This window comes from Tursiops truncatus, chromosome 3 (genome assembly GCF_011762595.2).
Source record: "Tursiops truncatus isolate mTurTru1 chromosome 3, mTurTru1.mat.Y, whole genome shotgun sequence".
NCBI classification, from domain to species: Eukaryota; Metazoa; Chordata; class Mammalia; order Artiodactyla; family Delphinidae; genus Tursiops; species Tursiops truncatus.
Genome location: NC_047036.1, coordinates 141,632,254 through 141,776,432, shown reverse-complemented (window position 1 = coordinate 141,776,432; position 144,179 = coordinate 141,632,254).

The following is a 144,179-nucleotide window of genomic DNA, read 5'->3' as shown; positions in this document are numbered from 1 at the left end:
CCATTATTCATTTTCATTAAGGAATTTAACTTTGGTGCTTTTAAGGGTGAACAAATTCTAGAGATGCGTAGATATTATCGTCCTTTTCTTCCTCTTGATCAATCTTAAATGTTTTGATTTTATACTGATTTATTACTATTTAGGAAATGTACAGTGCATCATGGCTGGATCAATGCAGTTTCTTTTATTCTCCTCTTCTAGAGTGTGAGTTTCTGAAGAGCATGGACAATATCTTATTATATATTGCTTATTTCCTAACTCCCTGTAAGTGGCATTGCATAGAGTAGGTATTTGACATAAGTGTGAGAAATAAATTCAAACTGAAAATATCACAATGGGTAAGGTCTCAGTTGCTGAAGCTTGCCGGAAATCTCTATTTCCTCCATTTTCATCACTTTAAGCAGAAATTTCAACCACCCCAGGTCATCGCAACATGTGGACCCGTGTAGTACATGGGGATTGTATAAGTGAAATCATTCTAATGAACATTAAAAAAAAAAAAATCTGGGGGCTTCCCTGGTGGCGCAGTGGTTGAGGGTCCACCTGCTGATGCAGGGGACATGGGTTCATGCCCCGGTCCGGGAAGATCCCACGTGCCGCGGAGCGGCTGGACCCGTGAGCCATGGCCACTGAGCCTGCACGTCTGGAGCCTGTGCTCCGCAACAGGAGAGGCTACAACAGTGAGAGGCCAGCGTACCGCAAAAAAAATAAAAATTAAAATTAAAAATCTGATATGACAGAATTTCCTGAAGAATTTTAAGTTCTAATATTCTGAAATTTTAACATTTTCTGAAAGAAGCAGTGTCTATCCTTAGAAATGAAACATTTTATTTCAAAATTTCTGGCATAAACATTCTAATAAGAGTTTTATTCTCTGTCAGAAGGATGATCGCTTATTGTATAGCAAAGCTGGGTTCACATTCTTTAAAAAAATGTTAGAATGTGACTTCTCAAACTTGGAGTTTAAACAATATCAATTTTCACAGAAAAATCCTGTTCACATTGTAAATATAAACTGTCCTCATTATGTCTTTTAGTTTATTGTTTAAAGTATTTTATTTAAAATTAAGAATCTATTTAGCATGCTTATTTAGTAGTGAATGGTATTTTTGCAGGGCAATTCTTCATGGCATTTATATATGTCTTGTAACAGCTTCTGTCCCAGACTATCTTTTCAAGAATGTTTATATAGCAGAACAACCTTGGAAGATAGAGATAGTGTCTCCCTCTGGGGCAAAGGGCATATTTTTTTTCTTGAAGAATATAATAAAGATAATTTTTCCCTCTGGGGCAAAGACTCAATAGCTTTGCTAGCAGAACCTTTAAAAGATTGGGTTTTCCTAAGATCAGTGTTCCTCTGAATAACACAGATATACTGTGTGCATAGTATCTACCTGGGTCCATCTTGTCATTGTCCCATGGGACTTGGAGGTCAAGAGGAACTAATGCAAACATGAAGTTATGCTGCCTGCAGCACTGTGACTAATAAAGACATGGGTCCCTAGCTCCGAAGTCTCATGTTTCTGCTTGTACCTAAGATACTATGGCAAGCTACCTTGTTACTTTTTAAGTAGGGTAAAATCTCAAACCCTTCAAGTTACTGACAGAAGTAAGCTCCTAAACATGGACTCACACAATGTGGATATTCTTAACATAATACGCAAATATTGATAAAAAAACACATTGCCAAATTAATATATCTAACACCTATGATAATGATCATAATAGATCTATATGATCAAGTGTGTATCCTGGTAATCCACAGTCACCATTTTACACATTTATTTATAAATTATGGAGTTTTCTTATAGCCTTCCTATTTTTCTGTAAAAAAAGTAGTTTTAGCATATTAAAATTGAAATTTTATTCTTATTAAAATTTAAATATATACTTTTTATTCTTATTAAAATTTAAATATATAAAATTTTATTCTTATTAAAATTTAAATATATAGAATTTAAATATAAATTCTTATTAAAATTTAAATATATATTTAAATTTAAATAAATATTAAATTTAAATATATAAAATTTAAATATATAATGTATATTATTATCACAGAACAATTTTAATTAAACAAAAATCCAAGTACAACATCATAGGTGTAAATGCTTTTACCAATGGTTTCTTTGGTCTCCCTGTGATTGTCAAATTCAAAGCTTTTGTGTTGGTTAAAACCCACAAACAAAACAGTTTTGTCAGCTTAAGCCCTAATTCAAAATATTGTCATCTTAAAAGAACCACTGACTATGCCAAGTTAGTATCAGACATACTTTTCAATAAATAAATCTGATTGTGCTACAGAATTAAGTAGTTATGTATATTTTTTTTCCTTTTTTGTTCATCTTTATAGTTTAAATAGAATAAGGTAAGAAGGCAAGGACTATTCCTCCTTGTATTCTATACCACCAACAAATAGTGTCCACTATAAAAAATGTTAATTGAATGAATGTACTATTTATGTTTAAATCTCCTACTGCTGCTGTGCTTTAGGAATATTCAACGACCAAAAAATGGCTTGGTTTTTCACATTCAGATGGTGAGTCCACCTGATACCACTAGAGTAATTAGTATAGTAAAAGCTGTTGGAGAAAATGTACATTGGAAACTCTGGCCAATTCTATTCAAGGTCATCTAACTAATTTGAAACATCACTGGTTCAAGTCAAGTTTATCATATGTAATTCCTGAAGGTCCCTGCACTGCCTAACAAAATTTACTACTAAAGAGTCAATGTTTATAAAATACCCAACCTTCATTAGGTGACACCTTCAATAATAACCATGGACAAGACCCTGCCTATAGGGCTCAAGAGCTGAAATTGATGGGAAGGCAGGCAAAACATAAACAAGTGAATTGCAAAAGCAGATGACTCCCACCATCTGCTTAGCTTGTTTCTGCTCTCATTTTGCCAGGAGCCTTTTGAGAAGACACGAAACCATGCTGATGCCCTCCATCATATGTTATCTCTCCTTTCCATCTGTGATGCCCTTTCCTATGCTCAATGACATTACTTTGGCTTTGCCCTTCCCTATGGAAATACACAAGATAAAGGAAGGGGAAGAAAGGGGTTCCAAGAGCCCACAAAAATACTGAGGATGAGGATAGGATGGGATGTTAAGTTTCACTTTTTAGGGGGCCAAATGAGGAAGAAAATTATTATAGACTAAGGTCTAAAATACAATGAACCACATGAAAATATTTATTCAATAAACATTTCTAAATATGTGTCGTGTGGCAGGTACTGTAGTGGGCTCTGAAGATAACAGGGAAAAAGAGGGAGTGGGGGAGAAAAGGCTTAACTCTTGACTTCAAGAAGTTTGTAGTTAGAGAAACAGGCATAAAACAAATATACAAAATAATTATAAATGTTCCTTACAAAGCAGGTTCAATCAATCTCAAAGCTTAGACGTAGAGTAACAGGGCATGAGGAAAATTGCTGTGAATAAGTTGGTTGAGAAAGACTATCTCTATGAGATGATGGATGTTCACTAAAGTCACTGTGATAATCATTTCACGATTTATGTAAGTCAAATCATTATGCTGTACATCTTAAACTTATACAGTGCTATATGTCAATTATATCTCAATAAAACTAGAAGAGGATCAAATTAACAAATAAAAAAAGAGTTCAGCTGGGCAGTAACATTTAAGGTGAGAGCTGAGTGGTGAGAAACAGCCCAGTAAACAATTAGATTAAGGCAAGAGTAGGGAGAGGGTCAATATGAGCAAAGGTTTGGAGGAAAAAATAAAACTTGGTGCGTTCTAGGTAAGGAAATAAAGCTACTGTTCCTGGAGTACAATGAGTAAGGGGAAAACCACTGCGAGAGGAGATGAGTGAATGAGAGGCAAAACACAGATTGTATTCAGTCTTGGAACAATACTCAACTGTTCTGATTTTATTCTAAGTAGTATGGGAGCCATTGGACATTTTTATTGAAGAGGTGACAGATCAAATTTACTTATAAGATCACTCTGACTGAAAAACAAATGCCGTATGCTAACACACATGTATGGAATCTAAAAAATCTAAAAAAATCACGGTACAGATGAACCTAGTGGCAAGGCAGGAATAAAGACACAGATGTAGAGAATGGACTTGAGGACACGGGGAGGTGGGGGACACGGGGAGGTGGGGGGTGGGGGGGGAGGTGAAGCTGGGACAAAGTGAGAAAGTAGCATTGACATATATACACTACCAAATGTAACATGGTTGGCTAGTGGGAAGCTGCTGCATAGCACAGGGAGATCAGCTCAGTGCTTTGTGACAACCTAGAAGGTTGGGACAGGGAGGGTGAAAGGGAGATGCAAGAGGGAGGGGATATGGGGATATATGTATAAATATAGCTGATTCACTTTGTTGTACAGCAGAAACTAACACAACATTGTGAAGCAATTATACTCCAATAAAGATACTTAAAAAAAAAATCACTCTGACTGTTGTGATTATATGTAGTAAGGATAGGATTTTAAAGAGAAATTAGAATGATGACAGAGTTCAAATAAGGGAGTAACAAGAAGTGTGTTCAAATAAGGGAGTAACAAGAAGTGGTGTTATCATAGTCACCTTTGGCAATGCCACAGCGCCTACAGTGTAGCAGGACGACCAAGTTTGGATGAGAAATGTATTTTCTTTATGACAAACTGTTTATCATTCCCCTGGGGAGTATTGGTTACTTGTTCCATCTTCTACATGTGATCTGAATTCCCCAGTCAGATTTTCATATTTATATTTCTTGACAAATATTTGCCCACTTCTAAACAGGAAACATTGAATACACCCAGAAGATCATGATAGTGGCTGGGATGACAGCTTCTGGGTCCTGATTATTTGCTATCGCTCTTTCTGATGCTATCGTCATAAGGTCAAATATGCTGGAAGGATATTGCAGCTCTCACACAGCCACGCCAGAGTGCTACAGTCATCCGCCTTTCCTTAAGATAACAAGTGCAGGCTCTCCTTGTTCAACGCGACCGACCACAGCATTACAAATGGCACCAGCTGAAATGCCTTGTACAACATTGCAGGGGGAAAACTACAGATTTTTCAGAGCTGAGGAAGAGCACTGTGTATCTGCTCCTTATTAGAAACGAAGACTGTGTTTCACAAAATATGGCCTTGTGGGTTAAAACTGTCTTTCTTTGTTCCTTGGAACAGACGAGTGTGGCTTTACATCTCAGGCCAATTATTCTCCACCGTTTTTCAAGAACTGACAAAACCTGTAAAATGAGCAATGATACGAAGACAGTCTACCACTCTGCAATTTACTCTGCACCCTGCATTTGCATCTAATTTTGGTGTATCTCTACTTGCAGGGTAGGGAGAATCTCACTGGGGACAAAAGATTTCCTAATATGAGGACACCAAACAAAAAATAACTGCTAATTTCAGCTGCCTCCTTGCTGGTCAGCTCTCCTCAAGAAGGGGGCTTCTTCTCTCAAGAAGAAGAAGAACCAAATTTATTCTAACCAAACCAAATTAATTTTTTTTCCCGAGATGATGGGATTAGCCAGAAGTAAATTCTGCTATCCTTGAAGAGAGCCCTTGCTCTAGCCTGGGTTTCAGGGATGTAACCTTAGTTTTCACTGAGAACTGCTGGAGTCTGAGGTACAAAACAAACTGTTGGGGCATGTGGAGTGATTTCATACAGGCTTACTCTCACAGGAGAAGAGCAAAGAGTCAGAGATAGAAATCAGTCGTGACTCTCCATCAATAAGGAATCAATAAGTATTCCTTCAGGTTAATGCTTGCACTGGCCCCCAGAAACCCCAGGAAGCCCAGAGACACTGTCCTGCGGGCTCCTGTTGGCAGCACTCCCCGTGGGGAGGACAGTACAGGAAGTGGATGTTAAAAATCAAAATGGGACTGAATAAAGGATATGAACATTTTCTGATTTTTTTTTTCACTTTCACAACACACATGAAATTTACTTAGAATATACCCATAGTAAAAAGAGAAATGATCAGAGGGATGGAGAATAGAGCCTGCTGCAAAATGATTTTCAGATACTCAGTAATGTTCTGCAAGAGAAAACATTGTGTCAAATGTGAATTAAATTTGAACAACAGCCTTTCAAATGCAAATCCTTCGGAAGGGATGTCATTGAGATACAACCTCTAAAAACCTTTCAAGAGAAATAAAATAGATAAATGTGATAATTAAGATCTCTATTTATATGAAAATGATCAGATCACATTTGTTCTGAAATGTTTTTGTACCTGCAACATGGAGGACAGATATAAAAAAGCAAGGATCGATTTTGAAATTTGCAGGTTGGAGGTGAAAACGGAACGATAGCTTGTCTGACAGAGGCAGAGGGCTTTCCTCTAGTATGCTAAGACCCATTATTATGCACCCATAATTGCCAAGGCCCCCACTGACCTCTATTCACTCTTTCTCAAGTAGTCTCCCTTTCAGCTCTCCCTACCCTTTCTCTAATGGAAAGTGTAAGCTACTCTGCTATGCAGCAGCCTTCTGTTAAACAGTAGTATTTATGGGAAGCTGACTGGCCAACTCGAGTATGTAAAGAGAAGTACTGCTACACTGAGTTTTGGAGAAACAGAGTTATATGCAGAGGTATATTAGGGAGTGATCTCAGGAGGTACATGTATCAGCAAGTGAGGAAGGTAGGATTGGGCAGAGGAAGAAGGCCACTTATAAAGTGGTTGTGACTGAATCCTCAGCTGATCCTAAAACCAAGTGGTGGTCTGGAGGTAGATCTCTTCAGAGTTGATACAAATGGAAGTAAGTGCGAGAGTAGGAGAGAAGGACAGAGAAAAGTGCTTTGCATTCCTGTATCTGCCAATCTTTGGCCACAGCTGTCACTGGAGAGGGTATTCCCGGGTGAAGCCAAACTCTGAGGTCAAGGGGATTTCCCAGTGAGATATGCAGCTGTGATATCTCAGCAGGTCCACAGCTCCAGAAGCTGAGGGATGGGTAAAAGAATCTAGGTAGTATCACAATTGCCACTACAGTTGTATACATGATGGATTTTAAGCACTCCCTCTCCTAAGGATTCCCTCACAACATTTGGACATTATTACTTCCTTTTTATCAATAAATTCTCAATAAAGGGCCTTTAACTCAGCGGAGAAAACACATAAAGCTATTCTCAACATTTATACCTAACTATGAATTCTTTATCATACCCTTTCCAACTAGAATGCTAAGAGCATATTTATGGCTGAATAAGGAGAAAAGCCCTGGTTATGGAGGGTAAGAGAAATCTTTGGCTGAGAAACTCTGGGTAGTCACGGTAGAGAAAGAGTAACGAAAAATCTGTAAGAGCTTCATATCACAGATGGCAATGAGAGGATCCTAAGAAGAGAAGAAACACTGGCTCCTCAGATTTGCCCATGGTCAGTTCTATGCCTTTGTGGAGCAGTAATGGGAATGGGGGTGAAGAGATAAAAAGGGAGTAGGCTGCTATGAAGATTTAGACTCACTCTTTCCTCTGACTGAGTTTTTACAGTGATACTCTTTCTAAGCATCTATTCTAGGAATGGAAAAGTCAGGAAACATGGAAGACAGAATATGCTTTGGGTGACAGTGTTGCTACACCAAATACTGAGTGTTCTGTGGTCCTACAGTTTGTTTTCTAACCTCAATCATCTGTGACCCAGTAAGCCCCTCTAGGTTTTTGTGTCTTAACCAGACTTATTTTAAATGCTACGTATACCACTTGTGCCTCCACTCGTATTTCCATTTACTTTGGGCAAATGGTATCTAAAATCTAGGAAAGCTGCCTTGTAGGGCACTTAAGGCACACTCTTATGTATCATTTGACTGGACTTGCCTAAATTGCTTATGGTATTTTTCTGGCCAGATTTGTTAGTGAAGTGGCCAAACATTCCAAGGACCATTTTGCTCTTGTGAGATTTCTTTTAGCTGGTTCTCAGCATTGATGAGGTTCAGAGGGTTTAGAAAACTATCTGAACTCTTGGGATTTTATTTGAACTAAAACTCAAACTTTGAACCCTTTGTGGTTTTACACATCACAAGTAAATGTGTCTCCTGCCTTGATATTATTCCCTCTGGTTTCCTCCTGACTCTTTGTCCCTTGAATAAAACTGAACAGTTAGTTGGAGATCAAAACTCGATCCAAGGGTCACCTCCAATTGACGACCTTCTCTCTACAACAACCACCTTAATTAAAGACCACATCTACAAGCCACCACTTTTCCATGGGCCCTTGGATGTGTTCTCAAGACAGATTTTTCTGTTACACAGCAGCTGCATCCCCTCTGAAGAGGAGCAAGTCCCAGTGGATCACAGATCTTAACCCTATGACAGGCCAACCTATTTATGCTGGCTACTAATAATGACTTATGTTTATAATGGCACTATTCATCCCAGAGGCTCACGCACAGCACTCCACTGACCACATGTGTGCTCTTTAGATGGGCATGTGTCTATATACACCCACATAACACAACTGCACAAAGGTCTTGACTGCTGTGGCTTTAATCAGCCCTTTCTTCCTTTTGCTTAGCTTCAGGGTCTGATCCCTGGGATTACAGGAACAACTGCACCCTTCTCTTTATCACTGGAAAAAAAAAAAAACAGAATTGAACAATTGGGAGTCCAGCTCCCTATTCACTCTGCTGTTTATTAGGATCTGTGTACATCAGCCGTGATGCTGCAAAGTAAGTTGAGAGAGACCTTGCGCAATACATATTTAATAGTGGGAACTCTCTTCCCATTTTATCTTTTCCCCTTTTCTACTTCCATTTAATGAACCAATTATTCTGACAAGGAGGAAAATGCTCCCTTCCTAGCTCCCTCTCACTTTGAGCCTTTATTCCCTGCTTCTCTAAAGTGCTGCCTAATTTGGCATAAGACCCTATTGTAGGTTATTTTTACATTCGCCATGAATTGTGTAAAATTGTTTCAGCACTTTGAAATTTTTCTTTTAAAGCAGACAATATGATTTTATCCCCATGTGAGTGACAGATAAGATGTGATGGTAAGATAATGTCCAAATCTGCATATGAACTCAATTGCCTTCATTTTATTTAACACGATCACAGTTTGTGTTTTTAGAACAGATTAAACACAAAGAAAAACACATAAACTACATATTAATGGATTCTCACTTCTGTTTTTGTTGAAATGCTTAAAACGCAGCAAACCTATTTTTCTCATTGAGGACTCTCTAGCTATTCATTATTCATGATGAAGCATGATAGAATTTTATTAATTTGCACATTTGCTTTATTTACATGCATAAAAATCTGCAGAATTACTACTGATCACTAAATATTTTGAGGATAAAAATGAAAGCAGATTTAAATAGTGCTACCTGCATTATTTTTCTCCAGGAATTTAATCCTCTCCAGGCATTTAATTGGGTTTATATCTTGACGGTTGATCTATATTAGATGGTGTAATCTGAATCAGATGATGGTTGCTCTTTGTTATATATAGTTTTAAAGTGTTTAGTTTGTTCTCTAAATAAACTGAACTGGATGACACTGGTGTACTATCTTGAATTAGAGGACCTGTGATCTGTTCAAATTTTTAATCAATAATGAGTTCTAGATACTCTGATAGATAGTTTCAATCAGATAAATAAGAAGCAGCCTCTGCCCTCAAGAGGCTTCTGGACGAGTGGGGAGAAAGGTTTTCTGAACTCACAAATGTCATTAGAGAAACACGGAAGATACACCTGCTATTTCTGCAGTTCTCAATATCTCTTCTTTTGTAATATTCAGTTTTATTTTAAAGATTTACTGGATCCTCCAATGCCGATCTATGTAGTTAGAGAGGAGTTGACTCTGCCAGCTTCTTCTAAGAGTTGGCATGTGTCCCTGATCTGGCCAATTGGATCATCCCATTCTCCTAGCCACAAGAATGGGTAAGTATCATAACAATCAATCAGAGTTATTTCCTGGGAATTTTTCTAGAGCTGGAGGGAAAGAACATGCCCTTTCCACTGAGTTTGCTAGGTTAATAGAAGATAAATCTGAAGTTCTTGGTGCCCACATTTAGAAACTACACCAACATGGCAAAAGCAAAATTAAGAGTTGGAGAGAATCCTAATTAAATAACTTGAATGTTTGGATCTAGCCATAACTAAAGCCACACATTCTATGAATGTTTTATAGGGCAGATAATATACATATGATGGTTTACATGTCTGTCTGTCTGTCTGTCTGTGCTTTGTTTGATATAGTTTGAATTGGTACTCATAGATTACAAACTAAATTTTCTAAAAGTATGGGCCAAAGAGGAGGAAGTAAAAGATTTCTGGAAGAGATTTCAGATGAAATGTTTATAACCTATCAAAAGTACATGTGGAAATATTGATTTCATTTAATTCCAGAGATCAAGGTTTAAAAATCAAAAGGTTTACCATGAGCTCTACAGTAAACCATATTTAAATATTTACCATACTTAAACTAAAGATCATGGAAACTTTTTGTTGGAAAATGTGTATGTAATATTCCTGTTCATGTATGCCTGCTTCCTATTTACTGAGTTCTTAGTCATTAAATAAGCTTATCCATAAGTAAGAATTTGATGAGCCCAGAGTTGCTAAATTACCTTTAGTAGACACAAGAAAAACTTTCTGAATTCATTCTGTGTCTCCAACAGCCAGCACTTATACCCTATCCAAGAAAGTAAGTAAAACTGTGCTCTGAAAATTAATTATGCCAAATGACTACATTTAAATGTGAAAATAATAAAATATGTTGTGAATTAACACTTCAGGGTAGCATATGGATTAAGTGACATTTCATGATCCCTTCTATCTCTACAATCCCATGAGTCCACAAGACTGTCTTCCTTTCCCTACTACATTCCTAACTAATTTTACCACGTGACCAGTTAGTTCTCAGTTTAGGTAAGTAAGAGGGTACCTGTTATTCTAAAATTGTAAGTTTTCTTCCTGCTGTGTTGCATGTGCTGCTCCATCAGAAAAATGGAATGAAGAATAAAACTGGAAGGTTTAATAAGCCCTTAAAATGGACCTCTCGTATTCCACTGCAAATCCTCTTCAACCTGTCTCTTGCACCACAGTGACCAGCTGAGCAGGCTTTGGCAGGTTTCATGCAGATGCAACCAGAAGGGCCTTCGCCCTGAGCTCACATTGGTATTCCTCTCGCTTCTTGTCCTGGGGCTTCTCTGAACTCAAAGTGTAGTGCCCATGGGGACCATCTCAGTGTTCACACTTGTGCAAACCGAAAGTGCAGGGAACTTGACAGTGCACGACAAATATAGGTGAACAAATGTTTCCCCTTTCTTGCCCCAGGTGGATAGTTCTGAGAAGCATCTCTTAAAGGCTCTCCAGAAGGTCATAGGGGAGATTAAATATCTGAGCCACTGAGCTCTCTGGTCAACTTGATAAGCATCCTAGTATTTTTGTTTGTTTCTTTCTGCATTCTACTACTCTGTCCTTCATTCCTGTCTTCTTTCCAAATAAACTACATACACATAAACCTTTGCCTCAATTTCTGCTTTGGGAGATGGGGAGAACCCAGGTTAAACAGTACTAATAATATATTTTTTTTCCTTATAAGGCATCCAAAGACACCAATAATCTGTTGTCCGGTTTCCAAATAACGGCATTCTTATAACTATTCTGCCATCCTGCAATCAATAAAAGCTAAACAAAAGGGAGACACTGAGAGAGAAATACATGCTTTTGAAACACAATTTGAACAACAACAACAACAAGGACTTCAATTTAAAATTTTTATTGGTGATTCAGAAATGGTTCTAACTAAAAACACTATAAGAATTATTTCCAACACTGTATCCTAGTGAAATTCATTTCACAAAGAACCTAAAATTCATAGAATCTTAGAAGTCATATCCATACTATTCAACACTGTATATATCTTTGAAAGATGACTTTCATCTCTGTTCGAACATTTTGAATGAGCTACTGATTATTGTGCGGTTCTACGATGCAAAAAATACGAAAAAAGGAATAAAGGAGTGTCATTTACTGTTATGACTTCTCTTGAGAAAAAAATGGCTTTGAGGATTTTATATAAGATCACATTTTACACATATCAGAGGTTCTATTGTTAAACTTCCTAGGTTTGAATCTCTGCTTTAACTCCTACTAGCTTTGTTAAACTGGATAACATACTTAACTTCTCTAAGCCTGAGATTTCCCTTCTGACTAATGGTTATAGCAAAACCTACTTCATGGGGGTCTAGGGTATTCTAAACGAGAATATTTTGGGAAAAAACTTAAACAATGTCTGACACATAGTAGGTCCTAAATAACTGTGAGATATTTTCCAAGCCAGAAAATAGGGATCAATTTTACAGTCAGAAGAATAATAATAAACTGTGCTTCTGCAAAATGGAATAAGAAAAGAAAAATGAGATAAAATAACTCAGAGAACTTTACTATGCAGCTAAAATCCTGCAACTTTATTAGGGTGGTATCTAAGTAAAGTGAATTTGGGTGTTTCAAATAACTCAAATTCATTGCTTTAACTCATCTAATATAAGCATTATATTGCTAAAAATATATAGATTTTAATCCTGAATATGTTATTTTACCTTCCTTTGTATTCCATATGCACAATCTAAGCATATATATATATATATATATATATAATTACTATTATTATTTTTTGCAGTACACGGGCCTCTCACTGTTGCGGCCTCTCCTGTTGTGGAGCACAGGCTCCGGACGTGCAGGCTCAGCAGCCATGGCTCACGGGGCCCAGCCGCTCTGCGGCATGTGGGATCTTCCCGGACCGGGGCATGAACCCGTGTCCCCTGCATCAGCAGGCGAACTCTCAACCACTGTGACACCAGGGAAGCCCTAAGAATACTTTTTAAACTAGTTTTTAAAATTGGTTTTAAAAATGTTTTACAGAGACATACACATCTATCTCCTACTAAACAACATAACCAATTGGTTTGAAAATTTAGCTAACAAATAAAATCAAAGCAAAGTTAAAAGTGGATAAAGGAAAACATTTAAATAGTAGTAAACAGAATTTTGGACTAAAGTCTGCCATTAATAATACGTGTAGATTTTAGCAGGTCACTTAATTTCTCTAGGGTTCAATTTCCTCTAGATCAAATCTAGTCTAAAACAAATGGGGGTAGGGGGCTTCCCTGATGGTGTAGCGGTTACATATCTGCCTACCAATGCAGGGGACACGGGTTCGAGCCCTGGTCCAGGAAGATCCCACATGCCACGGAGCAACTAAGCCCGTTCTCCACAACTACTGAGCCTGTGCTCTAAAGTCCGCGAGCCACAACTATTGAAGCCTGTGAGCCTAGGGCCCATGCTCCGCAACAACAGAAGCCACCGCACTGAGAAGCCCACACACTGCAACGAAGAGTAGCCCCGCTCACCACAACTAAAGAAAGCCCGCCCTCAGCAACGAAGACCCAACACAGCCAAAAATAAATAAATAAATAAATTTAAAACAAATGGGATGGGCTTGATTATCTCTGAGGACCTTTCTAATTCTAAAATATCACAATTCTACAGTTTTAGGTTCCCTTTTTATGGGCTGGATCAAAGGATAAATACACTGGTAAATATTTTTTGCACATAAGTATGACTGTGCAGCAAAATCATTTTTTCCTGACCTTGATCTTGACATAAATAAAAATTCCATCACAGAAATCACAGAAAACCAGAAGGAGTCCAGTTCACTATGAGACATGCTGCTTCTTTTGAAAAAGACACATGACATTTGGTTTGGGTTTTCTGAAGCTGTAATAACATCAAACCTGTAGTAGAATTTTACTAATGAGGTTTTAGGGTTGAGAAAAGAGGAAAGAAACCAGACAAGAAAGGTTTTTAATTAGCATATCAATTATTTGTAGGTAAGTAGATGCTCCTGAAGTGCTTTAAGGAGCTTAAAAATGAGTATTTCCATGAATACTTCAAGTACTTCCTTGCTTCTACTTTATATTTTTAATACATACTAACATCAAAGAAAAAGTTTACTGCTTAAAGACAAATGGTTCTTCAAATCTTTTTCAAATTTTTTAATTCTGGTTCTGTGGACAAATACATACATGGGTTTGGACTACAGTCTTAAAATATTGGTCAATAATATGTTCACAATTCAATAAACAGTGAGCAAAACTGAGGGAAAGGTTCTTGTGCTTTGGGAAAATACCTGAAGAAGGTCTCTACTATTTTCTCAGAACAACAAAAACAATCCATCTTTACAGTAAAAGGAAGAGAGGTAACAAAATATGAGATGGCTTTCCCAACAACAAAATGTCCTTTTGCCATCATAGATGGAAAAATTATTCAACAGATTTAGGCAACTTCCTCACAAATCTCTGGATCAGCTTACTAATTATTACCTGTCTGATTTTATCTAAAGTATCTTTGAAAAGTTGGCCAAGTCTCATGAAATAATAATGGCAAAAGACGTTGGGGGCTATAGAATGAACAAATGTCACCTATTATTTGATTAACTGGACAAATCGACCTTATGAATAAGTGGAAAGAGACCTTCCAAACTTTCACATCCCCACCCTCAGAAGGTTAGTTCTAGTATTCTGATGGGCACAACAACTAATTGGAAATTACTTAAGCAAATGTTGATGATTTAGGAGTAATGTTTTTATAATGGCATGGTTATTTTATGATATCATGGAAAGTTAAAGATAATTACAATATAACGTGCCAACACTTTTTTTTTTAATGTGCAAAATAAGGTAACTGCAATATGAAAAGCATGTGCGATATAATCATTGTCAATCCCCACAGCTGGAATTCTAATCTTGGTGTATCATCATACAATCATATAAGTGGAGATTCTTTTTAATAAAGCTGTTTCAATTTAATACATCTCATTACTAACAATCAGCATTTCTTTAATAAAATGGAAATAAACAACTCAAAGGCAATGCGTGTTTCATGCAGAACCCTAAAACAGAATTTGAATTAAACTAAAAATTGGTTCTTGCTTCACCACCCAGTAGTTGGACCTAAAGATAACGATCCTATTCTCTCAGATATAGGATGTGAGTTTCAGGCAATGAAAACATTTAAGAAGCACAATATGGAGTAGATTCTATAATGTAAAATTGTCTCCATCAAGTTCCCGTGTAACAAAATACAGAAATCCATGGGCTTAGCCGTGTTAGCATAGGCTCTCATCAAATGGACTGTGATAACAGGAAGAGTAAACCAAAAAAATCTAGGAAATCAAGGTATCTCATTTCACTTGGTGCTTCATTTCTTGATAAGTAATTGGTGACATTTCTGAGTTTAAGAGAAAAGGGACTTTTTTCATAAATGGATGTTAAACTTTATCAAAAGCTTTTTTTGCATCTATTGAGATGATCATATGATATTTGTTCTTCAATTTGTTAATGTGATGTATAACATTGATTGATTTGCAGATAGTGAAAAATCCTTGCATCCCTGGGATAAATCCCAATTGATCATGGTGTATGATCCTTTTAATATATTTTTGGATTTAGTATGCTAGTATTTTGTTGAGGATTTTTGCATCCATGGTCATCAGTGATATTGGCTGTAATTTTCTTTTTTGTGTGATATCTTTGTCTGGTTTTGGTATCAGGGTGATGAGGACCTCACAGAATGAGTTTGGAAGTGTTACTTCCTCTGCAATTTTTTGGAATAGTTTTCGAAAGATAGGTGTTAACTCTTCTCTAAATGTTTGGTAGAATTCACCTGTGAAGGTATCTGGTCCTGGATTTTTGTATGTTGGGAGTTTTTAAATTACTGATTCAATTTCAATCTGGTTATTGGTATGTTCATATTTTCTATTTCTTCCTGGCTCAGTGTTGGGAGATTGTACTTTTCTAAGAACTTGTTTATTTATTCTAGATTGTCCATTTTGTTGGAGTAGTAGTAGTAGTATCTTACAATCTGTGGTGTCAGTTGTAACTTCTCCTTTTTCATTTCTGATTTTATTGGTTTGGGCCTTCTCCCTCTTTTTCTTGATGAGTCTGGCTAAAGGTTTATAAATGTTGTTTATCCTTTCAAAGAACCGGCTTTTACTTTCATTGATCTTTTCTACTGTATTTTAGTCTCTATTTACTCATTTATTCCTCCTCTGATCTTTATGATTTGTTTCCTCCTACTAACTCTGGATTTTGTTTGTTCTTCTTTCTCTACTTCCTTTATGTGTAAGGTTAGGTTGTTTATTTGAGATTTTTCTTGTTTCCTGAGGTAAGCTTCTATATCTATAAACTTCCCTCTTAGAACTGCTTTTGCTGTGTCCCATAGATTTTGGATTGTCATATTTTCATTTTCGTATGTCTCTAGGTATTTTTTAAATTTCCTGTTTGATTTCTTCAGTGATCCAGTGGTTGTTTAGTAGCATATTACTTGGCCTCCACAGGTTTGTGTTTTTTTGCAGTTTTCTTCTTGTAGTTGATTTCTAGTCTCATAGTGTGTGGTCAGAAAAGATGCATGATATGATTTCAACTTCCTTAAATTTACCAAGGCCTATTTTGTGGCATAGCCTTTGATCTATCCTGGAGAATGTTCCATGTGCACTTGAAAAGAATGAGTATTCTGCTGCTTTCAGATGGAATGCTCTCTATATATCAATTAAATCCATTTGGCCTAATATTTCACTTCAGGCCTGTGTTTCCTTACTGAGTTTCTGTCTGGAGGATCTGTCCATTGATGTAAGTGGGGTGTTAAAGCCCCCTAATGTTACTGTTGAATTCTCCTTTAATGTCTGTTAATATTTGTCTTATATATTGAGGTGCTCCTATATTTATAATTGTTATAATCTTCTTCTTGGATTGATCTCCTGATCCTTATGTAGCATCTTTCTTTGTCTGATGTAACAGTCTTTATTCTAAAGTCTATTTTGTCTTATATAAGTATTGCTACTCCAAATTTCTTCTGATTTCCATGTGCATGAAATAACTTTTTCCATCCCCTCACTTTCAGTCTGTATGTGTCCCTAGGTCTGAAGTGGGTCTCTTGTAGACAGCATATGTACGGGTCTTGTTTTAGTATGCATTTAGTCAGTCTATGGTTGAGGCATTTAGTCCATTTGTATTTAAGGTAATTATCGATATGCATGTTCTTATTACCATGAGGAAACATACCTCAACATAATAAGGATCATATATGATAAAACCACAGCTAATATCTTACCCAGTGATGAAAATTTGAAAGTATTTCCTCTACAATTAGGAATAAGATAAGGATGCCCACTTTGACCACTTTTATTCCATATAGTTTTGGAAGTCCTAGTCACAGCAATCAGAGAAGAAATAGAAATAAAAGGAATCCAAATTGGAAAGGAAGAAGTAAAACTGTCACTATTTGCAGACAACATGATATTATACATAGAAAATCCTAAAGACGCCACCAGAAAACTATGAGAGCTTATCGATCAATTTAGTAAATTTGCAGGACACAAGATTAATATACAGGAATTTGTTGCATTTCTATACACTAACAATGAACCATCAGAAAGAGAAATTAAGGAAACAATCCCATTTACCACTGCATCAAAAAGAATAAAATACCTAGGAATAAGTCTAGCTAAGGAGGCAAGAGGCCTGTATGCAGAAAACTATGACACTGATGAGAGAAATTAAAGATGATACAAACAGATGAAAGGACATACTGTATTCTTGAACTGGAAGACTCAGTATTGTTAAAATGACTATACTACCCAAGGCAATCTACAGATTCAATGCAGTCCCTATCAAAATACCAGTGACATTTTTCACATAACTAGAACAAATAATTTTGAAATGTATATGGAAACACAAAAGACCCTGAAGAGCCAAAATAATCAGAAAAACAGAGCTGGAGAAATCACATTCCCTGACTTCAGACAATATTACAAAGCTACAGTCATCAAAACAGTATGGTACTGGCACAAAAACAGACATATAGACCAAAAGAACAGAATAGAAAGCTCAGAAAAGAAGCCACACACTTATGGTGCATTAATCTATGACAAAGGAAGCAGGAATATGCAATAGAGAAAAGACAGTCTCTTCAATAAGTGGTACTGGGAAAACTGGACAAGTACATGTAAAAGAATGAAATTAGAATTTTTGCTAATACCATATAAAAATAAACTCAAAATGAATTAAAGAGGGAGGTGAGGGGGGAAGGATTAAGAGTTTGGGATTAGTAGATTTAAACTGTTATATATGGGATAGATAAACAAGATCCTACCGTATAGCACATGGAACTATATTCAATACTCTGATAAACCACTATGGAAAAGAATATGATAAAGAATATATATGTATAACTGAGTCACTTTGCTGTACAGCAGAAATTAACACAACATCGTAAATCAACTATACTTCAATAAAATTAAAAAAGAAAATAGCTCAGCTGGAAAAAATATAAAGTGCTGTGTGTCAATTATACGTCAATAAAACTGGGGGGGAAAAGAAAATGTGGAATAGGTATATAATGCAATAGTATTCAGCCTTCAAAAAGAAGGAAATTCTGTCATATATTATCACTTGATGAAACTTGAGACCATTATACTAAGTGAAATAAGTCACAAAAAGACAAACTCTGAGGAGATCTTCAAGATGGCTGAAGAGTAAGACGTGGAGATCACCTTCCTCCCCACAAATACATCAGAAATACATCTACATGTAGAACAACTCCTACAGAACACCTACTGAACACTGGCAGAAGACCTCAGACTTCCCAAAAGGCAAGAAACTCCCCACGTACCTGGGAAGGGCAAAAAAAAAAAAAAAAAAAAAAACAGAGACAAAAGAATAGGGACAGGACCTTCACCTCTGGGAGGGAGTTGTGAAGGCAGAAAAGTTTCCACACACTAGGAAGCTCCTTCACTGGTGGAGATGGAGTGTGACAGGGGGAGAAGCTTTGGAGCCCAAGAGGAGAGTGCAGCAACAGGGGTGCAGAGGGCAAAGCAGAGATATTCCCATACAGAGGATCGGTGCCGACCAGCACTCACCAGCCTGAGAGGCTTGTCTGCTCACCTACCAAGGTGGGTGGGGGCTGGGAGCTGAGGCTCAGGGTTCAGAGGTCAGATTCCAGGGGGAGGACTAGGGTTGGCTGCATGAACACAGCCTAAAAGAGGCTAGTGTGCCACAGCTAGCCAGGAGGGAGTCTGGGGAAAAGTCTGGACCTGCCTAAGAGGGAACAGACCATTGTTTAGGGGTGCGCGAGGAGAGGGGATTCAGAACACTGCATAAACGAGCTCCAGAGATGGGCATGAGCCACGGCTATCAGTGCAGACACCAGACACGGGCATGAAATGCTAAGGCTGCTGCTGCAGCCACCAAGAAGCCTGTGTGCAACCACAGGCCACTATCCACACCACCCCGCACCCTGGGAGCCTGTGCAGCCCGTCACTGCCAGGGTCCCGTAATCAAGGGACAACTTCCCTGGGAGAACACACGGCACGCCTCAGGCTGTTGCAACGTCACGCCGGCCTCTGCCACCGTAGGCTCCCCCCACATTCTGTACCCGACCCTCCCCCCAGCCTGAGTAAGCCAGAGCCCCCTGATCACCTGCTACTTTAACCCCTTCCTGTCTGAGCAAACAGCAGATGCCCTCAGGCGACCTTTACGCACAGGCAGGGCCAAATCCAAAGCTGAACCCCAGGAGCTGTGCGAACAAAGAAGAGAAAGAGAACTCTCTCCCAGCAGCCTCAGGAGCAGTGGATTAATTCTCCACAATCAAGTTGATGTACCCTGAATCTCTGGAATACCTGAATAGACAATGAATCATCGCAAAATTGAGGCGGTGGACTTTGGGAGCAATTGTAGACTTGGGGTATACTTTCTGCATCTAATTTGCTTCAGGTCTTATGTTTATCTTAGTTTAGTATTTCAAATTAATTACCACTGGTAGATTTGTTTATTGATTTGGTTGCTCTCTTTCTTTTCATTCACAATATAGATATACATTTTTTCCCCTTTACTCTTTTTCTGAGTGTGTATGTATATGCTTCTTTGTGTGATTTTGCCTGTATAGCTTTTCTTTTACCATTTGTCCTAGCATTCTGTCTGTCCATTTTTTCTGTTTTTTATTTTTTTAGAATAGTTTTTAGTGCTTGCTATATTGGTGCATTTGCTTTTTTGGTTTGATTGCTCTCTTCTTTCTTTTCTTTTTTTATTACTTTTAAATTTATAATTTTTTTTAAAAATTTTAATAACTTTCTCTTTCTCTTTCTCTCCCTCTCCTCTCTCTCTCTTCCCTCTTCTTCCCTCCCTCCCTCCCTCTCTCTTTCTCCCTTTCTTTCTTTGTTTCTTTCTTTCTTTCATTCTTTCCTTCTTCTCCCTTTTCTTCTGAGCTGTGTTGCTGACAGGGTCTTGGCGCTCCTGCCACGTGTCAGGCCTGTGCCTCTGAGGTGGGAGAGCCAAGTTCAGGACATTGGTCTACCAGAAACCTCCTGGCTCCATGTAATATCAAAAGGCGAAAGCTCACCCAGAGATCTCCATCTCAACGCTAAGACCCAGCTCCACTCAACGACCAGCAAGCTACAGTGCTGGACATCCTATGCCAAACAAATTGCAAGACAGGAACACAACCTCACTCATTAGCACAGAGGCTGCCTAAAATCGTAATAAGGTCACAGACACCACAAAACACACCACTGGACATTGTCCTACACACCAGAAAGACAAGATCCAGCTTCATCCACCAGAACACAGGCACCAGTCCCCTCCACCAGGAAGCCTACACAACCCACTGAACCAACTTTAGCCACTAGGGGCAGATACCAAAAACAATGGTAACTATGAACCTGCAGCCTGTGAAAAGGAGACCCCAAACACAGTAGGTGAAGCAAAATGAGAAGAGAGAGAAACAAACAGCAGATAAAGGAGCAAGGTAAAAACCCACCAGACCAAACAAATCTAGGAAATAGGAGGTCTACCTGAAAAAGGATTCAGAGTAATGATAGTAAAGATGATCCAAAACCTTGGAAGTAGAATGGAGAAAATACAAGAAACATTTAACAAGGATCTAGAAGAACTAAAGAGCAAACAATGATGAACAAAACAATAAATGAAATTAAAAACTGTCTGGAAGGAATCAACAGCAGAATAACTGAGGCAGAAGAATGGATAAGTGACCTGGAAGATAAAATAGTGGAAATAACTACTGCAGAGCAGAATACAGAAAAAAGAATGAAAAGAATTGAGGACAGGCTCAGAGACCACTGGGACAACATTTAAAGCACCAGTACTCGAATTATAGGGGTCCCAAAAGAAGAAGAGAAAAAGAAAAGGACTGAGAAAATATTTGAAGAGATTATAGTTGAAAACTTCCCCAATATGGGAAAGGAAATAGTCAATCAAGTCCAGGAAGCACGGAGAGTCCAATAAGGATAAATCCAAAGAGAAACATGCCAAGACACATATTAATCAAACTATCAAAAATTAAATACAAAGAAAAAAATTAAAAGCAGCAAGGGAAAAACAACAAATAACATACAAGGGAATTCCCATAAGGTTAACAGCTGATCTTTCAGCAGAAACTCTGCAAGCCAGAGGGAGTGGCAGGACATATTTAAAGTGATGAAAGGGAAAAAAACTACAACCAAGAATACTCTACCCAGCAAGGATCTCATTCAGATGGGACGGAGAAATTAAAACATTTACAGACAAACAAATGCTAAGAGAATTCAGCACCACCAAACCAGCTCTACAACAAATGCTAAAGGAACTTCTCTAGGCAGGAAACACAAGAGAAGGAAAAGACCTACAATAACAAACCCAAAACAATTAAGAAAATGGAAATAGGAACATACATATCGGTAACTATCTTAAACGTAAATGGATTAAAGGCTCCAACCAAAAGACATAGACTGGCTGAATGAATACAAAAATAAGACCCATATATATGCTGTCTACAAGAGACCCACTTCAGACCTAGGGACACATACAGACTGAAAGTGAGGGGATGGAAAAAGATATTCCATGCAAATGGAAATCAAAAGAAAGCTGGAGTAGCAATTCTCATATCAGACAAAATAGACTTTAAAACAAAGACTATTACAAGAGACAAAGAAGGACACTACACAGTGATCAAGGGATCGATCCAGGAAGAAGATATAACAACTGTAAGTATTTATGCACCCAACATAGGAGCACCTCAATACATAAGGCAAATGCTAACAGCCATAAAAGGGGAAATTGACAGTAACACAATCATAGTAGGGGACGTTAACACCCCAATGGACAGAGAATCCAAAATGAAAATAAATAAGGAAACACAAGCTTTAAATGATACATTAAACAAGATGGGCTTAGTTGATATTTATAGGACATTCCATCCAAAAAGAACAGAATACACTTTCTTCTCAAGTGCTCACGGAACATTTTCCAGGGTAGATCATATCTTGGGTCACAGATCAAGCCTTGGTAAATTTAAGAAAACTGAAATCATATCAAGTATCTTTTCTGACTACAATGCTATCAGACTAGATATCAATTATAGGATAAATTCTATAAAAAATACAAACACATGGAGGCTGAACAATACACTACTTAATAACCAAGAGATCCCTGAAGAAATCAAAAAATACCTAGAAACAAATGACAATGAAAACTCAGAGCTGGAGAAATCAAGCTCCCTGACTTCAGACTATACTACAAAGCTACAGTAATCAAGACAATATGCTACTGGCACCAAAACAGAAATACAGATCAATGGAACAGGATAGAAAGCTCACAGATAAACCCATGCACATATGGTCATCTTATTTTTGATAAAGGAGGCAAGAATATACAATGGAGAAAAGACAGCCTCTTCAATAAGTGGTGCTGGGAAAACTGGACAGCTACATGTAAAAGAATGAAATTAGAACACTCCCTAGCACAATACACAAAAATTAACTCAAAATGGATTATGGACCTAAATATAAGGCCACACACTATAAAACTCCTAGAGGAAAACATAGGCAGAACACTCTATGACATAAATCACAGCAAGATCCTTTCTGACCCACCTCCTAGAGAAATGGAAATAAAAACAAAAATAAACAAATGGGACCTAATGAAACTTAAAAGCTTTTGCACAGCAAAGGAAACCATAAAAAAGACGAAAAGAAAACCCTCAAATGGGAGAAAATATTTGCAAATGAAGCAACTGACAAAGGATTAATCTCCAAAATTTACATGCAGCTCATGCAGCTCAATATAAAAAAAAAAAAAAAAAAAAAAAAAAAAGACAACAATGCAATCCAAAAGTGGGCAGAAAACCTAAACAGACATTTCTCCAAAGAAGATATGCAGATTGCCAACAAACACATGAAAGGATGCTCAACATCATTAATCATTAGAGAAATGCAAACCAAAACTACAATGAGGTATCACCTCACACCAGTTAGAATGTCCATCATCAAAAAACGTATAAACAATAAATGCTGGAGAGGGTGTGGAGAAAAGGGTACCCTCTTGCACTGTTGGTGGGAATGTAAATTGATACAGCCACTATGGAGAACAGTATGGAGGTTCCTTAAAAACTAAAAATAGAACTACCATACAACCCAGCAATCCCATTACTGGACATATATCCTGAGAAAACCATAATTCAAAAAGAGCCATGTACCACAATGTTCATTGAAGCTCTGTTTACAATAGCCAGGACATGGAAGCGACCTAAGTGTCCACTGACAGATGAATGGATAAAGCACATGTGGCACATATATACAATGGAATATTACTCAGCCATAAAAAGAAATGAAACTGAGTTATTTGTAGTGAGGTGGATGGACCTAGAGTCTGTCATACAGAGTGAAGTTAGTCAGAAAGAGAAAAACAAATACCATATGCTAACATATATACACGGAATGTAAAAAAAAAAAAAAAAGTTCTGAGGAACCTAGGGGCAGGACTGGAATAAGATGCAGGTGTAGAAAATGGACTTGAGGACACGGGGAGGGGGAAGGGTAAGCTGCGACAAAGTGAGAGAGTGGCATGGATATATATACACTACCAAATGTAAAACAGATAGCTAGTGGGAAGCAGTTGCATAGCATAGGGAGATCAGCTCGGTGCTTTGTGATCACCTAGAGGGGTGGGATAAGTAGGGTGGGAGGGAGACGCAAAAGGGAGGAAATATGGGGATATATGTATAGGTATAGCTGATTCACTTTGTTATAAAGCAGAAACTTTAACACACCATTGTAAAGCAATTATACTCTAATAAAGATGTTTAAAAAACAGAAACTCAACAAAGACAAAATTTAGTTTTTTGAAATGTTTAGTAAAATTAGTCACCCCTAATAAGACTAATTAAAAATAAGAGAGACAGCACAACTGACAATATCAGGAATGAAAAAAAAAAATCATATAGACCCTATAGACATTAAAAAGATTATTTATGCCAATAAATTTGAATAGTGTGATAAAATAAACACATTTCTTATAAAACCCAACTTCCATAACTGATGCAACAAGAAGTAGATTATCAAATTAACTCTTTAGCCATTAAAACTGTTTCTTTTATTTGGAAACTTTCAGTAAGTTTAAAATATAGCCCACCTAAAAACTAGAAAGATCATATAATAATGTATGGTACACACTGGGATGTGTGTGAAACTTTGTTACGGCAAAAGGGAACTTATGAAGCAACTATGAAATTTATATATCCTTATCTACACCTCTTTCTCTATCTTTCCTTTCTCTCTCTCTCATTCCCTAGGTGAGTTATAGCACAAGCTTTATTTTATTTTCCTAGTCCAGGATGACAGAGTAAAAGGAAGGGACAGAGAAAATTAATATTCATTTGCTATGTGTACTATGCTAGGCAGTATGGTTTAAGTTTTGAACTAGGAAGGCAAGTGATATCTACAAGGAAATACACCATTTCCTTTTTTTTTCTTGAAATTTGTGGTCCCATTAGTCTACTTTGGCCTAACGTATGGGAAGACATCAAGGAATTACCGGGATAGGTGGGAAACTTGTGAGCACCTGCTATACTTAAATATCAGTGAGATCCAATAATGTATATGAGATTCTAGACCTGCCTAGTTAGGGTAATGAGGTTTTAGACCTAAGTCTACCTGATTCAAAAGCTTGTGTTCTCTTCAATAATCTACCTCCCAATTCTCAAAACTTTTCCATAACTTCATTATATCATGTCTAATTTAGGCACTAGTGTAGACCGAGCCACTAATTTACTATTTGATTAAGGTTACTACCATAAATATATAACAAACAGCTCAGATATTATATGTAGTTTACATGGAGAGTGAAGTATTAACTTCTGTAGAAAAAGAACTGCACTGGAGACAAGGAGACTCAAGTTTTTATGTACTCTTTACCATTTATAAATAAATCTTTCAGGCTACGTCTCCTCATCTATACTTAATCCACATTTTTTATCACTTTAGGAGAAGTTGAGAAGCCCTGAAGGGCATACTTCTTTCCATTTGGGAAATCGTGGTCTTAAAATATTCAACAAATAAACACAATGACAACAAGAAGTTCAAAAATCACAAGAATTAATAAGCTCAAGGTCTTCTTTGGTTCAGGAATTATTATATAAAGAAACTGAGACTCATCAGTCTACAAATACTTCAGGAGTGTCTATCATGTGTAAGTGGTATATAATAATAGCAATAATAATAATGATGATGATGATGGCAACAAAAATAGCTTATGCATACGGGCATATCTCCGAAATATTGCAGTTAAGTTCCAGACTATAGCAATAAAGCAAATATTGCAATAAAGCAAGTCACAGAAATTTGTTTTTTTTTTTCCCATGCATATGAAAGTTATGCTACAATATACTGTAGTCTGTTAAGTGTGCAATAATGTTGTATCTAAAACAAATGTACCTACTTTAACTAAGAAATAATTTATTGCTAAAAAATGTTAACAATCATCTGAACCTTCAGTGAGTTGCAATCCTTTTTGCTGGTGCCGGGTCTTGCCTTGATATTGGTGACTGCTGATTAATCAGGGTTGTGGTTGCTAAGGCTGGGGTGGCTGTAACAATTTCTTAAAATAAGACAACAGTGAAGTTTGTCACATTGTTTGACTCTTCCTTTCATGAACAATTTCTCTGTAGCATGCAAAGCAATCTGACAGCATTTTACTTAGAGATCTTCTTTCAAAATTGAAGTCAGTCCTCTCATACCCTGCTGGTGCTTTATTAACTAAGTAATGTTCTAAATTCTTTGTTGTCATTTCAACAACCTTCACAGCACCTCCACCAGTAGATTCCATCTCAAGAAACCACTTTCTTTGCTCATCCATAAGAAGCAACTCCTCATCTGTTAAAGTTTTATACTTATGACAAATATAATAATGATGAAAAAGTTTGAAATATTGTGAAAATTTCCAAATGTGACACAGAGACATGAAGTAAGCAAATGCTACCAGAAAAATGGTGTTGATAGAATGCTTGACTCAGGGTTGCCATAAACCTTCAATTTGTAAAAAAAAAAAAACAATATCTGCAAAGTGCAATGAAGAGAAGAGCAATGAAAAGAGGTATGCCTGTATATAGGTTAGGTTATTCACTGGTCTATGTTTTTACCTATATTAACTCATTTAATCATCATAACTATCTCATGGTATAGATAGTTTTTATATTATCCCCATTTTATAGATGAGAAAACTGAGTCTCAAAAACATTAAGTAAGTTGCTCAAAATTACATCGTGAAAAGTGGCACTGATGGAAATCAAACTCAAGCTGTCTGGTTCCAGAGTATGTGTTCTTAATCACAATGCTATATATTATATAAGACATTTTTTCTCTTCTAAAGAAACTTCAATAATAATAATATAAAAAATATAAGTAAACATAAAAAGTACATACTTATCAAAATGATCTGGCACATGTTTCATGATACTGAAGAAGGAGATTAATATGGGTTAAAACTTAAAAGTGGCACCATAAAGGAAAAGTGCTTAAATTGGGGCACTAGCAATGAGTGGATAGGCAAAGGGTCAAAGTTCTGAACAGCTAAAATTTAGACATTTTAAAATATTTTAACGTCTATTTATTCTGCTTTACCTTGACCGAAGTTCAGATGACGGGATGTCTATGTGTTTCAGGACAGGAAAGTGAATAAAAATCACTCTTCTGTGAAAGAACGGATGCTTACAAAGGTGGAATTTCGTGTGTGTGTGTGTGTGTGTGTGTGTGTGTGTGTGTTTCTCCCCCTTGTGTGACTGAATCACTAATTTGGAGAAAAGTAGCTCAACTAGAGTTTCAGGGTAATAACTCTCCTGTCTCAAATACCTTGGCATTCAAATGTTGGGGTTCAAATAAATGCATGCAGCTTTCACTATCCAAAGGAAGCTTTTTTTTCCCCTCAAGTGACCCCATTAAAGTGAAATGTTTATCACTTATGAGATACTTAACTTCTTCACTCACTGGTGGTGGGTTTACCTAATGGGTAAAACGTAAGAAAAACTGGGAAGGCTCCCACCCAATCCTCCCCACAAAAAGCACTGTCCTCATCCAAGGATCTATAAAGCATCTTCATATCTTTTTCCTTCAGTGTCAAATGCAAATACTACAGGAGAAGCCTATACATTTAGTAACCGTCATTTAGTGAGAATAGTTTCACTAGGCCACTTTTCTCTGGACCACAGAGACAAGGAAACGTAAGTATCCTGGGCTCAGTGCCAGGCCGGCTCTTGTATTGTAAGAACCAAACTAGCTAATAACTGTGAAAGTGTCTTGTATACCCTGAGGTCTATATCACTGATTGTTAACCTTTGGGGGCCATGCATTCCTTTGTGATTGTGATGAAAGCCACAAATTATTTATATGAGAAGAATGCACACTTTACATATTGCCATCACAATAAGTACGGAATTTTGCTTATAATTTCAGGGGATTTGTGGACCTCTCATCCATAGCTAGAGGTTCCATAGACCCTAAGTTAAGAACCACGGGTCTATAATAATAGAAGAAACTATTATTTTGAAATATAGGGAGGAATCTTCTGAAAAGGCAGCACAAGCTGCAACTCTTTACTCAATTTACCCTTCTCCTTTTTTTGGGTACCTGATCACATGCCAATTTTCTTTTTTATTATTCAAAAATAACTTTATAATTTTAAAAATTACTGCAGTTAAATTACTGAATTTAATTTTATATTTATTATCAATATTTAGTATCAACATTACTTTCAATGTTAATGTATTAAATTCCTCAATTGAATGTTGACTGGTGTTTAATTTTGATTTCTGTTATCATCACCATTACTGCCACCAAATCAGTTGTAAGCATTTTTAAATAAACATCCAGATTTAGAGGCTTGAATTAGTTGATTTAACATTTCAATGAATCTAACATTATCTTCCATTCTTATCTGGAAAATATTTTTATTGGTGACTTAAAAAAAACCAAAAAACTATGAGTTTAAATCTGCATGAAAACAGATCATATTTTTAACTGTTTCTCTTCCCTTCTCTCTTTCCTGGCCCTACATACAACCACCCTGATACCCTGTCCCTCTCTTTCCAGTATACTGACTTTTTAAAGCATTAATGGAATCAGATACTTCTTGTGCTGACAGAATATATGTTTTGATAGCTTTCTGAATGTAATTTGATAATTCTCCTAAGAATTCTCAGTAGATATTTCTGAACTTCATCTCCTACTAGATTACTGTTTAAAACAACCAACCAATCTACCTAGCTTTGTTGTTGGTCTAGTTTAAGATTGCTTTCATAAACCTTTGCCCTTTTCTCCACTATAGCATTTTGATTTTCCTTGAAACTCAGAGTCAAAGAGTTATAGACTACTGGCTAAATACTTTGAAATAACAATAAAGTTGTCATACCGGCACAATACAACTTCCCCAAGCTGTAGGTGGACTGAAAAATCTAACTGAAGAAAATAAAATCATAAAATAAAATATAAGAGTCTTTAAAATGGTCTTTGAGGCAGGGAGAGATTACCTTTCTAAACCTGAAGTCTAAGTTATATTGTTAATTTTGAAAAGCAAGTTGTATAATCTCATTAAAATAATATACACATTTAAATAGGTATAAGAAAAGGTATGGGGAGAATAATGCCAAACTCTTAAGAGTTAAGAGCAGGGTTGGCATGGGTCACAACAGACCGTTTATAATGTATGTGATACATGCCTATATTGTTTGAATTTGTTGCAAGAGTATTAATAACACTTGTAATTAGTAAAAGCTGGTAACAGGGACTTCCCTGGCAGTCCAGTGGTTCAGACTCCGTGCTTCCACTGCAGGGTACACGGGTTCCACCCCTGGTCGGGGAACTAAGATCCCACATGCCGTGTAGTGCGGCCAAAAATAATTAATTAATTTTTAAAAAGCTGGTAACAGTAACAATGGAGTAGAGGTTTTTCCTTTTTTATCATGACAACTTTTGTTCAATTTTACAAAGTAATAAAAAATATCCAAATATCTTTTAAAATTTCAACCCAGTGCTTCTCATGTTTGTACATGAAAGTGAGCAGCTGCCTTGCCTTTATGAGATTATGAAATGAATATAAGTATATTGCAATATATATGTGTGTGTGTATATATATATATATATATATATATATATATAAAATATTATATGTGTATATATAATGGGACCCAATGAGATATCTTTGAGCTAGAAAGAGAGTCGTATGTTACAGGCTGTCAACTACGCACACAATATTTTCAGGGATGGCACCAACACTGTATGTGCAAGACAGCATTATGGACTGTGTGATTTAAGAAATCCAAAGTAGCCTCAAAAAGAAACAAAAGGAAATTTAGTAAAATCCCAGGATTTTAAATGAAGGATTTTAATGACATTGACATTATGATGTCATTGTAAAACATGTTTTAAAGAATTAAAGATTTCTGATTCTAGATATACGCTGTTATATATCTAAATGTTACCTGTGCTGTCAAAGAGCATAGATGTAAATCAAATGAAGTGGTGTATGTTAAAAACCTGAAAAAGAATAAAACCCGATAAAATATTTTTTATTTCATTCTTTTTGATCCATTTCATTTTTAATAATCTAAATTTGTTGATCACTGATGGCCAGAACTTAATTTGTCCAGAATATTGAGAATAGATTGGCTGGTAAATATCTTTATATAACTCAACCCCAAAATGTCTGTCCAACATTAAAATTGATGAATGTGGCATTCAGGCAAATGCTACCAGCCCTTGGGGAAGAGCACATGTTGGTTTCTGATGCAATGCTGAAAAACTAGACTATGCTATGTCCAAGTCATGAGCCTTTAGGAAGTGGCAATTTCACAAAATACTGGCTTGGGAAAATCATTCAAGTTCTTTTTCCATAGACAAACTCATGAACTAACTAAAGCCTCCAATTGTTCACTGCCACTGAAAATGCTAGCTAGCTAGCTACCTAGTTAACTATGTATCTTTTGAGATTTAACCACACCTAGGAAACCTTGTACATGAACTGCCAGAATTATATAGAACACCTGTTTTCAAATACCCACTCTCTTAAGGTTTCAACCCAGCAACTTAGAGATTGTCATTTGTTTTGGATAAGCTCTAGGCAAAATAATCACTCAGCCAACATCCTGATCTGATATTAATAAAGAGCCACAGTTGTGATGGTAGCAGTGAGAGAATTTGAGTAGTTGAAAGATTGAACCCCAATACATGTTTGTGATTCTGTAGGCTGATTGAGAGCATCAAAAACATTCTCAATATTTTGGCCAAAGCCAAGCAGAAAATGTACAGAATACCTGAGAGAATTTTTGACTCAATATCCTTGATGGGTACAAAATGACTAGGGACTGGCTGGATCTTCAGAGAAGAATATAAATGAGATTGGTCTATTCCTTTGGGCAAGCATGGATTTTGGACGAACTGTGTATGTACTCAGTGGTCAAAAATAAACACTGAAGTCCCTACTAATTTGTTTGACCATTCAAATTCATGTTCTTTGTCCTCCAAAGTGGGTGAAATACCGAATTTACTAATAATTTACTGTTAGAAATATCTGTGGGATGGGAAACATGTAATCTTGTTATAGATAATGTAACTAATATGTAACATGTAGTAGCTACAGATAAGTTTAAACTTCCAACCCTTAGTTCTGGCTGTAAAATGTCAGTTGGACCCATTTTGGTGCTTTTTATTACTGCATCAAAACCGACTGTGAATTTGTAGCTGCCATAAATACTTAATGTAAGAGCTCATTGTGTAATAAAGTGTCAGAACACTGTTTTTAAACACGTTTTTAAAGCAACATTTTACAGCTTACGTTTTTTCCCACTGTGTACTATAAAAATTATAGATTTTCAATGTCACATTCATAAGAAGCACATAATCGTTCCTGGGAAAGCCTAGTATGGTGAGAATTAAATGGTTTCTCTTCAGCATTTTTATAAACCCTGCTTTTTGTTCCCCTGTCTGTGAGGCCACTTCCACCTTCCTCAAAGGAGAAAACTACAACCTCAGATGAACATGATGTATTCAGAGATTAATTTGGGTGCTTTGATCCTCAATTGATTTACACTTTAATCATGAAAATGAATACAAAAAGAAATAGAAAGATGTGGATCTCCCCTATTTTATCTCAGATTACATATCATAAAATAACTTTATTACTTATTTACCATCCAAAATATCCGAACTCTTTGTTTTTAAATTAAAAGACAGTATTTCTCTTTCCACCTTGGTTGAGTTAGAATTTTATTTTCATCTGAAATCTCTCCTTCTATCATCCTACCAACATTCTTATTCTCTTACAGTTAAAAGAATTACATCTTTTCACCTGATGCCTGCTTGCTTGTCAATACAACCTTTGAGTACACCTTGAGGTTTTTTTCATATTTTTCTAATTATTTCCCATCTTGAATTAACTGGCAGTGCTGTGGCCAGAGCTTTCTAGCAACTGAACTGAAGTTCTAGGGGGAAGAAAGAAACTCCCCTGCCAGTCTCAGCCACTCTTAGTCTAGCACAAACTTGTCAATCTCAAACTGAGAAGTATCACAAGATTTACCCTGAGCCTCTGTAGTCATCTGTGATGGGCAATGTCCCATAAACATGGGAACAGCAGAATTCTCTCTACTTTTTTAAGATCTACCTAGATGGAGTCAAGCAATTGTTTCTGTAACAAACACAGACTGTTTCATAACCTTCTCCAGTACTGGTAGATGAGAAAACATCCTTCTTGTGGAATGATTCTCCCTCTGTTTGAAAACTATTATGTATGACTCCTAAGGCACAAGAGAAGGAATTTTGTCTATTAGTGCTCGCCACCACCTCCCCAGGAATTTGGCACAAGCCTGAGCACTTAGGTGGCACTCCGTAAATATCTGTTGAATATGTGAATTGTTTAATTTGAAAATTTGAATAAGTGAGTAAAATAAAGTATGTTCACACAATCATTAGTTTTTTGTTTGCTTGTTTTATATCCAAGAAGTTTGACTTAAGATTTGTAAGTTCCTACATTAGTATGATCTTTAAAATGACAAAAATTTGTCTCAGGATCCAATTTAAAGGTGGTCTTCAGAATAGCCTGAACCTTTGAGTCCAGAAAAATGGCTCAATTCCAAACAGGTTAGGAATAGTTTTTTTTTTGACTTGAGTCTCTCTTTTTTCACCTGACCCGGAATATGAAGTTTCCTTTTTTCTCCAACTCAAAAGCAAGGTATCATAAAATGTATAAAAGTATTATGGAGAGGACTGAGCAACCAATTAACATCTTTGACTGTAAATATAACAAAAAAAAATCACATCTTACAACATAATGATTTTCACAAGAGACAAAATCCTTTGAAATGACTGGCATCAAGACAAACACCAACAACTTTTGAGCTACTCTTGGTAAACACGGAAATAAGTTGGTGATTCATTCTTATTCAGAGGAAAGCATTTGATTTTTCTTTAAAGCCCAAAGGAAAGTGCCAACTACAAAATGCCAAAGAGATTAAAAGGAAGTGCAGACATTCATGAGAAGCCTTTAAAAAAGTTACTTGTACATTCCAACCAATTTTCCTTTTTTTGGGCCACATGGCATGCATCTGTTTAATATGCATGAAGTTGGCACTAATGTTTTTTCCCTACTAGCTAGTGACAACCTAAGCATTTGGAATACACAGCATTTTTTGTGTGTGTTCTACGGTATGACGATTTATTACTCATTTATTAGAATGTTTTCTAACTGTAGACGTTGAAGCTTTATATAACCCTAGTATCTCTAGCCACACTAATCACTGCCTAAAGTTTGTCGTTTATAATTTCTTACAGTGATGCCAATGAAAACCACAATGTATTAGAGACTAAAAATGGAGAGACCAAAATACTGAAACTCCCATCAGCTGCTTTAACCATAGCTTCCATTAGTTTTTACCTGCCTTCTTTCAGATGCTGAGTATATGAATGAGTGCATATTTAATATGAACATTAATAATTTTACTTATTTTTTGAAAATTTAAATATTTTTATAGATTTATGATACAAGATAATAAATCCTACCTCAGGAATCAATCCTAGATTTACTTTTGCTTCTCTTAAGCTAGTTTTACTCTATAATTTTATGTCCTTTGACATTTAATGTGTTGACATTGCTGAATTCCTTTTATTTGAAGCACCTTTGGGTTGATTCATTGTTCAGTTCACCAAATTATATTTAGGGAGTTAAAGTATTAAACATGATCAGAAAAAGAATATTAGCTGTTGAGAATTAAATCCTCCAAACTTTCCACTCTGGAGTACTAAATACATAAACTTCAAAAGAAAGTGAAGGCAGATTGACAACAGTGTTCTAAGTTCTTATTTTCTATTTGGTTATAAATGGTATGTCATACAGTCTGCATAATTATTCTACCTGAACACTCTGCAACACAAACAAAAAGAGAAAAGGAAAGGCATGGTGGTAAATGGAAGGAAGTTTCTCAGCACAGAGCTTCTGGGGAACACGAGAAGGAAATCTTTATGTCATGATATTAGCACTGGTCAATAAGACTCCTGGTGTTCTAGCACCAAGTGTGCAAAAGACATCCTAGTAGATTACTCCATTCCACAGCGATATAAAAAGTAGACAAATTGCCTTGCATTAAACATTAAGTGGTTTTACATTTTGGATGATCACAGAACCTCTGTAACCGCTCCTTTCTCATTCTGTGGGGTTCATACATGATTGCATGCTTCTTCTTACAGAGACAAAGGGTATGTTTCCCCTACAACGTACATATTTTTAACAAAAAAAACCTTTACAAAAAGCTTTAAGCATGATTAAAAGAAAGCAACTTTTACATTTTGATTTTTCAAGTTTTTATGCTTTCAAGATGGAAAACCTAATACTAAGATAAGTAGTTTGTATACATAAAATTATAGTTCATTTGCTCACTCATTTTTCCCATTTATTCAACAAACATTAAGCACTAAGTAGCACTGATCTGGATACCAGAGATATAACAGAGAGCAAAACAGATAAATCCAGACAATAAATAAACAAATAAATGTATTATAGACCAGATGGTTGTAAGTGAAATAAGGAAAACTAAGTAAAGATTAGGTGATAAAGAAGGGGTGGTAGTCTTATTATAGAAAGAAAGTGAAGAAAGATTCAGAAGGTTTAGTTAAGTGAGAAAGCAAGTTGCAGAGCTACATAAAGGGTAAAGTTCACCAGGCAGGAGGAACAGTGAAGACCCTTGGACACAGCTGTCCTACTCCTAGGTGTCTAATACAGGTGATATACTTGTATTTGCATGTATTTTAATTGCAACATAAAGAAGTAATGTTGACAACAACCTAAATCTCCATCAACATAAGGATGTTTAAATTATGACTCATCCACCCTATTAAAAATTCAGCAGCACTTAAAAAATTAGTAAATCTATATGAACTAGCATGGAAAGATCTCTAAAAATAATGCTTTGTGAAATAAAATCAGTTACAGAAAAATGTTTAGAATTTTATTTTATTCATATGAAAAATTTATAAAGATATAAGTAGCAAATACAAAAACACACTTAATATATGTATGCATACACATACATGTATAGTCAAACAAGTCTTGGATATTTGCAAAAATTGATAAAAGTTATCTCTGTGGATGAGTTGGGGAGCAAAGGGGACTTTTGCTTTATTTACTTTTTTAGTCTTTTCTTTTTTAAAAAAAATTTATTGGGGTATAATTGATTTACAATGTTGGGTTAGTTTCAGGCGTACAGCAAAGTGAATCTCTTATACAAATACACATATCCACTCTTTTTTAGATTCTTTTCCCATATAGGCCATTACAGAGTATTGAGTAGAGTTCCCTGCCCTATACAGTAGGTCCTTATTAGTTATCTATTTTATATATAGTGGTGTGTATGTGTCAATCTCAATCTTCCAATGTATCCCTTCCCCTCCTTACCCCCTGGTAACCATAAGTTTATTTTCTACATCTGTAATTCTATTTCAGTTTTGTAGATAAGTTCATTTGTAGCCTTTTTTTAGATTCCACATATAAGCAATATCATATGATATTTCTCTTTCTCTGTCTGACTTCACTCAGTATGAGAATATAAAAAAGAACAAAATAATGTGATTTGCAGCAACATGGATGTACCTAGAGACTTTTGCTTTTTTTTCTGTTATTTTTGAAGCTTGTAATTAGTAAAAAAAAAAAAAAAAAAAAAAAAAAAAAAAAAAAATTATTAATTTTCATGAAAAATAATGAAAAGCAAAAAAGACCCTGCATAAAAGTATGTAACTGGTGACATTCCTTATGTTGAACTGCTTGATTAAGACAAAGTATTTTTTTAAATGTTTAAACAAATACATATTAATTATACTTACCATATAAATATTCTTACCAACATATGGGTGATTAAACAAAACATAAAAAAAAGAAACATCATTCTGAACATCCACAGTACCTTTAATGTGAAAGGGCTTGAAACTTTTAAAGGTAATGAACAACTACATAAAGAGAATATATTTTAGAATTTAAAGGTGAGGAATTTCACCACTTGATCAAAAATATTTTCAATTTTCTAATATCTAAAGAATGTTGAACATTTTTATCTTAGGTCTACTATACAATTAGCTATTGGCATTACTAACTGTTGGCACTGCTACAGAGAACCCAAATAGTAATAAAGAGCAGAAAGAAAAATGTGGAACAGTTAAATCATGTAAAACAAATGCAAGTCTGGTTTAAGCCTGTTTGCTTGTGCCTTTAACTTAATGGGGTCAGAAGATTTGTTTAGTACTTCAGTAAATGTATAATTTCTCCACAGTGTCAATAGTCAGATTCTTTAATTTTCTTTTCATAATAAACTGTATCCATCTGGGGCTAACCAAACATTCAAGGAATCTTTGAAATTTGTCTAGAAATTGCTCCTGTTTTGAGCCTTTAAAAAGCTGTAACTGCCAAGTTTTACCTGCTTTTATAAACGGCTTGACCTCGGTGAATTAATACATATGTAGTACAAGATTAAAAGCGCTACTGTTCTTTCATAAAATACAAATTTTTTATTGGGCAAGAGTGTCCCAATACCACTATAAAGTAAATACAACAGCTAAAGTTCATTTTACTTAAACATCTTAGAGAGGCTAGTTGCTGGAGACCTAAACAAAATGAATGACTGGGATCTTTGCAAAGCAATGTATAAAAAATTTCTCTCAAGCATTCTGTCTTATTATTCTATTAGTGCAGCGTGGTTTCGTGCAGATTTGATTTGCATTCAGCCCATAGGCATTCTTGTGTTCGGTATTCCAATCAGCTATAATTCAGCCAGCATTATGACAGTTTAAGAACCAGCTTTTGAGCTTAATAGGCAGGCTAGTGTTTCAGTTCCACACGTCAGTAAAAGCTGGTACCCTAATCCACGATGGACCTGCTCAAGTGAATTGTTAGACTCCAGTACACCAAGCAGGTGGCTGTGCTCTTAATTAAGCAGAAACATCCTCCCCAAGGGGCTGGATCAATTACACCAGGCTGTCTCTTAAACTGCAGCCACTTTTTTGTTGTTGTTTCCACTGGAGGCTGATTGAGTCTCTGATCATAGGGGAGGGTACACTTCTAGCTCTCAGGAATTTCTGAGAAATGAGCTGTTCTCAGTTCTCTGTCTTCTGAGCTCCATTTAGAATTGTGTGTCTTTACACACACATGCATATGTGTGTACTCTTTCAGTGAAAAATGCCAGAAATGGATGCGAGGGCACACTGGAAATGCATGTCATATTTTTAGCCTCTATTACACACAGCAATCTATACACAAATAGTTCTAGAATATCATTTTGTGATGTGAAAGAGGATCATGAGACTTGTATGTCAGAGGGGCTGAGGTTAAAAAGTTACAAAAACCACAGTGAAACCGAAAGCTATGAGAGGTTTGAGATTCATAGCCTGGTGTAGCCACTTGTGGCTTTTAAGTGACATGTGGGTGGTTTGCCATAGATTGGAGATTTCCAAGAGTTGGAGATCTTAGAAAATATAGAAGAAAAGAAGGGAGAAGCAGTAGCAGCAAAGGCCTTCAGCTACTGCGGCTCCTTCTTTTGAAATATGCTTCTTCTCTTGCTTGTCTCCTGAGTTTGACTGGCAAGTTCATCAGGATGAGAGGAAAATCACCTGAGAAACTGAGGCATTGGTTTCCTTATCGATCATAGTGACAGATGGAACTGACTATGGCTTTTGCTTGTGGGTTAGTTTGGCAAGACTTCTCTGGGTCAATTTCATCTCAGTATTTGCAGTTAAACGTCAAATGAAATAGGAAAAAAGAAATTGCAAGTAGGCATGCAGATGGATTGACCACCGTATTATTTTTCCACTTTAATAAATTATTTGAAAATGATGCTCTCAAGTATCATAAGCTAAGGGACTGCAGTGTATGCTTTGGAACGATATATTAGAGAAAGGAAAAGAAAAATATATGAACACATATTGGAAGGAAGCTTTGCATAACTTCATAAACCTAACTATATTCTAATGTTGTTTGCACAAGGTGACATGCGATACATAGGAAAGATTTGGCTCCCAGTGGCTAAAACTCACGTCAGCCCCAGTAGAACAGTCCATGTCCAGGCTGGACCTAGGCTCAGCTATGTACAAGTGACAAAGATTTTACTAGAATAATTCACAGAAAGCAAAACAGAAAACTTCTAGTGTCATCACTGACATAAAGTCTACACAGTATGTGGCACAAATAGTGAGACAAATTCAATTTTGCTTTTGCCATTCATCATGTTAGAATACCCAGGAAAGTATGCTATTTTCTTTACAAAAGTATTTCTCAGTTTTGACACGGGCTTTTTTACATTGGCTTAGAAAATAGATGTACATAGAAAAAAAAAACACATTCCCCCCCTCCTCTACACATTATAAAGGGTTCTATAAATATGTTTGCAGGAATAAACTCATTGGATATTCAATATCCTGTCAGATGCACGGATCCGGCATCCTTTATAAGAAACAGCCTGATTGGCTAAGGTTTTTGATGCAATCAAAACCACAGCCTCCATACTGAAAATTGTTTGATAAATGTGTGTTTTCCCATATTGCTTAAAAGGAAACCTATTATGTGGGCAGCTGCCTTTTGATATTAATGCCAAAGTGAAGCTTTCTATTACAAAGTAAAATGAAGCCAGCTTTTAATATAGGCTGAAAAGTATTGTTATGCAGCTGAAGGGGTGACATTTGACTTGAGCAAGAAAGCTGATTTATATAATAAAATGCAGAGAGACAGCCTTTTAAAATGCTAACACCCTCTTTTTTCTTAGTGAGGAAAACCAGAAAAGAATAATATGTGTAGTTATAAAAAGTACTCCCACAGAAAAAAACCCTGCAAGGAGTCATCCCAGTATATGCTTAAACTTTCCTTAAAGTTGGATAGAAGGCCAAATCCACAGGTGGAAGAGGCATATTCCATCAAGGAACTTGGGGCAAGACCCACCTCCATTATTTAGTGCAAGTACCAGAGAAATCCAGGCAAATGGGTCAAATTGGTTGGGGTCATCTCACTTGGTGATCGGGTTTCCTTGCTAGAAACATAGGACACATGCTTGTCTAGGTTAGGATGGATCTTAGCTGAGGGGGAATTTGCTGATACTCAAATGGAATTTTAATGTGTGTACAGGCAAGGAAGAACTTGGTGGGAGGAGGGGGCAGGCTCACTCTGCAGTATGTCAGGATTGGCTCTGCACTGATCCACCTTTCCATCAGAATTTCATATCTGACTGTCAAATAATATGTGCAGTGGCCAGGTCCTATACAACGATGCCAAAGATAATGTTTTGACAGTTTATCTCAGTGTGGTTTTCACTGCCCAGTCCAGAAAAGAGGTTTGTCATGTGCAGCTATGGTTCTATTCAACAGGGCTGCCTGACTATTGTAAAGATGGGCTATCACTAGGAAAAGCTCATTGTGAAAGGAAAGGAAATGAAAGTGACTTTTAATATTCTAAAGTAAAAGGTACAGTGCTGGTAATGGATTTTTAAAATGTATTCAAGTCAATTTAAATATCGTGTTCTCTTAAATATACAATTGTCACACATATGCTATTGAGAATCCTCTAAATTGAAGCAAACGTGGATAAAATGAAAGCCATTTGAATTTGCATTGCTTATCAAACAGAGTGAGATAAGCATGATTGCTTTCAACATTTTACAGTAGAAAAATGTTTATCTCTGGCTTTGTACTTCGTTTCCCTAAGACTAGCAACAAATAGTGCCAAATTCTACTCTGAGATTGCTTTGTACACAATTTCAAGAGAGAAGACAAAGCCAAAGATCAAAGCTTGGAGCCTTCAAGGAATGTATTAAAATATACTATAAGCTATTGATTTATAGAATATGCAGGATTAAAACTCCGAAGCACAGCTTCTGCTCCTTACTTTACAATGTTCTAAGTGTTCTCAGTGGCTTAGTACTTATTTGATTTTACAACTTTGAGCTCCCCCCAAATTCCTGACCATTATTACTGCCAGTTGCTAAAGTCATAACACTGCCATGAGAGATCACCCATATGTATGTCAAAATCCAGTTACAATACATTTTTCCTGTCACAGCGACCTATAATCTTTGAATGTTCCCTAATTCAGATGACATGAGAAGGAATCAGGGCCATAAAAGCTTTTTCTGCCAAATGCCTGTGTCTCTTGGTATTTATAATCTTTGAAGAAAGAGACGTGTATGAAAATGGAGAAACTGACTAGTGAATCCAATTCTGATACATGACTTATTTTATCACAGTGTCATCTCTTGGCTTTGGGTGGACTTCCTATCCATGCAAAGAATCCAATATCCCTCAAGAGACATAATTATTAAATGAGAGATCATATGTAAAATGCTTAACACCTACTAATTATTAACACAGCAGAGTATAGCTACTTTTCTTTGCAATTAAGGGATAGTCTATGCTATTTGAATTTCCTGTATGTGAAAGTCCTTTCATGATTCTTCCAGGAGGACATAAAAGGAGCTGTTTTTATTGTTGCTGTTTCTAAATTTAATTTTGTACATGTTTAAGGAAAATGCTTTTTCTACCACATCCACTGTAGAGCGATGAGAAGATGTCAAATCTTGTGAAACATTCCTGAATTCAAGCCACTAACTTCACTTTTGAGGTGGAGCCTGTTTCCATTTCTCATATTTCCATCTCAAATGCACATCCCTGCAGAGCTTGAAATGTGTTTGGGCTGTTCTCAGACATTCAAATGCAGTTTTCTGTTTGGTGATCAACTTGTTGCCCTTGAGAGTTTGGAGAGGGACACATGCTTTGTTTTCTTAATTCTGGAATTAGTCTCTTCCCATCCCCCAACCTCTCTGATTCAATTTCAACTTTATCTGCCTCTGGTTTTATTTCCATAATATCTGTAAGTTCTCAGGGTCCAAATATTATAAATGAACATATAGTAAATGCTCAAAGACATAAAACTTAGCAAAAGTGATTAATAAGTACTTAAGAAAAAAGTCATTGTTATTTGAAATCAAAGCAACCAATAGATTGGACAATGCTCAGCATTAGACAGTCAGGTCAGTTCAGTTCTGCTTTAGGTTCTGCCAATGACTAGTTCCTGGCTTTTGTCCTCACCTGTAAAATGAGGCATTTGGGTGATATTCTCAAAGATCATGTGCTAGAATTCCATGACTCTGAGACATGCCACGCTCTGTTTTGCACCAATGACCATATTTTTGTGTGCACATCAAAAACATATAACTTTTGTGATAAAAGCTCTTTCTGCAAAAACCTAGGATTCTGTTTTACCCAGATGTCGGCTGGGTTTATCTTCTCAATTATATGCATAGATAAGATATACTTTTTGGGGAAAATCCAATTTCTCCAGATTTCGGCATAGTCTTACAGGATCAGCATTTTCAACTCCTTCAATACCAGTTCCCCTCTCTAAGTTCAGTTTACAGGTCACCCCAATGTCATGCACATGTTGCCTTAACTCTAGGACCTTGGTGTGGACATTGCTGTCTTCTGAACTGCCAAGATAAACAACAATCTTTGCACAAGATTTCTCTATATGGCAGCTTCACAGAGGGTTTAAGTAAGATGGTGGAAGTGTTACACTATAGCAAGAAAAATAACTGGAAATCATATACAGAAAGTCACTTTTAAAAATGTCTTTATAAAATTACAATATGATCCAGCAATTCCACTACTGGGTGTTTATCTGAAGAAAATAAAGACACTAACTCAAAAAGACATATGTACTCCCATGTTCATTGCAGCATTGTTTACAGTAGTCAGGATATGAAATCAACCTAATTGTCCATCAACGAATGGAGAAAGAAAATGTGGTATATATTATACACAACTTAATAGTACTCAGTCATAAAAAAATGAGGTAATTCTACCATTTGTGACAACATAGATGGACCTTGAAGGCATTATGCTAAGTGAAATAAATCAGAGAAAAAAAAATACTGTACAATCTCATTTATATGTGCAATCTGAAAAAACAAAAAACAACCCCCAAAACACCAGACTCATAGAAAGAGATCAGATTTGTTGTTACCAGAGGTGGGGGAATAGGGGGATGGGAAACTGAAGTAAGGTGGTCAAAAGATACAAACTTCCACTTATATAAATAATTACTAGGATTGTAATGTACAACATGATGACTATAGTTAACACTGTTGAATGATCTATGTATAGGAAAGCTAAGAGACTAGATCCTAAGAATTCTCATCAAAAGGAGAATTTTTTTTTTCTTTTCTCTTTAATGTGTCCATATGAGATGAAAGTTAACTAACTATAATGGTAATCCCTTTAAAATATATGTAAATCAAACCATCATGCTGTACACCTTAAACTTATACAGTGATGTATGTCTCTGATTTCTCAGTAAAAGTGGAGAAAAAAAGCAAGCTCATAGATACAGAGAAGAGACTGTTGGTTGCTAGACACAGGGATTGGGGGTGTGGGGCAAATGGGTGAAGGGATGATACATTAAACAAGATTGACTTAATTGATATTTATAGGACATTCCATCCAAAAACAAGAGAATACAGTTTCTTCCCAAGTGCTCATGGAACATTCTCCAGGATAGATCATATCTTGGGTCACAAATCAAGCCTAGGTAAATTTAAGAAAATTGAAATCGTATCAAGTATCTTTTCCGACCACAATGCTATGAGACTAGATATAAATTACAGGAAAACAATCTGTAAAAAATACAAACACATGGATGCTAAACAATACACTACTTAATAACCAAGAGATCACTGAAGAAATCAAAGAGGAAATAAAAAAAAATACCTAGAAACAAATTACAATGAAAACACAACAACCCCAAATCTATGGGATGCAGCAAAAGCAGTTCTAAGAGGGAAGTTTATAGCAATACAATCCTACCTTAAGAAACAAGAAACATCTCAAATAAACAACCTCACCTTACACCTAAAGCAATTAGAGAAAGAAGAACAAAAAAAAACCCAAAGAAATCAGAAAGATCAGATCAGAAATAAATGAAAAAGAAATGAAGGAAACAGTAGCAAAGATCAATAAAACTAAAAGCTGGTTCTTTGAGGAGATAAACAAAATTGATAAACCATTAGCCAGACTCATCAAGCAAAAACGGGAGAAGCCTAAAATCAATAGAATTAGAAATGAAAAAGAAGAAGTAACAACTGACACTGCAGAAATACAAAGAATCATGAGAGATTACTACAAGCAACTCCATGCCAATAAAATGGACAACCTGGACGAAATGGACAAATTCTTAGAAATGCACAACCTTCCGAGATGGAACCAAGAAGAAATAGAAAATATGAACAGACCAATCACAAGTACTGAAATTGAAACTGTGATTAAAATTCTTCCAACAAACAAAAGTCCAGGACCAGATGGCTTCACCGGTGAATTCTATCAAACATTTAGAGAAGAGCTAACACCTATCCTTCTCAAACTCTTCCAAAATATAGCAGAGGAAGGAACACTCCGAAACGCACTCTACGAGGCCACCATCATCCTGATACCAAAACCAGACAAAGATGTCACAAAAAAAGAAAACTACAGGCCAATATCACTGATGATCATAGATGCAAAAATCCTCAACAAAATACTAGCAAACAGAATCCAACAGCACATTAAAAGGATCATACACCACGATCAAGTGGGGTTTATCCCAGGAATGCAAGGATTCTTCAATATACGCAAACAATCAATGTGATACACCTATTAACAAATTGAAGAAGAAAAACCATATGATCATCTCAATAGATGCAGAGAAAGCTTTTGACAAAATTCAACACCCATTTATGATAAAAACCCTCCAGAAAGTAGGCATAGAGGGAACTTTCCTCAACATAATAAAGGCCATATATGACAAACCCACAGCCAACATCATCCTCAATGGTGAAAAACTGAAACCATTTCCACTAAGATCAGGAACAAGACAAGGTTGCCCACTCTCACCACTATTATTCAACATAGTTTTGGAAGTTTTAGCCACAGCAATCAGAAAAGAAAAATAAATAAAAGGAATCCAAATAGGAAAAGAAGAAGTAAAGCTGTCACTATTTGCAGATGACATGATACTATACATAGAGAATCCTAAAGATGCCACCAGAAAACTACTAGAGCTAATCAATGAATTTGGTAAAGTAGCAGGATACAAAATTAATGCACAGAAATCTCTTGCATTCCTATACACTAATGATGAAAAATCTGAAAGTGAAAGAATAAAACATTCCAATTTACCATTGCAACAAAAAGCATAAAATATCTAGGAATAAACCTACCTAAGGAGACAAAAGACCTGTTTGCAGATAATTATAAGACACTGATGAAAGAAATTAAAGATGATACAAATAGATGGAGAGATATACCATGTTCTTGGATTGGAAGAATCAACATTGTGAAAATGACTATTCTACCCAAAGCAATCTACAGATTCAATGCAATCCCTATCAAACTACCAATAGCATTTTTCACATTAGTAGAACAAAAATTTTCACAATTTGTATGGAAACACAAAAGACCCTGAATAGCCAAAGCAATCCTGAGAAAGAAAAACAGGGCTGAGGAGTCAGGCTCCCAGGCTTCAGACTACACTACAAAGCTACTGTAATAAAGACAGTATGGTACTGGCACAAAAACAGAAATATAGATCAATGAAACAGGATAGAAAGCCCAGAGATAAACCCACAAACATATGGTCACCGTATCTTTGACAAAGGAGACAAGAATACACAGTGGAGAAAAGACAGCCTCTTCAATAAGTGGTGCTGGGAAAACTGGAGAGCTACATGTAAAAGAATGAAATTAGAACACTCCCTAACACCATACACAAAAAATAAACTCAAAATGGATTAAAGACCTAAATGTAAGCCAAGACACTATCAAACACTTAGAGGAAAACATAGGCAGAACAATCTATGACATAAATCACAGAAAGATCCTTTTTGACCCACCTCCTAGAGAAATGGAAATAAAAACAAAAATAAACAAATGGGACCTAATGAAACTTAAAAGCTTTTGCACAGCAAAGGAAACCATAAACAAGACAAAAAGAGAACCCTCAGAATGGGAGAAAATATTTGCAAATGAAGCAACTGACAAAGGATTAATCTCCAAATTTATAAGTGGCTCATGCAGCTCAATATCAAAAAAACAAACAACCCAATCCAAAAATTGGCAGAAGACCTAAGTAGACATTTCTTCAAAGAAGATATACAGACTGCCAACAAACACATGAAAGAATGCTCAACATCATTAATCATTAGAGAAATGCAAATCAAAACTACAATGAGATATCATCTCACACCGGTCAGAATGGCCATATCAAAAAATCTACAAACAATAAATGCTGGAGAGGGTGTGGAGAAAAGGGAACACTCTTGCACTGTTGGTGGGAATGTAAATTGATACAGCCACTATGGAGAACTGTATGGAGGTTCCTTAAAAAACTAAAAATAGAACTACCATACGACCCAGCAATCCTACTACTGGGCATATACCCTGAGAAAACCATAATTCAAAAAGAGTTATGTACCACAATGTTCATTGCAGCTCTATTTACAACAGCCAGGACATGGAAGCAACCTAAGTGTCCATCAACAGATGACTGGATAAAGAAGATGTGGCACATATATACAATGGAATATTACTCAGGCATAAAAAGAAACAAAATTGAGTTATTTGTAGTGAGGTGGATGGACCTAGAGTCTGTCATACACAGTGAAGTGAGTCAGAAAGAGAAAGACAAATACCGTATGCTAACACATATATATGGAATCTAAAAAACAAACAAAAAAATGGCCATGAAGAACCTAGGAGCAAGACGGGAATAAAGACACAGACCTACTGGAGAATGGACTTGAGGATACGGGGAGGGGGAAGGGTAAGCTGGGACAAAGTGAGAGAGTGGCATGGACATATATATACTACCAAATGTAAAATAGATCTCTAGTGGGAAGCAGCCGCATTGCACAGGGAGATCAGCTGGGTGCTTTGTGACCACCTAGGGGGGTGGGTAGGGAGGGTGGGAGGGAGGGAGATGCAAGAGGGAAGAGACATGGGGATATATCTATATGTATAACTGATTCACTTTGTTATAAAGGAGAAACTAACACACCGTTGTAAAGCAATTATACTCCAATAAAGATGTTAAAAAAAAATGAGCGAAGGGAATCTAAACGTACAAACTTGCAGTTATAAAAATAAAAGTAAGTCAGGGGAATGTAGTGTACAGCATGAAAACCATAGTTAATAATCCTGTACTGCATATTTGAACGTTGCTAAGAGAGCAAATTTAAAAGTTCTCATCACAAGGGAATAAATTCTGTAACTGTGCAGAGGGGAAAGGGGAAGCTGGGACAAAGTGAGACAGTGGCATGGACATATACACACTACCGAATGTAAAATGGATAGCTCGTGGGAAGCACCCGCAGAGCGCCATAGCGCAGGGAGATCAGCTCAGTGCTTTGTGACCACCTATATGGGCAGGATAGGGAGGGTGGGAGGCAGACGCAAGAGGGAGGGGATATGGGGATATATGTATGAATATGGCTGATTCACTTTTTTATACAGCAGCAACTAACACACCATTGTAAAGCAGTTATACTCCAATAAAGATGTTTAAAAAAATAAAATAAAACAAAATGATGCCAATTAAAAAAAAATTCTGTAACTCTGTAGGGTGATAGATCTTAATTTGTCTTACTGTGGTGATCTTTTCACAGTATACAAAAGCACTGAATCACTAAGTTGTACACCTGGAAACATATAACATTGTACGTCAATTATACTTCAATAAATTTTAAAAATGTCTTTGGATATTTTTAGCTATCTCCTTTTTTCCCTTCTCACTTCTACTAGGTCATTTACAATACAGAGAAATTTAGCTATCATTTTATTATCTTGTCTCCTGTTAATCAATTCCTGAAAGAGTCTCACCCACTACTTTAAATGGCTTCTCAAGGTATTTCCTTAAGCACAACTTGCTCTCTCAGGGGAAGTCTAGCGTAAGCATGTAGAATATCTTTTCTACTATGTTAGATACATATATAAAAAAATCCCTGGGCTTCCCTGTTGGCTCAGAGTCTGCCTGCCGATGCAGGGGACACGGGTTCGTGCCCCAGAGCCTGTGCTCCGCGATGGGAGAGGTCACAGCAGTGAGAGCTCCGTGTACCGCAAAAAAAAAAAAAAAAAAAAAAAGTCCCCTTCTCAATTTTTTTTAAAGTTGTTCTAATGGAGCAACCATAAAAGATATCACTTACTGACAATGACTGCAGTTTTTTATTTGGCTTACTCTCCTTTCTCTCTTTCAGGAAGACAAAGAGCAGACTATTAATATAATCCTTAAGAACAAAGTAAAAGGTGGAATACAGAGTAGCAACATGGATCCCTTCACCTAGCACTTCTGGGTGTGTGTATGTGCCTGTAAATATGTGTTTTTTCCCAGTAACACCTCTCAGATCTGAAATCCAGTGATCACCTTGTTTTCCACATTATTTTCTTTTTTGTAGGCATGACTGCTACTCTTTTTCAGTCAGAAAATTTGTATAAAAGGGGATATAGGCACCAACATATCCCACCACACTATCAATAGTTCCCAGAAAAGTTGGAGAGGCATTTTGGTTTGTTTGTGTTTAATTACTATTTTGGCAAATAGAATCCCATTGGACTGTTGACTCACATTACTGTCTCTAAGGTGATCTATCTTCACTTACGCTTGAAAAACTACTGCCAAGAGCACCTCTCTTTTTTTTTCCTCCAGATCCTCTTTTTCCTGTGCCTCCTCCCTTCCTGCCTTCCTGGAAGATAGTTAAAAGAGATAGCTACTATTTTTTTTTTTTTTTTTTTTTTTTAAGTGGAGAGAAGGTATAACTTTTATTTTTGCAACTTGGGCCTTGAACAATTAGAATGATTCCTATTATTTAATTTTTTTGCAAAGCCAAGCAAGTCACAAAGACTGATGTTTACTGGGCTTTTTGTAGACAAGTGAGAGGCATACACCTGCAAGTTGTATTAACAAAGCGATCGTATTGTTTACACAGAGGTTTAGAATAAATGGAGAAGGGAAATTCCTTTTTGGTTTCCAAAGCCTTTCCCCTCCATCCCAGTCCACCCCACTCCCAAAAGAGCAAGAGCTGCACTGAGAGATGAAGCTCTGACTAGCATGCTGGGATGGGGGTGTGTGCTTTCTGAATGGAAGGGAAGTATAAGGAGAGAGTGCCCCTGGGTCTAAGGAGAGATGTGGTAACATTATTGTCAAAGATAACAACAGCTTACTATTTACTGATATTTACTGCTCCAAAATACTGTTTTGGTTCTTTGAAAATGCCAAATGTCAGAGCAGAGATACAAGATGAATGCTTAAAAGTTCCAACTCCTTTTCTACCCTAAGGTGAGCCTAGAAACTTTTTCAAAGCTGCCTTGCATGGGTTCACTCACATGGAATTCTTAGTCCCTGAGTCCAAAGTTGCTTTTTCCTTATTCCATTAATACTGAAGTCAGGGCTTAAAGCCACATGATGTACTCATTTAATTACTATTTGCCCCAAATGCAGTAAGTGTACTCTCTTTATAATGTGGCAAATTCCTTCTATTCTTTCTATATGTTGTCAAGATTCTTATGTAAAACATCATGCTTTGCTAAAGCTAATCTTGGAATCTCTTTGTACCTTTCTCTCTTTAAAGCATGTAAAATTTTCATTTTTTACATACTTATGTTTCTCATTCTATTCCTCTCTTTTTCTCTCTCCGACCAAAATGGGAATCATTGAAATAAAAGATGTTGGTCATAAAAACAAATTAGAGAACCAGGAAAAATATAAAGGAGAAATAGAAAATTGCCATTTTATATATGATTATGGCCAGTGCGCGTATATGCTGGGGTGGGATAGTAACAAGGGATTATGATCTATTTTTTTTGCTGTTGTGTCCTAATCTTAAACAGTTTTAACAAGGGACCTCTTTCCAAGTCAATCGATATATATTATGGTCTTATTTTATATCGATGTTAATTCTGTAAGGGAACATGCTTCTCCCCTCACTTATCTTAAAACTAAAGGAACCACAGTGAAGAGGGATTAAGCACTTTGCCTAAAGCCACACAGCAAGTTGGAGTTACAATTATGATGAGAACCTGAGCCTGATCACATCTTTCTGGTACAGACCAATGCTTTCTAAGTAATCCGGGTCAGACTGTGCATTCTCTGTGGCTCTGTGGCTCTTTAAAGCAGGCCCATTAACAATGACTGTCCTCAGTCCCCTTGGAAGCACAAAGTGGCCAGTTGCCCTCTATACACTGAATATCTGATGGCTTTTTGCCACAGGAATACATTACTTGGTACTTGTCCATAATAAATCTCATGTTGTCCTTCTCTGACTCTGCATTTGTCATTGTTCAGGTGATTTAAATCATCTTTAGCTGTGAGTCATGTAAGAAAGTTCTCCCCCTGTTACAATCAATTCTATATTTCATCCATATGTTTAAAGTTGTATCACCTCCTAGATATAATTGCATTTATTTTGTTTGGTGATTGGGAGGAGTGGTGAAGTTTCTCTGTAATACTGAGATTATCTGTTGGGGGAAACAGGTGGACTGCGAAAGAAACCACTTTCTCCTGGACCAAACTTTTAAATGTTTGGGAAGAAGACTTGGGTGGAACGTAAAGAATCGATTTCTAAGAATTCGAAAATGTACAGCAATGGATTTAACTATCATATCCTTCTTTATTCTATTGGAAATGATGATCTTTAACAATTAGAACCAACCAAGATCTTAAAGAAATTCATCTGCTGAGAAACCAAGTTTTGCCTTCAAAAGCTTCTAAAGCAACAAGCCCAGAATAGAAGACCCTTACAAGAAGATTACCCTAGAAAGCCAATCTACGGGTTCTGGGAAATGATGTCCTGTCATGGTATAATATCACCATCATTAGGCAAAATTAGGATAGTAAGAAACAGGTAAAGGTCATCTGGGGGCAGATATGAGTGACAAATAGATCCATAGAGAAGAAACTTTGCAATGAGGGAATCTGGCAGGGAGGAAAATGAGAAATGATACAATTTTTGTCACCAAGCTTGGGAGCTGAGGTTTCCCCGGACAAGCTCAAGGCTCTCAGCCTTCCACTAGCATGATTAGTGAAAAATCAGAAATTCATTCAGCATTATGTAGATTATCCTCAAATGTGTTTATATTTTCAGTGTTTTGGCCCTAAAATAAGCTAAAGTACAGTCTTTCAATGCAAAATAAATATGAAACTTCTCTATCTAAAACACATTAGCTAACTAAAGCATACAGTGAAATTGTCATTTCTACTCCAACTATCAACCAAAATGTATTAAGTATTTGTCATAAAAACCTTACCATCACCAAATCCTTTAATCCTTCCTTATTCCTCTAACAATCTCTGCTGTTCGGAATTTAGGTAGAGTCTTCCCTCTTTGGGGACCATTCTTCTACTCTAATTATTATTATTATTTTTGCGGTACGAGGGCCTCTCACTGTTGTGGCCTCTCCCATTGCGGAGCACAGGCTCCGGACGCGCAGGCTCAGCGGCCACAGCTCACGGGCCCAGCCGCTCCGCGGCACGTGGGATCTTCCCGGACCGGGGCACGAACCCGCGTCCCCTGCATCGGCAGGCGGACTCTCAACCACTGTGCCACCAGGGAAGCTCTACTCTAATTATTAAGACTTTTCTTGCTACCTCACTGAACTTGCAGTCTAAGTCAACTTAGCCAGCTCCTCTTGTTCCTCTATCCCCTTCTCAGAACAACAATAATTGCTACAGTCTTGTTCTTGATCCTCTTTCCCAGTCTTAGCCTCTTTGTTAGTAACTGTGCACTTCTATACAGAAAGCCTCATGGTATATTTATGTCTAGCTTGAAACTCTCTTCCTGACACTAGATGTTCACTGCCTATTGGACGTTAACAAGTGCATGTATTACAAGCAAATCAAACTCATAATCTCTAACCATACATTATCATTTTTTTTTTTTTTTTTTTTTTTGATATCCTCGTCTCTATTACTGGAAGCACTGTTCTCCCTGTCTATCTAGCTCACATTTTTAGGAGGGAAAGAAGCAAAAGTAACACAATATACATTGTGTATACACAATGATTCTCTAACCTCAATATCTTTCCACCTATAATGCTCTCATTTTTACAAATGACACCCCACCTTATTATTTCATCACTAGCAGAATGATAGCTGTGATTCCTTAGCCCTATTGTTTTCATTTTCCACAATCCTTCTTACACATGACGGCCACAATAACTCTCCAAAATACCTGGCTCTGATTGTGCTACTCCTCCACTCAAAAACATTCACCAGTACAAATCCACTTAATCACAAGCTCCTTGGTCGCCGTTCATGGTTCTTTATACTGTAGCCTTAAATCACCTTCTGAATCTAAATTCTCAACTATTCTACCACGTGAGGCAATATCCAGACTCTGCTGATAATTTTACTTTTCTTTGCATATGTTCTAAACTTTCATACTTTGTTCTTGCCTTCTGCCTGAGATACCACCTCACATATATGCCTTGTGAATGTGTTCTTGTTTTGCAAATATCCTTCCTCCAACCTATGGCATCTGTCTGCTTTGAACCTTCCCAGAACTAAGCCAAGGGCCTTACATGTAGGTTCTCAATAAATACTTGTTAAATTCAACTGAACTGAATGGAGTTTCTTTCACAGACTCATAATAAAGTTAAACATACACTACTCTTTATTTTTCTTCTGTAACTGGTCTTCTTTAGTATTCCTCCCCTACTGTTTTTTTTTCAATGTTGCAAAAACATCAACTGAAAAGCAGTTACAAAGACACATGGGAACATCTGCTCTCAGAAGCCACTTGAAAAATAAGCATGCCAGAGAATGGGGAAAACATCTGTGCAGTGTTCATGAGATTATTAGTAGTGCTGTAGGAAAGCCCTAGAGAAAACGCGTGCACGCCCAAGTGCGCACACACACACCACACACACACCAAAATCTGGAAATGAGTCTTAGCAAGAAATATTGGACCATCCAGTTGGAGACCAGAGTGCTACTTTATTCTCCCTCAACTTTCTGACTTAGTATTTTTTTCAGGAGTAAAAACAAACATCAGTTTGTGTTCCTGAATCAAAAACTTTCACACTGTAACTTCAGCTGATTAATCCGAGTTGTAAGTTTAAAAATGCCCACATTTTATCTCAAATGATACAAATAATCTCATAATTAAGAATAATGAACTATAGGTAGATTCCAGGCAGCTGCCTATTACTGTAACAGAAAAAGCTAAATTGGCATTGGAAGACTTGAGTTCTGTATTGGATTTGCAACTAAAATTGGCTGTTTAAAAATGAAACACTTTAATTTTTATTTGTTTTATTGAATTTTATTAAATTTAAAATCAGTTTGTGCCCTTCGTATCTTAAGCAGCATTCCCTCTATAAAAGGAGAACTACTGTTCAGATCTGGCCTCACAAACTGTGACACTCCTATAAACTACACTGAACCTTTAGTCTACAATTAACTCAGAATCAGTCCTTATATAAGATAATATTAAAAACTAATTTGTCCTCTTCCTCCCCACCAAAACAAACAACACAGACTATTTTCATTAATATAATAAGGTATGTTATCTTGGACAAACCAGACTAGGATCTGAGAGCCTTCACAGCTCCAAAAATCTGTTGAACCAGTTTTGTCAGAGTCACTTAAAATTCTGGGAAATGTACAAAAGTAGGGGGTTTGCTGTTACTCGTTTTTGGACTTCTGGGGGCTCTAATGTCCTAGTATAGTTTTCTCAAAGCATTCATCTTCAGCTTACGGTATGCTTTAGAATATACCCAGAAACTGTGGATTAAGGACACCAAAAGCAAACAGAATTTCAAGGAAGCAGTAAGCCTGATAATGTTTTGTTCAATATATATGGTGAGGACAAGACATTTAGATCTGGGAGACAAAATAATCACACAATCCAGTCTTCTTAGTTAACAAAGAGGTAAAAATTAACCAATTACAGCAAAAAATTGAACCACGGCAATACAGAAATGACTAGATATTGGATGTATTCTTCACCATGCTTCAGGATAGAAAACTTTTAGACGACCTACCACTTCTCTTAAAGGTGATATATATATATACATATATATGCACACACACACACATCTTAGTTATCTTTTTCTCATTTTAATTCAAAATTAAAGGGGTCATCTTATTTTTGTTCTTTGCAAATACATTATCTTGGAGAAGAGATGAATTAAAAGAATGATGAGGTTGCTCTCCTCAAATATAAAAATAACTGTGACAAGGAAGAACTCATTTTAATCTGTGTTGCCCTTGAGGGCAAAACTAGGGCCAGTGGCTATACAAAAGAAAAAGGCAGATGGTAGTTCACTATAATAAGAAATGCTTAAACATTAACATTAAAAATGGTCTAGTAATTAATAAAACTTCCTTGTAGTGGAGAGAATGCTAATCCCTGGAGGTGTTCATTCAGAGACAAGGGAAATAGATGTTGGGGATATTCTAGAGAAGATTCTATACTAAGGTTGTACAAAATTACCTCTTTATTAAAGAAAAGTTCTTTATTTACTCATTTAGAGTTGAAAACAATGATAGCAAATAAATTAATAACTTCTCCCTCCAGGAAAGTAAAGGAGCAGCCCTTTTGGAATGGTGTGTCAATAAGAATTTGGCATGCTGAACTTGGAAAGAACTGGAGGAATGGGAACAAATATCATAGCTTTTATTTTGCTTTACTCTGTAATATGGAAAGGACTTTAATACATGCCTTATCAGTGGTTCAGCTCAAATGTAATACAAGCTAATATATTAGTGATTTTCCTTCAAAGCCCTGCCCCCTGGAACCATCAAGGGAAGAGGAAGGAGACTTATTCAGATGCTAGAGATTTGAGTGATATTAAGCAAATCACTTCCCTTTGTTTAGTTTGTTTATTTTCATCTCAATAGCTGATCATCTGAGAAACAGCATACTGTCGATTTTAAATATTACGATTATTTGGCTCTAAACCTGCCTCCTTCCTGTCGCCTAGATGGAGGCCGATCTTGAAAAATGGCTAGCACGCATCACCAGTTCAGTACCCCCTCCCCCCACCAAAAGAAAAAAAAAATATGAAGATAGATAGACAGTTAGGGCTAAGAAAAGTGAACCTTGAGAATTCTACAAAAGGAGGAAATGTCTTAGAAGAATTTCCAAATTTATATACTCTCAGTGTTTTTACTTAAATCACTTGCAGATCATGAAATGGGGCCACAGGGACTTCAAGGCTTTATGATCAGAATGACTATGTGTGTTTCATTTCATCTTAGGCCCTGGAAAAATAAATATTCTTCTTACCTCGCCTGGCACCAAGGGTTAATGAAACTATTTCCTTATGGCCTCCTGGTGGGTCAGCATCCTCCTGAAAATTATTCTTCCTACAGGGTGAAAAATAAAGCTCCGTATAACAATACATAAAATACTTTTTAGCTCTTCAGAAGAAAAATCCAGGATAAATTTTAGCTGTTATTATTCTCATTATGATCTCTCACTCAATCAATATAATCTGACACATTATATTCCCTTTTGGCTCATGGAACCTCTTTCCTGAATGTTGTTTCATAAAAAAAATCACATATAGTAAAAGATACTTTATGCCTAGAAATTCAGTGAACCCCATCATTTATGGAAAAGCAGTCCCTTCTGATCATATAAAAAATTTATGTTTTTCTTGGATGTCTGTATTTCCATCAATAGAGTGTTCTATCAAAAACAGTCCAAAATATGGAAACAAAAAAAGGTTAGTGGAATAGAAACAAGATCATACTACACAATCTGTTTCTATAAAGCAATCTTGAGTTTCAAGACATTTTTCAAAGGCATTAATTTCCCCACATTCTCTTCACAGAGCTGAAATTTATCTTTTTTTTTTTTTAAAGGTATGAATCTTTTCAAGGAGTACCATTTAAATGCTGAGAGTGTCAAATTCAAAAATGAGGGTTCCTTGCAAGGACTCCATAATGTCTCAATTTCAATTCATTGCAAAGACTAAAATAAATTGTATATGATTCTTCCAAAGTCGTACTTATTAGTATATTGTAAAGGAACAGGAAATAGAGAGGTTTTTTTCAGTTATGTAAAAAAAATGAGAATTAGATGCTTAGGGAACCCTCTTATCACAATGGAGTTTTTAACCACAGCATTGCACTAAATTAGAGAATGGTCGATACTGTGTCTCCATCTTAACTAAGGAGAGATGGTGCCTGAATATCATTCAACCTAAAATTCAGATTTCTTTACTGTATCTTTAGTATGTACGGAAAGTCAACTTCACTGGTCATATCTCCCTGAGCTTAGAAACTGATTCATCTAACAAGATTTCCAAATAATTAATGATTGCATAATTGCATCCAAAGTACCTACTCAACTCTGCTATTGCAGTGCAGATGATCATTTGACCTGTTCAAGTCAACTGATGAAAATACTTTTCTTATTCCTCTTCCTTGTTTTGAGCAGAAATTAAATATTCATTAAGTAAAGAATATATAACACCCTTTTCATGAATACTTGGATCATGTTTGGTAGAAGTCTACTTACTTTCATTTTTCAAGATTTAAAAAATTTAACTATACCACCTCTTTGAAGATTTGCTTTTTCTTTTAAACTTTGTCTTTTGTTTCCTGAGCTCCAGTTTGACATTTTAAATTTCTATCCCAGTTTTGCCTTGTATACAACCACAATTATATAAAAAAGTAATTAAATCCAATGTTTGCAAAATTCAAATATAATTTTATTAAAAATGTAAATGAAAGGAAATGTATACCAAAATGAAAGCACTATTATGCTTTCAAAATTATTTTATTTTAAAATAACTGAATTACTTATTAAAAATATAAATTAGAATAAATATAATTTTAAAAATTATTCAAATAAAACTAAAATGCTTTTTTGAAATTTAACTTAATGTTTTAAAATATATAGTTTTATAAAAATAAAATATAATTTTAGCATTCATTGTCTCTCTAGTGAGTAATGTAAGAAATCTGTATCACACTTCATAACGCTTCAAATGTATTTGTATAGATTTGTATAATATACACAAATTTAAGAATATATAATGTTTAGTAATTTAAAAATTCTTCAGTTTCCATGTACAACTGTGGTGCACACCATGCTAATTCATGACTACCTCAGAACCACAAATTGGAATAGGACGAGAACAAGAAATGGATATTCAGAGCTACTGGGAAATACTATTTCATCATTCATGAATCTATTACACGTATGCTGAGAGAAAGAACTTGACAAGTTAATTAATTTGTCTTTTATTTAAGTGCTTCCCTGCTCAAAACCTCCCTGCACTCTGAAGCAGTGTCCGTCTTCAGTGTTGGCTGTGACACAACCCACAGCCTTCAGAGCATTTGAACTCATTTATTTGCCTTTTTAAGACAAGAGGCAAGAGGTCTGAAGAAGCACTTTCCTGGTGTCTGAACTGGGACCTTAAGGGTGATAAGCAGCCCTGTGTCAGCTTTAAATTCCAGAACCTGAGAGTAAAATATCTCATCTTTTCAATAAACTTATTTCTTTGTGTTTTTGAGACACGTAAAACTCTCTAAAACATATGGAACAAGGCAAGGACTTCTCTTGTCCATACCTATAAGTGTTTTACTGCTGGGGAAAAGGATAGCAAGGAGAATTACTTTTCTTTACACACTCTATCTTATTTATTTATTTATTTTTTGCAGTACGCGGGCCTCTCACTGTTGTGGCCTCTCTCGTTGCGGAGCACAGGCTCCGGACACGCAGGCTCAGCGGCCATGGCTCACGGGCCCAGCCGCTCCGCGGCATGTGGGATCCTCCCAGACTGGGGCACGAACCCGTGTCCCCTGCATCAGCAGGCGGACTCTCAACCACTGCTCCACCAGGGAAGCCCTATCTTATAGATTTTTTAACCTCATTAATATATAACCAAATCAAAAGGTACACATGACTGTCGTTGGATTTTCCTAGAAGCAGGTCCTAAAACAAGAATTATTTTTATGTAGTTTATTGGGAAATGGCCTCAGGAAACATTGATAGAGAAGTAGGGAAGTAAGACAGGAAAGGGAAGAAAGCTAATCAAGTGCACACTGGCAGCCTCTGTGGACAGCTGGAGCATAATCCCATGGGGGCTCTGGGAAGCAGCGCAGAGCACATGCCTCAGAGATCTTTCTCTTGAGGGACAAGAGAGGTGATCTTTTGTCAATCAGTTCCCTTCAGTCATTAATTGGGCATTGCTTCCCAAGGGCATTATTAGTACCCTGGCACTTCCAGCCTGCCTCATGCATAGGCAGAATTGGGCTCCAGAGCTCAGAGATCTTTCAGGCCAAGAGTCTCCAGTACTGGCAGTGGTGACTCATTTTGGAGTTGACATGCTCCCAAATGGTCTGTTGGAGATGGGGGTGGGAAGATATAAGCAAGAAACTGAGAGTGTCTGCTTCAATTTAAAAAAAAAATACACAATTTTTTTTTTTTTTTTTTAAATTAAGAGAAGCGGGAACCCTGCTACACAGTTGGTGGGAATATAAATTAGTACAACCATTATGGAGAACAGTATGGAGGTTCCTTAAAAAAATAAAAATAGAACTACCATATGATCCAGCAATCTCATTCCTGGGCATATATCTGGAGAAAACCATAATTCAAAAAGATACATACACCCCAATATTCATTGCAACACTATTTACAATAGCCAAGACAAGGAAGCAACCTAAATGTCCATCGACAGAGGAATGGATAAAGAAGATGTGGTACATATATACAATGGAATACTATTCAGCCATAAAAAAGAACGAAATAATGCCATTTGTGGCAACATGGATGAACATAGAGACTGTCATACTGAGTGAAGTAAATCAGACAGAGAAAGACAAATATCATATATCACTTATATGTGGAATCTAAAGAAATGGTACACATGAACTTATTTACAAAACAGAAACAGAGTCACAGATGTAAAACACAGACATATGGTTACCGGGGGAGAAATGGGGGCAGAGGGATAAATTGGAAGATTGGGATTGACATATACACACTACTACATATAAAATAGATAACTAATAAGGACCTACTGTATAGCACAGGGAAATCTACTCAATGCTTTGTAATGACCTATATGGGAAAAGAGTCTATAACAGGGTGGATATATGTATATGTATAACTGATTCACTTTGCTGTACAGCAGAAACTAACACAACATCGTAAATCAACTACACTCTAATAAAATTTTTTTAAAAAAATCAAAAAAAAGAAGAAATATTTGCCTATTCAGTGAATGCAAAATTCAAAATGAAGTCAGATTTTCCCTTATTCCAAAGGTCATGTAAGTCAGATGTAGCTTTATTGTGATGAAGGAACATGCATTAATATTTGCAATATTAGCAACCCTTATATCCACACAGTGTCATTGGGGCTAAGCTTATATCTTTTTTATAATATAAAAAATAAAACTTATAATTTACAACAAATAGGAACATTGTGATCTTGACTACTATTAATGTCTGCATTTATAAATTCAGCAGCATCTTTTCAGTATACTCCAAGAGCCTTTATAAACACTTTGTATACATTTACTTACAAAAATCCTTTAAGACCAAATCAATGCTTTATCTTTCCCATGCCTCAGGCTAGGAAAAACCTGCAAATCTCTGATATTATACGGAAGTACACCGATTCTCAGCGGACCTAAGCAGTTTTTTTCCTCTCTCTCTCTTCATGAAATCTTTAAAAATATTATATGAATTTATTGTATCTCCTTTAATGTCATCTGAAGTAGGCCATCCATGAAAGTGCTTATTGTTTTAAAAAGGATTGGTCTTTTTAAGAAAAGGATATCATAATTCTGCGATTCGGACTTAATGGTTCTAAAAAAAAAAGTCAAAATGCATGCAGTAGATTAATTCTTATCAGTGATGAAACTGTGACCTAAATCTTATTTAGAATAAGACACTTAAAAAAAAATAATAGTGCATTTGCTTGGTCCATTTTTTTTTTCTATTTCAGATGTAGTCCAAATATTTTTCTTTTAATTTTTAGAGCTAGGTTATCAAACTTAAGAAAGATCTCCTAAAAACTTAAGTTTCAAAGCTTACACATTATGAATTTTATTTTCTTTCAAAAAGCAACAAGCAAATAAAACATGTAAACACACATACCCATTACTAATGGAAGTGATAATTGTTGCATATGTAGGTACAGACATAAGTTTCAAGAGTATTCTTGGGTGATGAAAATTGCTCATATAAAATTACATATATATGAATTTTATATATATGTAGCTGATTTTCTTTTAAAACACTCCCTTTAATTTCTTTTTGTTGGTGTTGCTTTAAGAAAGAGAACAGATATAGCCTGCAAATTCCAAGCACCTAACAGTAGAAAAAAATGATCTGTTTGTCTCCTCACAACACAAAATATTTTCATTAGAAATTTAATTCACTGTGTTGATTTTTCTACCAGTTCTACCAAGAAGAGTTTATGTTGTGTCTCTATGAGAAATTTCTCCCTTGCAGTTAAGACATTATTTAAAAACTAGGAAAGAAGGAAAATGAAGTGTGGGATAGGCAACAGGATCCATTTTCTCCCCCAAGATCTACAGACTTCAATGTAAAGGGAAAAAAAAAAAAAAAACCTCCTTAAATATAAAATTGCCACATACAAAGAATACACAAATGTAAAGGTATTTGTTAATTTGTAGAACCATTCGTCCCCCTTCCTGTCAAAGCACATAGTTTAGAAACAAATTAGATTTCCATGCATTTTGGACATTTCTGGTTTTACTTTCATATTATTTAAAGTGTCTTCATCTTGTGATTATTCTACCTATGGTAAAAATCCTTTTGTGACAGGCCACATTGTTACTACTGAACGATGAGGGATGTTATCAGCAGAGGAGCATGAAATCAGGAGTACATAAGAATTAGGAGCTAATAAGGCTAGAATCCATTAACATGACAAATTCCATTTTCTAAAGCCATAGCCATAAATATTTTTAAGAAAACTAGATACTAAATTATAATTGTTTCTAAATGTTTCTGTAGATTTCTTTTGGCTTTTCTAACCATTAAAAAGACACCCTTAGCTCTTGGTACCTATAAAGATGTAAGAACCCACAAACATGGTAGCAACTGATCCTTAGATACCCAAGAAACAAATCACTGGGATTCAAGAAAGGAAGCTAAGAAATAAATAATTCACTCTACTGGGTGATTGGTGATATTTAAGCAGAAAATGAACTACAGCAAAACAACAATTATGACTTTTTTACTTGATCTGTAAGTAAATTCTCAAGGAGTATACAAATTTTAAGTTTTAAAAATTTTCTGTAAGGTACAGACAAACACAAAGCAGAAAGCTGGAGTGAAATGTTTCTGAACTTCTCCAGAGGAGTATGGGCTTGCTGATAAAAAGTAGCATTTAATTTTTTTTCCCCAACAGAGTAATACATAAACCCTTTTTCTTTCTTTTCCTCATTCTAAATGTTAGCACTATTGAAAATGGCTTTGAGTTACACTGGTTTGCTTGATGTCCAGTTTCAGGGTGATTGAGAAATATTTAGATTATATCTCCCAAGGCAGAGTGAGATAGAGAGCTTAAAAACAATCTAGCCACTCTGGATATCTTAAGGCAAAGGGAAATAGTATTATCTTCCACATTGGACAGCAGAGTCCAGGGCTCCCACGTCTCCACCTCCAACATCTCAATCATCTACATAACTATTCTAATTATCTAACTTTGTTAACACAACCTTAAGATCCCCGTAGATACCTCAGAACATTCTCTAAATTCTCTTGGATACCAGTAAATCCAATTTACATGCCTTCAATGCTTGGTTTTGGGACAATAAAACATTTACTCTATCAAATCCCATTCAATGCAAAAAAAACAAAATAAAAGCTTTTGTCTCAAATAGCTAAAACACATAGGCTTCCCAACTGTACCCCCGAAATTCAATTAGTATGTTAAATATGTATATTAAGCTCTTTTAAAAACCAAAATCAAGCATGATTGAAACCGTCAGAGTACTGAGAAACCAGTCCTCAAACACTTATCAAGACGGTATTGTTCAAAAAGTTTCAATTAGATTAAAAAAAGAACACAAACATAGGTACTTAATTCATTAATAGCTTGATTGTTACTAGGATTTTGAAAATGTGGGCTCTGTGGCAGAGAGATACGCACACACTGTTCTAATTAACACCAATCACAAACGCTAATGGTAGAACCTACTGCTTAAGTAAATGAACATCCTTACCCCTGCTGCTTTGAAGAGCCTGATAGGCATGCACTTTATTGACAAAGTAAGCTAATTTACAGAGTGATTGTCCAAGAGGGAACTGCTGTTTATTTGCAGAGTTTTTCCCATTGAACTCACAGGGCAAACACTGCACTTAAATTGTTAATTAAAATATCAACAGATAAAAATGTAAACATTGGGTGTGCTGCAGAGTAGAGTGACATATATTCATTCAGAACCAAATCCTGAGCTCCTGATCATTGATTTCTGAGAAATGAGAGTTACGTTCTCTGAAAAGGTTAGGAGGCCGAGCTTTATTTGTACCCAAAGAAGAACACTGATGAGGATGAAACAACAACTCTGACTCTCAGCTCATCTGCATACAGGAACCGAGAACCTAAGGGGGTCTCCACTTACTTTATGCCTTCAGTGATAGCCATCTGCTTACCAGATGTGACCATCCTAAACCTGAAGAGTTTAAGGGTGGAGTGAAAGCAGGCTGCTTCTGGTGCGTTTTGCTTAAGAAGAAATTGTGGTCAAGACCAGGAAGGAAGGAGGCCCACATCCACTTAGCTCCAAAAGGAAAATGTGTCTCAAATGTGAAATTAAAAAAGCCTTTGGCTTTTCCTGAAAATGTAAAAGTTAACTCTGGAAACCAAGACTATTATTGTGAAATTTTGCAGGAAGTGGATAAATGCTGCTAGTTTGACTCGTTTTGGTTGGTTTCTTTCTAAGGTATTTTATTTACCCTATCTTCTTAGGCTACATAGCTAAAAAAGATCCTTACTTGATCCTTTTCTTAGAATGAAGAAGGTATATCCTTGCTATCCTGAATCAAGCTTTGGGTTATTTCTAGAAGTGCAGCTGATGATACGGAAAGTATGACCTTTAATACTGCAAAACCAAATACTGTTCTTGAAATTCACTTCTCTGGACCTTACTGTCCTTTTCAAACTGGGTTCTGAGGAAACCCAGCGTTTCCTCAGGAGCTGAAGAGGGAGGTGGAGGGAGTAGAATTTCAGGAGCTCTCCTTTCCTTGCCTCCAGAACAGCAGATTTTTATCTATACCTGGTATTGGCATTCTAGCCCAAAGCTAGTCCGAAGAAAGGGTTTGATAGGAGGGAAAGGTGGTAGGATGGGGGGCAGGGACATAGGACAAGATCTCCTGGAAAAGATGACTTCAAATTTCCCTTGAGCCATACAATTTTTTATAGCTGTGTATTTTTAAATGACTATTTTAACTGATGGAGAAGTCTTTAGACGTGTGCATATGTGTGCGTATGTATGCATGTGTGTGTATGTATGTGTATGTGTATGTGTGAGAGAAAGTCAGAGAGAGATTGAGAATTTGAACACTGTTCCTTGTTTATGTGCGTCTGCCTTACCACATGGGAAATATGAGGGTCAAAATAACATACCAAATGAAGGGTGTGTTTTGTCCATTTCCCCACAGTACTTGAATACTAAAAGAAGTTCTTAATAAATGAAACAAAACAAGTCATCCAAAGATTTTCAGTGAACTTGGAAAGTGAGCCTATGGGCCATGTGCTATGTTTTTCTCATCTGTAAAATGCCATCCTTACCACACAGAACTGTTAGAAAGATGTAATAAAACACATAAAATTTCAGCATTTAGAGATACCGTGGGTGCTCATTTACTTAGTTTTTAATCCAGTGCTATTCAATGTGAAGCCACAAATGCAAGCCACGCAAGTAATTTAAAAAATTTCTAGTAGCCCCACTTAAAAAGTAAAAAACAAAACAAAAAAACTGAGTTTAAAAAAAAACACTGAATTTTTAAATTAAGTTTTCAAATTTGGAGTTACAGCACATTGCATTGCACTAGACACATTTCACCTGCTCAGTCCACGTGTGACTGTTGGATCTGTAATGGACAGTCTTAAGCCTTGAGTGTGTACTCTGCACAAATGGAAGTGATATTAAAACTGGATTTATTTCATTTCTCTCCAGTAATAAGGATAAAGGAACACAGCTCTCCTTGTAATATGAGGTCTTAATCAATGCCTAAACCAACTCTTATATTCTTGGAAGTATCTCCACTTGCCTAAGAATACTGGCTGGGCTCCAGGCTTGGTGGAACATGTCTAGGAGCCAAGAAATAGCTCTGAAGAAATGGAGTTGCCCAGAGCTAGATTGGTTCTAGGAAAAGTGTCAAGTTCACAAGAAGTAGCTACAAAAATGTCAACTTAAAATTCAAACCTCAAGCAGTCTTGCAGTTCACTAGTAATAGTTAAAAACATTTCCTTGCTTGCTTTTTAGGAAACCTAAAGTGAAAATGAAATAATGTGTTCCTTTTCCTCTGTGAGTTCCCATAGCTCTCTGTGTACTCTGCTACGAGAGCCTTTACAATGATATTTTATGATTACCTAATTTGTATACCTAATTTCCCTGTTTGATGGGAACAAGGGGCTGTGTCCTACTTACTTTTTTTATCTATAGCTTCAAACACAAGGCCTGACACACATTAGGTGCTTAATGTCAAAAAAAATTGACTGCTTAAAGAGTATTTATATTTTTCAAAGGTCTAGGTTAACTATTAGTACTAAGAATTTTTTATAACATTTTTAATTAAAATATAACACATGATTTTTGATGAAAATGTTAAAAAAGAAATTATATGTAACTCCAACATTGCTGCTATAATTGCTAAACCTTCTGATATTTTATTCTTCAGGTTTTTTTTCCCCCCTATACAGGCTACAAAGACATATGCCATTTTTTACTCCAAAATTTCAGATTATATCTGTTGAAGTTTCATTAGCCTGCTTCTTTAGTTAAATATATTAGAAAATTTTTTCTATGTCATTACATACCACATCAGTTAAAATGATTTTATATGAAAAATTTTAACCATACAAAAAGTAGAGAAAATAATATAATAAGCCCAACTGGACCTAATGCCTGAGTTTAGTAATATCAATGTTTTGCCATTCTTATTTCATTGAGCCCCTCATACTTTTATGGCATTGTTAAGGACTAGATATCTGTGTCTCCCTCCCCCCAGTTCATATGTTTGAAGTCCTAACCATCAGTGTGATGGTCTTAGAAGGAGGGGGCCTTTGGGAAGTAATTAAGTTTAGATGAGGTCATGAGGGTAGAGCCCGCACGATGGGATTAGTGACCTTATGAGAAGAGGAAGACACCAGAGCCATTCTCTCCCCACTGTAAGTACACAGTGAGAAGGTGGCCAACTGAAAGCCAGGAGGAAGAGAGCTCTCACCAGAGTCTGATCAAGCTGGCTCCCTGATCTTGGACTTCCAACGCCCAGTTAACGTGGAAACACAAGATACTATAGCCAAATGTTTGTCCCTGTCACTATCTGCTTCTTCCTCAGACTAATTCTTAAAAGTAAAACTATTAAATCAAAGGGCTTGCAAAGTTATGCTTTTGCCCAAATTTACTGTCCAATAGTTCTCCAAAATTATTGTAACTATTTATAACCTATTGATATTATAATTTAATACTTTTTACCAAGCTGGTAAAAATGTTTAGTATTAGTTTTATTTACATTTTATTACTTGTATTTTTCATGTTCAATAAATATGTATACATTTTTTCTTTGAGAATTGCATATTAATTTCTATTGGCCATTTCTCTACTTTCATATGTGTCTTTAGTTACTGATTTATAAGACCTATTTGTATGTCAAGGACACTAACATTTTGCAAAATAAATTGCAAATATTTTTATCCATTTTTGATTTGTCATTAATTTTGTTATATGAGAACTAAGTTATTGTGATTATATCTAAAAATGTATTCTTCTATGGTTTCTGTCTTTGATTTCATAAAAACCAATTTTCTCCATTCAAGTATTATATATTTATATTTGACTGTATTTTTCCAAATATTTTTACCTTTCTTTAACACGAATATCTCTATTTCATCTGGAAATTATTTTAGTCTAATTCACAAGTTAGGGATATAACATTATTTTTTTGCAATTATGAGCTAATTGTCCCAATGCCATTTACTGAGGCATCCAACATTTCCTTATTTTTACCAAATATTAAATACTTATATGTTAGGATACAGTGTTAGATATTATATTGTGGGCCATTGATCTTTCTCAGGTATTTCTTCATCAGTACTACATCATATTATTGCTGCTATTATTATTTTTGTGATGGGTTGTGATTTTGTGTTATAAATATCTGGGTAGGCAAATTCTCATCCATTAGGTCCTTTAAGATTTTCTTTGCTAACTTCTTGTATTTAGAGTTCAGATAATTTCCAGTATAATTTTCAATAATATCATCTTGGTTCTATTCTTAACGCCCTGAGTTAGTTGGAGAAATATGCTGCCTCCTTTGCATTCCTCCCTCATTTCTGTAGGCTAAGCCTAGGACCAGCTGACACACATCTGTAAATTAGGTAAAACTAATATTTCTAGTCATTCCCTGCCATTCATGCCTGTCACCTTCTGTTGCCCCAGATGCTCATGGTGTTGCCTACCTGGGATCTGACCTCCCTACTTAGCTGACAACATAATGTTAATTTATCAGTATGTTAACATACTAATCAAATAATCAAGGGACTAGTGTCAATAACCTACCTGCATTTATGAAACAGGCCCCTTCTAGAGAAATAATAATTTAACCCAGTTCTCACTAAATTTCAGTTACTTTCATAATTTTTGCCACTTCCACATACAGTTATACTTTTAAAAAGTGGAAATTCCTACTTTAGCTTTGCCTTAAGGACTATGTATTGGATAAAGGGTTTGGTTTGTTACTGCATTTTTAAAAATACACATGAAAACAAATATACAACTGTTAAGACTAATAATGTTCCCTCTCACAGAAAGCCATCTCATACATCACATGATATGCATGAGCAGATGTGGGAAATATTGTCTTAATTCAAAGATTCATACTAGCAGTTCCTAAGCTTATCTGCACTTTCAATCAATTCCCAGTCTCCAGCCACTCTCAAGACTAATAAATTCACAATGTATGGGAGTGGGACACAGGCATCCATATTTTTTGAAGTTCCCCAGGTAATTTGAATATGCAGCCACGTTTGGAAAGCACTGGTTTGTATTACTTAAACCACCTTCCTCTGTGGCTGTCTACCCTACTAAAATAGAGAATGGTTAGAAAACCAAAAATAAGATGCTATATGATTTAAATCCCTTCTTGCATCTACCCATTCTCCCATGCCTTCTCCAATGTTCATGTTCTATTTTGGATACAAATGTACAGTTGCTTACTTAAGGCAAAGAAGGACTAGAGGGAACATTGCTTAATTCCCAGGCTAGCAGTATGTGTGCTCCTTGGTAGGTGAAGACAAATAAACCTCGTGCTGGGAAGTCTTTTCAGAGATGGATTCGTGTTCCCAATCCCTTACTATTTCGCAAGCAACGGGAGGGCAGATCTATTGTGAAGATGGCATTCTCATCTAATGAGGGCACCAGAAATCTGCATTAGAAGTTTGCCCATACTGCAACAGAACCAAGTTCTGAATGAGAAGCCGTGCTTTGGTTTTGTACATTTAGTTTCAGATCCCAAAGTATATGCTTTTGTCCTAAACTTTACTAATCATTTTGTCACCCGTGAAACTATAGCAGTGATTAATCACATACATAATCAACAATAGCTCTTCTGTTGGGCTCCTAGTCCTAGTATAAATGATCATGTCAAGGATTAATCCATTTTATTTGCCTTAATCCTCCATTTTCATTCTCTTTCTCTTCCCCCTAACTGCACCCTGTTTACTCAGCTTTTGTGCAGAAGGGTTCCAGTTGAGTGTTTGACAATTGGAATCTGAATGATTAATAACAGTGAGAGAAACTGGACCAAGGGTTCAACAAACCATGAATAAAAGCATTGAGCCCAAGGTCAGCACAGGTTATACATGTACTCTGTCCTCAAACAGAAAAAGGGCTGGAGTGGGGGTGAGGGAGGAAAGCAGATTCTTCAGGCATTAATGCCTCTCACCGAGGATAATCCGAATACAGCATGTCTAGCCATTCCCCCAAACAGATGCCTTCTGTTATTCGACTTCCTGTGTAGGCCACCCAGCCTGGTGGAACAGCCCACTGCAGCAATTTCAAATCACAGTTAAATGCTGATGCTTCCAGGGCTTCGACTATTGTAAACAAAGTGAGCTGGCAAGTTGCAATAGCTTCCCTAAAGTGTGATATAGGATCGTAAATTTTGTGTGATGGCTATTAAGCAGCGTAAGTTGTAGTCAGAACATCTTACAAGCAACGTCCTCCAGGCCTTCCCATCAGGGCTGAGAGGGCACCCAGCCCACATCGACAGGCAGGAGCGTTTGGCATTGATTAATTAGGGGCCAGTCAGTGCTGCTTTTGAAACTTTTATGCATCTGTTTAATGTGAATGATAGGCTCTTACATTTCAGGAGGAACATTTTAAACAGAGGGGCCAGAGCGAAGCCACACCCTAGCAAAAACTCAATAAATATCAATGAATGATGAGGACCTCAGAGAGTGGCTCCAGGAAATGGGGAAATGAAACTTGGCTACTGTATTGGTAAATCAGGTACCAAGGAGCATAAAATAAACATACGGCACAATTAAAAAAAAAAGAAAGTTAATATGTGAATAGTATGACTTTACTACAATAGGAAGTCAGATTTTTACCCATTCAACTGGGTAAAATACTGGACTCATTCAACTAACACATTTAGACATGGCTTTGGGGCAAACACCAGGGGTAGCATAGTGAAGAAAATCTATGTGGTCTCTACCCGTATTTAACAAGGACAACCAAACACCAATAATAACGAACTCCTCCAGTTCATTAAGAAAGTGATCATAAATGTCAGATTTACTTTGAGGATCACTTGGAGTGGAGAAAAAGTCTTTCGAGTTCCAACTTTTTGCATGTCAGTCAGCATGAAAGAAGCATGTCGTACAGACAGCCTGGAGACAAAACTATTTGCTGATCATGTGACAGATACCCAGTGGTTTTTGAGCTTAAGAATTAAGAAGTTGAAAAAATGAAATAAAACCTAGTATATTTTGTGATCAAAATAGGCTAAGGCAGAATGTAAACAAGATAAAAATCAAAGATAAAATCAATAAAATATTCTAGGAAAAAACTACCTTTACTTTGTATTCACAGAATTGCAAGCACTTTTCCTAGATGTCAATAATGACAAGATGGTATTTTTATTTTCTTAGTTAAATAGAATTTTCAACATCTACATTCAATTTCATGGAAATACTTTCAGTGATAATTGCTAAACATGCCAAGTGCATTTATAAAAGCCAGCATATATGTTGATAGTAGCAAATGTCTATATTTGGGATGTTTTACATAAACATAGACATTCGGTAATTATCACAGTTGCTGTTCATTTCAGTGGGGGGAGACAGCACAAATGCAAGACCAATTATTTCAGTTATAAGGCAAAAAGTATGCGTTTTGGATCACAATTTAAGCTCATTACATAAATTCACAGTGCCTCTATTTCTTTAAACAACACAACAAAAAAATGTATTAAAACATACAGATGTATTATGCAAAGACCCACATGTAAATTGCCTTAAAATAGTTTATCTAAAGAGATATTATAAATATAATAGGAGCTAATATGTCATCGAGTGAAATCTCACAAATATATTTATTAATGAAATAAAATACTTAAAACTCAGGGCTGCTGAGATGGGGAGAGTTCATTGTTTAGAAACTGCATTGAGAAAATTATAACTTTCATTCTAGTCGTTGGCAAAAAGACATTGGATGCAAAGTAAATCAGTTAATCACTCTGTATTTGTGTGCTGTGGTCAATAATTAAATAATAATGATAATGATGATAATAATAATGTTACCAATTCCATAACAAATATAATAAGGACATTGATAATAGCAACAGGATAATAGCAGTTTCCATTAGCAGGACTCTTATTAGATGGTTACACATGATGTTCAAGTCAGCTAACTCTGTGAGATTCCAGGGCCAGAACAGAAGTACATGATCTAAAATGAGATAGTTCTCTTAGTATGGCTTCTATCAACTGTTTCTACATTCCCTATTTTGTTTTCTTGTACCTTATCTTCATTTCTATTTCCACTTCCTTTCAGTATCCTTGCAAAGTTGTGAAGGGTCCAATGAATGACTGTCTCCCAGTGACCCCTTCCAGAACCCTTCCAAGAGGTTATGTGTATATATATTTGTTCTGCTCATAGGCTATGGGAGAAGGAGAATAAGATATTAAATGATTAGCAAGCTTCACAAGATACTCCGAGATTCATGGATGAACTGTATAATATCAACCATTACTATTACAGGATTTTGGAAGAGAGGAAGTATGGTGAGATAACTGTCCTGACCAAAGTGAAGAAAATATGGAGATCTTTTTGGCCCAATCACTGATGGCCGGAAAGCCAAACTGAGCCTAGATCGAGTGCAAGGAATAGGGGACAATGAAGGTTTATAGGCAAGACACAAGCGTTAAACCTTGCACTGGGGCTTAAAGGTAAGGCTTTTCTCTCTGATCTCTTAATTGTAATACGTGTCTGCACCTGTACAGCAAATAAAAGTAGGTTTATCTGCCACAACCATCCCAACCTCAAATGCTACATGTAATGACATTCAGTTAGCTTACTTGAAAGGAGAATTACTACACATTTCATAATGGAACCTTATCCATTCCTCATGTCACATGTTCATACTGGCTGTTCATAAATTCTCTGCATGCATGTTTGTGTGGTCAATTACTGTATCAAAATGCATGGTATCATAAGGAAAAGATTTTTGGCAAATTTGCGAAAGGAATACATAAGTACTCAGCATTTGTCATTGAGTTTGAATTTCTAAAAGCCACGGGGTCTGGGCTAATTCTTTTAAGAATGAATCACAGATTATATTTACCAAACAAGAACAGTAAAATCTATGTGGACTTTTAGCTATTGAATGTCTCTTAGTAACTCTTTATTGCATGACTTTCTTGTGGCATTCTGGGTGCTTTTACTTTTATAATGGGAAAAATATCATTTTTGTTACTTGAAAGTCCAGATCATGTAGGTAGGGCCAGGTCTCCAAATAGCATATACATCTCACTTGAAACCTCCAGCTTTGGAAACTAAGAATGGTTGGACGAGAACAAATGGTAGGACAGGTTCTAACGCTGGGGGTGTGGTGGTGCGTGGAACCAGGTCCAGAGTCTGGCTTGGGAGAATTGTGGAAGTTGTTGGTTGACCATGAGGCAATAGCCAGCACACACATATCGACACATGAGTGTCTTCTGTATGGATCTGATGGTCTACTGAGCAGTCTGGCACTGGCTTTTACCTTGTTAGTTAACACCAATGGTTTTCTATGACCGTGAGAATGTGTTAAAAAGGCACCATTTTGAAAAAGTGACCGCTTTCCCCACTCCATCCATTATGCTTCATGAATGGAAATCACATAAAGTGAGGGTTAGCAGTAATTTTCTGACTCTTTCTATGAACTCAGAGTGATCTCTTTGACCAACACGATGAAGGAGTTGGGGGCAATGTTGTGGGATAGATTCCAGGAGCCAGGCTTTTAAGCATTCAACCTCTTCATTCGTTAGAGTCCTTTCCTGATTTTTTGCTTTAAACATTCAGAATGGACAGAAACATAATTTCAAACTAAAACAAAGGGAGAGTGCTACTTTTGCTCAAAACAACAACAAAATAAAACAACAACAAAGACAAGAAACACAGTTCTCACAGGCTTTTTAGGGCAATAAAACTACTCTGTAGGATACTAGAATGGTGGATACATGTCATTATACATTAGTCCAAATCCACAGAATGTACAACACTAAGAGTGAACCCTTGTGTAAGCTATGGGCATTGAGTGATAATGATGTGTCAATGTAGGTTCACCAACTGTAACAAATGTACCACTCTGGTGGGGGATACTGGTAATAGGGGAGGCTATGGATTTGTGGGAGCAGTAGGTATATGAGACATCTCTGTACCTTCCACTCAACTTTGCTGTAAACCTAAAACTGCTCTAAAAAAATAAAGTCTATCAAAAAAGAAAGAAACACATTTGTAAAACCACTGATCTAGTCTAAAGGAAGAAACAACTGTGGAGAGAATGAATGACTTGCCCTAGGTCATCCAGCTCGTAAGTGTCATAACTGATGAGTTTCCTGAGATTGTGATTTCAATATTGTTTCAAAACACAACCACATTTTACAAGATGGCAAAAGCAATGACCTTTCTGTTGTGAGAAAGGTTTCTAAACCTCACACCAAACATGTACACAGGCAATGAGTCTCCTTCCTTCTTCTCTGGTGCTTCTTCCATTGCACCTCATTGTCTCTCAAAGAGCCAAGCCTTACGGTTGAAGTGGAAATTTCAGGAGATTCTTATTAAATTGCAAATATGTTACATGATTAGAATAAAACATCAATTGTATGGTAAATATGAATATACTGATACCTAAAAAACGTCATTTGCCATCTGGTTTTACAAGAATGAAGTCACTAGTCACTGCAGTCACTGACCTTCAACATACCCTGAAAAGAGTTCAGGGTGGAGCTCAGGAATGAGGCACTCTGTGCTCTGGGAAAAGGTGGCAGAAAAGGCCTTCAGATAGTTAGATATTTTCAGGAGAAAATATTTTATGAATCCAAACGCTTGCATTTTCCCATACTTAGACAAGCACTAAAACCATTAACTAAGATATCTGACTAGCAGAAAACCTTCCACCAAAATGTGTGCTTGGCTGCACACACTCCCTTCACCAATAACACATATATACTGACCTCCCTACCTCCCCTCCCTGACCTCTTTGGAGCAGTTCCTCGGAGCTACTTGAGAAGCTGTAACTCCCAGGATACAGTCCTTAGTAAGTTCTCAAATAAAACTGAACTTACAGCTCTCACATTGTGTGTGTTTTTTTGTTTTTTTTTTCCAGTTGACAACAGATAGGGTTGAAAAGGGGAGAAGGGAATAAAGCATGGGTGGGGTTGGGAGAACAGTATTAGGAACAGCTAAGTCTGGAGAGGGCAAAATAGATTCAAGTAGTAGTTTAAACGACTGAGAGTACCAGAAGACCCTACAATAGAGGGTGCGTGCATGCGCACGCACACACGCGCGCACACACACACACACACACACACACACACACACACACAACCTAGGGCAGGAGTCCTGAAAATATTCTTCACATCAGTAAGTGAAAAAACAGTAATCTATTGGGACCTACCTTATAACTAGAATATAAGAAACAGTTAAATAATTACAGACCTATAATTTAACAAGCATACCTTCGTTAAACGACAGTTGCATTCTTTTTTAGTAAATAGATGTCTCTAATTACTGAGAGAGGCACAGCACAAATATAGCATATATGAAAAGAAAACCTTTCTAGAGTTTAGAAGAATTAAATTTGAAAAATAGAATGACAACAACTTTCTTTAATTGGCATTTTAGTTCTTTCCTTGCCAAATAAGAGACACGGCAGCTAGCTAAAGCAAATCAACCACTGAGGACAAGTAACAGATAATTAGTACTTATAGATATTTTAAAACTCTTAAATAGATTTTCATTAAATTAGTATGCTTTGACTTTATGGACTGATTTCTCATGACTTGCTGCAGCTTAAAGCCAAGACAATTTATTATTGGGAAATGATAAGCTTCCTGGGGCTGTGAACTTAGTATTATTTCAGGACACAATCTCATTTTACAAGGTGGCACTAGAAATGATATTTTTCATGTGTGGAATGTTTCTGAAACTCATACAAAACATTCACATGTGAAAGTACGCTATGTTCATTTGCTATTCCTGTGATTAAAGTTAGTATCATTCAATTTAATCAACATTTTTCAGGGGACATATCATAGTGCTTTGAGGCTTTAGCTTTGGGTATTTTAGGAAGAAAGCACACACACAGATGTTAGGAACAAAAATGCATTCACATATCGTGAACACTGTAGAAGAGATGGTTGGGACTGACAGAAGGAGGGTCCTACACATATCCTATCTAATGTAATGAGCAGCCCCAGGAGGAATGGCCTCAAACTGAGTTTTTAATAATGAGAACCATAGATTCTGGCAGATAGGAAGAGAGAGTCGGTCCTGGGCATGAAAATCCCCGTGAGCAAATTCAAATGACTTTGTGATGAGTAAAGGCAGGGGAAGGTAGGCAATTTAGTCTGGCTATAATTGAAAGCCTGAGTCTGGTGGGGATGAACAGTATGAAGGAAGGGAATGTGGTAAAGTGTTCTGCATTCTTGGAGGGAGGAAGAAACGTGCATCCAAAGAGTTAATTCTATTGATTTTTTGGGTTGAACACACTTGTTTCTTGCAGCCAGCAGATGTTTTTTTCTACACTGCAAAAATTTGTGGTTGTGGGACGCGGTGTTGCATAATTAGAACAGGACCTAATGAACTAGAATGTCTTTTCTTTTTTTTTTTTTTTTTTTTTGCCTAGAGTACTTAATAACTTGATTACTTGAGAAGTTACTTAGAAACCAACTCTCTGGGACTGTGTTTATAGGAACTGTAACTCAGACCTAGTTCTGAGCAGATAGGATCATGCCACTCCCATGCTCTTTTTTCTTCAGAAAAATCCAAGCTCTTTTGCTGGGTTTTCAAGCTCCTTCATCAACTGACCCTGGGTGACCTTTCCTGCTCATTTTTCACTTCTTTATCTGGATAACTTTTACTTCTCTATGTAGATGGGGTTCAGGGGTTGACTCCTTTGGGAAGACATTTATGATTGCTTCTCACCCCTAACAGGGCTTTGTTCTTGCTTAGTGTTCCCATAAATAGCTATAGATGTTTCCATCACTGCATTTTCTACACGACTGTATGTTACCTGTTACTGCTTCACTTGCTCCTCTAGACTATCTTGCTCATCGTTGTCTTCTCAATTCTTAGCACAAGGGCTTCCATAGATTCAATATTCAGTATATACTTGAGCTAAGGAGAATATTATCCATGAATAGCTTTGAGTTTTTCTTTATCTAAATTGCTCTTGTGTGGTGATAATGTCTTATGCAATTATTAAACTGCCACTCATATTTGGGGGGTTAAGTTAGATCAAGTTATTTTTATAATGTTTAATATATGATTTTATTTTGTTATATGATTTGATTCCCTAGTCTACATTTAGAAAAGCAACCTGTCAAATGTTTAAAAAATGTGAGCATTTAAATGTACATAGTGGGTCCTTACAGAATTGTCTACCGAGCACTTTAGTCTGGATATTGCTCCTCAAACTTCACCCCATCCACACGGTTATTTTAAGACCTAGGTTCGTTACTCATAGGTTAGTTGTAGTGGGACCCCCATCATCTAAGGAGAGTTGACCAGTTAAATTTAGGCACCTAACCTGAGCTGAAACATGAGTCCCTCCCTAGGAATTCTGGAGATGAAACAGAGAATGTATGTATACTCTCTTTTGGCGAGCCTAGAATATGAGATGCAATTTTTGGCAACTAGATTTCCCTCCACAAGGACCCTGGAAGCAAAGAAAATCTCCTTTGCAGAGAGAAAGAGAAGACTGACCATGATCACTAGAGAGAAGAGACAAAATATGTAAATCATGTTTTAAACATGTGTGAATTTCTTGTTTCAGTAATTCCTTAGGCCTAGCCATATTCTTGTTCTTGGGCCTCATGAATGACCTTAAGTATCCTTATAATAAATATATACTTTTTCTTAAGTCAGTTTGAGTCAGATCTCTCTCACTTGCAACAAAGACCCAAATTATTACAATATACAAGACAGGGTCCAAGTTTCTCTTCAATTATGCATTTCAATTACTTTTCTGATACATGACATATTTTCTTCAAATATTTCAATTGGGTAATTACAAACTTAATTCTGGCAACAAATTAGTGAAAAATCAAGGTCCGTGAAAAACAACCATTCCTACCCCACATGTGTAAAGAAGGAAATTAGAGGTAATTTAGAATTGTACAAGCATAGAATGAATGAAGTCCAAACCCCTAATTTTAATGTTCTTTCTTTTTGTTCTAATCTAAATAATCATTTAAAATATTAGACCTTCAGTGGCAACTAACATTAAAAGGAAGGAAAAACATTTTTCCTCCAGTTAAAGATAAAATGTATTTGGAAATTTTGGTCAAATTTTATGTTTTGCTGGTTTACCTAGAATTTTTTCCATCGTCTCTTCATCTTGTTTGGGTGGTGATTAGAGATTTTTGTAAAGACAATTCCTGTAATAATCATGCCTCTTTGCCACTGGAGAGTACTTCCCTCCTTCCCCTTTGCACCTCACAAGCATTCCTTGATTAGACATTCCAACAATTCTTGGAAGGAAATTGGGTGATATTGTCTGTGACTCCATGGCCTCTGAGGAAACTATCTATTTTAGTTTTTTAGAAATAAACCAATCATAAGGACAGCAAGTATATCTATCAGCAAAAGGACAGAAATCGCAACATTCTGAAAGTCTTACTCATCAAACAGGAAGTCACTGCCAAAAGAACATTTAGCTAATTCCCTAATGAAGGTCTGGCTATGATTGTAAGACAATAGCAACAAAGTCTTACAAGTGCATCCAAAAGTGTTTTGCTTTGTTTTGTTTTTTTTCTACTTCTTTGTAGTTAAGTATTCAAATGTTCTTAATTTCATGAAGACACTGATTTATACAAACTCTGCTTTAGGTTGAATCCAGCTGCCAACCAGCCCTATATAAGCAAGTTCCGTGTGTGTGTGTGTGTGTGTGTGTGTGTGTGTGTGTGTGCATGAGAGAGGGAGGGAGAGAGAGAGAAAGAGAAGAAGGACAGACTATACTACAAAGCTGCAGTAATCAAGACAGTATGGTGCTGGCACAAAAACAGAAATATAGATCAATGGAGCAGGATAGAAAGCCCAGAGATAAACCCACGCACATATGGTCACCTTATCTTTGATAAAGGAGGCAGGAATGTACAGTGGAGAAAGGACAGCCTTTTCAATAAGTGGTGCTGGGAAAACTGGACAGCTACATGTAAAAGTATTAGATTAGAACATTCCCTAACACCATACACAAAAATGAGCTCAAAATGGATTAAAGACCTAAATGTAAGGCCAGAAACTATCAAACTCTTAGAGGAAAACATAGGCAGGACACTCTATGACATAAATCACAGCAAGATCCTTTTTGACCCATCTCCTAGAGAAAGAGAAATAAAAATAAAAATAAACAAATGGGACCTAATGAAACTTCAAAGCTTTTGCACAGCAAAGGAAACCATAAACAAGACAAAAAGAAAACCTTCAGAATGGGAGAAAATATTTGCAGATGAAGCAACTGACAAAGGATTAATCTGAAAAATATACAAGCAGCTCATGCAGCTCAATATCAAAAAAACAAACAACCCAATCCAAAAATGGGCAGAAGACCTAAATAGACATTTCTCCAAAGAAGATATACAGATTGCCAAAAACACATGAAAGAATGCTCAACATCATCAATCATTAGAGAAATGCAAATCAAAACTACAACAAGATATCATCTCACACCGGTCAGAATGGCCATCATCAAAAAATCTACAAACAATAAATGCTGGAGAGGGTATGGAGAAAAGGGAACACTCTTGCACTGCTGGTGAGAATGTGAATTGGTACAGCTACTATGGAGAACAGTATGGAGGTTCCTTAAAAAACTAAAAATAGAACTACCATATGACCCAGCAATCCCACTACTGGGCATATACCCTGAGAAAACCATAATTCAAAAAGAGTCATGTACCAAAATGTTCACTGCAGCCCTATTTACAATAGCCAGGACATAGAAGCATCCTAAGTGTCCATCAATGGATGAATGGAAAAAGAAGGTGCAGCACATATATACAATGGAGTATTACTCAGCCATAAAAAGAAACAAAATTGAGTTATTTGTAGTGAGGTGGATGGACCTAGAGTCTGTCATACAGAGTGAAGTAAGTCAGAAAGAGAAAGACAAATACCATATGCTAACACATATATATGGAATCTAAGAAAAAAAAAAAATGTCATGAAGAACCTAGGGGCAAGACAGGAATAAAGACACAGACCTACTAGAGAATGGACTTGAGGATATGGGGAGGGGGAAGGGTAAACTGTGACAAAGCGAGAGAGTGGCATGGACATATATACACTACCAGATGTAAAATAGATAGCTAGTGGGAAGCCGCCGCATAGCACAGGGAGATCAGCTCGGGGCTTTGTGACCACCTAGAGGGGTGGGATAGGGAGGGTGGGAGGCAGATGCAAGAGGGAGGAGATATGGGGATATATGTAAATGTATAGCTGATTCACTATGTTATAAAGCAGAAACTAACACACCATTGTAAAGCAACTATACTCCACTAAAGATGCTTAAAAAAATTAATTAAATCTTTAAAAAAAAGTGCATATAAGGGGACTTGTGCAGTTTAAACCAATGTTATCAAGAGTCAACAGAATATGTACATCTTTATACACATATAAAATGGTAAGAAAAATAGCATCTTCATTTTATGCATGAGAATACCAGGGCATATTTATTAACTCATGCAATTATTCCAAGTTTCTTTTGAATAATCTGAAACATTTCGGACTTTGGGTTAGGTTATAGTAACTCCATATTAAGCACAATGAAAACAAATACACAAATATAAATGAATGGATCTTCCATTTAGTAAGACAGAGTGAGGTGACTAACTCTTTGCTTTTTAAAGATACATTGAATTACTATTACTGACAAAAAACGATTGTCAAAGAAGACAGCAAAAAAACTCACTAAAGCAATAATGGTATTTTCAATTGTATTTCAGATTTTTAAGACTGGAGTAAGTAAAACAGAACTTGTAAATATAAGGAGGACCATTTTAAAGAATTAGAAAGACCACAATGGATCTTCTCCAATCTACATTGCAGAGATGAGTATATTAGTAGTCTTAAGTGATCCCTAGGAGTTACATGACCTTCCCTTCATGAAGTGGTCCAGAGCTGCTGGCAACATGGGAAGTTCCATATGCTTATTGAGGATGGGTGCAAATGCAAACTCTTGACAACTCTAGCTGAGTTTAATCTGTTAAATCAATGTTACGAAAATGCTGGTTTGACCTCTGCCTTAGAAATTGTCGGCACAGTTTTCTGTCAGGTATTCTATTGCTTGTTTAAATATTCACACTTTTTTATGTCACATGAAAATACTCATTGCTAATAGCAAAATTCTGGATTCAGGTACAAAAGGCCATACTTCAGATAAAATAAATAAGTAATAAGGTATTATCAAATACAAGACAAGGAATTTTGGCACTGTGGTGGCAGCAAATATGTTGGCAATCAGCCCTAGAGAGTGTTCTGTGGCGCATTCTACAAAGGTCCAAGGTGGTAAGTCTAGAAAAGGCATTTTTTTCTTATTATTTACCCAAGCCATATTAGATGATGTTCTGTAGACAAATCTCTGTAGCACCATCTAACCTATTCTTCATTCACTGTTGCATTTATGGATGGATGAACTGGTTGGTTTATTCATTCTTTTCTTTATATATGCAATCATTATGTATTCAGAACCTGCTATAATACGTCAGGTACTATATTATATATTGAGAAAAAATTAAATACAACATAATATTTACTCATTTGTTCACAGTCTAGCCAATACCCAACAGATGACAAGGTAAGTGTAATAATACTGATGTGTACAGGCTATTAAAGACATTCATAGGAGGGTCTAGATGTGAAGGGTTCAGTGTGTACCTGAAAACATGTTGTGATATAACAATCTCATACCCACCATGCAGAAATGTTTACAAATGCACTGTTTTCTCATTGTGAGAATATACTCAAAGTCTCTGAGTTTAATAGGTAATTAGAATGACAGTTTTTGGAGATAAAGAAGAACTAGAGTCTAGTGTCTTATCTGCCATCTTCTTAGGTGTCTTTATCACTTTGAGGCTCAGTTTCAGAATCTTTAAAACAGCAATAATAATAGTAATTGCCTCAGGAGTGTTTAAGGATTACATATGAGTGATTATAAAATGCTCATCTCAGTGCATGAGATATAGCTGAAGCTCAATATACAATCACTATTATTATTTCCAATAATTGCTGCAGCCAAAAAACTATATATATATATATATATATATATATATATATATATATATATTATACAAGGTTCAGGACTCAATATCAAGAATAGAAGTAAGAATGAAACATACTATTTTCCCTTGGTTGATAATTCAATTCAGAGGGTAGGAACAGACTTTCAAAGAGTAATTTAAAAAGAAAATGCAGTATTTATGTTCCAAGTTACTAGCTAGAGATGTCTGAGGCAGTAAAAGTTGAGCCGATTGCTAAAGGAAGGATGGCGTTTTAGACATATGCAAAGGGAGGTGGTAAGTTTTAAGACTCCCTCCCTCCACAACTGTTTACAATTCATAAAATCTTAGAATCAAATATTTGACACAAAGATAAATTTTTTTGTGGTAATTCTAAATGATTATTTAATCTCTGCATGAATAACTCTAAATGAAGATGTAAGTGGTATTTTGACAGTACAATAAAAAATAGTTTAGCATCACATAGTCTGATTTCAAACTATATTACAAAACCACAGTAATCAAAACAGTATGATATTGACATAAAAACAGACACATAGATCAATGGAAAAAAAGAGAGAGCCTAGAAATAAATCCATGCATATATGGTCAATTAACTTACGACAAAGGAGCCAAGAATATACAATAAGGAAAGGACAGTCTTTTCAATAAATTATTCTGGGAAACTGGAAATGCAAAAGAATGAAACTGGATCCGTATTTTACATCATACACAAAAATAAACTTAAAATGGATTAAAGGCTTAAATTTAAGACCTGAAACCATAAAAATCCTAGAAGAAAACACAGGGGGTAAGCTGCTTGACATTGGTTTTGGCAAGGATGTTTGAGATTTGACACCAAAAATAAAGGCAACAAAAGCAAAACTAAGCGGGACTATATCAAACTGAAAAGCTTCTGCACAGCAAAGGAAACCATCAATAAAATAAAAGGCAATTTACAGAATGGGAGGAATATTTACAAGTCATATCTGGTAAAGTGTTAACACCCAAAATATAAGAAGAACTCACACAATTCAATAACAAAAGAACCCAAACAGTCCAATTAAAAAATGGGCAGAGGAACTGAATAGATATTTCTCCAAAGAAGATATACATACCAAAAAGATGTACCTGGCCAACAGGTACATGCAAATGTACTAACATCACTTTTTATCATGGAAATGCAAATCAAAACCACAATGAGATATTATCTCACGCCTGTTAGAATGGCTATTATCAAAGAGATAAGTGTTGGTGAGGATATGGAGAGAAAAGACCATTTGTACATTGTTGATGGGCATGTAAATTGGTGCAGCCCCTATGGAAAACAATGTGGAGGTTCCTGAAAAAAATTAAAAATAGAACTACCATATAATTTGGGAATTTCACTTCTGGGTAAATATCTAGAGGGAATGAAAACAAGATATTGAAGAGATATCTGCACTTCCATGTGCACTGCAGCATTATTCACAACAGCCAAGATATAGAAACAACCTAAGTGCTCATCAACAGATTAATAGATAAAGAAAATGTGGTATACACATACACACACACACACACACACACACACGCAATGAAATATCTTTCAGCCATGAGAAAGAAGGAAATCCTGTCATTTGAAGCATAGATGGAACTTGAGTTGCATTATGCTAAGTGAAAAAAGAAAAGCAAATACTTCATGGTATCATTTACATGTGGGATCTAAAAAAAGGTCAAACTCTACAAAGAGTACAAAAATGGTTGCCAAGGGCTGGGAGATGAGGGACATAGGGAGAGGTTGGTAAAAGGGTACAGACTTTCAGTTATGAAATTAATAAAGTTTGAAGATATAATGTATAACATGGTGAGCATAGATGAGAACGCTTATCTGAGATGTTTGTATTGGGAGTAGATGTGGAACACTGTTCTCTTTGTCCAGTCCCCTCTCCTTTTTTTTTTTTTTTTGGTAATTGCATTTTCAACCCATCCCCATGCTTACCATGGGAAGAATGAATTAATGCAATGTCCACTTATCCACTCTCTGGGACTATATTCATTTTTCCTGGGATATGCAACTGATCTATCCTGGACTAATAAATCCCTATCCAAATTTTATTTTGGAAATTAAGGAAAGGTAAGCAGGCACTCACTATACTCTTGCTTACTTGAATTGAATTATATGCTGAACTTTAATGTTTAGGAAAGGTGGTGACTGGGTTTAAGTACGTTTTTACTAATCAGACTGCTATTTTGCAATGCTGAAGTTGTGAATTTTAGCATTTATAATCCAATCACATCATTTGAGGAAGAGTAATAAAGCATGGCTTACATGATGTATCCAATCAGAGATAAAGACAGGGAACACGACTGTCTTCTATAATTTTGTTATAAATCACAAAATGTATAATTTTCATGCTAAAAGCTTAAGAGAGACATGTGTGCTATGCTGGGGTTCACTTTTTTCTACAAGGGGCAATGGAGCATTTTTATCTGGTTGCTTCTCAAAGACGGGGAGCCTTGACAGTGGAAGGAAATAACCATTAACACCAGATCCTGGATTTCACAGAGGACCACATGATCCTTATACCCAGCAGTAATATGTACAGTTGTTTAGGCAATCTGAAAATAGACTAAGAAGCAATGTTCAGCTGAGACTCAGGATGCTTCTCTTGAGGAGGTTGACTTCCAGGAATACAGGCTGAGCTAACATCAGGTTTGCCCAACTCAGTTCCTTTTGGAAGGGTCATCTTCTTCTATAGGGAGTTCTTACCATTGGCCAGATACAGTGGTATATAATTTATGAAGATAATGGTGATGATAAAGATAAAAGAAAATGACAAAGGAAAGTTAAAAGTAAATAAAAATGCAGAATAAGAGGAAACAGCGGAAGAGAAAATGAGAAAAAAACAAAACAAAGCAAAAGCAAGGATAGAAGCCAAATAACCAAAGGCTGCACCTTGTACTTCATTATGCATTAGCTCTTTAGATTTGCATAACTCTATGAAGGAGTTATTATTTCCCCCATTTTGCAGATGAAAAAGTGATGATCAGAGAGATGAGGAGACTCTCCCAAGCACCTGCTGTTTTGATGCTCAGAATCAATTTTGTTATCCCACTTTTTTTTTTCCTCCAATAAGAGCATTCCAATTTCTACTCTGGACCCACTTATCATGCACTCTTATTATATGTGCTTAAGTTTGAGCTCCAGGAAAGAGCATGTGGCCCAAACTTACACTGTCCATCCAATCAATGCATTTCATTCCTCTGGCCTCAGTCATTGGCTGAGGAATACATCTCTCAGGCTTAAGACTTTTGTTTGAACTGTTAGGCTGAGAAAGCTCAGTTTTCCACTGAGTTTGAACCTGGAAGCATTTAGGATTGGAACTGCTAGCCTCCATCACATCACCAAGTGGAGTCTAAGAATGAAGTCAATAGAGAGAAGAGAGTTGGAATAGAGGTAGAGACTGGGTCTTGGTGACATTGTCAAAATCTTGACGCTAACCATGCCTGAAAACTACATTACTCTGGCAATTTTACTTATATAAGGAATATTTTTTTCTGCCAATATTTATGTGCATATAAGCCTGTGTTGTTCTTTCACCGGCAGCAGAAAAAAAAATCTTGACTAATACATAAAGCCAATTAACGAGTTAGTGGTAAAGAGGGTATTCAGATGAAGATTCTCTGACTCTACCATTTATGTAACATACTGTAAAACTCCCCAATTTAAAGGAAAATTTCTAATGCAAATAATATTGTTTAACAAGGGGACTAGCCTAATTTTGGTTTGGCTTGTTATACTATCAATTTTTTTCTTCTTTTGTAAAACCAGGATAATAACATTATCTCATTGGGTTGTTATAAATACTCAGAGATAATTTGTGTAAAATGTCTTGAATAATTACAGGCACATGGTAAACAGGCACATGCTAAAAATTTATGTTAGAAATTGTCAGAATTATTCATAATTCTTATAGTCAAGTGTGCCAGAGAACAACTATTTTCAAAATATTTCTTTCATTTAGATGATAAGAGTCATTAGGGTATCATTTACCTGGGTCTTCATTTGTTCTTATCAAATCAAACAAAAAAGAAAGATAAGAAATGTAAATGAAAATGCTTTATACCTTACACCTTTGTGTGAAAGTTTTTTCTGGACCTTTTTTTTTTTTGCGGTACGCGGGCCCCTCACTGCTGTGGCCTCTCCCGTTGCGGAGCACAGGCTCCGGACGCGCAGGCTCAGCAGCCATGGCTCAAGGGCCCAGCCGCTCCGCGGCATGTGGGATCTTCCCAGATCGGGGCACGAACCCGTGTCCCCTGCATCGGCAGGCGGACTCTCAACCACTGCGCCACCAGGGAAGCCCTGGACCATTTTTTTTAAGAAAAACATCTTTCAGAAAACCAGCTCACAACTTTGGTGTTTTGGTATATTTAGAGTCAAGAAAGCCACCAGAAGGGACACTTTTAGATGTCAACATAGTGACATGAGATTTGGGCAAGTTTTTCAACTTTGAAGGCTTATTTGGATCACTATACACTACAGATGCATCCTCCCACTCTGAGGGTCATGCTCAATTTATAGTTCTTGTTTGGAATCAAGGTACATGGAAAAGGAAAGTAGAAATTGAGTTGTTTCAAGGATAAAGACAACACCTGATAAATGCAAAGCCAGACCACTCTGAAAAAAAAAAAAAACAAAAAAGAAACGGTCAAGTTAGTTACACTTATGCCAAGCACACAGAATTAATCTGATTCTGGTTGTTCACAGGCAGAATCAAGGGGAAGAGTATGAACTACAAGCTGCTAGTAACTCCCACTGGACAATGAACGTGACGTGTCAAAAGGTCCATGTAAATTCAAAACTTTAAGACCTAGAGGTGTATTGAGAAATACTCTGGTAATATTTTTCAAGTCTCTCCTTGAATAGCAGTGACAATCTGCCAGGGGAAGTGAGTGCAACAAAGCTCTACTTAATATCTCCCAAGAGCCACAGGTGCAAGCTGATTTCTCGAGCCAGCCCCTAGAGACAAGCAAACGTTATATTACAACGAATGTCATAAGACGTACAGAGAGTAGCATAAAATGCCTAATTTATTCACAAACTGACATTTTATTTAGTGCAAATAGGCAACTTGGGCTTTTACCGAGGCACTTTCAGTAATGAAAGGGTGTTACTAAAATAGGTTAGAACAGCTGACATTGTTGTCTTTATAACACAAGTTGCTGTTCTTTGGCTGTGGCAGAATTTAACCATAACATATAAGATGTCTAGTGTTCAATAACCTTCCTAATGAACATATGCTCCTCCCTAGTCCAACACTACATGATTCCTCCCTGGCCATAAGCTTTGGAGGTCAAGTTACTGTTTATTACTATGCATCAGTGTTTCCAGAGTGATTTTTGCACAGGAGTGTTTTTTGGAGCTCTGCATTAATTTACTACTCCAGTCAAAGGTTAACTACTATAGTGAATGCTGTGCTTAGTTGAGCACAGGGTCACTGTGTACTTTTGCTGCTCTGACAATTTATATCTGTTTATGGTCTCTGGCAATATGGCTTGATAGTGGGGTCATCCTTAAACATTAGCTATTTTCTATATTCCTATCAGCCCTATAAATATTAAATAACTGCTGTATCATTCTAGAGAGTTACAATTTTTTTCTCATCCCCTTATTCTTTTTATGTCTAAGCTTATTGCTGGATGTACACAAAGCATATTAGGAATCAAATGACATATTGTGACAAGTGGCTGTCAAGTGCACAGATTAACCAAATGTAAATGAGTCTATTTCTTATTGAAATTGCAAGGGAGGTAAAGCCTGTTTTCCCTGTGCTCTTCTTTCCAAGCCTGGACCTCGTTCCCAACTTAGTCCCAAGATCCAACATAAACTTTGTCACCTCCTTGAAAGAAAAGTGAATACATACCCACCCTTGATACCTAGGGCCCTGCAGAGTTTCTGATACCTAAGAAATGCTTAGTATATGTTTTTTGAACTACACTAAGACACAAATGTATCATTTACAAATTTCTGGTACCTTTTTATTTTAACAAATGAATCTTGGGGGTGTAAATAGCTTCAAGTACTAAAAGACAATCTCTAATTATGGATTTCAAAGGCTGATAAGAAGAGGTATTTTGAGGGAGGGGATTTTGGTGCATTTCTTTTATCACATCTTGGACCAAGATGGTAAAAGCCTGCTGATAAAGCTAGACCTGAATGATATCTAACTTTAAAATAAGATAAAACTAAAACCTCACCTCCCATGACTATGTAGACTACCCACATGGCATGTCTTCATGCTGGGAGAAATAACGATTGTTTAAAAAGAGACTTCAAATGGTTGTAAAATATAAGCTTCATAATTAGGAAGCTGAGAGAGAAATCTGCCAAGCACTTCATTATTATGGCTGCGGTTGTGCTCTGTTACCACTGAGGTGGATGGTTTTAGGGGCCACACACGGCCTATCCGCGTGAGCTTTTCAGGATATGCCGTTGCCTTTAAACAGAGCACACGATTATTGCTCTCATGCAGGTTTTCTGAACGACACCTATGAATGTAGAATACAGCCATTCAAAGAAAGGTGGAGGTGCTTCTGCATCAGATTTGTGAGCTGCTTGAAGCTCCCTGCTAAAGGTGAAGGCCCACTTTCCAATGAAAAGGTAGCCTACAAATGATGGCTGCCCCGGAACTGTGTTCAGCATGCAGACTGAGCACGAAGGGTCCGCCCAAGACACCACCCACTGTCATTTCCTTCCTCCTGTGTCAGTAGGGACCAGAAAGCACAGGGATCTTAGACGCGCCAATTATCAAAGAGCATAGATTTGTCGATGCTACTTCCTACTGGTGCACAAGAAAAGAAGTACATGGACAGGGAAAGTATGTTTTGAAGCCCTTTTACCTAGAGGACTTCAGAACACATCCCAGCACTGTGAATAGATTTTAAGGCAGTAACGTATCGATAAGAGTCTCTGTTAAACTTCGGACAGCAATTAGAAAAAAATATCCTGAATCCTACCTTCATCTATGATTAATATGAGCTGCTGCTAGTTTATTGGTGATGGCAAATAAAGAGAACTACTCGGGAGAGAATATCATCTTCAATTACACAACTCTCAATGAGTCTTTTTTTGTTTTTAATTTTATGAATGCTATGAAATTTTACCATTTCACTCTATTTTTGATATTGCTTATATGTGCATGTTTCATATGCCCTCCGAACTTCTACAGAACCAGTTTAATCAGCCAGCTGCTATGCATAAGTGATCCCAAGTGGAATTCAGAAATAATTTCAACATTGCTATGTTGCAGCTCTTACAATTTAGAAAGAAATATCAATAGTTTGAGGAAGACCAGCAGTTTAATACTGAACTTAGCACTCAAATAAATTAAAAATGGGAAGCTCTCCAGGAACACCTTCATTCATTGTATCTTGCCTCTTCCACTCCTCAGAAAAATCTGCCAAAAACACATTAAGAATCTGTAGCAATAAAACTCATTCCTTTGTGGTATCAGTCATTGCTGCAGATAGACTATAATGCTGTAATTTTATTGGACACAAAATCTAATATGATTAGATAGACTTTTGGAGTTTTTGTAATGATGACTAGAATTATGATCGTGGCCCATCTGAATGGTATCCACTGGAGTTGTGCAGTAAGAAATCTTAGCATGGTTTAAAGCTATCCATGTCATTTGCTCCCGGGTGAGAGTATATGTACCAGCCAGTACTCCTCCATAATGCATTTCAACAATTTTGAATTGCAGTAAAATCAAGATTCCTTAAGAACTCCCATTACAATAAATGCTGCTAGAAATAGCAATTATTGGGGCATGTGTGTCTGTGTGCATATGTGCATTCCCCCACTGAGTTATAAAACCATAATTCTTTGCATTAACACTGAGATTTTAGAACCTCAGTAATATATCCACTGCTAAGATACCACACAATGGGAGTCTTATATGTGAGTAAAAAATGTTGAATAAAGATTAGCCTTGCTTTAAGCAGCATTACAAATATCTGATTCTGCATTTATTTTTCAATTGTTCATAGTTACTCTTTTATTATATACTCTGCTTGAGACTTCTGTTTGACCCTAGATTGTTCTTTCTTACAAGAAACACAACATAAAAGCCTATCTTTCTGGATTCTAATATCCACCAGTAAAACCCTGGAGTTTTATAGAAATAGATACAGGTATTGATTTCTCTCCATAAAGATCATAGGGAATTCATGACTTCTTGGCTACTTTTAATTAGCATAAAACATGCTTTGTTGAGCGAAATTGTGGGTCTCTGAATCTTTAAAGAGAAATTATTATAGCCGAAATAGAAATATAAAAATCCAGGGAGTCTAGGTAAAACTTCCTTCTTTTAAAAAATATGCTCTCAAAATCTTTATGCTGAAGTTAGACTGCAAACTACATTTCATTTCTTCCCATGGTACTGAATTTAGTTTTTCTGTACATTTAAACCATGTCTACAATTGATTGAATGGTTCAAAGCAATACAATGTTATTATAAATCTTTTGCAAGGCTGTGGTGATGTTTTGTTCTGCCCTTGTACGTTACTTGTCACTGTGGAAAATGTAGCAGTATACACCCTGAGATCTTAGCAGAATAGAGAGGCTGTTTCCAAATGTGTGCCTGGCACAAAGATTTCACACTGAATTTGAAACTATCAGGTCTCATTTTGATAAGGAGGCTCCCTATTTTATGGTAGCAAAACAAACCAGTACAAGTCACTTGTCATTCATGACCACTTGTTACTTCGGAAAACCACATATACATCAAGAAAGCGTTGTCTTCAAGGCGTTACCAAAAATTTCCCTCTGATGCAATTAATTAAAGTAGACATACTTCCCTCAGATTTAGAACCTTAACTCTGTCAGTAATTTACTGCAGGCCTCAAGTGACAGGCTGTGTGAGTTGGTTAGCACAGTGTTTTCCAAAGGCTCAACTGCAAGATTAGTTTTAGTTGGTAATAATATTTGAAACACCCAGCAAGCAAGAAGTTCCTTTTTCTAGTCTTTCAATGTTTCTTGTTACATCAAAGAGAAAAATTCTGCAGCTATATGTCTTTAACATCTCTTTAATACTTCCCAATCTCTCTGTTGCACAAAGAAAAGGCCTTAGGCTCACTTTTTGGCAGGTAACAGCATCTAACTAGATTGCATAATACTGAGGTTTTTTTTTTTTGGTGGGGGGATATATTTAATGTTATCTTCCATTCATAAAAATTGATATAGGTATTTTAGAATAAAAATTTGTTTTTATAGTACGTTTAAAAATTAATAAGTCAATTTAAGACTGCCATTTCAACATTAAGGAATAGGTAGTAGGGGATGGGATATGGCGCCTTTCTGAAGGCCACCTGTAGTAGAACCCAGGTATGCTAAAGTCAAGAAAGTGGTACATTAATGACAGCTATTTGGAGAGGACATGGTGCAAACAGAGTCACATATTTCAAGCCCAAATGAACCAGTTGTCTTCCCTATAGTGTAATGATGAATTTGGAACAGAGACTGATTACCTTTTGTGTCTTTGCAGAAAGGTCAGCTGAAGCCGATCCAGAAGACCTGATGGCATGTACACATGAGAAGAAGGTTTGAATATACCAGGGAAATCAGCTCCTATAGAGTAGTGCTCTGAAAATTTAGCGTGCAAATGAATCTCCTGGGATCTTGTTAATATGCAAATTTTCATTTAGTAGGTCTGGGATGAGGCCTGTGATTCTGCATTTCTCAGAAAGGTCCCTGCTGCTGGTCCAGAATAGCAAGGAACCCAGAAAGTTAAACACCGAATTCCTGGTAATTCTTACTAAAAAGAAGTGGAGAAAGGATCCTTGGATACAGCACATTGGAGATAGGCCAGAAAGAGAAAGCTGATTTTTAAACTCTTACCCAGATTTTGAGGGCTAGACCTCTGTATTATAATGTAATGGAAGGCCATCATAGCATTGTCATGGAAGGGTACACCCACCCCTAAAGAAACAGATGGCTTAAACAGGAGGCAGGGCAGAGGTGAATGTCATGAAGATATACATTCATATGGAAACGTCCAGACCTGAGGGCAGGGGCATATGGGTTAGGACAGAAGAGCCAGAAGTGTTATCATTACGAGAGAACACTGGGACACGTGGAGGAAATGTATGGTTTGTTACTAGACACAGATTGTAAAATCAGCACAGAGAAAAGACAGAGTAGTGATGGGATTTCAACTCTCCAGACATCTGCTGGAAGTCTCATTTGGTTAACAGCAGAATGTCTAACAGGTCCTTGACTTGCTTTACTAACAGCTTCATCTCCCAGAGGAGAAAATTTCCCGGGGGAACTGCCATGCTGTATGCATTTTTGGCCAACCAGGGAGAATTAGTTGGCATTTCAACAGTGCTAAGTAATTTAGGAGTGAGACATCATATCATTTCAGAGTTTATGATAGGTTGGGAGGGAAAAGATAGTCACATATACTACAATTTATTCAACTGGATTCCAAACAATTTGGAGACACTTGACATGAGATCGTTGGAAGGCAAATTTCTCTCAGCTCTCAAAAATTCAGTTTTGGTTGTATAATACAAAACAATCTCAAGGGGAAGGGATAATAAGAGGTACCTGAAAGTCATTGTAAATATTTAGGAAACAGTTTGATGGCCGAAGAGACTTTCACTGTCCAGGGAGCCAATGCATTCTCCATTACTGAAGATAATCTCTTTGTAGAGGGAAATGAACATAGCAGCAGGGTTGGACGGCCTACACTTTGCCATCTCTGCTCTAGCTGCCCTGAACTAGTTTAGTACTCCAAAGTACTGTACTCTCTCTCTCACCTCCAGGCCTTACTGCATGCTGTCATCTTCTCTGAGAATGTTCCAACTTGTTGAATGGCCAATTCCAACTCATTATTTGGTATCAGCTTAATCATATGGTAGGTGTCCCGGACAGGTTAGATCCCCTCAAAACAGCCCACATTTCCACATTATTCAAATCATTTTATTTCATGTGTCCATCTTTTCCAACAATTATTATGTTTGGGGATCTTGTCTATTCTGTTTTTTCTGTATCCTCAACATTTAAGCAATTCCTGCCATATACTAGACTCTCATAAATATTTGTGCTATGAATGAATGAGATAAAGTATATATTATTCTAACCCCTTAAGACCAAGGCTTCTATCTTATTAGTGTCTCTATCCTCTTAGGTTTTAACCATGTTTCCTATACATTTTTATTTGTTGAATTGACTTACCCATTCCTTCTGCCCCTCCCTGTCCCCACTGTTCACTTTTTCTACTTGTTTCCTCAGAGGGAAATGAAGAAGACAGATGAACATTTCAGTTCATTCCTTGATTCTTTCTTTCATCAAACACATCAGATTTTTAAATAAAATATAAAAAGAAAAAAGTAAAAAGACATAAGCATGTCCCTAGAGATGACTATTTTGAGGAACAGAAATGAAACAGGAACTCAAAGTGCTGAGACTGATTTCTCCCAATTCTTCAAGGGCTTTGGGTCTCAGAACAGAAAGAAGTAGGTATATGGTGATGTCATGGCAGTTAAAATTGCCCCATATCTCATGAAGACTGAACTCAGGTTCATTCTTTAAAACTGTAGCCTGGAACATCCCTTCTCTGCCTAGGAAACAAAATGTAACTAGTGATTCCTGCAATTTAAGCGTCTATGAAGCTAAATTAAAGGGCAAGAACAGGCACAATCTCTCAGTCAAGCCTGGGCCAGGCGGCCCACAAGTTGGGTGACTGGATCTGAACCCCACAGGACAGGAGTTCTGAGCCACAGCTATGAGACCATGAGAACTTGGTTTTGGACCAGGGGGCTTAAGAGTCCTCTTTAAAGGTTGAATGTTGTAGAGAGGTTTCCACTGAAGATGAAACTTAGAGCCGAAATTCCAAAACTGACTGAGAAAAGTTACAACATGCAGGATCACAAAATTGACAATCAGGTGATTAATTCACTCCAATACAAATGGAAATGATGCAAAAAAATGACTTGAAACTGAGTATCTTTAGGATCTTTGAAGATAAATGAAGAAATGAATCCCAAAATATGGAACAGAAACTATAAAAAAAAATTCATGGAAAGAAGAAATAAAAACAGGTGGGAATTTTTAAAAGAACCAATTAGCATTATTGCAATGAAAAACATAGTCAATGGTTTAAAACAAACACAAAAAATCAATCTAGTGGGGGGGCTGAAACACTAACATGTAATTATGCAACTATGTGGGTGAATGTGGTTATGAAGATAAGCAGATGGTGGCACAAATGCCTTAACACCGTGGGTCCTGATCTAGCCTGGTTCTTGGAAGAAAAAGAAATCAGAACAGTAGACGAGGAAGGAAGAACAGAAATTAGCAGATAAAGAGAGGATATCTGCCAGAGATGGAATAAGCAAAGCAAGAAACAGTGTCTAGAGGAACTATAAGCAGTTCAGCATTATTAGAGCAAAAAGCATAAGTAGAGACTCCGACAAATAGGACTGGAGAGAGGCCAAATCATGAAGGATCTTTTTTTCTTAAATTAATTAATTTATTTTTGGCTGCCTTAGGTCTTTGTTGCTGCGCACGGGCTTCCTCTAGTCGCGGCCAGCGGGGGCTACTCTTCGTTACGGAGCAGGGGCTCTAGGTGCACGGGCTTCAGTAGTTGTGGCACGTGGGCTCAGTAGTTGTGGCATGCGGACTCTAGAGCGCAGGCTCAGTAGTTGCGGCGCACTGGCTTAGTTGTTCCACGGCATGTGGGATCTTCCCATACCAGGGCTCAAACCTGTGTCCTCTACATTGGCAGGCGGATTCCTAACCACTGGGCCACCAGGGAAGCCCCTATGAAGGATATGTGATGCTATGTTTGGAAGACTGGATTTTATCTTGTGGTGAAAAAAGGCAGTCATTGGAGGGCTTAAATGTAAGGTTCAACATGGTCAGATTTATTTTTGAGTTGGGTCACTTTTTTTTTTTTTTTTTTTTTGCAGTACGCAGGCACTGTTGCGGCCTCTCCCGTTGCGGAGCACAGGCTCCGGATGCGCAGGCTCAGCGGCCATGGCCCAGCCGCTCCGCAGCATGTGGAATCCTCCTGGACCGGGGCATGAACCCGTGTCCCCTGCATCGGCAGGCGGACTCTCAACCACTGAGCCACCAGGGAAGTCCGAGTTGGGTCACTTTTAATAGCTGGGTGGAGGATAAATCAGAATTGATTGGTAAGATCAGGGTCAGAAAAATTAGACAGAAGGCTGCTTTAATAGCCCAACTTAGAAATGATGATTACAACAGCATTTTCTTATTCATCTTTGTACTCCCAGCACTCAGTCCAGAACACGGCACTGAGTAGGCGCTTAAATCATGTCTAAAGTTGTGATTTTGTTCAGCTTGAAGTCAAATGATTTCCAAAATTGGTAAAGCTGAAGTCATCATTAGCCACAGATCCATAACCAGAAGCAATGTTTCTAAAGATAGATCAGCAGGAATCCTGATCAATGTAAATCCTTTGCATGGGTTTCAGAAAGATAGAGGTTATCTTGTTCTAAATGGTACATGTTAATCACATAGTCCTGGAGATACACTGGCCATTGGCTAAGGCTTGGAATGATATTTTTCATGACAGGATTTGAGCTGTGTCCAGAATTTCTGTGTGACTGGACAAATCCCATGCCAAAGGATCACAGGAGCATTCCATTCTCATTCTAACACTAGTTTGAGGAAATCAGTGGGAGGAAAACACACTGTATTTAGAGGGTGGGGAAAAAAGCCTGCAAACAAATTAATATGTATAGTAATATAAAAGCCCTGCATGTACAGCACACGTTCCTGCCTTTGGAATTACACAGCCTGCTTCCTGCACCTAACTGTTGGCACGCAGCAAATGTAAAATATTAGCAATAATAATTACACTCTGCATATGCTTAATGTCTATCAATAAGGCTACGGCTCTTAAATTCCCTTAAGCTTCTTTCCATTAGAAGCAGTAAATTAAATATATATATTCAAACAAATTAAATGCTGCTAACAGCTTTTCTAATTTGTAAACACTTGCATAAACATGAGCTTTATCAATTGCTTAATTAATCTGAAATGCCAACTTAAAAAGTGAAGTAATGAACAATAAGCATATTACCACCTTAGGATATTATTGCATCTAGGTGTTTTTACAAAAAGTTTAAAGATATGCTTTCTGTATATACTAGCTAAAGTTGTGAAAAATCAATCAGCTCTTAGGGATTAAGGATAGTTTGGAGCTGACCAAGGTTGGTTAGCTTTCTGAATAAACTATTTAATGAAAAAGAAAATCTCATAGGCTTTTAATAAGCAAGTAGCTTTTAAGTCAATGAAAGTGAAGTCTGGATTTTATGCATTTGAGTTTTCACTTATTGCAATATAGTCAACTATTTTGCTATAATTTAAATAGCGAACAAAATTAATTTCCAGGACTCTATAACTTTTTAAACTTAGGGTTTATATTAGCCCTTGTTTTTAATCTATTAGCAAATATTCCATTAAATTTTTTTTCTATAATTACTATTTTAGACAATTTTGATATGGATATTGTGTATGATACATAAAAGGTAGGAGTTGCTGCTTTTGACAAATTCATCTTTTATTTCCTCTCATTGCACATATTAAGCATTCAAAAACCCTCAAGATAACTGCTATACAAATGAACAACTGTAAAAATATGAGAGCTACCGTCAAATGAGGAAAAAGGGCAACCTCTCCTGTGTAACTCTTACTTGTTAAGTGGAAGTTGTAAATGATTGAAACAGCCCCTAATATCTGTGAGACTCTTCAATTTTGTTACCCAGATCATAAAGAATCCCTAAAATAATATTAGCCAAAGGATTATACCAGTTTAAAGCTATAAGTGGACTTAGAAATAAGTTCTCCAAACCCACCCATTTTATAGAATGTGAAACTAAGCCCCAGAGATAATGACATAGAGTGATTCATGATAGAGGTGATCAAGAAATCTCTTGCATCACCATTGCCAAGCCACTGATGCCTCTTTCATCCCTTAAAACATGCTTCTATCCTGAGATACAGATAACCATCCTGCTGGGGCAGTGTTTTGGCATTTATTCTTCTTCCTAATAGTAGTATGGCATAGACCAATCTTTCCAGCCCACTGATGAGAATGCTATGTAGGACAGAATTAGAAGCCTCAGTGAAATGGAGGTAGATTATATCTATTGCTTCCCCTTTATCTCTTGGCCTGCCACTCTATCATAGAAGGAAATTAAGTTGGTCTGGCATGATTCACTCTACACAAAACCTAGTTTGCTACTCAGAATTCTGTTCTTCTCCAGGGGATTGTAATATGATTTTTTAAAAAATATTTTTTCTAGTATCTTCTTGATTGTTACAGCCAAGTTGACCATTCTATAATTAGCTGGGTAGAGCCTTTCCAAATATCTGTTTTTAAGGGAAGATCTAAATATGCTCTTTTCTTTCAGAACCTTTTTTTGCCTTTTAAAAGTTCTAGCAATTAATAGGGCATTCTGCAAAACTATGTACCAATCTCTGAGTATGTAGATCTCATGTCATCAGACCCTGCTGATTTCAAATATGCAATGATTTGTAAAGTATCTTCAAGTATTTTCTGCCTTTTCATTCTTTGGCTTCTTCCTTTATCTCTCATCTTGACTTTCTGGGAAGCACTCTTGATTTTCTTCCTCAAGATAAACTTTTTCTTAAAGACATAAGTAAAAATCTAAAAATAATGAAATCTCTGCAGTTTTTGTTTTTTCCTCATTTGTCTGTCATGGGATTTCTCTGCTTTCCTATTCGCATCTGACATTTTCCTTGATTCTGTATTGCTTCATATAACTGAGGAATCATTCTTCATTATCTATTCTACATTTTTTTCCAACATCTTTATTGGAGTAAAATTGCTTTACAATGCTGTCTTAGTTTCTGCTGTATAACAAAGTGAATCAGTTATATGTATAAATATGCCCCTATATCTCCTCCCTCTTGCATCTCCCTCCCACCCTCACTATCCCACCCCTCTAGGTGGTCATAAAGCACTGAGCTTATCTCCCCTTGCAATGCAGCTGCTTCCCACTAGCTATCTATTTTACATTTAGTAATGTATATATGTCAATGCTACTCTCTCACTTCATCCCAGCTTACCGTCCCCCCTCCCCAAGACCTCAAGTCTATATTCTACGTCTGCGTCTTTATTCCTGTCTTGCTCTAGGTTCATCAGAACGATTTTTTTCTTTTTTAGACTATATATATGTGTAAGCATACAGTATTTGTTTTTCTCTTTCTGACTTACTTCACTCTGTATGACAGACTCTAGGTCCATCCACCTCACTAGAAATAACTCAGTTTCATTTCTTTTTATGGCTGAGGAATATTCCATTGTATATATGTGCCACATCTTCTTAATCCATTCACCTGTTGATTGACACTTAGGCTGCTTCCATGTCCTGGCTATTGTAAATAGAGCTGCAATGAATATTGTGGTACATGACTCTTTTTGAATTATGTTTTTCTCAGGGTATATGACCAGTAGTGGAATTGCTGAGTTGTATGGTAGTTCTATTTTTAGTTTCTTAAGGAACATCCATACTGTTCTCCATAGTGGCTGTATCAATTTACATTCCCACCAACAGTGCAAGAGGGTTCCCTTTTCTCCACACCCTCGCCAGCATTTATTGTTTGTAGATTTTTTGCATGGCCATTCTGACTGGTGTGAGGTGATACCTCATTGTTTTTTTGTTTGTTTGTTTGTTTTATTTTGTTTTGTTTTTTGCGGTATGCAGGCCTCTCACTGTTGTGGCCTCTCCCGTTGTGGAGCACAGGCTCCGGACGCACAGGCTCAGTGGCCATGGCTCACAGGCCCAGCCGCTCTGCGGCTCTGTGAAGCCATCTGGTCCTGGGCTTTTGTTTGTTGGAAGATTTTTAATCAGTTTCAATTTCAGTGCTTGTGATTGGTCTCTTCATATTTTCTATTTCTTCCTGGTTCAGTCTCAGAAGGTTGTGAATTTCTAAGAATTTGTCCATTTCTTCCAGGTTGTCCATTTTATTGGCATTAGTTGCTTGTAGTAATACCTCATGATTCTTTCTTTTCTCCAGTGTCAGTTGTTATTTCTCCTTTTTCATTTCTAATTCTGTTGATTTGCGTCTTCTCCCTTTTTTTCTTGATGCGTCTGGCTAATGGTTTATCAATTTTGTTTATCTTCTCCAAGAACCAACTTTTAGTTTTATTGATCTTTGCTATCGTTTCCTTCATTTATTTTTCATTTATTTCTGATCTGATCTTTATGATTTCTTTCCTTCTGCTAACTTTGGGTTTTTTCTGTTCTTTCTCTAATTGCTTTAAGTGTAAGGTTAGGTTGTTTATCTGAGATGTTTCTTGTTTCTTGAGGTAGGATTGTATTGCTATAAACTTCCCTCTTAGAACTACTTTTGCTGCATCCCATATGTTTTCGGCTGTCATGTTTTCATTGTCATTTGTTTCTAGGTATTTTTTGATTTCCTCTTTGATTTCTTCAGTGATCTCTTGGTCATTCAGTAGTGTACTGTTTAGCCTCCATGTGTTTGTATTTTTTGTAACTTTTTTCCTGTAATTGATATCTAGTCACATAGCATTGTGGTCAGAAAAGATACTTGATATGATTTCAATTTTCTTAAATTTACCAAGGCTTGATTTGTGACCCATGATATGATCTATCCTGGAGAATGTTCCATAACCACTTGAGAAGAAAGTGTATTCTGTTCTTTTTGAATGGAATGTCCTATAAATATCAATTAAGTCCATCGTGTTTAATGTGTCATTTAAAGCTTGTGTTTCCTTATGTATTTTCATTTTCGATGATCTGTCCATTGGTGAAATTGGGGTGTTAAAGTCCCTTACTATGATTGTGTTACTGTCAATTTCCCCTTTTATGGCTGTTAGTATTTGCCTTATGTATTGAGATGCTCCTATGCTGGGTGCATAAATAATTACAATTGTTATAAATTCTCCTTGGATTGACCCCTTGATCATTATGTAGTGTCCTTCTTTGTCTGTTGTAATAGTCCTTATTTTAAAGTCTGTTTTATCTGATAGGAAGGAGTAAAGAAAGGAAGAAGGAACAAGCCCTGGACATTAAGAATACCACCTCAGATGAGGTTATTCTGAGACCATGATAAAGGGAGACAAAGTAAGGCCATTCCTAATTTGGTCTAAGCACAGACAAAAACAAGGTCACTCTACCATCTGCAAATACCAAATTCCCCTCTTTTGGCCAAAATGAATGACTGCTACTTCTTTACCAATTGCAGATTTATCCTCCCCATTAGTCTCCTCTCCCTCTAGATAAGAGTTATTGAGATAACCAATCACAGAATTGCCCCTACCTTCTGAAAGCATCCAATCAGAGTAAATCACTAAGGTGTGTTCCTGGTGGCCTTTGGCCAAAGGGCATTGACCATGCATCCCTGCCCTCTACCCACAAGATGCCAGTAGCACCCCACCCCCAGCTGTGACAACCATAAAAATGCCTCCAGACATTGCCAAACATTTATGGGGGGCAAAATCTCTTCTGGTTAAGAACCACTCATGTAGCTGGGTCAACATCTTAAACTGAGGTCAGCCTTGCTATCATGTATGTATACACACACAGTCAAGTTACTGAAGGTTTCAAGTTGGAGGATCCCCCTGCTCTTCTGAACCTCTCATTTTACTTTTCTCTTTTCCTTTTTATTTCCTCTTCTTTCTCCTCCTCAAACTCATTGTGAAATTACCCTGTTAGCCATTCATCTTGTTTGAATCCTTGGTGTAGCATTTAAAGAAATTTCATTATGGTTTACTTCAGTAAAAACCACATGTAAAAGAAAAAAAGGCCAATTTTTAGTTTTATTTTTTAATAAAATCTGTTTTGCATGTATCCCAAGCCCTCTAGGCACCTTAGAACTCTATAGCTATTTTCTTATTTATACTCAGTGGAGAGTCTCAAAAGCTAGGGAAGTTTCCATAGACTGCTGTGAGAAGTTAGTCTTGTGTTTATTAATTTTTGTATACATGCCCATAGGCCTTAGGGTAATGAGTTTATTTAAACAAATAGAAATAATACATAAATAACCACATTGTCCCCTAATTCATAAGGATAATTAGCATCATGGAATGGCAATTAAGTTTTGTAATTCCACCTCTGTACTGTTAGAAAAGTAAGAAATTCTGTTCACTAGCTAGGGTATTTATGATATTTAAGCACAATGATGTGGAATAAATCATATTTATTCACTTGTAGAGTGGTTCTAATCACCCTCAGTCTCCCTAGTTTTCCATTTTTTTGTATCATTAGGATTAGTTTGTAGTAAGCCAAGGAAATTCATCCTAGCAAAATTAAGGAAAAATGGAATTCATTGGAAAGATATGGGAGCTCACAGGAATAAATGAAGAATAAAGAATAAGACAAGGAATCTAATGAATAACAGGGAAAGTAGCTTGAGAGAATTTTTGTAACAGGAATTCTATAATAGTCTCTTTCAGATTCTACCACTGAAATGAATATGCTCAACTTTTTCAGTCTTTGGATTTTTTTTCTCAGGTATAAATTTGTAGAATAAAGCACAATTGGCTTTGCCTGGGTAACAGGACAGGTCTTAGACTAGAGAGAGCAGGGCATTTTTTTAAAAAATGTATTTTATTGAAGTATAGTTGATTTACAATGTTGTGTTAATTTCTGCTATACAGCAAAGTGATTCAGTTATATGTAAATATATTCTTTTCCATTATGGTTTATCATAGGATATTGAATATAGTTCCCTGTTCTATATGGTAGGACCTTGTTGTTTATCCATTCTATATATAATAGTTTGCATCTGCTAACCCCAAACTCCCAATCCATCCCTCCCCCACCACCCTCCTCCTTGGCAACCACAAATCTGTTCTCTATGTCTGTGAGTCTGTTTCATAGACAGGTTCCTTTGTGTCATATTTTAGAGTACACATAAAAGTGATATAATATGGCATTTGTCTTTCTCTTTCCAGGGCATCTACATTAAAGTCCCCATGAGGCTTTATTGAGTGAAAGAGTTTTACTTCTTGTGGTAGGTAGAATAATGGTTCTTCAAAGACTTCCATGACCCAAACCCAGTGTGTGTAAACTTAAATGTGTAAGGTTACATGACAAAGAGGTATTAAGATTGCAGATGGAATTAATTTTTCAAATTTCTGACCTTAAACTAAGGAGATTATCTTGCATTATCTCCATGGGCCCAAAGTAATAAGAAGGGTTCTTAAAAGTAGAAGGAGGCAAAAGGAGAGAATCAATTAGAGGAATAGGTGCCTATGAAAGAAAAGTACAGAGAAATGAAACACTGCTGGCTTTGAAGATGGAGAAAAGGGATAAGAACCAAGGAATAGAGGTGGCTTCTGGAAGCTGGAAAGGACAAAGATACAGATTCTCCCCCTAAAGTCTCTAGATCAGAATGTAACCTTGCTAAAATCAATATTTTAACTCATTGACACTATTTTGGACTTTTGACCTCCAGAATGAAAAGATAATAAATTTGTATTGTTTAAGCCACTAAGTTTGCAGTAATTTGTTAAAGCAGCAGTAGAAAATTAATACAATTACCTATAAGAAAAAAAGCATTAAATTTTGTAATAAATATTTGATGTGAAAGACCGAACTCAAACTGAAAATCAAAATAGCTATATATGTGTATAATAGCACCCATTCCACCAAAACAAAACACAAAAATAAATAAGAACAAAATTTCTGATTTTGTATTATGTTTTTTTATGTTCACACTATTTTTCTACTCAGAAACCATAAAGATGACACTCACACAAATACTACTGTCTAGGATTAATGTGAAAAGTCAGTCACAGTAATGGAGAATCACCCATCATCTCAAATGAAATGACTAAATAGAAAGACTGAATTATTTCACAAAATTCCTCAATTCTTCACCTTCTGTCAGAACCAAATAATTCAGTGCATTATTTTGCTCATTCTGTGTTACAACTTATTTCTTTATTTTCTGTTGTTGGATTAGAACCATTCTGTTGTAATCTACAATGTTTCACAGGTTCGGGTTATGAAAAATATATAGGGTCTAAGAAATTCTGTGTGTGATGGTTAATTTTATGTGTTAACTTGACTGGGCCACGAAGTGCTCAGATATTTGGTCAAACATTACTGTGGGTTTCTGTAAGGGTGTTTTTGGATGAGTTTAACATTTAAATCAACAGATTTAATAAAGCAGATTGTCCTCCCTAATGTGAGTGGGCCTCATTCAATCAGTTGAAGGTATGAATAGAACAAAATGCCGACCTTCCCATGAGTAAGGAGAAATTCCTCCTGCCTAACTGCCTTCAAGCTTGGACATCAGTTTTCTTCCTGCCTTTGGGCTCAAACTGAAACATCATCTCTTACTGAGTCTTGAGCTTCCCAGCCTTTAGACTGGAATTGACACCATTGGCCCTCTTGCTTCTCAGGCCGTCAGACTTAGGCTAAAAGTACACCATCAGCTCTCCTGGGTCTCTAGCTTGCTGACTGAGATCTTGGGACTTATCAGCCTCCATAAATGTGTGAGCCAATTCATTATAATATGTATAAACACCCTATTGGTTCTGTTTCTCTGACTAAATCACTGTGTAAGAAAAGTGTATCTTCTATGATAACTAGAAATTCTACTACTATTAGGCATATATACGTAACGAGAAAAAAAAAAAACAACTATTGCCACTATCATCCAGGATTACAAAAATAATGCATGCTCATTGTAAAAACAAAACAAAAGATACAAAAAAACAGAAAAGACTAAAAGTTGCTCATCTTGTATATCAACTATAACTACCATTTATATATGGGTGTGTGTTTACACTGCTTTATATACTGCCTTCATCATTAATGATATACTTTGAATATCCTTAATTTCAATAAACGTTTTTCTACATCATTTCCATTAACTACACACCAATTTCCTATCGTTCAACATTTAAGTTGTTTCTAATCTTTTATATAATAGCCAAAACAAAAAGCGACACCACAGTATGTATGTATCAGGCAAGGTCTTGAGGGTAGAATTTCTGGGTGAAAATATTGTTGAAAAATGCCAAATCATACTATACTTCTAGAGCCATTAGTAGGTCATTACTAAGTGATTTGAAACAAGCTAATAACTTCTGATAATGTCTTCTTCTTAGAAGGCAAAAGAAACTAGAAGTCACAAATGGAGGACGGTGTCCAAGATTGTGGATTGTTGTCTTGGGGAAAAAAAAAATCAGGAGACCTTTCAGGAAATGGAGGGAAAGATCTAAAAACCAGCTCCACTAATGCCAGCAACTGGTTGCAGGGTGTAGTTGCCAGTCATTTAAAGGTGACCAGACTGTCTCCTGTTTGCTGCTGAGGAGACAGTCTGGGTGCATTTTGGCTTTCACACCAGCCAATTCTGAATCATTCTTCCTGGCACATGCTGCTTCTCTCTTTCTCCAGTCCCCTTCATAAATCATACATCATGTGTTGGAGCAAAATGCTAGCCAGTTTCTGGGAGGAGAGAGGCATTTAAAATCAAATCACTAATTTTCCTGTTGCTTGTCATTAATTTTTAAGGGTTTAAAATGCCTCAAGGAAAATATATCTTTTGTGTCAGTAAAATGCATTTAATGGATTAAGAACACATGTCTGTTATATATTTGTATATATAAAAGATATATAAATGTAGATAGATAGATAGATACATAGATGGGTGGATAGATACATACACAGATAATCTTTATACAAGGGTGATTATTTTTTAGTTCTCCCCAACAGGGAAATCCAAAGACATTTAATCTATATTCCTTATTTTTCACATGAATAAATTTGCCAATCTCTCGCAAGTGCCAAATGCAAATTTATTATAATTTTAAATTGGATCTATAATGGGCTCAGTGACAAAACATATGATTTAATATTCTTCATTATAGTATTGTTTATGTTCTATTGGAAAATTCCTTTATTACTATTTAACCACATTAATTTTTCCTAAGGAGTCTGATTATCCATTAATCCTTTAAATAGATATGTCACCCTGGACTGACTAAAGAACTGAGTTTAATCTTTGATGGAGGCCACATGATGTCTTAGGAGAAGGAAAGGGGGAAATATCCATTCTGTGTAATAAAGCACCATGGGATGGGGTAAAGAGCGAACATACAGTAGTCTCTCTTACCCACAGTTTGGCTTTCTGCGGTTTTGGTTACCTCTGGTAAACTGCAATCTGAAAATATTAAATGGAAAATTCCAGAAATAAGCCATAAATTTGAAATTGTGTGCCATTCTGGGTGGCATGATGGAATCTCTTGCTGTCTGGCACCATCCTGCTCCATCCTGCCTGGGATCCCCAACCATCAACATCTTCTGCTCCTGATATCTAACCATCAACATCATCATGGCTCAATGATCCAGGATCACCCAAAGCAGATGATCTTCCTTCTGTTGTATGTCAGAAGGTCAGTAGTAGCCAAATGCTACCTTGTGACATGTTTGTGTCATTTATCTTGCTTCATCTCATCACATCATATAGGCATTTTATCATCTTACATCATCACAAGAAGTGAATACAGTATAATAAGATATTCTGAGTCAGAGAGACCACATTCATATAACTTTTATCACAGTATATTGTTATAATTGTTCTATTTTATTAATGTCATTAATCTCTTACTGTGCCTAATTTATAAATTAAACTTTATCATAGGTATGTATATATAGAAAAAAACATAATATATAGAGGATTTAGTACTATCTGTGGTTTCAGGCATCCACTGGGGGTCTTGCAATATATCTCCCATAGATAAGGAGGGAATACTGTGTAGACATTCTGCCTTGACTTAACCAAAAATCATGTTATAGCTTGAAGCACAGGGTTAAATTTTCCTTCAGATTTTCTTCTGAACTAGCCTATATAGAGACGATACACTTATATACTTCAGTATTTTTTATCTTCATCACAAAAGTACTAGATTTTAGTAAAGTAGGACCTCTTGACAATTCTTATTAAACTGTTTTTATTACTGAAGAAGCTAAGCTCCAGGTACAGAACCCAGCAAAATCATGAAAATTTATGGTGAACCATTATAGAGACACTGTATAAAGTCACTATAGAAGTCTGAGTAAGAATTTATTTAGATTTTGAGATATTTTATTTGGCAAAGCTTAAAAAATAAGAGCAAAGGAAATCTCTTTAAATCATTCATTTCTGGAACTGAACATTCAATAATTCTTTCTAAGTAGAATATATTCCCTTGGCTCTATCCTTTTCACTTTATTATTTTTCCACATAATTCATAGTATTTTTATCAGTCTAGAAGCTGGGTCAGAAATCTAAGCCCTTGAGAATCCTACCAATAAATCATTACAGATTTCCAATTCATTCTCCAATTATACACAAGGAACACATAGCATTTACACAAACATCATAATTTCATTCCGACATTCATTCCACATATATTCACTAGGCACCTAGAAGTTAGGGAGCCGTCATGAGACAATAAATGTATATCATTTCTCTTGGGAGAAACTGCAAACATCTTAATAAAGCTACCTCTTCCTCTTTTTTTTTTTTTAACATCTATATTGGAGTATAATTGCTTTACAATGGTGTGTTAGTTTCTGCTTTATAACAAAGTGAATCAGTTATACATATACATATGTTCCCATATCTCTTCCCTCTTGCATCTCCCTCCCTCCCACCCTCCCTATCCCACCCCTCCAGGCGGTCACAGAGCACCGAGCTGATCTCCCTTTGCTATGCAGCTGCTTCCCACTAGCTATCTACCTTACGTTTGGTAGTGTATATATGCCCATGCCTCTCTCTCGCTTCCTCTTATTTCACAGTGTTTCTCCCTTGTTCCCTGGCTCTAGCCCCACTGGCTTTTCTACTTCCTCCAATGTACCTCCTGAGATTTGAGATCTCTCTTGCCATTGGCCCTTGATATCTCCGTTCCCTTTGTATGGAACGTTCTTACCACACCCTTCAATAGTTAATTCCTAATCAGGTAACTCCTTTCCCATCCTTTCTTTGACTAAGATTTTTGACCCTCAAGACTAGATCAGATTCTTTGTTATATGTTCTTTTTGCTAATTATAATTATGTAAACATTAGAGTGATTCTTTCATGGACATCTATCTTGTCTATCGCCCTCTCAAACTATAATCTTCATGAAAAAAGGACTATGCCTTTTTTCTGTAACTATTTTATCCCTGAGTCCACGTGTGTTGCCTAGAAAATGAAAAACACGCTAGAAAGAATGCTCACAGAATAGTCAGTGAATTAAAGTTTTAAGCAATTGCCTTGAATATAGAATATAATTGGGGAGTCAAGGCTTGCACATACATTCCATAAACAAACAAACAAAAAAGCAAAATAACAATCCAAGTGAATGTGAGATGAGTGATGAGTGATGGAAGTAATATAGGCTTATATAATTTCAGTCAAAGATGAAGGGTGCCATGGGCCAAGTGCTAGAGAGAGAAGGTTATAGGAGAGCCTTGTAAGATGTGGAGGATTTGGATAAGTGGTTAAAAAAAAAAGAAAGAAAGAAAGAAAGAAAGAAAGAAATCTGGATTCTTTACAGTATATTACAAAACTCTACCCCAGTATTTGGAAGAAAGCTTTTTTTCTTTTTTTTGATAGGTAAGAAGTAGATTTATTAATATCCTTTGTAAAGAGGTTGCAGGAAAATGGGGCACAAGAGGATGGTCAAGTCCCAGGTCTTGGGCAAGTTCCTGGGACAGGCCACCAAGTGAGGGTCCTTGACTCTGGGCAGCAAAGTATTCAAGAGCAAGCCATAGTAAAGGAAAAGCAGAGATACACATTCCAGAGACAGAACGTGGTCCATATCAGAAGGCTAGAGCAGCCCTGGGAGAAATACACTCCACAGGCAGAGTGCTGGCCATCTCAGAAGGCAAGCTGGAAGGCGGCTTTGAAGAGAGACGCAAGAAACCAAAAGAACAGTTAAAGATGAATAACAGTAGGATAAGCATGAGCAGTGAGAGCTTGGACCAGGTGGTTAAGTGGTCCAAATGGAGAAGGTGGAGGAGTGATTAATTCAACAAGTTTCACCGACAGAAGCTGGGTAGCAAAGACACATGTGCACAGACATACATATACAGAGTGAATTTTATGACAGATTCGATTCAGAGGGCAAACAAGAGAAAACAATCAAAGATGGCTCCAAGATTTCACTTTAACGTGATTGTGATTTTTCACTAAATATATTACATTATATTTATAAACTATATCATATGTTAAATGTTAACTATGAAGAACTGTGTACAATTATTTATAAGCATTATTTTGTTTTAGCCAAAAAACAACATAACATGAAGGAGGCATTATTCTTCTCCAGTGAGTTGAGGCAGTTGCCAGGAGTCATGTCACTATTAAGGGGCACAATTGGGGCTCAGATTCAGTTTCTTTGTCTCAAAAGCCCTGCCCAGGGCTACCATAAACTGCTTCTCTCTGCATTTTATTTCTTTTAGAGGTTGGTTTATTGTGTGATACAGTAAAAACATCACATTAATCTACTGTTCTCTTCATGCTAGATAAAATAATGACAGGATATGTTTCAATAAGATTTGCCCTAGAATAAAATGTTGAAGTAGGTAAAGTTTGCTTTAGGCTTCGTCCAACTCTCTCAACTCTCCCTCTCACTCCATACTGCCTCTGGCTCACTCTGACTGCTCACCCAAAACTCACCCTTTAAATACTCCTTCCATGTACTCAGAACAAACATATGCTATAATGGTTCTACTACAACTGTGGACCTTGACGAAGAGTAAGTCTCTGGGTTTATTCATTCAATATACTTCTCTTTCCAACTGGTTTGGGGACTAACTTAATTCAGACTAAAGTGTTAATGTTTGTTAACCAGCTTTCTCATAAAACCTGCATTTTAATGTTAAACTTCATAATTTCAGCTAACGAGTCCTAATATTTGCAGGCACTGAAACCTGCATATTAAAAACAGATACAAACACTGTTGCTTTCGTTAACAAGATGTCCCTTCAATCCCATCAGTCAAAAAAAAAAAAAAAATAGTAGGGGACATGGGGAAAAAATTCTAGTTCTCTGAGTAATCCATTTTGAAATCTACTGTTCTGAACACCTAGAAGAATTAAAGAACAAACAAACAGAGATGAACAATACAATAAGTGAAATGAAAAATACACTAGACGGAATCAATAACAGAATAACTGAGGAAGAAGAATGGATAAGTGACCTGGAAGACAGAATGGTGGAATTCAATGCCACAGAACAGAATAAAGAAAGAAGATTGAAAAGAAATGAAGACAGCCTAAGAGACCGCTGGGACAACATTAAACACACCAACATGCACATTATAGGGGTCCCAGAAGGAGAAGAGAGAGAGAAAGGACACGAGGAAATATATGAAGAGATCAGAGTCAAAAACTTCCCTAAATTGGGAAAGGAAATAGCCACCAAGTCCAGGAAGCACAGAGTGTCCCAGGGAGGATAAACCCAAGAAGAAACATGCCAAGACACATAGCAATCAAACTGACAAAAATCAAAGACAAAGAAAAATTATTAAAAGCAACAAGGAAAAACAACAAATAACATACAAGGAAACCCCCATAAGGTTAACAGCTGATTTCTCAGCAGAAACTCCACAAGCCAGAAGAGAGCAGCACGATATATTTAAAGTGATGAAAAGGAAGAACCTACAGGCAAGATTACTCTACCCAGCAAGGATCTCATTCAGATTCGACAGAGGAATCAAAAGCTTTACAGACAAGCAAAAGCTAAGAGAATTCAGCACCACCAAACCAGGTTTACAACAAATGCTAAAGGAACTTCTCTAGGCAGGAAACACAAGAGAAGAAAAGGATGTACAAAAACAAACCCAAAATGATTAAGAAAATGGAAATAGGAACATACATATTGATAATTACTTAAAATGTAAATGGATTAAATGTTCCAAACAAAAGACAGGGGTTTGCTGAATGGATACAAAAACAAGACCCACTTCAGACCTAGGGACACATACATACAGACTGAAAGTGAGGGGATGGAAGAAGATATTCCATGCAAATGGAAATCAAAAGAAAGCTGGAGTAGCAATACTCATATCAGATAAAATAGACTTTAAAATAAAGAACGTTACAAGAGACAAGGAAGGACACTACATACTGATCAGGGGATCAATCCAAGAAGAATATATAACAACTGTAAATATTTATGCACCCAACATAGGAGCACCTCAATACATAAGGCAAATGCTAACGGCTATAAAAGAGGAAATCGATGGTAACACAAAAATAGTGGGGGACTTTCACATCTCACTTAGACCCATGGACAGATCACCCCAGACAGAAAATTAATAAGGAACCACAAGCTTAAAATGACAAAATAGACCAGATAGATTTGATATTTATAGGACATTCCATCTGAAAACAGCAGATTATACTTTCTTCTCAAGTGCACATGGAACATTCCCCAGGATAGATCACATCCTGGGTCAAAAATCAATCCTTGGTAAATTGAAGAAAAGTGAAATCATATCAAGCACCTTTTCCAACCACAACGCTAAGAGATTAGAAATCAATTTCAGGGGAGAAAAACATAAAAACCCAAACACTTGCAGGCTAAACAATATACTACCAAGTAACCAAGAGATCACTGAAGAAATCAAAGAGGAAATCAAAAAATACCTAGAGACAAATGATAACGAAAACACAATGAACCAAAACCTATGGGATGTAGCAAAAGCAGTTCTAAAAGGGAAGTTTATAGCAATACAATCCTACCTCAATAAACAAGAAAAATCTCCAATAAACAATCTAACCTCACACGTAAAGGAACTAGAGAAAGAACAAACAAAACCTAAAGTTAGTAGAAAGAAAGAAATCATAAAGATCAGAGCCGAAATAAATGAAATAGAAACAAAGAAAATAATAGCAAAGATCAATAAAACTAAAAGCTGGTTCTCTGAGAAGATAAACAAAATGGATAAACCTTTAGCCAGACTCACCAAGAAAAAGAGGGAGAGGACTCAATAAAATTAGAAATGAAAAAGAAGAAGTTACAATGGACACCACAGAAATACAAAGCATCATAAGAGACTACTACGAACAGCTCTATGTCAATAAAATGGACAACCTGGAAGAAATGGACAAATTCTTAGAAAGGTATAACCTTCTAAGACTGAACCAGGAAGAAAGAGTCTTCTCAACAGACCAAGCACAAGTAATGAAATGGAAACTGTGATTAAAATCTTCCAACAAACAAAAGTCCAGGACCAGACGGCTTCACAGGAGAATTCTAACAAACATTTAGAGAAGAGCTAACCCTCATCCTTCTCAAACTCTTCCAAAAAATTGCAGAGGAAGAACCACTCCCAAACTCATTCTATGAAGCCACCATCACCCTGATACAAAAACCAGACAAAGATACAACAAAAAAAGAAAATTACAGACCAATATCACTGATGAATATAGATGCAAAAATCCTCAACAAAATACTAGCAGACAGAATCCAACAACACATTAAAGGGATCATACACCATGATCAAGTGGATTTATCCCAGGGATGCAAGGATCCTTCAATATAAGCAAATCAATCAATGTGATACACCATATTAGCAAACTGAAGAAGAAAAACCATATGACCATCTCAATAGACGCTGAAAAAACTTTTGACAAAATTCAACACCCATTTATGATAAAAACTCTCCAGAAAGTGGGCATAGAGGGAACCTACCTCAACAAAATGAAGGCCATATATGACAGACCCACAGCAAACATCATTCTCAATGGTGAAAAACTGAAAGCATTTCCTCTAAGATCAGGAATGAGACAAGGATGTCCACTCTCACCACTATTATTCAGCATAGTTTTGGAAGTCCTAGCTATGGCAATCAGAGAAGAAAAAGAAATAAAAGGAATACAAATTGGAAAAGAAGAAGTAAAACTGTCACTGTTTGCAGATGACATGATACTATACATACAGAGTCCTAAAAATGCCTCCAGGAAACTACTAGAGCTAATCAGTGAATTTGGTAAAGTTGCAGGATACAAATTCAATGTACAGAAATCTCTTGCATTCCTATACACTAACAATGAAAGATCAGAAAGAGAAATTAAGAAAACAATCCCATTCACCATTGCAACAAGAAGAGTAAAATACCTAGGAATAAACCTACCTAAGGCGGTAAAAGACCTGTACTCAGAAAACTATAAGACACTGATGAAAGAAATCAAAGATGACACAAACAGATGGAGAGACACACCATGTTCTTGGACTGGAAGAATCAATATTGTGAAAATGACTATACTTCCCAAAGCAATCTATAGATTCAATGGAATCCCTATCAAATCACCAATGGAATTTTTTACAAAACTAGAACAAAATTTTTTAAAATTTGTATCGAGAAACCAAATACCCCAAATAGCCAAAGCAATCTTTTTTTTTTTTTTAACATCGTTATTGGAATATAATTGCTTTACAACATTGTGTTAGTTTCTGTTGTATAACAAAGTGAATCAACTCTACATATACATATACCCTCAAATCCCCTCCACTTGCACCTGCCTCCCACCCTCCCTATTCCACCCCTCTAGGTGATCACAAAGCATGGAGCTGATCTCCCTGTGCTATGCGGCTGCTTCCCACTAGTTATCTATTTTACATTTGGTAGTGTATATATGTCAATGCCACTCTCTCACTTCGTTCCAGCTTACCCTTCCCCCTCCCTGTGTCCTCAAGTCCATTCTCTACCTCTGTATCTTTATTCCTGTCCTGCCCCTAGGTTTTTCAGAACCATTTTATTTTTAGATTCCATATATATGTGTTAGCATACGGTATTTGTTTTTCTCTTTCTGATTTACTTCACTCTGTATGAGAGACTCTAGGTCCATCCACCTCACTACAAATAACTTAATTTTGTTTCTTTTTATGGCTGAGTAATATTCCGTTGTATATATGTGCCATATCTTCTTTAACCATTCGTCTGTCGATGGACACTTAGGTTGCTTCCATGTCCTAGCTATTGTAAGTATTGCTGCAATGAACATTGCGGTACATGACTCTTTTTGAATTATGGTTTTCTCAGCAATCCCACTACTGGGTAAATACCCTGAGCCAAAGCAATCTTGAGGGAAAAAAATGGAGCTAGAGGAATCAGACTCACAGACTTCAGACTATAGTACAAAGCTACAGTAATCAAGACAATATTGTACTGGCACAAAAACAGACATACAGAGTAATGAAACAGGGTAGAAAGCCCAGAGAAAAACCCATACACATGTGGTCAAGTAATCTATGACAAAGGAGGCAAGGGTATACAATGGAGAAAGACAGTCTCTTCAATAAGTGATGCTGGGAAAACTGGACAGCTACATGTAAAAGCATGAAATTAGAACACTCCCTAACACCATACACAAAAATAAACTCAAAATGGATTAAAGACCTAAATGTAAGACCGGACTCTATAAAACTCTTAGAGGAAAACATAGGAAGAACACTCTTTGACATACGGCACAGCAAGATCTTCTTTAACCCACCTCCTAGAGTAATGGAAATAAAAACAAAAATAAACAAATGGGACCTAATGAAACTTAAAAGCTTTTGCACAGCAAAGGAAACTACACACAAGATGAAAAGACAACCCTCAAAATGGGAGAAAATATCTGCAAATGAATCAATGGACAAAGGATTAATCTCCAAAATATATAAACAGCTCATGCAGCTCAATATTAAAGAAACAAACAACCCAATCCAAAAATGGGCAGAAGACCTAAATAGACATCTCTCCAACGAAGACATACAGATGGCCAAGAGGCACATGAAAAGCTGCTCAATATCACTAATTATTAGAGAAATGAAAATCAAAACTACAATGAGGTATCACCTGACACCAGTTATAATGAGCATCATCAGAAAATTTACAGACAACAAATGCTGGAGAGGGTGTGGAGAAAAGGGAACCCTCTTGCACTGTTGGTGGGAATGTGAATTGATACAGTCACTATGGAGAACAGTATGGAGGTTCCTTAAAATCTAAAAATAGAACTACCACATGACTCAGCAATACCACTACTGGGCCTATACCCTGAGAAATCCATAATTCAAAAAGAGACATGTACCACAGTGTTCACTGCAGGACTATTTACAATAGCCAGGACATGGTACTAACCTAAGTGTCCATCGATGGATAAATGGAAAAAGAAGGTGTGGCACATATATACAATGGAATATTACTCAGCCATATAAAAGGAAAGAAACTGAGTTATTTGTAGTGAGGTGGATGGACCTAGAGTCTGTCATACAGACTGAAGTAAGTCAGAAAGAGAAAAACAAATATCATATATTAATGCATATATGTGGAATCTAGAAAAATGGTACTGATGAACTGGTTTGCAAGTCAGGAATAGAGACACAGATGTAGAGAACAAACGTATGGACACCAAGGGGGGAAAGTGGCAGGGGTGGTGGTGGTGGGATGAATTGGGAGATTGGGATTGATATATATACACTAATATGTATAAAATAGATGACTAATAAGAACATGTTGTATACAAAATAAATAAATTAAAAAATCTATTCAAAAAAATTTATTCTGACCCAGGAAATAATTAATAGATTTGTTTCATACACTGGTAAGTAAAGATAAATAGGCAGATGGAAGGGAGAAATCTTAGACACCCTTAGAAAAATGAAAACATACAGACAACCACTTGTTCCCCCCAGACATGAAGATAAAGCTATCTCAGCTTGAATGAGTCCAGAGTACTGGTTATCAAAGAGTTTAATCAAGAATTCATTGGACACAAGTTATTTCCTGCGTCTTAGACCTGGGGATAGCCTTGAATAGCTTCCTGAATTTGGATGATCAAAGGAGAAAATAGAGATTGATGGCTCCTCCTTGGAAGCAGTTGGTTTAATAGCAGTGTGGTTGTGTTTCCCAGTGCCACCTGGACTTGAAATGTCCCACACTGAGCACCAATGAAAAATAGCCTTTTCATTTCACTTAGGATTCTCTCCTGATCCTTAATGCCTTCCATAATTAAGGACTAACTACCAAGGCGTGGGGCATTCCTAGGGGATTAATGGCCAGCAGGGAGAGTTGATGGCCCAGAGCCAAGTGGGGACTCATTAACCTCAGCTGGTCATTAATTCCTTAGGCACTGCCTGGGGTTGGGGACAAGGGAGGGTGTTTGTGTGGGGTACAACTCATGTTGACTGTATTTCCAGGAAAAGAAAAAAGTTAACTTTTAAATATGCAGAGGCACAGAACATCTCCCTCAGCAATGCAGGATGCTGTCTCTAGCATTTCAACTGCATCGTGTCGTCAGGTCTCCCACCTCGTGGAGTCTTTTTCACCATGGGTGCTAATGTTAGAGAGAGCAGAGATAAATGAGGCAGGCTCTGAAGTGGCAACAGAGGTGAAGATCCTGGAATATGCTAAATGATGAAGTTAAAAGGGTTATATTTCAGGCCAATCATGCCTCACTCTTTCTGAATCATAGCCCTAAGACAGGCAATGAGGGCAACACTAGTATATTTAATCTCGTGTTTTTCCTCCCTCCCTCCCTCCCTCCCTCCCTCCTTCCCTCCCTCCCTTCAGAATACTCACAAGAAAGTAGAAGATGTTTAAAAATATTATGTGCTGCAGGGAGTGGTAGAAATAGGTCCTGTATTACATGGCTGGTAGGAGTGTACATTGGAACAACCAATTAGAGAAGCAAGTGGATACTAGCTATTGAAAATTGAAACCTGCATGCCCTGTGATCCAGAATTCCACCCCTCCATATCACTCCCAGAATAAAACAACTTTGCATATGTGGACAAGGATGTGATGGACAAAGGAGTGTTAGACAAGGAATGTGAGGAATAGAAGACCATATTCCCCCACCAGGAGTACCTGAAGCTGTGTGCTTTGGGATCAGGAAGTGAAAAGTCCTATGGGCAAACAGTGCCAGCAAATGATGCTACAAAGTCATGACAGCATCACATTACCCCTCCAGCGGGAGTTCACTTAATGAAGGGAGTTAATGCCTCCATGGGTATGTGGCTGTTCGAGGTGGTGGCAGAGGATAATGCCCCTAGGGTGGTTGATTCTGAGAGAACTTTAAAGCTCTGGTTCTTAGAAATGCAGATAAATATGAACAGCTGATATTTGTTCTGTGACAATGTCTATCTTCAGGAATTAGATATCCTTTTAAAATACACTGGAGATGGTTTGAGAACAGACACATAGGAACCTCAAAGTTCACAGAGTTAAAATGAGTCTGTGTATTGTCCCATTTATGAGCTATAGAATCTCAGGAAAATTACTTAAATTCTCTGAGCCTCATTTCCTCATCTGTAAAATTAGGAGACTAATAATAATACTTGATTCATAGATTGTTCTAATGATTAAATAAGATAATTCATGTAAAAGAGTTGGCTCATAATAAGCTTATGATTGCTCATAAGCAATCAATAAATACTATCCATTATTATTGCTATTTTTAAGTAATACTATTATTATTACAACTAGCTATCATTGAGTGAGGACTGAAACTTAGAACTGGTTTCTCTTAGTGACTATGTCATTAATTGAAAAGGTAATCTGTGTAAATTAAGTTACTCTCTAGGAGCAAGTTTCATTATTTGTTAAATGAGTTTAAGAATAAATTGAGATATACTATGTCAAAAATAGAAAAAAGTAGTATAAAAATAAGTTTTATTTCTCCTCTTCTTTCTCCTTCTTCTTCTCGTCTTCATCATCATCATCTTTATTTTGTTATTATTTCAGTCCAATAAATATGGATTTAACTTATATGCAGTGGTGTTAGAGGGGGAATGATACAGTATTATTTGTCAGTAATCACTCTTCCTGTTTTGATGTCAAATCGCTTTCTCATTCTATGTCATACTTATGATTTTTACCAGTGGACCAGAAAAGAAGTTGATTTCCTTACTTTGCTGCCTAGCCAAGGTTATAGTTACAATCATGGGTGCTTTCTGACATGATGCAATATTCTCCAATTCCTATATCAGAAGCATGGATTCATAAACAATCACTATAATAAAACACGACCCCTAATTTTGCTGTTCTAACTGCACTTTCACGTAGTAGTAAGACATATTCAAGGCAATGAAAACACCTTTTGATATACTTGTTAAAGTTTCCAATGAGATATTGGCTATTGTCTTGCATTAAGAACAATGGATTCAAACTTAAAGTTGGCTTTATTTACAATTTGATTTATTTATTTCATGCCAAGGCATGAAAGGAAACTAAGTATACATCAATAGATGAATGGATAAAGAAAATGTGGTGTACACACACACACACACACACACACACACACACACACACACACATAAAGAATGGAATATTATTCAGTTATGAGAAAGAAGGAAATCCTGCCATTTGCTATAACATGGATGGAACTTGAGGGCATTATGCTAAACGAAACAAGTCAGAACAAGAAAGATAGATACTGTATGATCTTACTGATATGTGGAATCTAAAAAAAAAACACACCAAACTCAGAAACAAAGAACAGACTGGTGATTGTCAAAGGTGGGGACTAGGGAGTTAGGAAAATGGGCAAAGGTGGCCAAAAGGTACAAACTTCCAGTTTTCAGATTAATAAGTTCTGGGGATGTAATGTACACCATGTTGACTACAGTTAAGAGTACTGTATTGTATATTTGAAAGTTGTTAAGAGAATAGATCTTAAAAGTTCTCAGCATAAGAAAAAAAAGTGTAACTATATGGGGTGATGGACGTTAACTAAATTTATCTCGGTAATCATTTCATAATTTATACATATAGCAATCATTATGTTGTACACCTTTAATATAATGTATGTCAATTATATCTCAATAAAACTGAAAACTGAAAAAGAGAAAGAATATCGGATTCAAATTTAGGCTTCCAATCTAGGGCAGGGCAGATGATGTGAGGTGCTTCCATAAAGAAGGCACAGTTCATCCTACAAGTGCATCTTCCAGCCCCGCACACCACATTTTGACACACCCTCCTCCCCCGCCTCAGTCTCTTTTAGTGGTTACAGACTATCACTCCAGTCTGGCAACCCCATTTTTCTTGCACTTTCCTGCTCTTTCTAGCTGAGTTTTCTTTCTTTATTTCCTTTATCACAAAGGGAGACAAATGATACTGGTGGTCCTAATAGAATTACAGATAGCACATTTGACATAGAAATAAATAACAGTGAATTATGTACAAGAAAGTTTCCCCTTCCCCACTGTCTTTCAACAATTCTGATAACATCAAAGCGAACATCTCCATGCATTGCCAGAATGTCTTTAATACCCATTTAGCATCTGTTCATCTCCCTTTTTTTCACCATGAGAACCTCGGGCACAGACCCTTCCCCAGTTAACAGTGGGTAGCCAGAATTTACTGGACTTGTTTTGTTGCAGATGTCCTTATTTTATTTTTGATTCCCTTCCACTTAATGACAAGTACTGTTTTAACTTTCAGGATAATGATGTCATGATCACTTTTTAAAATAAATATAATACATTTTTAAGTGAAGGCATGAAAAGAAAAATACTACGGAAATAGTATGTGGATGAGTGAATTTTTTATCACTGTAACCCCATCCTCTTAGTGCTGTAATGATTCCATTCAACTGAGGCACCTTAGTGCATTGCTCTCCTTCCCAGGATAACAGGGCTTTCAGTCAGGTCCTTAATCAGACTGCAGACTGTCAGCAGTCACTTTGGTACCTCCAGGACCTTAGCTTCATGCCCAGGCCCAGGAAGCTGTCAAGAAAGGCATGTTGACTAAGTGAATGACTAAAAGCAAGAATAAAAGGAACAGCTATAACAGAACAGAATGGTCCGGTGATTGGCTGGTTGTTTCCCCCAGGCAGTGGACTCTGGTTGTGTCTACCTCTATGCATGCTGCGATGAGGATGGTGGGTTAGGGGATGTGAGCGGTTAGTACCAGCTGTAGGTGTCTCTCTATCTAAGGAGACGTCCGATTTTGACCACATATCAAGAACGATGTTCTCAAAGCATGATTGTGATTCTTAAGGGGAGAAAGGAAATCAACCTAAATTTGATGAGATTTGGGAACCAGAGAGATTAAGTACTTCTAGTTATCAAAACAGTACATGGGTTTAAAAGAAGCTGGGAAACACTCCTTCTGTAACTCCATGTATTTGGTACCTGCAGGTAAAAATAACATAGCATTGCCACTTTCACTGTTTTGAATAAATGCCAAACTCCTTTTCTAAAGCACAGGGAAATCGGTACATTGAGTCTTCCCGGATTTTAAGTTCTAACTCATTTCTAAATTAGCAAACCTAGACTACAGATCAAAGCAGCTAAAAGTGTAAACGACACCCAATTAAAGAGACTGCTACTCCAAAACCCTCAGATGGGATGGCCCAGCACACTTTTTAGCTTTTCAGATTATTTAGGATAACATTGCTGGAGTTTTCTCTTCCACTCTCTGGGAAAGAGCACAGAAGGTAAGAAAGGAAGAGGGAGGGGTTTGTCAGGAGGAGTGAAGAAGCCATTTCAAGAGCCCTTATAAGCCTATTTAAAACATTTTCTTCAAAGGAGTTCCCGCAACAATTATTACAGCTCATTTGCCTGCAAATATGCTCTCTGTTGTTAATCAGCCAGTCATTAACCTCAGCAATATCAATGTGTTGTCACCATGCATTTCAAAGAGGTGAATGGAGATGGGTGGTTTTTAAGAGCTGCTTAAGCTGAAAGAGCCCATTACATTATTTACCCTTCCAAGGTAAACTAACCCTCAAAACAAAGATTTTTATCTTGGGTACTCATCACTCTCTCCTAGGCTTTTCCTAGAGTCCCTTATTTAGGTTCATGCTCACAGGTTACTCTGATTGCCAAAGAAATGGTCTCAGGGATGAAATAACACACTGGGAAAAATTGGCAGATTAGAACAGAGATGAAATTTGGTCTAAGGTCTACGGTTTAGGGTCTGAAAGAGTAATTGCTCTTGCCTTCCTCGTCAGCAGAAAACCCAAGCCTCAGAGAAAGAAGCCAGAAGAAGCCGAAGGGGGGCCATTAATTATCCAGAGAACAAACTCTAATGTCCTTAGACTGTAATTTTTCTCCACAAGGCAGTCATTTAGAAATCCATGTGGGTGCAGGGCCTGTGGTTTGTCCTTTTATCAACCCTCCATTAGGCCAGCAAATCCTCAAGACACTATTTGGCTCTCCCTTCCTGGCCTTCTTGCACATCCTCATGCAATGGGTAAAGGTTCTTAAGAGATGGTGGAAACATTATGGGATGCCGAGAACACCCTAAAACTGTATGCAGAAGTCTGTATCACTCTGAATTTTTCTAAGGAGAGATCCAGAGCCTTCATCATTTTCTTGATCAAAGTGAAGAATCATGGGCTTCCCTGGTGGAGCAGTGGTTGAGAGTCCGCCTGCCGATGCAGGGGACGTGGGTTCGTGCCCTGGTCTGGGAGGATCCCACGTGCCGCGGAGCAGCTGGGCCCGTGAGCCATGGCCGCTGAGCCTGCGCGTCCGGAGCCTGTGCTCCGCAACGGGAGAGGCCACAACAGTGAGAGGCCCGTGTACCGCAAAAAAAAAAAAAAGTGAAGAATCACTAGAAAAGCTACTCTAAATTTTATTTTTAGTGAATATATATCAACTGGAATTATATTTACTTCTATGTATAGTCCATTGAATCACATAGAATGACCATTCTCATGGGTCAAACGCAGCTGCGTACCAGAAGTTTCAGTTGGTTCAACCTATTAAACATTTTATATAAACTTACAAATAAATAAGTACATATTGAATGAGTTTTATGTAAATGAAAATAACATTTTAATGTAACTGCTATACAAACAGTATATTTAATAGTGTAATACTTAAATATATATAGTGAAATATATGTTAAATATGTTTGTACATGGCTGTGTTTTATATAAAGAGAAGCTGTTATTAGACCTTTATAACATATATACCAGATACACAGGATTTTACAGGGTAATGAAAATACTTCGGCAGCATTATGTACCTTGCCATTGGTCGCTGGGCTGACTGGGTGAGATTTTTTTTTCTTTTCCAGAATCTGATTTTTGAAGTGCACTACTGTACCTTATACATAAAGGCGTCAAAGTAATACATCTCCAAATAATGAAGAGGTCCCACTCTCCTAAGGTCTCATTCTCTACTGCGGGTAGATTAGCTTCTAAACATCTAAATTCATTTTGATACAGATCCCCCTGTTAAAAATTATAACCCCATAGACAGGCTTCAGAATAGACGGGGAGAATACAGATCTGCTTAATAAAGCGGCATCATTAGACAAGGGCAGACAGCCCCTACTCTCCCCCACCCCATCTTGCATATTCTCTTCTTCTGTTATGGCAATTTACATACATAAAACTATCAATTTAGTTAATTAGGCTTTAAAACTGCTTTTTAAATAAGGATGAACCTTTTTTCTCTCTGATAAAACGACACAAATAAATTATTGCTGTTGTCATAGATTGCCTAGCTGCTACTTTGCTAGAAAGCTTCAAAGTGTAACTTTGATGTGAAAAGACTCTTAGTTAGGGAATATGCATATAAGAAATGATTTTGAAAAGGGAAGCTTTAACACCAAGTCTCGGAAAAATATAAAAATACAGTGAGCCAGAACCCTATCTCTACTGGGTGGCAACGTAAGGAATTCAAAGCAATAAGATTTTTTCCCTTTGGATAAAAATGATAGTAATAAAAATATGCTTTTTTTGTTTCTCAAATTTTCAGATCCTTATTGTTTCCAAACATAGAGGTACAGAAAATGTTTTGAGTCTTTGTGGATGCTGAGAGGGGCTGAGAATAATAAAAGGAGATGAAGCAATTGTTATGAAAGATCGTTATGTCATCCTTAAAAGGGTCTAAATGGACTCATATCCTTTGCTTCCAGTTGATAATTGATCAATCAGGCATGAAAATAAAATGTTTTGAGTTAAGATTTCAGAAGAAGAAAAACATTCCTTTATGATGGCTCTGACCCCCCCTCCCTCCCGGATTCTTAAACCCCACATCTGACATAGGAAGCCAGGTCACAAAGCCCAGTTCTAGAAAGCCCTTAGGGGAAGGAGAGCAATGAACCTGGCAGAGCTAGAATCAAAACTGTCTCAGCTTCATTCCTACGTGTGTGCAACAAACATCCATTTGGAGATCAAATGCTCATTTTTTTTTCTCTTAACCCAATATTGTAGAATTAATGTGGTGACTTCAATGAATGATGAATGAATTGCTTCTCTAAGATTTAAAAGAATATTTTCTATTCTATTCCTTTTCAAGGCAGTGGATAATTTAAAGCAAAAAGAATGAAAGTTTGACTATTAACTCATTTCTCTTGCAGGAAGCCACTTTAACAAAGGTACTAACAGAGGAATTTTGTGCGTGTGTGTGAAACTGCATACCTCAGTCCTGATGAAGACTTAAAATTTGTCATCAAGAGGCAGCATTAGACTTCTGCTGTGAAGAAGTGTCTGCTAAACACCTTCTGTTGCCAACAGAAAAGCAGAGGTAATCTTTAAAAACTAAGTAACTAACTAATTAATTAACTAAATCCTTAAAAAAGTTCAGGACCACTTGATAAAGATAAGGTCACTGTTAAATGAGAAAGCCTTTCCTGGGAACTGAGACTAAGACACCACTCAGTTCCCATCCGATTAAAATGCTAATAGAAAGGGTGGCGGGTGGCTGTATCTTAGATCAAGTTTTAGTTTTTCTTTGGTTCTCCTTTCTGTCAGGTTATTCTATCATAATGTATCAGGGGAAGCATTGCACTCACATCAAATCAAGTTGTTAATGGAAAGGGTGGCAGCCTAAAGTACTCTTGATCAACTGCTAATTTTGTTTTATTCTTCTTCCTCTTACAGCTATTCTCTGAAATGAATAACTGCATTCAAAAGAGGTTTTTGAGAGAAGCTGGGCACTAAAACACATGAAGATGAACTGAAGACACAGAAAACCATTATGTTCACAGGATAAACAGTTTTAGTCATTTAATGTTATAATAAATGTATTTGCCAGTGATGTGCTGATTTCACCACTAAAAGGTCTCCTGTTAAAGATGCACATGTCTCCATATTGGGCAAGTGATAAGGATAGGACAGCCAGGGGTGACAGTCCCTCAGCCAGCCTTGAATTTGTGATTCTGAAGAGCAGACTACTGCTGTACATGTCCCACTAGTCAAAATTGCGAGGCAGCGAATTTAGTGTTTCTGAGAAGTGTCAGCTTTATTGCTTTAAGGATGAAAGTAATCAATTGATCTCGAGGATCAGGGAAACAGCAAGAGAGGCAGATTCTGCCCCATCCCGGACCCTGCCTTTGACGGCCAGAGCTCTGGGTAACAAAGGTTTGTCAGCTTTTTTGCCATACCCAATCCTTGGGGATCTGTGCTAAGACTGAAGATTCAGAGCCCTTGCTGCCCTATTGGAAAACGAGGTGGATGCATATCCAGCAGGGATGTGATGGAGACAATCAATTGCTGTCCAAGTGTTCATTTAGTCTTTCGAATATAAAACTTGCCTTCAAACACAGTATAAAGGAAAAATGAGACCAATGAAAAAAACGCCTTTTGATAAGCTGCTGACAAAATGGGTTTGGGTGGTGTTTTATTTACTTTGGAGACTGGCTTTACAGATCATAAGACATTTGCTACATGACTGTGTAATGTGTTGGGCATTTACCTTCAGAATGAAGTCCAGGAAAATAAGACAATGGAAAGCAGAAGAACTGGAAACTGTTCTAACACTCATGACATAACTGCAACAGGCTGACCCAAGGTCCCGGGAACAACTTAAAAACTACCAGACTCTAATGTTCTGGGGTTTCATAGTTAAACACAAGAACACACAAATGGTGCAAAAATAAATCTAAAAATAATCTGGTTCTTTCCCCATTATATGTGTCTTGAAAGTTCCTCTCTTAAGCCTCTATTTTTCTCTCCAATTAATAATCTGGACATAATTATTACAAGTCATTCTTGCTATGAGAATTTGTTACTGAGCTGTGATTTCATCTTCTGTGGTTCAAATGTTGCTTTTACATCTTTATGATCTACAAAATAATTATCTTGGTCTCTTTGTATGGAACAAATAAGTTTGGTTCCCAATTTCTAATAGTATTAATGGGAAAGTATACCTCTTTCAACATAGTGATTGAGTCTGAGAAGTCAAAATCAATAATCAAACAAATAAAACCAAACAACAACAACAACAAAAAAAACCCTTAAAGATAATTATATTAAGCTTTTTTTTTTTTTTTTTTTTGTCCTTCCCAAACTAGTGGAGTGGATGGGAATTAGGAATGATAAACTATTACCAGAGTCCCTGTGTACTACCTGAAGCCAGAATAAAACTGAAATACATTGTTCACAATTTAAGTACAGACATATAACACATGCACAGGGGTAAGATAGAATTCTAAAGTGTGGATTTTCTGATGGGAAAACTAATGATCTATTAAGTTCTCAAGTGCAGGAATCCACAATTCAATGACAGGGAATGCTGCTGCTAAGTGCTATGTGGTTCTGGGCAGAAAGATTTCTGGGGGGAGTGGAATGGGTGCCATTTCAGGAAGAGATGCAGACCTTTGTCAATGTTCAAGTCCATTCACCCCATCCAGCTCTGATTTCTCCACCTCTCAGCAATCTGGCCTGGTGAGTTTATTCTCCAGAATCTCACTGAAGCTTCAGACTGCTTCCCTAATGAAATGCTTGTCAGCTGCTACACTGGAGATGTCCCCCCAGAATCTTAATTAACCTTTGCAGTCAATGAGCTTCCGTGATTTTTTCCCTTAGAGAGATGAGGTTCGTGGTGAGCTGGTATATTTCTGGAGTTTATTCCTGATCTAGTGTATCCATTTATTCATGTATTTATATATCTATTTATCTGTTTGTTTTCCAATAAAGGAGAGACCTGTCTGCATGATTTTAAGCGTTCATGTATGAAATAACCTTAAACCACTTCTTTCTAAAGCCTCTTTTTTTTCCCCCCCTGGATGGTGGGGAAAGCTGCTTTGAAATATAGGTTTTGATCAATTTTATATTATCCCTTTTTCAGGTCTCTAATGTCTGTTTCAAAGGATGTTTTAACATTGTAAGTTTTACAGCAGCTCGTAACTGATAATGAAGACTTTCCCAGTACTATTTCTCCTTTGACACCTGAATTGCAAAATGAGATTTAAATATATAGTAATTATGAATGATATCACAGACGAATACTAGATTAGAACACAGAGTATATGACATCACAAATTCCTTTGTTAATGCTAAATTCCCAATCAAGGGAAGCTGAAAAAGGCATCAGTGGATACTAGAAATAGAGGTCCTTTTTTATGCTCAGTGGATTTCGCATAGACCTGCTTTAAAGGAAAATCTAAAGAGAATATATCAGCATCAAATAAAATTGCTACTTTGTGTCCTATGGATTTAGATTATCTAGTAGAATAGCTTTAGAAAATCTTAATATTTTTAAGGAAGAATATTCAGTAGAAAATAACTTTTGATAGGTAAATAATACCAAACTTTAATCATTCTAGTGTTCCAATTTAAAAACAAGTTCACAGATTATGCTGTTCACCAAGGAGAAATGGTAATTTTAAATAAAAAGCATACAGAAAATCTTTCATCTGTAGTCTTAGATTGGCTAGGCAATGTATGGGATGCAGAGCTGGCTAAAATTTCTTTAAAGGATTTTAGGTAGGAGATTCTTATATAATTCAACTGAAGTGTTTAATATGCATCTACTTTGTCCAAAGCAAATCTAGGCATTGTGAGGTTTTAGAGGTGAATAGGATAGAGTCCCTGCCCTTAGGAGACAAGACATTTTGATTTAAAAAAAACAAAACAAAGCAAAACAAAACAGCTAATTTGGAAGCAGACTGAAAACGCAGTGAAACTGTATCTTCAAATACAAGAGCTAGGTTCTCAATTCAACAAGGCAAATTAAGGCAAACATCACTGATTGTCAAAATTATCCTTGAAACTTCTTTAAATCTGGAGGACCTAGCTCTGGAAAACTCAAAAAGCTAAGAGTTGACTATAGTACTTTGATTTCACTTTGCCCTGAGGCTTTCCTATTCCTGAGGGTGGTGGAGACCTGGGTCTACTTTGAAATGGGAAGGAGAGGGGAGATGAGAAAAGAGAGGGGGATAAGGAGGGGGAGGGGAAATATGGCATAAGGAAGGGAGGGCTAAAGAGATTTATCACTGCTTTCCTTTTCTTTTACCAAAAAAATGTGAAGTTTGAATTCTCATAAATGAGGGCATCATGTACCTCTGCTAAGTTTCTGTGGTGGTTCTAATGCTTTCTGAGGATGAAGCCAAGTCACAGCTTCAGATGTTATCTTGAGAGATATGGACTACGAGGTGACCATACCTTTGCATTCATGATGAGAAACTCCCTTGAGAAGGTAGTTGCTGCTGGTAGTGGCTGGTTCTTAGTCTAAGAGGGAGAAACTCCAGGACCAGAGAATATGCTTCCAGAGGTTGGGGGCATTGTTTCTTCTTTTTGGGTGTTTGCCTCATACTTCTGACTCTAATCTTCACCCTTCCAACACTGTGGATGTATTACCAAATAAAGCTATTCTTTTGGAAGCAGTGGCCAACCATATTTCATCACCACTACCATTTAACAGGCCATGCAATTTCTGAGGATATCATTAACTCAGGCTCCAATGCACAGAACATGCAGAGAAAGTGAAATAGCAAATGTATTTGTAGGACCTCTATTCCCCTACACAGTAATGGCTTCACACTTTGGCATTAATTCCATTTGTCAAGCTGTAAGATAAATACATGCCTATCAGACACTTTCCCAGCATTTATTCAAAGGGCAGAAAGTGAAGACCACTATTTAAATGTGAAATGGATCCATTTGTTTTTGAAAACAAAGCAGAGATTCAGAATTCACAAAGCATGTCGATCTTTTTAAAGAGACAGTGGCCATATCTCCTTGTAAGAATAATAATGATATTACTAAAAATTCTGAAATCCTAAAGCGAAGTGAATACTTCAGATTCTCTGGTCAAAAGGTAAAAGTCCAAATACCTACAACCCTTACCAATAATATTTTATTTAGGATTTCTGTATATCTCTATTAGGATCTTCATTTAATATGATTCCATAGTTTCTAACCTCGGACAAACTGCATTAAGTTTTCCATCCAATGAAGCTTTTTACATGCAATGGTATTCCCACTGGATAAATTATCACATCTTGAAAGAGATTTCTAGACTTCTCCTTATGTCTCTTGCCTAAATTGGTCTCTATTTATATTGCAATGCAAGGATGACTCTCTTCTTTAACATGATGATGAGTTGTTTATTGCTTTGTTTTGTTTTTCTTGTTCTGTTTTTGTTTTTCCAGCTTTCCAAGTGATGTAAAGCATTAAGTTCTGATGTGTAGCCTCAGTCAAGTATTTTCCTCCAAGAGATCTACTACAGTTGAAAGAGAATCACCAAGAACGGATCAAAAAAATATAGAAAATTTGAAATCCTATGCCTAAACACAACTTTTACGTGTATAGAAATATGTGTTTTTGTTTTTTTTTTCCTGGAAAGAAAACCTATGACATCACTCAGCTTGTCAAAGAGTTCCATGCTGCAGGTAAATAGTCAAGAAAAACATGTTTTGTCCAACTCTGTAGTCACATTTTTCACCATGTTCCTTCTGATACTGGTAAACACTCATCTCAACTGCTCTGCTTAAATCTCTCCAGATGATTTCCCATCTCATTCAGAGAAAAATATGAAGTTCTTATTGGGGCTTTCAAGGCATCCTCCATCTCTCTGGCCTCAGGGCTTCTGTACTTCCTGTTACTTCCGCCTGGAAAGCCCTTCCACCAGTGAATACCTGCTTTCTTCTGTTCTCTCCTCACATGTCATCTTCCCAAGGAAGCTGACAACCCATATGCAAAAAACAAAAAAACACAAAAAACAACAACAGCCGCCCACTACTTCCTTGCCATCCCCTTATCCTTTTCCTATTCCTTAGCACTCTTATACCACCTCTGAACATATTATAAATAATTATTCACCAAGTCAGCTGATTCCCTAATTCCTAGAACAGTATCTGGCATAGAAGAGTCATTAAGTAAGTACTTGTTAATGAATTATTTTTCTTTCCTTGCCTTTTCTTTTTTTTTTTTTTTTTTTTTCCTTATAAGTGTAACCTCTGGGGGAAACAATTGAGGAAACTGACTCCTGGAGAAGCTAAGTGTTTTGTCCAATCACCACTCAAAATTGATCTAAACTGCAATGAGATAGCAAGTTGTGATACTCTTGTTGGTATTTTTTCTCTTACATCATACCTTTAATAGAGTTTATCCTAAGCTATAGAAGAGAATAAAAGGGTGAGTTGAGCAAAGGGCATCCTAACTTTAAATTGTTGTTTTACAGGTAGTGAATACGACTGGGTGTGTGATTAATGGGGCAACTAAGACTTGAGCGACTAAGAATAAAGAAGCATATTTGAAAGGCATCAATTGAAACAAATAAGACAATACAAGTTGCTCTTTCCGCCTGCTTTCTGAATTTGGACTTAACCTTCAGCACCATGTCTCCCCTCGTGTAAGGCCCACAAGGTCAGGAACTTTTTTTTTTTTTTTTTAAATCTCTGTTTCCCCAACACCTGGAACAGTGTGCTTGCCACACAGTGTATGCTCAAGGAACATCTTGAGCATACACTCGTACAGGTACTGGTAGTCTAAAGAGATTACAATCTAAGCAATACTGTTATACACCAAACCAACTAAAAGATAAACTATCAGAGCTAACAGAGCTAGCTAACAGAGCTAACAATTTAACATATTTAAAGCATTATGCTGTCAAAGCTAAATCAAAATTTATTTCTAGAGTTGCAATACAAAAATCAACACTGGAACAAACATATAAACTGAAAGTTAGAAATACACACTCTGTAAGGAACTGTCATTTTACTCTATGCTACACATTCATATCTGATAAAAATTTCAATTGAAAATGTTCAAATTTATAATTATATATAACACACAGGAAATGCCATAGTCAACTGACTTAACTATCAGTACTAATATAACACCCTGAAGGAAAACAATGATAGAATATATGAACCAACGGATATAGTTTTTGTTTTTTGAATCCAATTATTAGTATCTCTGAATCCTGTCTTTGCTTCTGTAAATAGTATAAAATCATGTATCTGTCACAACAACATTAATGGTATTTTATTTTCTGTTCTAAAGTACTGCAATTTTTATGAAATGTATTACTTTACACCTTAATTTGGGTTTATTTGTGTGCTTATCTGAAGCAGCCCACTAAATTGTGATTGGATCTTCCTGGTCTTTCAAACACCATGCGTTGTGCAGAGTAAGTTTAGTAAATGTCTTTTGAGAAAAGGAAAGAAAGCATGCAGGAGATACCTAATGTGAGAATAAAAAAATAAGCAGAATGAAATATGTAGTGACAAGAGTTAAATGGATGTTGCTGGTTGCTGGTCAACTTCATAGATAACCTGAAGACTTCTACTGGCCTCTGACTGCAAATCAAATGAGGTACAAGCAGACAGTCACAAGCCTCCATGATCCCAATGGAAGTAGCTCGATTAGACAACCAGGTAACAAGCTAATGAAGTGAAATCAGCCACACACTTTTCCTGAAAGCAGTGTTTTGGACCACCTGTATCCAAGTAACCTGGAGTGTTTGTTTGAAAAAAACAAAAACAAAATAAAACAAGCGAAAAACAGATTGCCTGGCCTAAGCTTCCCATAGACCTGCTTTATCACAATTTCTCTCATTAGGAAGAAAAAAAAAAAAAGTATCCAACGTGCGTCTAGACTCTGAGAATTAAGATGCACTATTCTAGCCACTCTCTTCAGTGCTGTTATTAGGGTAACTGTGAGCAAGTTGGGGAAAAAAAAATCCCCCTGTGAGCTTCTCCTTGGTGTAGAAGATTAGAAAAAGATACTTCTTGAGGGTGGACATAACATTCCAGCAGGTGCTGAGTTTAGAGACAGGAGTGCATATGAATTCAACACCACCACCCCCCTGCCCACTACCATTCTACTTGGTGCTTTTGTGCATAACTGTGTGTGATGGCTCTGGGTTCCCTGCTAAGGACCAAATTATAGAGCTACCACATTCCAAATGGGAGAACAGATCCCAAGACTTACTGTGCAGCTTGAGCTCTCAACCTTAAAACAGCCTTTTTTTCCACCAGAATTCTAGGGGGGGAAAAAACCCAGTACATTTCAGATATATAAAAGCATTTCCTGATGGAGAGGTTATTAAACACCACAGTAGGCAGGTAATAATGCCTAAATGTCTGGGATGGGGTAAATGACCTTCTTACCAAAAGCTGGGTTAGGGAGTTTGGGACAGGATAATGTCTCAAATTCCCTTGTAGCTACAGGAGTTCACAATTTTATTACCTAAGGATGCAAAAACATTTTGGGCACATGCTGGGCTTAGTCAATTCCACTATAGCCTAAGTGGCCTTTAAGATGCAAAGACCTTTTTAAAATCCTACTCTATGAACATTTAGTATTTGAAATTATTTGAGATGAAAGCATAATACCCAATTGTTACAGCTTCATAAGTGACTCTCTTACTTGCCTAATTATGGCAAGCGATGCTGTCAATAGTAAAACATTTTCAAGAGATTAACTTTGCACAATAAAAGCTTCTGTGCCAGCCGGAAAATCTTTTAAAGTGTTTCACCTATTTTGCAATACTGAGTGGCCAGCAACTCATTTTAATATTTACAGACAAAATGATATTTGGATCAAGTAAAGGTCAGACTCAAAAAGAACAAAACAAGGCAGAAATGACATTCTAAATGAACTTCCAGGTCGTGGCTCTCAACTTGGCAACCAATACATGGTGGAACAAAAATAGAGAGAAATAGGGCTTCCCTGGTGGCGCAGTGGTTGAGAGTCCGCCCGCCAACGCAGGGGACGTGGGTTCGTGCCCTAGTCCGGGAAGATCCCACATGCCGCGGAGCGGCTAGGCCCGTGAGCCATGGCCACTGAGCCTGCGTGTCTGGAGCCTGTGCTCCGCAACGGGAGAGGCCACAACAGTGAGAGGTCCGTGTACCACAAAAAAAAAAAAAAAAAAAAGAGAGAGAAATAAATTTCACTATGTCCTCTCATTGTTAAGACACACCAAAACTTACACAATTTCTAAGATAACTTTAAAAGCATTGAGAAATCCTTCTGAGAAAGTCAAACCATGAATATGTCCCTTCTGCTTTATTTAACTCCATATTTAATATTGAGTCCTTATGTAGTGTATACTGATGATGTGTGATTTGAATTCCTTGCCTAAGCACAGAAATGTTATTCCTGCTATTGACAAGAAACATGGCAAAGCAACATGAGATTGGTCTGACTCTCTGCATAGGTGGTGTGATTTTAAATCTGGTTGAACATCAGAATATCTAGGGATGCATTCTTAAACTATAGCTGCAGAGTTACCCTCTCTGTGATTTTGATTTAGTAGGTCTCTCTCTCACTCTTTTTTCTTCAGCAGTACTCCAGGGGAATTCCAACCAGCCAGGTTTAGAAATCCCTGGAACAGGTGATAACTTACACATTAGAAATGCACTACTCCTAAAGGTCTCTATGCCTGACATAGCTTTATCAATCTATTCACTGAATGTGGAGTTCTGTGAACAGAAATTTATTACCTCTCATTCTATAGTTAGAAATGCAAACACTACTAGAACAGGAAACATTAATTAACATAACTCATGATAATCACTGACAATAGTTTTCAAGGTCTAGTTGAACCACTGAGGAATGAACGGGTATAAGAGGAGATTTATAAGACTAGCATAGCAGAACAGTATAGAGTGGTGATTAAACATTGCTCAAATCCATGATCAGATAGTGGGTTTGCATCATGCTTTCACCACTGTTGACCTATGTGACTGAGCAATTTACTTAACCTCTCTGAGCCTCATCTGCAAATGAAAATAAGTGTACACACTTCATAATATTTTAGTGAGGAATAGATACATGTAAAGTACTTGGAACGTTTCCTGATACTTGGCAAATGCTCTAGAAACATTATCTAGTATAAGTCATATTAATACTCCTCTTCACAGTGTAGCTGAATAATGCCTAAACTAGCTAAGTGTTGGAATGGCCTATGTTTAACAAATTACTAATACCCTAGTCTGCTGTCAAGAAGTTCAGTAAGTCTAGGTAGACCTGAGAATCTGCATTATAAAAGGCTTGCAGATAATTCTTATGCAAAGCCAGTAGAATGAAAGAGGGCTAGAGTAGCTGGACTAACTGAGGAAAAGAAAAATGAGGCCACAGGTTAGGGAAAGGAGTGTGACATCTATAAACACATTTAATTCTTAAGTCAAACTTATACATACATAACGTTCAAGTTCTACAAGCCTTACCCATTTTATCCCATCCTGTCCTTGATTCCTGCTTCCCAAAGACAACAATTCTCCATGCTTTAACCTATTTTTTAGGTGATGTGGTGACATTTACGGTCCCATTTCTATGTAACAGGCTCATATTGTGCTTTTAGTTGTAATTTTTCAGTTTTAGGTATTTTCTAATCAATCCCTCCTTTGGAAAATAAGGATGCATGGAAAATAAAGATGCATGTACGTGCACACACACACACACACACACACACACACACACACCCCTTCCTCCCAGCCTTTTGATATTGTTGTGTCATAGTTTTTATTGGATTAGTTTATAAAAATTAGTTCATATTTGTCATGCAAATACTAAGCACAATAGAGCCATGCTTTATGATATAAATGCATTCTTTTTCCATCGAGTATTTTGCCTCCTCTGAGATTAATATTGTTTCTTTTTTTCATGTACTCCGTTTTCCATGTACTTATCACTATTCCGTACACAAACAGTAAGGTGACTTATAATTCCATTTCTTTCTCACTTCACTGCAGCCTGGCTGATTTCTAGGACTGCCGTACAGTTACATTTCTGGTATCTCCCATCAGTACCATCCTGGAAATTCCCATTCCCTCTCTCCTGTATTGGATGCTCTTTTTCATGTATATCTTGATTATTTCCCTGTCTTGGTAGAGCATATTCTTCAACATCTTGGGGGATGTTACACTGTGTATGTTCTACTTTTTGCTCTGGTTAGATATTTTGGATAGGTGAGAAATTCTAGATTGCAAATAATTTTCCCTTGGTTTTGTACTTTTTCTGATCTTCTAAACCAGTCAGCTTCAACTTCATGCTTCTCAATACTACAATTAAAAATACCTGCCTTGTGATTTTTAATGTGGTTTCCAGAAGGGGGAAAGGTAAGCAAGTATGCTTATGTCACTTAAGTCACTATTAGCTGTTCTCATAGATAAACCTTCAAAACTTGTTAGCATAACACAATGTAAGTTTGTTTCTTTCTAACATAAATTGCACCTGAGGGTGTTCTCGTGTTTGCTCCTAAAGGGAAATTCTGCTCCTGTAGCATCCAGGGAACCTAGGATACTTCTTCCGTATGTGGATGGTTGTTCATTTCCAGCTAGCAGATGGGGAAAGAGCCAGAGGGTAGTATGGTGAAGAGGTTTTTGTGTGTTTTCATATGTCAGACCTAAGTGACATTTGTCATTTTCAACCACATTTCATTTGCCAGAAGTCAATCAAATGGTTATAACTAATATCAAAAGAGGATTGTAATTATAGTCTAGTGTATGCCTAGGCATAAATAGAAACTTCTGTAGCTGGTACATCGTTATTGAAGAAAAGTCTAATTGTTCTAGCCACCATAATTGGCTATGGGGTTACATCATGGTCGTATTACAGTAAATTAGGTAACAGTCCACCAAATTGAAAAGACACCCTTGGTTATGACTTTGAGAGAGAAATGTCACCTCTATTCCATTCTCTGTCACAGTGTTCAGTTTATCAGATGTATCCAGAAAAGCTAAATTCATTGAATTACTGTAAAAACTGTGGCAATAATGATGACGATGATATTAGTAACAATACTAGATGACATTTACTGTGTTCTAAATCAGAATCTGATACTATGCTGAGCTCTCTATGGACTGTTTCTACTGTGGTTCATACAATAAAACACGAGCTAGGTAATATTTTTATCCCTATTTCACAGATGAGCCACAGAGGGTCTTAGAATTTGATCATAGTCCTACGGCTAAGATGCATTGGTTTCAAGCCTAGGTCTATGCTATTCAAAAACATAATGGTCTTCCCACTATACCATGCTGCTCTGCACTGTGCCATAGGAATTTAAACAGAGCCTTATAAAAACGTCCAGGGTATGATGTGTCTTTCTAGTCCTCTACCATTAATATGCCTTCTCTGACTCAATCATAATGTGGATTTGAGTTACAAGAAGCCAAAGAATAGTTTCAGTATTTCTGAATATTTCTTTTCATAAAAACTTGGATGTTTGTTCTTTATGGTCAAACTGCTAAAATTCGTAAGTGACATAAATAATTTGACAACAGTAAGCCCGTTGGGTTTAATGCATGTTCAGCACTGTGATTCAGTCTTGAAAATTGTCCTCTCCGGTAAAGCTACCAAGCCAAAACAATAAAGGGGTTTAGCTACAAAGTGAAGTTTTCTGGAATTATAATATACCTTTTGACCTTTGGAATGATTAAATGCTATTTAATTCCTTCCCTTTATTCACTACAGTGAAAAAGACTTGGAAGCAAGCTGGAGCAAAGGTAACATTTCCTTTCAAAGCCATAGCCAGACATTAATACTCCCAGGAGAGGGGGAAATGCTTTCAAGTTGGTGGTGGAATACCTTATTTACTGTAATGCTACAAACGCCCTTCTTACTTGTTGGTTTTGCAAGAACTATGATGTAACACTCAAGTCAATTATTTCAAATTATAATAGCTGCCAACAATTAGACTCTTTCTTCTGTAAGTAGTGTGCTAAAAATTTCACGGGGGCTGAAATGGAACTGGTTTATAACTGGCTGAAGGTAGCTATCTTCCAGCAGCATGGTGGCTCCTTTTTCAAGAGGTTTAGCTTTTAGGTACTGTTACTACTAATTACTTTAGGTGAGAAACGCTGTAGCTGTCAAGCTCCGCAATCAACTGTGGCTTTGAACCAGCTAAAATAGAAATGCTTGAGTAGCTAAGGTTCTGTTTCTTTCTCTTGCCATTTCATAGAGATGCTAAATGCAAAGAAACTGCAGTCGGGATCTTTCTGTTCAATTCCCTCTCCTGGCTGATTCAATAGTATTTGATCTGACGTGACGATTTTTAACTTTTTTACTATACATAGCCCCAGTATGATCAATACCGAAATGCATCTCCAGTCTGGGCTACTTTACATCCTATTTGCCTAAAGAGTTTAGATAATTAAATTCACAAGCAGCAAAATCTATAAATGACTTACTGACAAAGAGGGTATGTCACCCAGAGATGCTGATTCTAAGGAGGAGTGATACCTGAAACTGACTGATAAGGTTTTAAAACCACCTGCCTGTATCATCGGCAACACAGCCAGCCCTAGGAAAAACCAAGAAGCCAGAGCTATCCTCAGCACCCTCCTGGGCTGCTCACTCATATTTTGTGGTGGCATCTGCCAGGCCCTTCTCTCCCATTTGCTTCTTAGGCACCCCCTACACTTACACTCCCTACTCCAGAGCCTGTTCTTAAAGCTTGTTTTCTAATTCTTCATTTGCACTAAGAGCACAAATGATAAATTAACACTGTAAGTGTTGCTACACTCCTAAGAGGAGATGTTGCATTTTCATAAGGCACCAGTCTAGGTGAAGAAAAATATTGGAATTGCATATTAAACCAAAGGGCTTGGGAAGCATATGAAATCTTCTTGGCACCCATAAAACTCATACCATGTAATAAGTCCCTTCCTTTTCACATGGGTAAAATAAATGCAGGTGTAGAGTAAAATTTAGAGCCCAGGGAACAAGGACTAGAAGAGTTATTTAAGCCAGTGTTTCCTTTTTAAAAATGAAATATATAGGGCTTCCCTGGTGGCACAGTGGTTGAGAGTCCGCCTGCCCATGCAGGCGACATGGGTTCGTGCCCCGGTCCGGGAAGATCCCACATGCCGCGGAGCGGCTGGGCCCGTGAGCCATGGCCACTGAGCCTGCGCGTCCGGAGCCTGTGCTCCGCACGGCTCTCACAACAGTGAGAGGCCCGCGTACCGCAAAAAAAAAAAGAAATATATGATACAGCTGTATCAGGATAGTAACATTGAAGGTGCTTGTTAAGCAAGCCAACAAATGCACGAAGTCATACAAATTCTTGGACCTTAGCCAAATACAATAATGTGGGTGATAAGTTTCTGGGATCTGGGTTTAGACAAGCATCCCGATTTTCTTATCAGTAGCATAGTGGTTATACATTCTGGAGTCAGTCTGCCTGGGATCCTGTACTCAATACAACCATTTACCATGCATACATTATTTAGATCTGGGTGTCAGTTTCCTTACCTGTAAAATGGGAATGTTAATGGAACTTACCTTGTAGGATTGAAGGTTATGAAGGTTAAATGAGTTACCAATTGTAAGACACTCAGAACAGTGCCCAGGACTATAAGGATTTTACTAAATACTAATTAAATACACTCAACTTTAAGAAACACAGATCTGGGACTTCCCTGGTGGTCCAGTGGTTAAGACTCTGAGCTCCCAATGTAGGGGGCCCGGGTTCGATCCCTGGTCAGGGAACTAGATCCTACATGCATGCCACAGCTAAGAGTTCAAATGCCACAACTAAGACCTGGTGCAACCAAGTAAATAAATAAAATAAATACTTAAAAAAAAAAAAAGAAACACAGATCTAAATGGTAATACCTTTAATATCACTGCCACAATCTCAGATAATTAGTCTAGAAGAGAAGTTTCCAAGCTGATGCTAGTAAGCATGCTATGCTAATTGAATTAATGCCTTATTTTTATTTTTTATTTATTTATTTATTTTTGCGTTACGCGGGCCTCTCACTGTTGTGGCCTCTCCCGTTGCAGAGCACAGGCTCCAGACACGCAGGCTCAGCGGCCACGGCTCATGGCCCTAGCCGCTCCACGGCGTGTGGGATCTTCCCGGACCAGGGCACGAACCCGTGTCCCCTGCATTGGCAGGCGGACTCTCATCCACTGCACCACCAGGGAAGCCCCCAATGCCTTATTTTTATAAATACTGCATTCTATATGGCTAAGTAGAAGGTCTTATATTTGTGTAGACTGAATTAAAAAGGAGGGGAAGAATACATATTTGAGAGAGAGATGTGACCTTGTTTTGTTGTAGCTTCTTTGTCTAGGAATCAATTGATCCAGAAATGTATCAACTTGGGAGAAATATGTGCAAAACATTTGTGTGACATAGGTCATTTGTGAAAACATGAACAAGCCAGCAGGATAAGATAAATACTCCAATATCCAAAGAAGCTAATTCTGTAACATGCACTGAGAGAGGAGGTTTTATGAATGAAATGTCCATCAAATATATTGTATCATGTCCAAACATGGCTGGAATGATGCATGTAAGAGTTATCCATGGAAATCTTATGCAATGAAGTGAAAAGAGAGTAGTTTGATTTTCTTTGAAGTGTTTTCTTGTAACAAGAGATAAAAGCAGACATCTGTTTTCTTTGATGTTTTTATCCTAAATTTTGTGTTTGATTTTCCTATAGACATTATAGAATTTTTCCCTTTTCAAGTCACTAGACCATATCCATATTTTCAAAGAAGCAAAGAGTTACAGAAATGGCAAGTCCCTTGTAGGCATCTCAACAATGAGCAGATTTCTCATGGCAGGGTTGTGAGTTTCACTTTTTCTTTTCTAAGTTTTAATCCATTATGCAAACTAATGGATCCACCTTAAACCAAATGTTTTGCACTTCAGTACTTTGCATGCTGTTTACTTCTCAGAAGAGAAAAGAAAAGGGTGTTAAACCTCAGATTAGTAAGGCACACATCTATGAACCACAATGATATCATTCAATGCCATGTTTATACCTAGTTAGAAATAAGTGAACATCTGCTGATTAAAAAATAGAACTGTAATAGTGGCCAGCAGGGAATAAAAGACTTTATTGAGCTTTGTTATGTAGATGGAAATGTGCTTTGTAGAAAGTGCTTTATTTGCAAATAAAACAACTAATTGCTGGAGCTAGAAATACAGGCACAAAGTAGATTCTGAACTAATTTTGAGAAAGTATTAGTTTTAATGTGAGCATCAGCTGATACTTCTGCCTTCCCCAAATTTATGTTGATTACTTTCACAAGCTTGACTTTGATAACTGGGAGGAGGACTTGCATGGCTCACAAGAAAATCCTGCTAAAAGAGGTAGCAATGCACACTCTAGCCGCCAGTGTTATAATTCCTGGGCCTTTTCCTCAAGTTCTTCCAAAATGTCTTTGATATTTTTCCTTCCTTCCTTCTTTCTTTCCTTCCTTCCTTCCTTCCGTCCTCCCTTCCATCCTTCCTTCCTTCCGTCCTTCTTTCCTTCCTCTCTCCCTCCCTCCCTCCCTTCTTTCCACAAATAACTAAGATCCTAGAATTTCTACTCTGATACCTCATATAACCATTTTTTAAAAGGCACATTAAAGGGAATCTTAGAACACATTATGAACAAAATATATTTTGTTGCTTTATTTTTATTCTCAATTTGCCTTCCCTACCGTCCCTGGAAATGGGCCTCTTAGGTCTTCCTAAATTTTGAAGCCCAAATTTTTTCTGACAAATTTCTTGTCAGACTTTGTGTAGACTTTTACAGTTTGAATAGCCTCTACTTCTGGAAAACATTTCCTGGGTGCAGCACTGAACACGTGGGATTCTTCCTCTATGCTTTGAAATCTCCCTTCTCTAGCTATTCTTTGTTCTCCTACCTCATGAAAAGGGATATCGCACAAGGCTCTGTCCTAAGATCACTTTTTTTCACCTCTCACGTGTTGGCTTTCCAAGAGCTCTCTTCATTCTGTTACCCTCCGTGTCCCAGTAAGTCTCTCCAACATATGTCTCCCATCCTCCTTCTCTTTGAGCTAAAGCTACTTAGTATCTTCATCTTGTCATCTTCAATTTTCATTAGAAATAGGGAACTTGAAGTTTAAAAAGAAAAGAGTACAAAAGTATGGTTTGGTAAAAACATATGACTTAACAGCTTTGCCTTTAGCAATACAGGGAAGGCTGTGGCAGCGTGCATTTCAGCCTCAGAAGAGCACTGATGCCTTCCTAACAGATGTGATGAGAATGGGGCCAGTAATGTGGTCAAGGGAAAGTGGTCTGGTATTGACAGTTTTGTTATGAAATGAGGATTTCATGGGTGCAGCTAAGAATGTATGCTTATGCATTTATTCAGTCATTCATTGATGTATTTTATTCATTTATAAAGAATTTTTAATTGAATGCCTCCTAAAGGCCAGGTCTTTTTTTTTTTTTTTTTTTTTTTTTTAAGAGAGATACAGGAATAAATAAGACGGTCTGTCTTCAGGAGTTTATATTCTGGAAGGGAGAGTCAGGATATAGCACATAAAAACATATTGATTAGCCATCAAGCAAATAATTCCAAATAGAACACAATAAGTGCCACGAACAACACAGAAAGACAAAATGATGGGAGAAAATGACTCAGGGGAGAATGAGAGATAAACTCAGGCTGGTAGGAAAGCCTCCCTGGGGATATGAAATGACGGAGTGGAAGATACCATGCAAAGATCTGGAGGGAAAGGGAAAGCAAGTGGCAACCCCTGTGACGAGAGTGAACTGAGGGAAGAAGGAAACCCATGGAAGTAGTATCTTCTCTGACAGGGAACACTGGGAGATACACAGGTTGGGAGCAGAGGGGACACATGGAGACCCATCTGTAGTTTTTATTTAGATATGTTGACTTTGAAAATCCTGCCAGACTTGTGGGTGGGGTTCTTGGTTAAATGAGTCTAGAGCTTAAGTTAAAGATCAGGGTTGGAGATACGGATACGAGGAGTCACCAACCCATGGAGGAAATGGAAAGCAGTGAGCTAGATGAGAGCATAGCCAGAGAAAAGATGATTTAGGACGGAGGTCTAGGGAACTCAGTGAGGAAAAGCCAAAGAGGCTGAAAAAGAGCTTCAGGAGAGGTAGAAGGGACACTGTACATAAATAGCTGTGCAAGGGGCAAGATTTATGGCTGATAATTTCCGTATGATTACTCCCAGTGGAGTAATAAAGACAGTGTTTTTGATTTTCCAAGATATTCTCTTTCCTTGGTTCCATGACTGAAATGTAGAGCTAACATATAACATCTTAGCAATACTTTCAGGTTTGTCTACTTGATATAGATAATTTTTATCATGTCATCACCTCACTCAAAAATCTATTACTTCCCAGGGCCTGTTGTCTAAAGTCCAGACATTTTCATCAGTCCTTAAGGCTATCTATAATGAAGACCAAACCCACCCTCCCACATCATCCTGTATTATTTCTCTCTAGGCATCCTGCAGCCCCCAACACCAACCTCTCTGCTTCATGGTTCTCTGTGTATGTTTTAAGCTCTACTCTCCATGGACCTTCATCGACATGATTCTACTCATGTAGAGTCCCTCTTCCTACTCTCATTCTCCATTTTCCACATGTCGAAATCAGACTCATCACTGAAGTTACTTAGAGGAGCCACATGAAAGGCCCCAGGCACTGAGAACCTTGGAGGTGAGTCAGGACAAAAGAGACACCAATATTCCAAGAAGGGAATCCATGTAAGAATTCTTCAAGAGAAAAATTACAACATTTCCCTTAGAGTCTGGCAGAGGTCTTAACAACTGATTATTAGAACAAAAGAAAGGCTAGCATAATGAGAAACAGAAAAAACGTGAAACAAATGAAGCTTAAGTTTCAGGGCCATGTACTTAACAATCCCCCTCAAACTCTGTTCCTGATTTTGTGCTTGCAGGGTTGTTTTGTTTGGTAAAGAGAGCCCCTGAAATTGCATAAGCTTGAGAACTCATACAATATTCACAGTTATTTATTATAGTGCAAAAAAGTAAATAACTAAAAATGAAAACACTGCGGATTTAGTAACCCACCACTTACACTGTATCATGATCAAGTTACTTAACTTTCCTCTGCCCTGGTTTGCTTCTCTTTAAAATGGGGATAAGGTCATCTTCTTTACCGATACTAAAGATTTCTGGTGAGGATTAGACAAATGCCTTCAACCATTCAACAAATGTTTATCGAGAACCTACAATGTGCCGGGTCCAATGACAGATGGTGGGGACTCACTGATGAATAAAGAAAGACATGGTCCATGCTTTCGTCCCGCTAATAGCTTAGTGTGAGACAGACATTAATAAAAAGATCACCCAAATACATATAACATATGAAAGAGCATTTAACAGATGAGGTGATAACTGCCATGTTACAAATATGATATTAAAGACACGTCCAATGTCTACCTTGCTTCTGTGGATCTATGTTTTTAATCATCAGTATCCAGAGGTGATTAATTCCTGAGAGACGCAAAACCAACTGTCTCAAGATACACCAAACCCCAAGTTAATTGGAGCCAGTAAGTCAATTAAATAATGGATAATGGAAAAGATAATGGTTATGAGGACCAATATTCAAAAAAGCTGGTCAGCATGCTCTTTCTCAAGGGAGGGGCCCACTTAAATAAAGATCAGAAATTTGCTTAGTGAATATGTGAAATGAAAAAAAGACAAGAACCGTGACGCTAAACCTACAGGGCTAACAACAGTAGGGCCAGTTTAACTTCGTGTCCTTCTGAGCAAGCCCGGAAGCACAGGCCATGCAAATGCCTAACACTGAACAGACACAGATCTTGCCACCTTCCCTCCAATGTATCTTCTTCTCACTCGATACTCTGAAACATTCCAATACTCTGAAACATTCTGTTACTCCGAAACACTCTGTTGTAAAGAGGATTACACTGTATGGTGGTTACAAATGAAATCTGAAGTCAGACAGACTTAGTGAGGAGGGATCTCAATTCCCCAGGCTTTTCACAAAACTCTAACAAAATGTACACAACACCATATACAAGACACGATGAACCAGGAAAAAGAATTTCACTTTCTGTGTAAGAGAGACATATTTGAATCCCTCCTCAAATATGTACTAGCTGTGTGACCTTATGCAGATTAATTTCTCTTTACCTCAGTTAAAATGTGAGTAATAATAGGCCCTTTCTATCAGACAGTAACAAGGATTCAATGAGAACTCATATAAGGCACTTGGAACAATGCTTGCCATATTGAGTGCTTAATATAAGCACTCAATAAAAACGCACTACTTATACAACCTCTACCACCACCACCAGCACCATTATTACTATACTTATCACTGCTATTACGACTACTATTACTACTGCTACGACGACAGCTGCTGCTGCTGTTACTGCTACTACTATTTTGGGCTTCGTTGACCTCAAAACCATCTCAAAGGTGTTTTCACTTCATTCCTTATGCGCTCACTGAGGAGGGTGTCACTCTACTGGCCCCAGATATTGCCAAGTGACACAGGACTGGGCAGCTGGCTTAATGGTTATTCGACCACATCTTTCAACACGTAGAAACACCATGACTCTATTCTTGAAACGTGCTAGTAACACTCCCCACCCCCTGCCCTCTGCAGTGGGGGAGCCCGATCAAGAGGAGGGTTGATGCGATGGGCTCTGCAGTCTTATCAAGTATGTGTGCGCCTGTGTGTGTCAGGGGAGGGGGGCGAGAAGGGAACTCAGTTGAGTTGAAGTCATCTTTAGTGCATCCTTCTGCAGACTTATCATTTGTCCCATCCCACTGTTCCTTTTCCTTTTCATCCAGATGTTGACTACCATTAAAAACACAGGCTGCTTCTATCAGATAAATCCACTCTGGGGTGACTGACAGAAACATGTACTTTCCCTCAAGAAAATGGCCAAAGGGAGGAAAAAGACAAAAAGTCAAGGTTTCTTTGGCTAATGTGTAAAAATTGAGAGAAGCTACGGAAAAGAAAACCCTTGATAATATATATATTCTCCAGCTAAGGAAATGAGAAGAATGCTGATTTTATTAGGTATTAATAACAGGAGAGAGTTGTTTGACATGGCAACAGCTACTTAATGCCCTGCAGAATCCTGAATGTATGCCATCCATCTCCTCTGACAAGGCGATTATTCCAATCTCTGTGCTGGAGTGAAGGAAAAAACACAAAATGTTGTTTTCTATGAACTAGGTTTAGTTTTTTTTTTTTCACTTCCTTGATAAATCTTCAGCATTTTGGTTCTTTCTGTTCCAATTAAAATAGTTGCCTGAGTTCAATTCATGGGTATAATAACTAGGATTCCTTTCAGAGCTCCATCCCTAATTAAAAGCAGCATTTACAGAGAGAGGGTTTTACATACTTACGTATTACCTTATTCAATCCAAGCAGATTGCTTCCCTATGTAAACTTCTGAATAGTTTAATTTCTTCAAACACTGAAAGCCATTCTAATGTAGATTTTGCATTAATATGGGGAAAGAAAATGTAGCATAGTCTTAGTGGAGTTACTATTTCTAAAATTAATTCTTGATCTTATAAATTGATACAAACACACACATATGTGTGTGTGTGTGTGTATATATATATATATATATATGTGTGTGTGTGTGTGTGTGTGTATTTCTATTTCCATAAGCCAAGTAAAGACTGAACATTTTGATTATTCAGGAAATTTATGCAAAAAATTTTCCTTTTAAATACTTTTCTTTCTGAGAAAAAAAGGGGAAGAACTGGGAAGGAAAAAGGGTATAATGATAACAGCACAGCCTTGAGTAATGTGGTAGCCAGGTTATTCATATACATGAATTTAATTCTAACACCAGTGTTTATTATTTTTCCCATTTTACAGATGAGGAAGTTGAAGCACAGAGAAGCTAAGTAAGTTGCCTAGAGTCACTAACTTATATGAGAGAAGGTGGGATTCAAACCCATGCAGCCGGGCTCCCCAGGTTGCTCTCCTACCTCTTCCTATCTCACAGCTCCAGGATGATCTAATGAGAGAAATTATCTGTAGAGACAGACAAATCAGGGCTCAGAATCTAACTTTTCCTCTTCCTCGCTGTTTAATATGGGGCCAGCCCCTTGGCCTCTCTGCTCCTGAGTTTTTTTCTAATAAAGTGGGGCAATCGTACCTGAAACTATAGGTCTAGGATGGAGGTCAAATTCTAGTTAAACTGTGAAAGAATCTTTCTTCCCTTTTTCACTCAGTTTAGCTCTAGAGATTTAATTAAACTCAGTTTATAATTAGCCCTCTCTCTGCCTCCTGTATGCAGTCTCATGCTGGATGATGTCTCACAGTGGCCATTTTAATGGTTATGAACGTTTAAACAGTCAGACTTGTTTCTGCATATCACATGGGGCTCAGTCCACTCACATGTCTTATTAGAGTGAACTTGCCTGAGGCCTTCATAGCTAGAATTTCTCATGGAATTGGTTCAAAGAATAAGTGTAGCCTTTAATGGATATAATCATATTTGTTTTATTTTCTTCCAAAGAAAAATCTATTGACACAAAAGTTCTTGAGAAGATTCTGCAGCTGTACCTAACTGCAGGTTGACAGTACTGGGTACCAGCCCAATGATGTTCAGAGATGATCGCAAGGTGCCCTTTGATTCTGGAGGTGGGGAAAGCGTCATTCCACAATTGTTCCTGCGGGTCTGACTCTTGGCATTCTTCTTCTACCTTCCCATTGCATATTATCTAGTGATAATGGATGGATGAGGCTTTTTAAAAACTATTTTACCCTTTTTGGTCTCCAAAACTCTTTACAAGACCGTAACAAGCTCACAGGGGACTCTAGAAACCAGCACTTATGTCAATTCCTGATATAAATGATCAGTCTAATAAGCAGATTGTACAAATTCTATCCATAAGCTCTGATAAAGCTTGAGAGAAATGTCAGAATTGGAGTTTTGCTAATTGATTTAAGGAAAATAAATTTAAAGGAAGTTATGGTGTATCCCTCCAACCCCTGACCAATGTCGCAATAACAGAAAGTTTCAGAAACAACAGGTGTTTCTAAAATAATATGTCATTTGAGATAGGAACAATTAGGCATACCTCTAAAAATAAAAATAAGATAATTACAATATACAGTTAAATAAATCAATTTCAGAAAGGCAAAAATACAGATGCAAGCCTAATGTCTTTAGTGGCTCACTCTCCCAGAAGAAAAAGTTTCCAGTGAGAAAATTTCTGAAGAACCATGAAAACTAGATTAGATGGCTTCAAAAACGTGTCCCCCCGGTATCCACCCATGTCTCTGTGCCCACAACTAGGAAAGACCTTCCCTAATATATAACAGTTACATTGTTAAGAATGATTATTTGTTATATATCTTATTAGCTTGCATTCACCATTGTTTCAAATATCTGAAAACAGGCAAATAAAATTATTGTAAGGTGCCCCTCAACTTTTAAAAATGTATTTTAATTCTGAAAAACAAGCACTTTCATTCATTACATGCTAACACTCCTTGATACTCATGTACCATAAATTTGTTCTTCCACACATCAATTGACAACTAACACTTCAGGCAATCTCACAGATGCCCCAATGTGCAAGGTACTGGTACAGTTTCAACGTTACCACCATTTGTGTTTGTACAAAAATATCTGTGTAGGGGCTTCCCTGGTGGTGCAGTGGTTGAGAGTTCACCTGCCGATGCAGGGGACACGGGTTCGTGCCCCGGTCCGGGAAGATCCCACATGCCGCGGAGCGGCTGGGCCCGTGAGCCATGGCCACTGAGCCTGCGTGTCCGGAGCCTGTGCTCCGCAATGGGAGAGGCCACAACAGTGAGAGGCCCGCGTACCGCAAAAAAAAAAAAAAAAAAATCTGTGTAATGATTTGAATGCTTTATTGTAATTTGGCCCTTAAAAGTGGTAATATGATAGGCCTCATAGTTGTGGTGCGATTAAGAGAAAGACGGCGATCATTAGTTTATGCCAAGAGTAGAGAATACTTAGTTGGTCAACTATGTGCATTTGTGACAGAAAAGAACAAAAGAAAAATTAAAAGCTCATTTATGAAATACTAGATATGTGTCACCATAGACTGTAGCCAAGAATGAGGTGCAATTAAGCATTATAAAACTTCCTTTAACTCTCAGGGGGCAGAACTCTCCTTTATAATCTATGAACAGGTTTATAACCTATTCACATATTTATAATTCCTTTAAGATTTTTGCATGTTGAGTTTTGGACTTGTTTTCAGAGAGGCATCATGGATGTCTATCACTAGCAGACCACCACTAGCCCACAATGTTTTTCTTTATGTCCATGTCTCCCTGCCCTTCAGGTGCTCATAGCCCCTTTATCCTGTGCCAGGCTTGCACGAGGGCCAGTCATGTGATACTAGGATTTTTTGAGACTTTCTGCTTAAAAATCAATTTCAAAATCTTAATGTTGGTTATATGCATTTTGGTTTTCTGACAGATTTCCTTGGTGTTTGCTATTTTATCTAATACCTGTCCCTTGACTTCCTGTGCTGCGTCCTCCCAAATAGTCCCCTGAACGATTCAGGGGTCAGCAAACTGTGAAGATTCTGATTGCAAATACTTTCAGTTTTGTGGATGACAGGGTCTCTGATGCAACTATTCAACTCTGCAGTTGTAGCCTGAAGGTGGCCAGAGACAAGACGTAATTGAAGGAATGTGCTGTGCTCCCATAGAATTTTATTTCCAAAAAAGGTGGCCGAGGGTGGGTAGAATTTGGCCCACAGGTTGCAGTTTGCGGATCCCTGTTAATAATAATGCTTTGTTGCTTTCACTCTTTTTCCCATTGAATGGCTTGAGAGACACATCCTGTAAAGGCCCAGCTTTCCTGAGCACTAGATGTCCCAGCTCTCACGCTTGTTTTGCTGGTAGTCAAATTGTAGTGCTCTGGGCCAGGCATACAGCAAATGAGAGAAATGTGCCTGGGAGTGAACGAGGTGAAATCCTTTAATAATTTTAATGACTACAGTAACAGTAGAAAAAGCATCTGTTTATTGTACACTCTACGTGCCCTACCGTTTGGTAAGTGGCTTCCGTTCCCTCTGTTATTTAACCCGCCCAACATTCTTCAGAAATAGATACCATTCAAATTTATAGATGAGACATCTGAGGCTTTCTACAAGTTACAGTTAGAAAAGTAGTCAGAACTAGATCAGATTCCATGCCTGTCTTATCTCAGGGGCCACAGCAAGATTGCAATCCAGTTTTACATGGCTCCTTTTCTGTAATCATTTTGCTACAATGGTTCCAATTTTGATGAACACT